General features: G+C 42.8%; 3 protein-coding genes and 1 non-coding gene across 22 annotated transcripts; 2 read left to right on the top strand and 2 right to left on the bottom strand.

Moving 5' to 3' along the window:
* Positions 1-347: 347 nt before the first annotated feature.
* Brox (BRO1 domain and CAAX motif containing) lies at positions 348-22,375 on the bottom strand. Of its 10 annotated transcripts, none has more exons than XM_052737905.1 (14): positions 22,256-22,375; positions 20,506-20,595; positions 20,087-20,227; positions 17,517-17,623; positions 16,876-16,972; positions 12,505-12,600; positions 10,942-11,014; positions 9,394-9,499; positions 8,350-8,439; positions 6,273-6,358; positions 4,904-4,985; positions 4,468-4,618; positions 3,295-3,454; positions 348-2,435 (listed from the first exon to the last, which is right to left on the bottom strand). In XM_052737905.1, exons 3-14 carry the CDS (start codon positions 20,185-20,187, stop codon positions 2,349-2,351), a joined length of 1,236 nt encoding a protein of 411 aa, XP_052593865.1. In that variant the 5' UTR covers positions 20,188-20,227; positions 20,506-20,595; positions 22,256-22,375; the 3' UTR covers positions 348-2,348. The 10 variants fall into 10 exon arrangements, with proteins under 10 accessions (XP_052593865.1, XP_052593859.1, XP_052593864.1 ...); XM_052737899.1 differs by having other exon boundaries at positions 20,087-20,203; positions 22,256-22,373; XM_052737904.1 differs by lacking the exon at positions 22,256-22,375 and adding an exon at positions 21,979-22,184.
* Positions 22,376-22,484: 109 nt separating this feature from the next.
* Positions 22,485-59,388, top strand: Aida (axin interactor, dorsalization associated). Of its 6 annotated transcripts, none has more exons than XR_008218045.1 (11): positions 22,485-22,713; positions 28,334-28,403; positions 35,134-35,187; positions 35,567-35,621; positions 45,170-45,233; positions 45,484-45,587; positions 49,777-49,899; positions 52,612-52,734; positions 56,215-56,332; positions 56,412-56,702; positions 58,309-59,388. XR_008218045.1 is itself a non-coding variant. In XM_052737912.1 (11 exons), the coding sequence occupies exons 1-10, from the start codon at positions 22,604-22,606 to the stop codon at positions 56,323-56,325; spliced, it is 846 nt and encodes a 281-aa protein (XP_052593872.1). In that variant the 5' UTR covers positions 22,485-22,603; the 3' UTR covers positions 56,326-56,332; positions 58,309-59,388. The 6 variants fall into 6 exon arrangements, 5 of the variants coding, with proteins under 5 accessions (XP_052593872.1, XP_052593871.1, XP_052593870.1 ...); XM_052737912.1 differs by lacking the exon at positions 56,412-56,702 and adding an exon at positions 54,885-54,916; XM_052737911.1 differs by lacking the exon at positions 58,309-59,388 and adding an exon at positions 54,885-54,916 and having other exon boundaries at positions 56,412-56,526.
* Positions 59,389-60,822: 1,434 nt separating this feature from the next.
* On the bottom strand, positions 60,823-104,405 carry Mia3 (MIA SH3 domain ER export factor 3). Of its 5 annotated transcripts, XM_052737896.1 has the most exons (29): positions 104,222-104,405; positions 100,709-100,842; positions 97,334-97,420; positions 91,533-94,251; positions 88,398-88,802; positions 85,377-85,522; positions 78,375-78,506; positions 74,168-74,189; positions 73,443-73,531; positions 73,129-73,206; positions 72,910-73,020; positions 71,118-71,189; positions 70,840-70,944; positions 70,093-70,215; positions 69,891-70,002; positions 68,875-68,930; positions 68,696-68,786; positions 68,388-68,526; positions 67,424-67,525; positions 66,533-66,593; positions 66,381-66,416; positions 66,240-66,307; positions 66,026-66,126; positions 65,731-65,868; positions 64,887-64,955; positions 64,712-64,785; positions 64,559-64,630; positions 62,461-62,617; positions 60,823-61,638 (listed from the first exon to the last, which is right to left on the bottom strand). In XM_052737896.1, exons 1-29 carry the CDS (start codon positions 104,352-104,354, stop codon positions 61,325-61,327), a joined length of 5,946 nt encoding a protein of 1,981 aa, XP_052593856.1. In that variant the 5' UTR covers positions 104,355-104,405; the 3' UTR covers positions 60,823-61,324. The 5 variants fall into 5 exon arrangements, with proteins under 5 accessions (XP_052593856.1, XP_052593853.1, XP_052593854.1 ...); XM_052737893.1 differs by lacking the exon at positions 64,559-64,630; XM_052737894.1 differs by lacking the exons at positions 64,559-64,630; positions 65,731-65,868.
* On the top strand, positions 76,159-76,230 carry Trnad-guc (transfer RNA aspartic acid (anticodon GUC)). The gene has a single exon. It is a non-coding gene; the product is annotated as a tRNA-Asp (tRNA).
* Positions 104,406-127,438: the final 23,033 nt, after the last annotated feature.

The following is a 127,438-nucleotide window of genomic DNA, read 5'->3' on the forward strand; positions in this document are numbered from 1 at the left end:
ATGGCAGATGGTGCATTAAGTACTGTTTGAAATTCTGGAAGTGAGTAGCCTGGAAGCTCCTTAGGAAGTGCTCATGCCCAGCTAGCCACAACACACAAAATATTATGCTGTACTTGTAATATGAGCTAGATGAGCCAATTAAAATTGTACTTTTCACATTATGAGGTGGTTAAGTACCAATACAACCACAAGCATAAACTAAGTATGTCAAGGAAATTAACTCAGCAAGCACAGAACTGACACAAATGTCATTTAAAATTATTACTGTAAGAAAGAATTTGTACTATACTAAATATGCTACTAGCTACATACAAAACACACACACACAAAAAAAAATCCAGTGGAAATGTAAGTAAAATTGCTTTTATTTTCATAAATAAAAAGAGAACTCATTATATAAACACTGAGCAGAAATAGCATGTGAGCTGTCCTTGCCTGCTATGAAATTCATGCAACACTAATGTACAATCCATCTCCCTACAGGCTTCATGCCGGGGCTTCACATTTGATATCTCCTCAAATTCCCAATACCACTTAGGATCTTATATAACGGGGCATGTTAGGCATCTGGTGGTACCTCTTCAGTCAACACAAGACTTCTCATCTGACCATGTGAACACCATCAATTAAGGATTTCAAGACCTGTACCTACTGTACTTTATAGATGTGCCGGACACATTCTGTGTTTCCCTTTCATTAGTGGCAGTTTAGCCAGTCCACAAAAATCTCACTACCTAGGTTAATGAGTACTAGTACCTAAAATAAGTCCCACAGGCAGAGGGTAAACAGACAGGAGCAAGGACTACTTAGAGCTCTGTCAGTAACTGGCATTTAGGACAAGTGACTCTGTAGGAAGGGTGAAACTTGTTATTTTTTCCTACAGGCAGCAAAATGAAACTTAATGCCCATTCAGTAGTTTCTCCAAGTGTTCTGAAAGCTGCAGTTTCAAATATTAAATAGACATTGTAAGCTGTAACTAGCATTTCTATAAAAAAAAAAGGAGCTCATTGATTCTATGTAGCTTTTCAAAGGAGTGTAAACTATGATATATGATTTATTGACTACAATCTTGATTGAAGGTATAATCTGTCCATTCTTCATCATGAGATGTATATTCCTTTCAATACTTTCTGTAGACCGATGTGTTTCTCACAGGGTTGCTATGTGGATGCAGTGGTCTGTCTACATGCCTGCACACTGCCTGACTCCCAGAAAGCTCTCATGTACACTACTGTTCCTATCACGTGAGCCAATCTGCCACCTATGAAAGGAGTTAACACCGCAGGAGAGTAACCAAGTAGGACACACGAGAGATGTGTGACCCGTTAAAGTGTCACACATCCTCCAGTTCCCAGGCTGTGGATATAACCAAACTGTTTAACTAGTGCAACCCACTGTGAAGATCATATTTTATGTCTACATCCTAACCTTTTGCTGCTATGGCCTCTGGCCTACAGCCAAACAATTCTGATAGGCCATATACTGAAGAAAACCATGTTAAAAACACAATGTACACCAAAATCAGGAAACGAAGGGCATTTTCTTAAAATGCTTTTAACAAAGGAGTTATCAGTGTGATCCAGGACAACCTATCTTGATTTAGTTTATGAAGGCTCTCTTTACAACATGCAATCTTTTACTTCTTTAAAACACATGTCCACTCTTTTCATCTCTCTACAAAGAAACACCAAATGCTAGTACAAAGCTTTGTCCCTTAAGTAAAAAAATTCATTAGAAAAGGTACTTATAAAAAACCACTGTCTGGATTCTGAGGGTGACGCTGGGAGCGTGGGACTGTGCAGGGAAGGGAAGCGCACGCCAGGCAGGAGACCAGTCACCGCTGTTTTCAAGTAGTTCCACATTCTCCTAAACACTGATCTTCCAGTAAATTACTGACTGGTAAGTGTACGGAAAGAGTTCGGTCTGAAGGTTTCTGATTTTTAACTGCGATTTTCTTTTCCCACCAGAAAACTGTGTTAGACTCCGTGATGAGAGGTGAACCTATTTCTTTTCAAAACATTCTTCTGGTATCAAACAAGAAGGAAAACAAACATTTTTTGTGAAGGTAGAAAAACATTAACATGAAACTTACTATCCAGGGTTCAGACAAGGTCCAACCCCCACATACACTCATTAAAGATGTAAAAAACAACCCTTCCAAATGCTGTCCTGATTAAAAAAGCAGAGCCCAGAAACAAAAGCATGAAACACCTCTATGTTAAAAATCAAGAATAAATAAACAAAAGGCCAAGTCCCTCTGAGGTTAATAATTACCCTATGGGCTTCAGAGAAATCAGAAAAAGTCCCCTATGAACTGGCAGCAAGATTTCTAAGCAAGTGTTACATTCTTAAGAGACAGAACACCCAGTGTCCTTTTGAGGTTTGATATCTGGTTCTTTTACAGGTTTCACCTCTTCTTCCGGTTTGGGTTTGACCTAGGGAGAAAGAAACAAAGTAAATATGCAAATGGAGATTGAGAAAACCCACAGATGTCCTCTACTTCAGACCTTCAAAGGTACTGTATTTGAAGGACAGCATTGAGGCTACCCACACTATTCCAGAAGATGCACTTTCCAATGCTGCCCACAGGCAACACCCCAGTGGATGCAAACCTAGACTGCTGGACCCAAGTCCCAACAGGACTCCCCCTCTACGATTCTGAGGAAGGAAAAACTTGGGAAGGGAACCCTGGAGTGTCGAGATCATTTATGACAATATAAGCTATCTTTGAAGGTACTGTCTGTCTTAGAGGCTCAATAGGAAGAAAAAAGGATTATTTTAAGGAGTACTTGTGTGGGGAGGAAACAGTCCCCACTCCTTCGGTCACAGATCCCTAGTCTTTTGGTAATTACACATAAAACTTTCTCTGTGAGCTACCACCTGACTCAGAGCACCAAGGGCTGCTTAGGCATAAACGAATGCAAAAGCATTCTACTTCACTCCTGGATGACTAATGGAGTGCTGAAGTTAAATTGAATCTTCAAATACCCAGGGTCAGAAGGGGTCAGGCATTGCTACAACAACATCAACATGGATGACCTTTCCCCCTGACAAGCTGTGAAAATGAGATAATGTACTGCAACAATGTCAGTAAATTACACAGGAATCTAGAAGTCACTGAAGGCGCAGGGCTACTTCTGAGAGCAATCTACAACCGAGTGGAAGCAGCACCGCCGTGAGCTAACTGAGCATTTAGACAAATACATAGACCTGCTCAAGTAGACGGACATCGCAAACTAGCTCGAAACGTCTTAAACGTCTGTGACTGGAGGAAAAGCCCCGTTGTTCACATACACTGTCATCCTTGGGTCTCTTGGTGAGATCAAATGCGGCCAGCGCTTCCGGCGTCCAGTGAGCACTCAGAGGAGGAAATTCGAAAGGCACAGGCTCCACCAGCCCGTAGTTTGCTTTGAGTTCCAGCTGTGGGGCTTCTGTTGGGATTTTTTGAAAGTAACTGCAAAAAGCAATTTAAAGAGTGGTTTATTCATTTATTCCACAACTACTGGAGCACCTAATATGTTCAAGGCTACAATGAGTCTGACAGTTCTCTGCCCTTGGGGCACAGTCCCAGAGGGCCAGATGAGAAAGTCAGGAAGCCCCATCAGTTACAGAACAGTGCAACAGAGGCTTCCAAAGGCAGAAAGAAGCCGGGCAGTGGTGGCACACGCCTTTAATCCCAGCACTCGGGAGGCAGAGCCAGGCGGATCTCTGTGAGTTCGAGGCCAGCCTGGGCTACCAAGTGAGTTCCAGGAAAAGGCACAAAGCTACACAGAGAAACCCTGTCTCGAAAAATCCAAAAAAAACCAAAAAAAAAGGCAGAAAGAAGGCAAAGTGGGGCGGTGGGCCGGCATTCGGGGGTGCAGTCCATTTTCAAGGGAAGTGATAAAAACAGACAAGTGAAAAGTTCAGTGAGCAAACGCTGAGTATCACAGGAAGTACATAAAAAGGTAGGCAGGGGCGAGAGTGATTGGCCCAGCTTAGGAAGGCACCGAACTACAGTTTGTACACTAACTTACTAACAGCCTTGGTCTTACTGCCCAAAGGGAGCAGAAAGAATTATGAGAAAATTAAAATTTCTTTCTTTATAGTTAGCTCAAACCAGAGTGAGACAAATATGCAAAGAAGCTGATCACACACACACACACACACACACACACACACCCCACATCGAAGTAGCATATGGAAACAAAGTTAAGAGAAAATGAAGTCTTTATAGGAGTATCCTGATGAAATAAACTTACGTTAACAATTCACGTTTAGATTTTAAACCTGTTTTTTACGACATCACCATATATAGACTAAAAAGCCTTACAAACAACTTTATCACCGATTTAAAAAGAAAATATTAATTTAAATACAATTTAAGACCACTCCCTTGAGACTGGAGAGAAAGCCGTTACTCAAATGTTACTATTTAAACAACTGCAATCCCTGCGGTAGTAGTATCAGGAGTGAGCGGCGACTCACATGAACCCGTTCTCTCGCTGACATCTGTCCAGGGTGTTCTTCACAAGGCTTCCAAGCTTCCGAAAGAACAGGTGACCCGAGGGCTTGGCTGTGGGTCCCGGTCCCTTGGTTTCCCCGTACTCTTTGCACAGGGCTTCGGCCTCCGCGTATACTGCAGAGAGGACAGCGGTCTCAGAACAGCTGCGCCCTGCTGTGCGTGCTCAAAGGCTGTGAGCCAGGGCAGCCACCTCCGCTCTGTCACCTGCCAGACGCGCAGCACAGGGACAGTGCTGGCGGAAGGCTGCATCTTCTACAGGCTCAAGGAGAAGAATTTTTTTTCTGTTCTCCAACCATCTTGCCTATTTCCTTTTATGAACTCAGCCAGAATCTACTCATTCCCTTTAGGATGAAAGGGTTTTTTTTAAAGGGGAGTTAAAATTCTGAAAGCAAAACTTACATTTTTCTGCTTCTTGGAGAGCCCTGATTGCTTCTCCACATTTATCACTAGCCAACAGAGTCTGGCCATGGTAACAATATGCCTGGTAAAAGAAACACATTTTCATATATTCTGTCCTTGAAGTTACATGTCAGACAAACACTGTCAGTCACTGTGTGGACTACAGTGCAATCTTTTACTTGGGGTGGGCTTCCCTCCATCTCTGCCCAAATCAAAGGTACAGTTAGGTCCAGCCCTGAGGCAAAGCAGACTTGTCACACTATGTTCCAAGAGCAAAACCAGCTAACTGAGACTTGTTTTAAAAAGAGGACAGAGGTAAATAAAGGAGTCAGTTCTTCGTTACACATAGGTAAAGGGAGAGGCTAGCCTCCTGAGATGAAAGAGTAGAGAGTCTGCTGCTTGTCCCATTCCATGTGTCCCCTTCCTTGTCCATGTCCCCTCCTCCCACCAACCAAGGTCTTCTTTAGTTCAGGCTGGGTTCAGGATCCTCCAGTCTCAGCTTCAAACACTAGGATTACAGGTATGTTTCACCACACCCAGGAAGGACCATAGGTTTTAAGAAAAATGCATCAGCCTGGAAGTCTGCTCATTAAAATCTGTTGAAACAGACACGGTGCTGAGCAGTAGTATGTTGGAAAGCATTATGGCATGTAAGGGACAGACAATTACTTAACTCTGAAAAAGGTTGTGACTGCCTCTCACATGATAACAATCTTAAGTTTGGTGGTTTAACCAACTGGTAAAGAACTTCTACAATGATGCACACTGGTGGTTCTCACCCAGGTCATATACACTGCGTGGTATGCCTCAGGATTAAAATAAAACAGCAACAACAAAATCACTGTGTGTATAGAGATGTGAGTGAGGCAGGTGGTCAGAGGCCAACCTTGGCCTCAGTCCCGGCCTTCCGCTCTGTTTGAGGCGGGGTGTTCTGTTACTTGATGTGAGGCATGCAAGGCCAGCTGCTGGCATTTTTTCTGTCTCACTGTAGGGGTGGCATTACAGATGTGCACTACTGCATCCAGCTTGACGTGGCTTCTGGGGATCTGAATGCAGTTCTTTACACTTGCTCGCCACCTCCATCTTCCCAAGCCATTAAGATTAGAGTCTGAGGATACCCTCCTCAATGGACAGGGTAACACAACTGGAGAATTCTCATTACGTGTCCAGCCTGAAAATACGCCTTGGGACCATGCAGCAACTCTAGGTCTCCAATTCTCTATCCTCTCCTTCCACTCATTCCGGCCAGTGAACACTTCCTGAGAGCTGCCTGTCCCTGGCTTGCTGCTAATGATTAGTGGTGAGATGAGAGGCCTGGCAATCAAGGGCCGGAGAGTAACCTCCCCGTCTGTAGGCTGCTGGTACTTACATAGGCCGTGTAGAAGCACATCTTCAAGTGCAGGTATTTCCTCCATTTAGCGGAGTATGCAGGCTCCAAACTGGATAAAGTATGATCTAAAGTTACATTTTAAAAAGCAAAATATCATTTCACCCACTTTCACTGGAACATTTCTTAGTTCCTGTGTTCTGGTGCTAAAAACATAATGCCATCTAGTCTAACTTCCAGCTTTCATACATTATGAAAAAAAACCCTAAATACTTAACATGGTTTATTTCCTCATAATTACATATTTGAACAACATAATAAGTACCTCTTCAATTTGATGGTTAATGTGGCTTTAAGTTAATGACAAAAAAAAGATAGGACAAAAGATTTCAAAGCAAGCATTTCTATCATAGCTTCAAAACTGTATGTAATATAGCCATGCAGACAGTACTCTATTTGCCTACTACAAACAACTCATAATATCCATTCAACCAGTACTGAACCGTGCATTAAAAATACATTCACTCACTCACATACCCACACATGCTCACATAATCCAAATACTTCCTAAATCGACTTTTGTTTTCTTTATTTTCAACTTCATTATCACTGGCAAACCTTTCTTCATTTCCTCCAAAGCCCATACAATTTCTTCTTAACCACTGAGCCTGCCTATCCCTTCACACAGCAAGCCCGTATATGAGGTGGGAATTTTCTTTCAAAATTACAATCCAGTCAAATTCACTGTTTTGAAATGAGACTAAAAAGCTGCTTTCCTCTCGCAAGCATTCTCTAGCACGCCCACACTGTTCAGTTTCTTACATCACTGATGTTGTATCTTACATCATGATCTGACTCCAAGTTCATCTCCTTCCCTAGACTATGAGTTTACTCTTATGTACTCAGCAACTGAAATAGTAATGATCCTCCAAACAGAAAGTTAAGTATGTTTCCTAGATCACAGGCACCAAGTTGTGGGTCCCACCTTCCACATGTTAGCACCCAAGTTATTGGTGGTCCCACCTTCCACATGCTAGCACTCAAGTGATTGGTGGTCCCACCTTCCACATGCTAGCACTCAAGTGATTGGTGGTCATGTAACACTTCCCTGTTCTATGTAATATGTAACACTATTCCTATTCTTAGCTAAATAACGATAGCAATTATAAAACGGTTATAAATATCTGGGCATGACTTTAGTCTCAGCACTTGGAAGGCAGGTGGAGCTCTTGAGTTTGTGGCCAGTCTGGTCTACATAGTGAGTTCTAGGACAGCTAAGGCAACACAGAAGGACTCAGTCTTAAAAACAAACTAACTAACTAAATACATAAATAAGACTGTTATAAAGACTAAGAAGAGCCAAGGCTGCACATAACCGGATATAACCGGTGGGAAGCACAACACTATCCTTCTTTCCCATTAGAAGCCGTGCAATACATCAGCTGTGAGACACTGGGGCTGACTCAAGTGCTCTTCTACTAGCTATATCCCCAGCTTCTCACACATTAACTTATAACATTAATTAATTAACACGTATACGTGCATATCTGTGTCTGAGAGGAGTGTATGTGTGGAGGGGTGTGTGTGTGTGTGTGTGTGTGTGTGTGTGTGTGTGTGTATGTGTGTGTGCGCGCGTGTATATGTGGAGGCTATTCACCCTATCTGCTGAGACAAGGTCTCTTCACTTTTACCTGGAACTTACTGATTGAGCGAGGCTGGCTGGTTAGCAAGCCACAGGGATCCCCCTCGACTCCTACTCCCTGGCTCTAAGATCCCAAGCACATGTCATCACGCCTGGATTTTTTACATCCTACAGATCAAACTTAGGTCCTAATGCTCGCATGGCACACTTTACCCACAGAGCTATCTCCCTGTTCTTGAGACAAATTGCCCAGACTAGCCTTGATCTTACTCTGTAGTCCAGACAGGCCTTGAGCCTCTGGAGTACCTGTGCGACCATGCCTGGCCTCTTATTTTAAACAAGGCCAAAACCCCAAAGATTTTATTCTAGTATTACAATGGAAAATATGAGAATCTCTCTTTCTTCCCTTATCAGCAAAAAAATCAAATGAACATGAAAAATCTAAGGACCATGAATGTAACAAAGCGATGAGCTTACCTGCTTTCTGGTAGAAGCTGGCCGTTTCATAGGCAAGTGCAGCGATCAGTCCTGGAGCATGCTTCAATTCAATTGCTCGGGCAATTGTTACTGTAACCGAAACACAATAAATACAATCTCTAAGTTCACATCCATTTATGGGACGTTCAGTCATAACAGCAAAAGATAGCCTGATAGTCTTCTTTCAGATTTTCAGGGTTTTTTTTAAATACATTTTAGTGTAAAAATTTATAGAAAATATAAACACAAAAAGAAAATACTGATTTTGTGTTTCTGATCCAGTATCTTTAAATCACTATTAGCCAACGATTAGTCAATAACAGAGAATTACTACAGAATAGCAATAACATAAAGAAGAAAAAGACTTTGAAAGCACTCAATTTTGAAATACAGACAAAAAGTTTATAGGAGTTACTTTACTGTTTTCTGCAATTGACAGATGAAGACTTCAAGGTAAGTTACTGAGTGGAAGAAGAAAAATAATAAGCACACCACAGGAGGAAGATCAGTAAAGAGTTAATGTTTGCAGCTGGAGTGATATCTCATAGTTAAGAGAGCATAGTGCTTTCTCAGAAGAACCCAGTTCAGTTCCCAACATGCATTTTGGGCGGGTCACAACCACCTGTAACTCCAGCTTCAGAGGATTTGGCACCCTCTTCTGACCTCCAAGGCACCTGCACATATAACCCTACCAAACTCTCTCTGTCTGTCTCTGTCTCTGTCTCTGTCTCTGTCTCTCTCTCTCTCACACACACACACAAACACACACACACACACACACACCCCCCTAAAAATTAATCTTAAAAAGAAAACCCAAAGATTAACATTAATGCTGTCAAAAGACATGAAATCAAAATCCTCTTTAAAGGAACATTAGCTGGAAGGAGCTCTCTGAACAGCAAAGGAAATGTTAAAGGTAAAATGACCCTCATAATCAATTCTTCAAACCTGAAACACAATAAGGCTAATTCTGGTATTTTCTAAAAGAATCAAAAGCCAACATAAACATTCTTAAAAACAAAACACCTTCGAGTATTTAGATACCTTCTTGAGCCTCAGCCTGGCACTGGATGATGTAAGCATCTATGAGCCGAGCCTCTAAGTCCTGTCCCTTTTCTGCTTGTGTAAGAAGTTTGGGTATATGACTTTCCTACAGAGAAAGAACAGAAAACAAACATGTCAATCTCATGTTAACACTACGGTCTGAGCTGAAGACGCGACTTACGGGACACTCAACTTAGAGACTCACTGGGAACCTAAAGGAACAGACCAGGCAGTGGTTACAAGCTCACAGGTGAGGTGTTGTGTATTCAACGTCAACTTTTACAAAAAAATCCAACAACAAAATTTAGTTTATGGATAGATTTGCCAATGCAATATAATGCAAAGCACGCTTTCATCTTAGAAAGCAACAGTAACCAAAATTCTCTTTTGTACTGTGAATTGTTCATTCACAGTAAGAACTAATGATGAAAAGAAAATACTACAAATTCTACATCTAATTCAGGATGCAAAACACCTTAAAGCTGCCTCCAAGGGGCCCTTAGTAAGCAGCAGTTTCAATCAGAAGGAAGCAGAAGGGCAGTCTCAGAGGAAGACAGGATTTTTCATCAGAGTTCCCATCCTATCTTCAGGTTATCTGACATTATTAGATTGCAGTGATTGGCTGGCCAGTGAGACCCAGAAGGCAGCCTCAGAGTCAGTGCTGAGGAACTGTGACTGCTCCCGGCCGCAGCAGAGAGCCAGCCTCAGAGTGAGTGCTGAGGAACCGTGACTGCTCCCGGCCGGCCGCAGCAGAGAGCCAGCCTCAGAGTGAGTGCTGAGGAACTGTGACTGCTCCCAGCCGCAGCAGAGAGCGATGCACAACAGCACAGACGTTAGTTCACCTGTTTTGTTTTCACTCAGGGTAAGAGACAGAAAAGCAAGCAGAATATTATTGGTTTTTTTTTTGTTTGTTTGTTTGTTTTTTTCGAGACAGGGTTTCTCTGTGTAGCTTTGAGCCATTCCTGGAACTCACTTGGTAGTCCAGGCTGGCCTCGAACTCACAGAGATCCACCTGGCTCTGCCTCCCGAGTGCTGGGATTAAAGGCGTGCGCCACCACTGCCCGGCGCAAGCAGAATATTATAACTTAAAACTTCTAGTTATGACTCACCAACTTTAAGGTAAAAATGGAGCGATTAACACAGAAACTGGCTGTAGTTCACCAATAAGGTGGTTAATGTACAACGTGCACAGTTGGCTCAGACCTGAGCACTCCACATGGGCGCTCAGCCACCGAGGCTGCATCTGTGCCGAGTCTGTACAGTTTCCTTGTCAACCATTCTCTAGACTATACGTAGGACGAGCACTCACATCGAACTACACGGTGCTGGTAGACAAGAGATGATTTACAAGGCACAGGAATGTGCACGGTTTACATACAGAGCCCAAGTCACTTAGGAATCTAGACTTTGGTATGGAGATGTGGAAGGGCAGTCTGTTCTTGAACCAACTCCCCACATTTACTGGAGGGACTATACTACCTCTTTGACACATGGAGTTACTAATCCCACCATACAGTCCAAGAATTAATGTGCCCCCCCCCCCCGTACCTTTAAATGTTTAAAAATCCCGGCTGCAATTTTTAGGCTTCGATGGACGTCTTTTGCTTCATCTTCTGTTATGCTTTAAGACAATGGTTATGTTAGTTAGAGGATGAGTCTTAGTTCTGGTACTAATAGCTAACACGTATCAGAACACCACGGCTCGGGAAATGGCTCAGTGGCTAAGAGCTCCTGCTGCTCTTGCAGAAGACTCAGGTCAGCTCCCAGCACCCATGTCAGGCGGCTCACAACTGCCTGTGACTCCAGCTCCAGGGTGACAATGCCTCTGGCATGTGCACACACCCACACCCACACTTTAAAAACATCAGAAAACTAAATTAGCTATTGGTGTTTCTTATTATTAGTTTTCTTCCTTAAAAAGAAAACAATCTAATTTGACACCAAAAACAATTAAAAATGCACATGAAATATATTTCAAGACTCTGCAAGCGAACAGAGACCTTGCCTAGAAGTAAATAAATGCTAAACAGTCTTATTTCTTTCCAGATGGTTCTGCCATAAACAAATACAAAATATTATGAACTTAACGCACCACGGTAGCTGCACACACTACTCTGTTCATTTGAATCATTTTACTTCGGCAACCACGACTCATGTTTAAATGGCTGCAGATTATTATGTATGGATGAATCCCAAGGGATGTGCCAGTTTCCTAATGCTGTATCCACGTTAGTCACTACAAAAGTTGTCTCATTTAATTTTACAATTCTTAAAAAATGTTACTTTCTCTGTGTGCACAGATGCATGAGGGGAGGTCACAGGACAAGTCTGTGGGTTCGGTTCTCTCCCTCCCTCGTGCCGTGGGTTCTGGGTCCAGCTCAGGCTTACATCACTGGGTGGCAAGCACCTTGACCCACTGAGCTTCCTCACCGGCTTCGCGCAATTCTTGAGTCTTCTAAACATCTTTTCATATGCTTACAAGCTTTTTGTACCTCCTTTTCTATGAAGTGCCTATTCACATCCTTTATTTTCAACCGACTTGATGGCATTTGTTGATTTTTAGATTATACATTAAAAAACAGACAACTTAATAATGAGTTGCAGTTTTGCTGACCAATTCTGTCACTGTTTTAAATCTTTGTTTATAGTACTTTAAATGTAGTCCAATCGGCACATTTTTAATGACTTCTTAGTTTGGGGCCTCACTTAAATCTACCACTGTAACAAGGTAATGAGAACCTTTTCCTTTTAAAACTAGAGTACAGAGAGGGTGAGACGGCTTGCTGCACAAGCTGGCAACCTGGAATCAATCTCTGGAAGCCATGTAAAGGTGGAAGGAGAGAATCTATTCCACAAGCTGACCTCTGACCTCCTCATGCACCCTGGCCTGTGTGCCCCTCTCCCACCCCAAGAGCAATAAATACAAATTTACAAAACAAAGATTAAGCTGCATAACTGCAGAACATAAGTATGAACAATGACTCCTTTACTTACTTCAAGTGAAACATTTTAGAAAATAGCCTAGACTTAAATTCAGTATGTTTAAAAAATAATACACATACACACACACACACACACACACACACACACAACTTCTGCTTTTTAACTTACTTTTCTTTTCCCGCCAATCTTGAAGCATATTTGGTATACCACAATGCTACGTTAAATCCCATGGAAATCAATTCAAAAACAGCATCCTGCTGGGCACTGGAATTAAAAATTAAGTCATTAAGTTCTGTAAATTATGAAGACATTGCTGTACAAAGCTTGCTTGGCTTAGCAGGTAAAGCCTCTTGCGACCAACTGTGATGGGCTGCGTTCAATCCCTGGGACCCACGCGGTTGAAGAGCACTGATTCCTGCATGTTGTTCTCTAATCTCCACATATGCAGGCACACACACCTACACATGACCACACACATAAATAATAAATACGTAAGTGCAGTAATTTTAAAAAATTATGAAGATACAGCTGGGCCTTTAATCCTAGCACTTGGGAGGCAGAGGCAGGTGGATCACTATGAGTTTGAGGCCAGCCTGGTTCACAGAGTGAGTTCCAGGACAGCCAGGGCTACACAGTGATAGTCTGTCTCAAACAACAACAACAAAACAAACAAACAAAAAGATAGAACTAACACACATAGATACAGGTAATTAACAATCTAAATACAGTGATCCAGAATTTCCTAGTTTGCTTTCTATTTGCCAAGATAGAAATCACACACATACACGCACACATTCGTATACACACATAACCTGGAGAAAGAAAGGGTTTAGTTCAGCTTTCAGCTTACAGTCCAACATGACATCAGAACAGACACTCAGGGCAGGAATCTGGAGGCAGAAATGAAGCAGAGGCCATGGTGGAACACAGCTTACTGGTTTGCTCCCCATGGCTTTCTCAGTTTCTTTTTCACACAATCCAAGATGACCTGCCCAGGGGTGGCAACGCCCAGAGTGGGCTGGCCCCTCCTCACATGAATCATTCATCAAGAAAATGCCTCATAGGCCAGTCTGACAAAAGCATATTTTCAGCTGAGTTCCCCCTTCCCAGATGGCCTTAGTTTACATTAAGTTGACAAAAAAATTAACCAGCACAAGTATGAACTATGTATTCCACAATAATAATCATGAAAAAGTAGTACCCAAAGCTACATAGAATAATTTTAAAACTATATATTTCTGAGACTCCTCCTTAAAAAGTCAGAAAGCTTAGGATGGAACCCAAAACTATGTATTTAAAGCACAAACAAACAAACAAACAAAAACTTGAAATACACTTTATTTAGTGAGTGTGTGTCCATGCCATGGAGCATGTGTGGACATCAGAGGACAACTTGCAGGAACTGGTTCTGTCCCACCATGTGGGTCTTGGGGAACAAACTCAGGTCCGCAGGCTTGCAGTAAGCACCTTCTCAATACACCAGCTCGCCAGCCCCAGTTTGGCTAATTCATATGATGTCATATAAATAACTATCTTTTCTGGCGTGCATGTGTGTGCGTGAGTGTGTGTGAGTATGTGTGTGTGTGTGTGTGTGTGTGTGTGTGTGTGTGTGTGTGTGTGTGTTTCTGAGGATCAATTCCAGGGCCTTACACATACTAGACAAGTATTCTACTACCAAGCTATAATCTTGTTTTAGAACACTCAATTTCAATAGCACAGTCTAAATAGTAATATGACCATGTACTATTAAAAATTGATTTTTCAGGGCTAGAGAGATGGCTCAGCAGTTAAGAGCACTGGCTGCTCTTCCAGGGGTCCTTAGTTCAATTCCCAGCAACCACATGGTGGCTCACAACCATCTATAGTGGGATTTTATGCCCTCTTCTGGCATAAAGTTATACATGCAGATAGAGCACTCATATACATAAAGTAAATAAATCAATCATAAAAAAAGGAACATGAGGTAGACAAAGACAAGTCATAGTCATTAGTTACTCAAAAAGTAACTGCCCACACTCCAAGAGTATTACTGCCCACACTCCAAGAGTACTACTGCCCACACTCCAAGAGTACTACTACACACTCTCCAAGAGTACTACTGCCCACACTCCAAGAGCACTTCCTGAACAAATGGAAAACTGAGAACTACCACTGCAGTAAGAGGAAACAGACCAATGCCTTCTAAAAACAGGAGACAGCTGGGCAATGATGGTACATGCCTTTAATCCCAGCACTCGGGAGATAGAGGCAGGCAGATCTCTGTGAGTTCAAGGCCAGCCTGGCCTACAGAGTGAGTTCCAGGAGAGGGTCTAAAGCTACAGAGAGAAACCCTGTCTCCAAAAAAAAAAAAAAAAAAAGCCCCAAACTTATTTTTCAACTGGGTGTGGTTGCTCACCCCTGTAATGCCAGCACTTCAGGGCCTATGACAGGAAGGAGGACTGCCATGAGTTCCAGGCCAGCCTGAGCTTCATAATAAATCTGAGAGCAGCCTGAACTGCAGAGAATGTCTAGGCACAAATACACATGTAGCACAATTTCTAAGTATGAAGCAATCAAACACAGTTTCATATGTACGGAATACTGAGTAGTGCTTAAGGTTACATCACATAATTTTTTTTTTTTTTTGTATTTTATTTCTTTTTTGAGACAAGGCCTTGTTCTATCACTCAGGTTGGTTTCAAGATCATGATCCTCCTGCCTCAGCTTCCCTCATGCTTGGTTTATCAGCATATGCCACCATGCTTAGCTTAATCATATAATTCCTCACTATTTATCTCATGAAATGCTGAAAAAACAAAACAAAACAAAACAAAACCCAACCAACCAATAATAACAACCACCACCCAGGAACATGGAAACAATATTGGGAATGATATGGGAAAAGTACTGAATTTATGTAATTCAAGCCGTTTTATGGCCTGTCAAACTTTCCATTGTAATAATGATGAAGGCTTAATCCTTAAAAAATAGACTTCATGGGGCTGGAGAGATGGCTCAGTGGTTAAGAGCACTCGCTGCTCTTCCAGAGGACCCGGGTTCAATTTCCAGCACCCACATGGCAGCTCAAAATGTCTGTAATGCCTGTTCCAGGGAATCTGACACCCTTACACAGACATATATGCAGGCAAAACACTAATATACATAAAATACAAATAAATAAATTAAAAAAATAGTCTTCACAACAACCAATCCCTAATTCTAGATGAAAAACAGTGATTACACACACACACACACACAAAAAAAACCAGAAAAAGTCTTGGAAAACTTTGGTAGTCAAGACTACTAAAATCCACATAACATGTCCAAGGAAGGAAGGAAGGAACACATAGTCAATGTCTTAATTCTATAGAGGCCTGGCATTACGTCATTCATCATGCCTACATTTTCCTGTTTTGTTCTTCACAGTACCCTATTATCATTACATCAAAATCTAGTTAAAGGAGAGGTTCACTTCATAGAAAATCTGTGTTGTGTCTCAGCATCTATGAACCCAACATCCATTCTTTCTATTTTAACACCGCTCTGGAATTTTTAACATCCCTTCTGCTGTGGATGGTCTTTCTGTATGCAGTGAATATGTTGCTATCATTGGTTAATAATAAAGCTTCTTTGGCCTATGGCAGGGCAGAATATAGCCAGACAGGAAAGTCAAACTGAATACAGGGAGAAAGAAGGGCGGAGTCGGAGAAATGACAGCAGCTGCTGAAGGAGTATGATGCCAGAGCATTACCGATAAGTACCAGGCCATGTGGTAACACAGATTAATAGAAATGGGTTAATTTAAAAGTAAGAGCTAGTTAGTAATAAGCCTGAGCCATTGGCCAAGCATTTATAATTAATATAAGCCTCTGAGTGGTTATTTTATAAGCTGCTGTGGGCCTGAGCAGGATGCAGAAAAGTACCTGGCTACAGCCTTCCTATTTTTACTTTATCTTTTTATTTATCTATTTACTTATTTGTGTTTGTGGATACACATGTGCCACAAGGCATGTGTGGTAGTCAAAAGGCAAATTATGGGAGTTGGCTCTCTCCTTCTATTTTATGTAGGTTCTGGGAATTGAACTCAGATTGTTAGGCTTGGCAGCAAGCACTTTTATACAATGAGCCATTTTGCTGGCTCCCTTTTAATTTTTTATTAAATGAAGATCTATGGCCATTTTAACAATCCAATTGCATTTTTAAAAAGTGAAGGTTACCAGCACCATGATCTATTATTAAGTTGAGTAGTGAGAAAGTTGTAAAGGGACATTGTAAGAAACACAACTAGAAAGGAGGAGAGAAAAATAAAGCCCTTTTTGAACTGCAAGCTAGGCATTATTAAGGCCCAGGTGTTTAAAGTTAATATTTATGTTTCACAAAAATAGATTTTGTCAGGTAGAAACACATTATTTCAAACTTAATAGCATACACCTTAGTTTAAGTCAGTGTTTTAATTAATTTCCTAACAAATGAAATTGCTTATCTGTTTTTCTTCTTCAAATACACTGGCCAGTTAAAAGCAGACTTGGATTTATTTAGGGCCTCATTAGCACGGCTCACCTCGGAACATGTCCTTGCAATGTATCAGTCCACTTGAAACTCTGAACATATCGTAATTTGCTTTCTTGGGTAGAGTCACCCGGTGAATTTATGAAACCTATAAAAAGATGCAACATATTTTAAATTTAGAACAAATATTATTTGTTCTAGCTGAGAATGGTGGTGCACGCCTTTAATCCCAGCACTAGAAAGACAGGCAGGTGCATCTTTGTGAGTTCAAGGCCAGCCTGGTCTACAAAGCTAGTTCCAGGACAGCCTGGGCTATACAGAAAAATGCTGTCTCAAACCCCCCTCCCCCACCAAAAAGTTTTTTTTTTTTTTTTATTCATACAATTACTTTTTCAGGTGTCTGAATGAAACTTCTGATACTTTTCTCCTTTCCACATTTTACATAGTCTCCTAATATTAGAATATGTTATATATATTATATATAATATATATATATATAACATATTCTATTATATATATATATCCAAATTTCAGACTATTAGACTATGTACCACCATTTACAAGGTCACATTCTGAGACCCAATCATTCCAAATATAGCCTGGAAGATAAAACTATCTGTATCTGAAAAGTTAAATGTACACTACCACATAGCTGGTTTTTAAAAACATTTACCTTTACAAAAGTAACTAACCTTGTAAAAGTGAGAAATATAAGTCTGCTGCATTCTTCATCATTTCCGGATTACAGCTCAAATCAGTGAACAATTCGAGGAGCCGAGTCCTGGATGATCTCAAATCACTTGCATCAACAGACAGTAAAGCGAAGTAAGTTGTGTGTCAAAGACTACGTAAAAGCAGCTCAGAGGCAACAACTTAAAAGCTTTAAAACAACACATACAGACCCCCTGCTAGCTTCTTTACCATGTACCAATTCCAAGGAATAAATTTAATTAGGGCCAATGTTAGAAATAAATGAAGTTTCTAACAACAATCACTTCAAAAGTTATACAAAAATAAACTCAGTCTAATTAAAGGGGCAATGCATGTGCCCAACTGTTGTTCAAATCTTTCATGGTCTTTTAATAATAAAAAAAAAAAAAAACCCAGAGCCAGCTGAAAGATCAGAGAAGCAGAACAGCCAGCCACTAGTTCTTACCTCTACAAAATGCTCAGCCTCAAGAGAGTGATTTCCTGTTTCCTTACGCCTTATATACTTTTCTCTGCCCTGCCATATTACTTCCTGGGATTAAAGGCGTGTGACTTCCCAAGCAAAGGCCTGAGATCTCAAGTGCTGGGATTAAAGGTGTGTGCCACCACTGTCTGACCTCCATGTGTAATCTAGTAGCTAACTCTGTCCTCTGATCCTCAGGTAAATTTTTTAGGGTACACAATACCACCACACCCAATTATACAATAAAAAATATACAGCAAGTTTTAAAAACAAGACTATCAACCAGGCATGGCAACACAAAGCTGTAAGTGCAGTTCTCAGGAGGTGGAAGAGGGATTCTTAGCTACAGAGCCAAGGCAAGTTTGAATCAGCTCAGGCTACCTGAGACCCTGTCTCCAGTAACACAAACAACAACTGAGTGTATTTAAAATTCATTCTTCATTCCTTTTTTTTGTAATTTGTTTTTTTGTTTTGTTTTTCGTGCGTAACCTTGGCTATCCTGGAGCTAATGGTGTGGACCAGCTAGCATTGTATTCACAGAGATCTGCTTGCCTGCATCCCAAATGCTGGAATTAAAGGCGTGGGCTACCACCCAGCTCATTCTTCATTCTTTAGCCAAGAGTTTTGGGGAAAACAGCCATTTAATGTACTTGTGTATGATTTTAATAACCTTTGAATTTCTAAATTTGGCACTACACACAAAGCATCTGACATAGTCTATGAATATATATACACATCCAGAAAATGTAAAATCGTGTGACCATTTGGTTAAATTACCTAAGTTGTCCCCTGCAAGCCATTCTTTTTGTAACACAGTGTCTTATACCCAGCTTTCCTTCTTGCAATACCATGGTCACAGTGAGCACTACAGTTTTGAGATGTTCCTCCCCATTCAACATTTCTTCTCTATGTCCCCAGTTCTCTCCCACATAAAAATACCAGTCTTTGGCCTTTGGTTTTCTTTTGAGATCTCTATTCTCACATCTTCAATGACTTCCTCTCCTAGATCTATAGCATCTCTAATCTGCATCTACATCTAATGCAGGAGACTGTCAGAGTTCCAGAAATCACATTCAATGGACATTAACTTAAGACATTTAAAATAGGTTTAAGCTGCTGAAGACTAAATTTAAATTGTAAATACACAGAATGCATAGTATATAATATATTCTCTGAATGTTTTCAAAATTGTTTGCAAGTCTTCTCATTCTAAATACATGTTAGTGTGTATATGTTTATACACGTGCAAATATTCATACCTGGGCATGTGTGCAAGCCAGAGGTCAGATATCTGTATCTCTCACTGAACCCAGAACTTTCTATTTTGGCTGAACTTGCTGGCCGGAGAGCTCTAGGATCTGCCTGTCCCCACAAACACCTTGTGCCCCAGTGCTGGGGTTCAGAGGTGTGCTATCTTGTCCATTTTTTATATGGATGTTAGGAATCTGAATTCAGTTCTCACACCTGTGCCTAAATTACACATTTCTAAAGCATGCTTTTCTCAATTTGTATAATTTTAAGATGAATTTAACTTTGGGCATGTTGAGCTTTGGGTGATTGCACTAGCATGAGTATGAGCGGGCAGGAGTGCACGCATGCGCTCGCACACACATACACCAGAAACAAAAGAAGCAGGGGGTCTAACACAGTGGGCAGAGTTTGTCAACTCCTGATGTCAGTTAAACAATTTATGCGAACCTCAGCTCAAGTCCTTTCTCCTATATCACTACTTTGAAGGCATTTGAAATCATAGCAAACTCTTCCTTCTTGGAACATAAATAATTTACTGTCTAGCCCAATAACAATACTCACATCCTACCTTATGGCTCTGTTGAAATATATAGTTTAACTCTGTTACTGATTTAGCCCTTCTGGGACTCATTTACCGATATAAAATTAAGGATGTAGCCTTGATGACTACAAAAGCTTAAATATCCTATGATTTAATCTTCATCCGTTAATGATAAAATAGAAATTTATTATGAGTTTAATGTTAGGAATGTGTCACACATTTCTGTATTGACCACAGAACTTATAAAGTACCTTGAATCACTATCCAACTAACACTGCTTAAGCTGCAGTAACACTTACTTGCAAATCTTTGAGGCAAGGGGACCAGTGATCATGCCATAGTAGTTAAAAGACACGGGAGCTGTGGCTTTTAATGGGTTCCTATGAAACCAATGGGTCATTTTCTCGAGATGTGCTCTACAGGCAGAAGAGACATAAAAACTGAAAAATTAGGAAAAAGACATGTAAAAGCTGGCTATTTTTACAAGATATATACACTTATGCATAAGCTATTATACACAAAATGTACATATATAAATATAATACACCACAAATGAATTTTATCTTAAATTGATACTTCGATTACGCCTGTATAAGAAAATTGAGAATTTTGTTCATAATAATTTCAGTGATAAGATACAGAAGAACAGTGCTAACTTTAAAATGCATTAAACAAAAATCCCCTGGAGATAAGTGATCTTGCTACAATGTGTTCTCACCTGGGGGTCTGGGGGAGAACCTGAGAAGCTGGCTGTGCAGGACTCCAGACTACACTTCTGAGAAGCAAAGCTGAGACTTTGGTTGGATAGCTGCAAACAGGAAGGTACAGGACCAGATGAGTCTCATTTCCTTAACACAGTCAAATGGATCCCCCCATTAACACTAAGTCTACTTGAAATAAATAAGTCTCATATTCATTTTATTTTCCACATATTGCTGGCACCGAAGGACCTTGTGTTCTGTAATAAACTGACTGGGTATAAAACTACTAAGAACATTTTTATATAAAATATAAACTGTGAATACAAAAACATCTGAAAAGCTACCTCAATGAAATGTCAACTTTAAAAACTGTAGCAAAAAGAAAAAAGGCAGCACTGTATGTTCTTTTTTTTTTTTTTTTTTTTTTGCCTGAAAGTTTCAGGGTAGATAATGCATTTAGTAACACAAGGCTCCAAGTTGGAGTCTCAAACATCTCATTAGATTCCAGAAGTAATACAGAAGCGATTCTGATAAGGTGAATGTAATTTACAGGCATTGCACAGGTTTTCAATCAGCCTTTATTAGGGGGGAAAAGTGTGTGGAGGGGTACAGTGTTCTGAAATATCAACATTATGGACCACTCAGGTTAGACTTACTCATGGCCAAACCATTTTGGGGAAGCACCAGATATTTAACGAACAGAGAATGCATCATAAACTCAGTGAAAGCCTGGGCAGATCCACTTAGGACTCAAAACATTTAACAAGCCCTTTCAGAACATATCACCAAAACAGCGTCTATACAAATCATCTTCAACACCTGCGCAAGCGCAGCAGCCAGTGAGCCTACCCTACTCTAGGGAAATTTGTGAAAACAGAATTTCTGCGACTGTTTCTTGTAATGACTGTACTCTCCATCCTTCACACACTCTTCAGGTCTCAAGAACTCGGAGGGTGGGGTCGAAGAACGACACACCCATCCTCAAGAGCCTGCAGAGCCCCAAGTAGAACCCCGAATACATATAAAGAACATCACCTGCCAGACCTCCTCGAACGAGCTCGCTGACACACCCCCTCCCAACTCGGGAGCTCCCCGGAGCCTACCTGCGGTCTAGACACTGCCTGCGCCCACTTCCTGTTTACCGCCCGGCCTCTTCCTCCGGGTGTTCTACTGAGTCAGCCGGCCGCGACCCCACGCACCCTTCTCCTGGACCGCGATCAGGCCTTAGGGTGGCACACCGATCCTGTCAACCTCGGAAGGCCGAGCAGATGACTGCCAGGCCACTGTTCTGTGTCTAGCAAGCTCTCTAACAGCCAAAGGAGACGCCGGGCGAGGAGAGTCGGCCGAACTAGCAGTTAATACCATCGATTCTTCCACTGACTACCATCCGAGGGTCAATGGAGCTCCTGGAAGGGGGTGACCCTCCTACTGGAGTGCAGGGACTCGAGGGGAGGGAGATCACGGGCTCACACACCTCTTGACCTGCTTACCGGGGACTTCAGAGTCCGAACGCCACTCTTCCTGCTGGAGGAAAGGGAAGGCGGGACCGAGTCCGCCAGCGAGACAAGGAAGGCGCCGGTAGCACCGAGACTACTGGGCTAGAGCGGCCGGAAGCGGGGCCAGCCGCGAGCGGGCGTCACGTGACTGGAGACCATGACAGCGGCAGAGGCTGCCGTGCGTGTCTCAGAGGGGCGGGTTCCGCCGCGCAGTGGCAGCCCCTCGGCTCGCTCCGTCTGCCTGCCCTTTCTAACCTTCGCTTGCTCTTACCTCTCCAGATCCTGTCTGGGTCCTAGAGAGGAAGGGATGTGGCGCGGGGAGTCCCCGAGCCAGGGCCGGATGCCGTCGTAGCGATGGCCTTGGCGGATTGGGGCGGCCTCAACCTAACCGGGGCGTGGCCTCGGCGGGGCGTGGCCTCGGCGGGGCGGCCGCCTTTGGAGCTGCAAAGTTTGGCTGTGGCGGCAAATGGGTTTGGGCGGCTCCTCGGCGGGTGGCGGTGGTGGCCTTAGCGGTTCCTCCTGGCCCTGTTAATGTCAGGGCCAAGCCCGGGGAGGATGGCGCCCTAGAGCCCGGCCTTGCTGGGGTAGGGGCGGGAGGGGGCCGGGGCGGGGACCCGCCATGTCGGAGGTGACCCGGAGTCTGCTGCAGCGCTGGGGCGCCAGTCTTAGGAGAGGCGCCGACTTCGACTCTTGGGGCCAGCTGGTGGAGGCGATAGACGAGTATCAGATGTGAGTGACTAACCGCGGGAGCGGGCCAGGCAGGTCGCCATCCCTTGTTTCTGCCCGGGTCTCGCATCACTGTGTCCCGCAGCGCAGGCTTCTTGGGGTGGGGCCCCCGCAAACACCAGGGCTGAGATCCCATGGGCCCTGATCCGGCTGCTTGGGGACCACCCGTCCGCCCTCCGGGCAGGCTCTCGCACCTCCCCTCTTCTGCACAGGGCCGGGTCCATTCAACAGGTAGCTGGGGCCCTAACTGGCTCTCTGCTTAGTTCCCTTCAAGCTTCTCACTGGGCCCTGGGCTCTGCAGGCGGTCTCCTTTCCTTCCCGCCGCCTCTCCCAGGGTGCCACCCCTCCAGGAAAAAAAAAAACAAAAAATCTGTCTTTGAAAATCCCCAGGGAATACTCGTGTGCTCTCCGCCCACGTTCCGGGGATGAGTGGCCATGTTCTGCGTGTGTGTGTCTTTCACTCTCCACGTGTAGGAGAGGAGGGATGAGCTAGCGCGGGAGTGGAGGTTGCCCCGGGGATGATAAGGGAACAGTTCTGCCAAGAGAAGGGTCTCTACTCGCTACTCGCGCTCCTTCTCCACCCCTCTGCCTGGGGAGCAGTGTTTTCACAATTCCAACTCGATTTCGTTTTCGATTTCTGGGACTGTTATTTGCTAGGCTGTGAGTCCCACCCACCCTCTCGCTTGGCTGCTTTGGGTGGAGTCCGCGCAGGATGTGAATAGAGGGGAGCAAAATGTGAATTAATAGACCAGGCACAGGAGCCGCCACTCCCTCCTTGGATCCCTCCCCCTTTTCCTGTGTACAATGTATAGCCTCAGGGTACATGTGAGGACTGGTTTCCTTCATCCACCCAAGTCTCATTATCTCTTTCTGGTGCCTCCCACTTAAGCTTTAGATACTTAAAAACAAAAAAATTGTATAAACATCTTGCTTAGTTCTTGGACTTACTACTAGAAGAAACTGCTCATTAAATACTATTGTTTGCAAACAGTTGCTATTAAGTCTCGGTTTTAAAATTATTTGCGGTTTCTCGAATTGTGAAACAATCCCCATCTCTCTTTCTGGAAAGAATACAGGAGTGGTACTTGGAAAATCGAAACTTCTATCCTCTCCCTACAATAGCTACTTGTTTTTGGCTAGACCATGAGATAATTTGGATATATAGGTGTTCTCTGCCCGTCTTAATGGACAGAATGGTCTATAGATTAAAAAACCCAGTGCTCTGGGTGTTTTGCTATGTTGGACAACTACTAACATATATTTTGGACTCCCATGTGATTTCATTTGTTTTTATAACTGCCCACTAGGGATAGAATTCTTTTTTATGAAATTAGAAAACTGGAGTCACAACATGATACCTTTGAAATCTGGGATTTTTTTTTTCTAACTTCAATCCCTTTCTCCTGATATTTGAATTAATAATAAAGTGCTTTCTTTGATAAAACACTGATAGAGTAATTCTGTAAATAAACTGGACAAATTTCAAGATTCCTTGCATTGTTGCTGAATGTGCTCTTCTCTACCTTGATGAGGTAGCCTGTGAGGGTCTGCATATCACACCCTCTAGTAATGAAAGTGGCACACCCTGAAATGCCAAGCTGCCTCTCTCTTGTGATGCAGTGGACTAGCAGCTGTTGGTACCGGGCAGGAACCCTCCCAATGGAAAGTGAAGAATACCATGTCTAATTGAAATTACAAAGGAAAATTGAATATGCAGGCTGCTTGGTGGGAATGAGAGTAACAGGCACATGCAAATCCTTTGTTGAGTCTCCACACTGACCACTGTACTGGAGAGCTGCAGAGTACTCTTGCAGTTATTATAAAACTGCACTGTCAGATGTCAATAGAAATGTAGTGATTGGACTAAACTTTGTAACGTTCAGGCTACACATAACTGAGGCCAAGAATTTACATCTTTCTAGTCTACCAGCAATAGATACAAGTTGCCTTTTCTCATTTTTTTGGAACACACTCTGGGAGGAAAGACTGAAGCCAAGGAGGCCAGTTGGGGACCGTGATAATGATGTGAACAATTACTTAGTCACTGGCCGGATATCAAGAATGAAGGGAGAGGTCTAGGATAATTGGGCTTTTTAATTGGGCAGCCATACTGTCTTCATAGCCATACAATATATGGAGGCTGGTTTATGGGGGAAATGTGGGTGGCGTAGTATATGTACTTTCCCTTTAAGAATGCTGTATTTTTACACTTATGTGTATGAGTGTTTTGCCTGATGTATTTTTGAGCACCACATGTGTGCCTGGTGCCTATACGTGGAGGACAAAGAAAACTAGCAGGATTCAGTTCTCGCCCTACCTTCTCCCATGTCTGTCCCAGGGTCTGGCTCAGATCATCAGACTCGACAGCTTCCCCTCCTGAGCCATCTCACCTGCCTGTTCACAGTATTGTTTTCTTAAATCTGCAGAGTACAGCCAGGAACTGGGGGAGAGAAAACCTGGTTCTTTGCTACAGATGGTTGAGATGCACTAATTTCTGTCTACAGCGATAAGGTTCCTGTTAGTCGTTTATGTGCTTAGAGTGTGTTTAAGACACTTCCTGAGAGCAGTCCTATCTTAACTGCAGGCACCTTTGTAGGATAAGATGGGTCTCTAGAGAACTTGTGAAGATTCATTCGCCTTTCTGTGAGTTATGTGCACTTGTGTGTACAGTGGACATTCTCTATCACTCCACTTTCCTTTTGAGGTCTCTCCCTGAATATTCTCACCAGGTTGGAAGCTATCCTGTCTCAGTGATCCCCCTGTCCCTGCTTTTTCGGTGCTGGGTTTACAGATGTGCTAGGGATGCCTGGCTAGTTATGTGAGTGCCGGGGTTCGAACTCCAGTTGTCAGGATTGTGCGGCAAGTGCTCTTGACTGTGGCGCCATCCCTCCAGCCCCTAGAGAAGAGTATTGGACTATTTTTGTCACCATTACTCATCACCAACTCTTTCAGCTGTCCATCTGCTTATGCAGAACATGTAGCTTTTCCTTTAGTGTACAGAATCAGGCCTCACCTTTAGGACTCCATTCACATGAAATTTGGGTTTATATATTTAAAAGATTAAAGTGTCTTGCTTAGGCTTTTAAAACATTTTTAAAAAGTTTTTGTTGTTTGTTTATTTTAAATCCCAGCACTTGGGAGACAGAAGCAGGCAAGTTAGAGGTTAGCATTTTCTACGCAGCCAGTTCCAGGCCAGCCAGGGAAGGCCAAATAGTGAGACCCAACTCAAAACACAACAACAACAAAAAAAAACTATTGAGATATAACTTATACACCATAAAACTGACAACGCTCTACATGTACCAGCTTGTGCAAGTGTCACCACACTGAATTTAGAACTTTCTCCTCCCCTCCAAAGGTCCCGTGTGCTCATCTGCATTCCCACCACGCTCTTGACCCCTGACAATCGCTCACCTATGTTTTGTCTTCATAGTGTTGTCCTTTATGGACATTTCGTGTAATAATCACCCAGTCCAGCTTTGCGATGCCTTATTTTGCATAATCTTTAAGATTCATTTATCACATCACATTTTTTGTTAGTGAACAAAAATGTTAAGCTGTTCAGGTGTACCACATTTTGTGTGCCCACTCAACTAGTTAGTGAACATTCAAGTTTTAATTATTATCAGCAGTGCTGCCCTAAACATTTGCATGCAATTCTTTTTCAAAATTAAATTTTATTTTTAATTATGGGCGGGGGCAGGGTTGTGTGCACTCGTGTGCAGGTGTCTAAAGTTGGGAGACCAGAAGTTTGGGTCTCTTGGAGGTGGAGTTACAGGCAGTTGTGAGATGCCTGACGTGGGTGTTGGAAACTGAGCTTAGATCCTCTGCAAGAGCAGTGTGCGCTCTGGACCACTGAGCCATGTCTCCAGCCCAGGTAATTGCTTCTGTGAACATGCATTTTCATTCCTTTCGAGTAGATGGATACCAGTGAGAGGAATTGCTGGATCTTATGTTAAACGTGTGAATTTTAAAGGAAATCTGTGGAGTTACTGTCCAGAGTAGGGATATCACTTCATATTTCTGCTAGCAATGGGAGGGTTGTTTTTTTTCCCATGTAGCTAGCATTTGTTACTGTCTAATTACATCCCTTCTAGAGGGTGTATATCATAGCTCACTGTGGTTTTAATTTACATTTCATTAATGACTAATGGTGTTGAGTGTCTTTTCGTGTTTATTTTCACTCTATAAGTCTTTGTGTACCTTCCAAATCTTTTGCCTCTTTTTAAAAATTGAATTATCTTGCATGTATAAAGTTGTGAGTTGCTGTGTCTTGGGAATTGAACCTAGCTCCTCTGCAAGAACAATTGAACACAGCTCCTCTGTGTTCTTAACTGCTGAGCTGTTTTTCCAGCCCCAGTGAAAAATATGTCATTGAATGGGCATACCACATTTTATTTATTCACTCATTAGTCAATGAACATTTTAGTCGGTCCCACTTTTCAGTTGTTATGAATAATGCATGTGTGTGTACAGATATTTCATGCAAATAGATATTTTGAGGTTTTTTGGATGTATATACCTAGTATAAAATTTCGGGGTCTTGTAGTAAGTCTGTAGTTAATTACTTGACAAACTACCTAACCTTTCCATACGATTGGTATCATTTTCTGTTTTTTTTTATCAGGTGTATGAGGGTCCTGCTTTTTGTCCATCATCTTCAACACCTGTTATTTTCTCCCTTTGTTTTATTTTTTAAATCACAGCCATCTCTGGCTGTGAAGGAGTAGCTTGTCATTGGTATGCCTTTTCTTATGACTAATGATATGGATCTTTCTGTGTTCTTACTGGCCACTTTTATATCTCTCAAGAATCCGCCCCCCCATGTGTATGTGTGTGTGTCTGTCTGTGTTTTAAGTGTTGGTCCTTTTTGTTTTGCTCTTTGACATATAGATTTGATCCTTACTGTTGAGCTTGGGGTAGAAACTCTCAGACGGCCTGCTATTTGCATGCACATATACACCTTATGTGTGGAGGTCAGAGGACAACTTGGGGAAGTTGATTTCCTCTTTCTACCTTGTGGGCCCTGGGATCAAATTTGGGTCACCAGGCTTGGAGGCAGACAATGAGTCTTCTCACCAGCCCCTAGCTGCTAAATATGATAATTGGGTAATCATTGATTTCCGTTTATGAGTGGTGGGATTTTTTTTTCCCCAAAAAAACAAGTACCTTCAAATGCAGATTTTGATAGAGTATTTGCACTTTGTCATGGATTTAATTTGGATTTGGACTAATCAGCAAATTAATAGTAGATTGATAAAGCATCTCCAGGCAGTACAGCTGTTGGAGCTAAGTGGTAGAGTCTAAGTTGACTCTGGATAACTGCCTTCTGGCTAGTTACAGAAGAGTCCGTTCATGCCAACAAGGGCTGGATTCGACAGCGTTGGAGACCCTCCCCAGCCCTGGCATTCTGCTTTTACTGTCTTAGGTCAGATTCTGCCCAGGGAAATGGTGTGAAAAGTATTGTAGCATATTTAGAGTTTGCTTCTAAGTGTAAGGGAGACTGCCATTATTACAACTAATCATTGTGCTTCACTGTTTTTAAAAGATTGACCTGTATCCTCTTGCTGCTGTTGAGATAGCTTACTGGCTTTCAGTTCTAAACAATGTTTTCTTCTTACAGATTAGCAAGACACCTACAGAAGGAGGCCCAAGCTCAACACAATAATTCTGAATTCACAGAAGAGCAAAAGGTACCCTAAGCAATCTCTGGTGCAGCCGATTAGGGTTATACACACACTCACGCGCACACTCATAAACACATTCCCCCCTCTCTCTGTTATGCTTAAATTTGAAAAAAAAAATGATGTTTTGCCTGACAGTAAGTGGTCGTTTGGAGGGACCTGCCATTTATTTGCTCAGCCATTCTCACTTTGAGTAAGGTGGGGAAACCCAAACTGTACTACAGTCACCTGGGGAAACAAGGCTGAGTAATCACATCCCACCTCACACTTAATTCTTTCTCTCAAAATAAGCCAGTAAGTACTGCAAAATCCCCAAACTAACCAAAACCAAGGAACAACAAAAAGTGTAAGACTGAAAAGAAAATAGTGCAAATTAAGAATTTGGCTTGTTAGGCAAGCAGTGATGGTGCACATCATAAATCCCAGCACTCGGGAGGCAGAGGCAGGTGGATCTCTGAGTTTGAGGCCAGCCTGGTCTACAGAGTGAGATCCAGGACAGCCCGGGGCGACACAGAGAAACCCTGTCTCATCAAAGGGGGGTGGGGGGAGGGACTGGTCTGCAAATCTATCAGACAATGTTGCAAAAAGTTTCCATGGTGTTCCTTCTCCTTGAATTAGATTTTGTGTGTGTCAGATTGATTCCCCATTAGAGATATTTGGGAAAAAAGGAACACTCATTCCTGAATATGGGGAAAAGGGAGAAAATAAGTCCTGGATTTTCCTGACTCAGGGTAGCTATAGTACTAAGTTAATTTTTAATCTTGTGACTAGTAAAAAAAAAAAAAAAGGTTAGCCACCCCACCCCAAGTCTCTTAAGGCAGGGCTGTGTGAAACTCTGGTGACTTCATTCATTCATACTCATTTTTTGCACAAGGGGAATAAGTGATTTGGGGGGGAATAATTTGTTAAGTCCGAGCAGAGTTACTTTAGTCCATGGGCTTCCATTTGTTAACTCTTAGTTATAGGTGTTTGGGACAGAAAACACCACCACGATTAGCAGCATTCTTGCCCAAGTTAGTACATGCACATCTAAAACATATTTAAGAATCACTTTAGCTGATTTGTTGTTTTGTTTTGTTTTTTCAGTATTTTAAAATTTCATATTGCTACAACTTTAAAGATTATTTTTTTCTTTTCTTCCTTAATAATTGCTAATATCCACAGAAGACTAGATTTTAGCCCTGGAAAATACCACAGAGGAGATGAGTGGTCTGCTTGAGGAAGAGAACAAAAGCTGTATTCTCCCTTTTCTCTAGGATTTGAGAAATCTGCCTTGAGTAACCAGTTGGCATTCCTGGATTGAAACAATTTAGGGGACTGGAGAGATGGCTCAGAGGTTAAGAGCATGGACTGCTCTTCCAGAGGTCCTGAGTTCAGTTCCCAGCAACCACATGGTGGCTCACAACCATCTGTAATGAGATCTGGTACCCTCTTCTGGCCTGCAGTCATACATGCTGTATACATAATAAATAAATAAATCTTTTAAAAAATCCTTTAAAAAAAAAAAGAAATAACTTAGGATGTCTAAAATTCTGATCAACAGAATTTTAGTGTCTAAGTGCATGAACTAATAGTTAATAAAGTTAAAAACATGAAAGAAAATGAAAACCTAGGGCATTAAAACATCTCAGTGACCTCATATTTTGCTCAATGATTTCTTCATTTTTGAGTTACTTAATTTTTGTCTCAACATCTGTTGCTAAAGAACAGGTTCTGTGACCTCAAATATAAAGTGATTTGATTTGCTGAAAATGTTCTAAGATCATAAAAAAGAAAATAATAAATGGGCCTGTCATGATTGTGCTAAAGGGAAGCTATTGTAACTTTTTCACAGTTTTCTTTAACCTGAGACCAAAGCCTCTGAGTATTTGATAATGCTGTTCATCCTTTAGTTTATAGCTCTTCCTGCAGCCAGGCACCAGCCTCCTTCTTTCCTACATAGCTGCTTACAGACACCCCATATCTTGTACTCTGAAAGACCAGGAGGAAGGCTGACCTGGAGTAGCCACAGAGCTCAGCTCTGGTTCCAGGCCCAAATGTCCTTATGAGATGAGGGATTAGAGTCCTGCAGGACCCTTAAAGATACCCTGTCCCCAAATCTCATATTGTCTAGGAGGTCTCACTTTGTTTCCTGGGCACTGGATTTCTGAGACAATTGTTACTTATAATACTTGCCAGTGAGCCAAGACAGAACTTGGACCTTGCCTGTGTCTTGCCCCATATTTTCATGTGCTACATTATAAATGTAAGCCAAGCTGTACACTTCTAAACATTTAATTTTCTTTGAAAATTCAGGTGAAAAATGTACAGTTGTCCATAACAGACTTTATTGGATTGTCACCTAGGGAAGTAATTATCAGAGGCTTTGAGTTCTTCATAATAATGATCTTCCACATGTGCCCTGGGGAGCATTGGTTCTGAAAAATTAATAAATATTTGAACAGAATGTGTGTAACTTCTCAGGGCTTCAGAGTGCTTATGTAATGTTGAATATTTTAAAGAGATTGAGTGTACAGTCTTTTAAAATTTTCTTGGGTTTGGAAATCTCCTGTCAGTCTTGTGTTCATAAGAACATACTATGGGGAATTATTGTTGGATCTGCAGAATCAATTAAATGCCGTGCATGGCCCATAAGCCACAGGAAAATACTCAATTGTATTTTCTTAAGAAAAAAGAAAAATGGTGGATTTTTACTTTATTCGGAGCAAAATTAATTTGTTTTCTATTTTAAATTTTTATGTTTAAATGCTTTTACTGTTTTATAATTTTATAGTCAAATATCTTATGTTTTCGATGTTTTGATCACAGTGGCAAAGTTTAGAATCGTATCTACTGTTCAGTAGTTTGTGAAACTTTGAAAAAATTGTTTTTTCCTGAGACAGGGTTTCTCTGTGTAACTCTGGCTGTCCTAGAACTCACTCTGTAGACCTGGCTGGCCTCGAACTCAGGAATCCACCTGCCTCTGCCTCCCAGGTACTGGGATTAAAGGCATGTGCCCCTGCCCAGTGAAAGAATTGTTTAAAAATCAGTATTTCTGCAGTTCTTTTTTCTCTCCACCCTGTCCCCCTCTTCTTCTTCCTCCTCCTCCTATTTTTATCTGGTTGTTTAGTGAGTGTGTGTGTGTGTGTGTGTGTGTGTGTGTGTGTGTGTGTGGTTTTCTGAGGCAGGGACTTAACTTTGTAGCCCAAGATTGGCCTGTCTTTCACTCTATAGCTCTGATTGGCCTTGAACTTATGACAGTCCTCCTGCCTCAGCTTCCCTACTGCTGGTATTATAGTGGGAGCTACCACACAAAGCAGAAAGTTTTTTCTAGTAACCTCTTGAAAGTATTTTATAAGTAAAAGCTTTGCTCTTAAGATTATTGGTATTTATTCAGAGGATTATTTTAAGATAAATCATATCTTTCAAGATAATAATTTGCATTTTTATATTAACTTTAAATCTAAAAAACATAAAGCATGGATGGAAATGTAATAATGAAACCCATTATTTTGTACACTTTTAAGAGTTGGTAGGAAATTGATGTTAGCATCAGTCCATGTAATGTATGTAGATGCCATAAATGTAATGAGACAGTGGGAAGCTTGATCCTACAAATTAATAGAAAAGTTTTTACAAAACCTAATTTAGCCAAAGAAAACAGCATATTTTTGATAAGCTGAAGAGTCTTAAATCATGGAAGTTCTAATGAAACCTTCTCACACATTAAAAAAAAATCCTAAAACAGAAACAGTAATCTCTCTAAAGCACTACTTAGTAATAGATAGTGTGAAAATTCCATATGTACTTATTCTTGATATTCTCATTGACTTCTGGTTTAAAGTCAGCCTATGATTTTTCTGTAAAATATCTCTTACTTCTTAGATTATGCTATTATAACATCATTTTCTCCTTCCCTTTCCTCCCTCCACACCCTCCCATATACTCCTCCTTACTCTATTTCAAATCCATAGCTTCTTTTTCACTGTTATTGCAAACAGATTATGTATATTTGTGTGCATATATATCCTAAATATAATGTGCTACTCTCTCTAATGTCACTTATCTGTGTTTTCAGGGCTGACCATTGGTGTTGGTAACAGTTGGTGTGCTCTTCCCTGAGGGAGACCCCCCTGCTCTCAGTATTCTGTAGTTCTTTGTGTGGGGTTGGGACCTCGTGGTCTTTCCTCTGTCCACTTCGGCATGTCTACTGTTGTTGTCTTTGTCCGCTCATGTATTTTGGGGGTTTTGAGACAAGGTCTCACTATGTAGCCCTGGCTGTCTTGGAACTTACTATGTAGACTAGGATGGCCTTGAACTCACAGAACTCCTGAATGCTGGAAATAAATGTGTATGCCACCATGCCTGGAAAGCTTATTCTGATTTGAGCCCTTTCATAGTTTTTTTTGCTTAGCTTTCATTTAGGTTCTCAGTAATTTTGTTACTATGATGACTGAGTCTAATAGCCAATGGAAAGCTGCCAAATGCTTCATTCCATTGAATTCCCTATTGGTGCAGTAGGTCTTCTCATGTAAGTTTCTACATAGAATAGAACATCCTATCTTGTGATGCTTAGAAAGCTTTTCCCTGATTTGAGTCAAATTTAGCGGTAAAGAGAATTTAGTACTATATGCATGTTATATTTTTAGGGTCCCTCTTTCTATCTCTGCCCTTCTTGCTACTTCCATCTCTTCACACACACGCATGCTCTCTCTCTCTCTCTAGCTAGACAGAAGATAACTAATTATTTAAATATTAAAAAATTAAGTCTGGATTAGGTGAGACTATATTCTTTATATATATTTTAACTGATTTTTTTCCTTATATAAATTGAATACGTTATAGCACAATTAATTTATTTTTTTAATTGACTTTTTTTATCTTTTCCCTTAATTGATCCTTTGAGCTATCAATTTCCTGAGGCAATGACAAAGTAAAATGGCATTTACCTGGATTTTCCCTTTTTTTTTGTTTTTGTTTTTGTTTTTTTTGTTTGTTTGTTTTGTTTGGTTTGGTTTTTTTTTTTTTTTTCTTTTGAGACAAGGTTTCTCTGTGTAGCTTTGCACCTTTCCTGGAACTCACTTGGTAGTCCAGGCTGGCCTCGAACTCACAGAGATCCACCTGGCTCTGCCTCCCGAGTGCTGGGACTAAAGGCATGCGCCACCACTGCCCGGCCGTTACCTGGATTTTTCTATACTATATTAAGTATGAGCAATTAGTCTGCATGAGCGTTAATAGTTCAAATCTAAAATTAGACTTAGCTTAACTTACCTTCAGTGCTTAGTCTTTTGGGGGGATGGAGATGGGGGTGGGGGCGTTGAGACAGGGTTTCTCTGTGTTGCCCTGGCTGTCCTGAAACTTGCTATGTGCACCAGGCTGATCATGAACTCACAGAGATCACCTGCCTCTGCCTCCCAAGTGCTGGGATTAAAGAAGGTCATGGATGGGCCAGCATGCCCTGTAATAAGATTTTTTTTTTTTGGGGGGGTACATGTATCTATTGTGTGATATTTAAATCAAATAACTTGAGTGCTCAAACATTTATTATCTTTGTAGTGAAAACATTCAAATTCCTTTTTTTTTCTTAAGTCAGGAGCTTATGTAGCCTAGAGTAGCTTAGAATTTGCTGTGTAGCTAAGGATGACCCTGAATTTTTGATCATGCCACCACCTGAGTACTGGGATCATGTCAGACCAGCACTCTTCCAACCAAACCATATCCCCGGCCTTTGGAGTTCTATCTTTGGAGTCTTTAAGTTTCCTCTACAGTGTTGTCATACATTGTCGCCCACTGTGTGACAGACAGCAGAACCTCTTGCTCCTGTCTTACTGTGACTTAGCTCTCCTTCGTCAGCTTCTCCCTGTCCCCCCTTCCCTCTGGTTCTCCCCAGCCTGTAGTTGCCAGGCTGTTCTCCACTCGGAAAGCTCAGCTTGTTAATGCTCCGGAAGAGCCAGTGTGTGATCCCCGCCTTTCTCTTCCGGACTTACTTTGCTCAGCTTGATCCCTAGTTCCAGTGATGGCACTTCTTGTCCCACTGTATGGACGAGCACATTTTCTTCATTCATGTGTCAGTCAGTGGGGACTTAGGGGTCTTTCTGATTTGTGGCAGCTGAATTGTGGCAGAAAACAGGAGAGTGCAAATAGCTCTTGAACATACTGATTTCATGTCCTTTGGCTGTCCAAAGGAGCGGACTGCTGGGCTATATGGTAGTTCTACTTTTAAGTTTTTTAATGATTTTTTTGCATTTTACTTGTATGTATATGGGTGTGTATATATATGTATGTGCATGTGTGTGGATATATGAGCATACATAGGGATATCAGAGGGACAACTCGTAGGTTCTGGGGATTGAACTCGGGTCATCAGGCTTGGCAACAAGCACTTGCTGAGCCATCTTGCCAGCCCTATTTTTAATTTTTTGGGATATTCCATGTTGGTTTCCATTATTCACTTACTAATTACCCTTTAAATCATATTCAAAACTGTCACCAAAGTGACCTTGCTTTAGAATTGGTTGTGAGGGCTGGAGAGATGGCTCAGCCGTTAAAGGCTAGGCTCACAACCCAAAATAGAATTGGTTGTGGGATGTTAGTGTAAGAGAGTACACACTCACCTCTCTCATCTCAGGCCTTTACATCCTGCTTTTTTTCTCTTGAATCTGCCAGATGCTACAGGGAAATAAGATTTAACTTGTTTTAAAAAATTAGAAACTTCTTATTGATAAAAAATTACCTGATTTTGTTTTTTATCTTTCTACAGAAAACCATAGGCAAAATTGCCACATGTTTAGAATTGCGAAGCGCAGCATTACAGGTAAGTAGAGGTGTTCTTAACTTTCTAACGTGATTGTTCTGCTGAAATAGTACAGTCATGCCTAAAGCTGTGTTGTCGCAGGAGAGTTTGACAGTTAGGGGAATTCATCAGTAACATGCATACTTACATGATTTAGTTTATATTTTGTAAACTATAGAAATCAAAGCTATAACTTTAATTCTTTTTGTATTACATTTAGCCTGAATGTTCTGGGAATGCAAAACAAACAAAACCCAGTTTGGAACTTTTCATTTTCTACCTTGAAAGCAAGAAATAGATTTTGAATCATTTTGGATGTTTGGTTTTTACCACTTAAGAGACATAGGGTATGGTGAAATCTTTGTAGTAAAAAGATGTAATGTGCATATTTTAAATTTAGTCCACACAGTCCCAAGAAGAATTTAAACTGGAGGACCTGAAGAAGCTAGAACCAAGTAAGTTTTATCTTCTGTTACTCTTGTGATCTCTTTTAGGAAAATAATTCATTGTAGCTGTTAACACTATTTAGCATAGATGGTGGTTTTCTCCTACTATCTAATTATGTAGCATCTTTTTAGTCCTTCTTAAATTCCTGCAATATTTGAAGTAGCTATAATTTGGTGTAAATATCTATTAGCCTTTGTTTTGGTGACTTTAATAAGACTAGTTCTTTGACAAACATTTACCGCAGACGCTAAGGAAGATATAAACTATAGTCAGTGGTGCCATTCAGTTTACATGGCATGAAAACTGTAGCCCCTTGTGAACCATGCCATGAAATACTTCCTTATTGTATCTACTTTTTTTTTCTCTTCCTCTAAAACTTTTTGAAGTAAATAATTTCTTCAAACACATTGGTGGTTAAGACGCTGCCTGAAAGGTCACTACCACTTTTTTCTTTTTGCTTTGCTGGTACAGGTGAACGTTCTCTTTCTTGAAATGTCTGCAGTATGGGCAGAGGTGAATATGACTGAGTAAACCTTAGCCAATACCAGTGAGGCAGGATTGCATGTCTTAACATGCTTTTGTAAACAGGGAAGAACAGCTTTCAGATCCATCTGTTAAGGCAAATTCTCAGTAGGGAATCATAAAACCATGGCATCATAGAATAGAAAGAATCATGGCTATGTGGTCACATTCTCTCACTTTATAGTGGAAGAAGGAGATGAAATGCTCAGCCTTGTTTCACTGCAGCTCTTAGTAGCTGGCAGGGCTTGAATCAGGGGAGCAGAGTTCATATTAGTGCAATACTTTGGGTGTCTCCACACCTTGGGTGAAAGGTGAAAGAAAGAACTGAAGAGATTGCTCATGTCAGCTTCACAGGCTGCTAATTCCTAGCTCACAGCAAGTCTGAGAGAGGCAGACGGAAGTGACCGAGGAAGTGGAAATGTCTGGTTATGGAAAGACCAGGGCAGAAAGAGGTTTGCAGGGTCTGTGCTAACAGGATCGGATTTCTTTTGTTTAGTTTGGGTTGGTAGAGAGAAGCAACAAGACCCAGGAACACAGATCTGCTGCGATTTTGGTGGCTTTTTCACGATTGTTAGATGGTCATATTTTATCTCTTCAGAGCAAGGTCCTTCTCATATGGCAAGAATTATGATAAACTGTGTCATTTTAATAGTTTTGGCACTTTATGTGATGCAGACCATAACCTTTTTGTTACAAGAACTGTGATTTTATATTTCTAAGTAGTTCTTACCTGTTCTCAGTGAATATAGGAATGCCAATCAAATAATATAAAACATTTTTCATTTTTTCTGACCACACTTTCTAATTCATAGAACTTTTACAGTTTCTTTAAAAAGCATTAACAAATACTTTATATAAGTTTTTTATTGTAGCTTCATTTAAGTTATTTAGATTCCATAAAATTCACTAATTTAAAGCGTATAGTTATTACTTTTTATTGTCTTCACAGTGCACCATCGCCGCAGTCAATGTTAGGATATTTTCATCACCCTAAAAAGAAACCCTGTATCCACTTGCATCACTCATTTTCCCCATCCAATTCTGACCCTCTCCAGTTACCAGCTCTAGGCAAACACTAATTTAATTTGTCTATAAATTTGCCGATTCTGAACATTTTACACAAATGAATCATATATAGTCTTCCATGACTGGCTGTCTATAAGGTATTTTGTAGAAAAGCCCATTGATGGCTTTAATGAAAAGATTCTGACTCTGAGGCTGGTGTTCTCAGTGGTGGAGTGCATACCGGCATGTGTGAGGCATCCCCAGGACCACAAGGACCACAAGGAAACACAAGAAATGCAGCAAGGTCCCGGCTGTAGTCACGAAGCCTGGTGTCCGTGACTAAGAAAATCCTTTGTTTCTTTTCTTTCTTTCTTTTTTTTTTTTCTTAAATGATAAAAGAAGAAGTAGGATTTTGGCTTCTTACAATTGCCATTTTCAGCTAGGATTTTTGGTTTTTGTTTGCTTCAAACAGAATTGAAGAATCCTACAGAAGGCTGGGGCTGGGGCTTACAGGAACAGGCCCTGGCTTTGTTCTCCAGTGCTGCAGGAGGGACAAAGGGAAGAAGGGGCAGAGTAGGAAGGGAGTCTATGCTAGGTGGGATAGCCAGAAAGATTGTCAACTGTTTAGCAGTAGGCATTTATTATCTCTCTCTGATAGCCTCTGTAATTCCTCCCAGTGCTTCAAAGAGCTGTTATTGGTTGCCTTTTTTAAAGAGTATCAGCTATATGACTTGGCATTCAGAGAAATTCTCTCAGCTGCCTTTTGCTAATGATAACTCTCACACTTGTCTATGACCTTATGTTTGCAAATATCAGGAATTGGTTTGGGGTACATCAATCCTAAATGTCCTAGTTTTCTAGTTCAAACTTGTGAGAAACTATTGATTCATGCCCTAGTGGGATACTACACTAAGATCTTTAGTGGCTGTCTGTTCCTCTTGCTTGCTTTTTTTTTTAAGACTTTTGTTTGTATTCTAAAGATTTAGAGTGGGAATAGAAGTATAGTAACATTAGATTTATTTTATTTTGCTTCATTTTTGTAAGATGACCAGGCTTTGCTGTGTAGCCCAGGCTTGTCTGAAACTCAGTTCTCCTGAAGCAGCCTCCTAAGTACATGAATTACAGTAACTTCACCTTCATTTTATTATATTTTGAATTTATATACTTCTTTTCATTTGAACTTTTTCCTTCTTAATACTTTAAAAAGTTGTTTACTTCTGTCTGTCTATATCATCTATCTATCTGTCATCCATTCATCTATCTATGTATCTATCTATGTATCTATCTATGTATCTATGTATCTATCTATGTATCTATCTATGTATCTATCTATGTATCTATGTATCTATCTATCTATCTATCTATCTATCTATCTATCTATCTATCTATCTAGTAGAGTACCCAACACCTGGGTAGACATCAGAGGATAACCTGCAGGACAACTTGTAGGAATTGGTTCTTACAGGTCCCAGGGATTGAACTCAGGTCCTCGGGCCTAGCAGTAAGCACCTTTACCCACTGAGCTATCTGCTGGCCTCTTCTCAATCCTTTTAGGTGATTTTAACTTTCTATTGCTTTTGGGAGGAGCATAGCTATGTATACTGTATCTCAGTAGGACATACTCTGTAATTTTTTAGTTTATAAAAGTTGGACAATTAGGTGTTATTTCTATCAGAAATACTTTCTGCAACTTAGTGTTTAACTACATTTTAGATGAAATAGTCTTAGTCAAGCTCTCCCTTGATGATGCCTCTTCTGTGGAAAATGAATGGCGTGGCTTTCAGTATGCTGGACTCAGGTGATTCACTTTGCTAATGTATTCTTTCCTCCAAAGTTTGTAAATCCCTTGAAAGTCCTGTATGAAGTTTATGTTAAACTTGTGATTGTAGTAATTCTAGTAATTTTTATGTTACTCCTCAGAACATACTGCTTACTCCAACCTATCTCCCCTCACCATCCATAAAGTTCCTGTCCATTAACCCATCCTTCGGAAACCCATCCTTCGGAGCACCACAGAAACGCACCTTTCCTGACAGCTTCCTGTGCTCTCCTTTGGATCCGCTACCCCCTCTCCGTTCTGTGGTGTTTTTATAGCCTGTCAGAGTCTGCCCTGTATTAGTCTCATTGCTGTTTATTCTGTTCTTCAGAGCAGTTATAAGCAACCTTTGACTTTCCTCTGCATAGTCTATGCAATGCTTTGTTTATAGTATAAACTCAGCAAATTGTGCTGTAGTCAATAGATTTCAATGTCTTGAGAGGAAGCCTTCTTCCATAGTTTAAAAAATAACCTTCAGAATGAAAGTTTTTTTTTTTATTTTTGCCTACCATGAAAGTGGTATGTTGCTACAAAACACATGTTGATATTTCCATGTGTGTCATTTTTTAGAGCATGAACTGCAAGGGAATGGAAGATCCATTCTCTATGAGTAAGAGAGGTGGACTGATTCTCAGTAGGAGAGGACACCGAGGGGGTCAGGGTGGTATAAGTACATCAAACTGAATGGTCCTCAGCTGCTGGAGCGAGATTGTAAAACACTTTAAAAAAGTGAGGCCCAGAGATAGCAAATGAAGACACTTGCCACCAAGCCTGACTACCTGAGTTCAATTCCACATAGTGGAAGGAAAGAGCCTACTCCCAAAAGCTGTCCATTGACCTCCACATTGCATGCACACAAAATACATAAATGTAACAAGAGAAAAACCAGTGAGGCCTGGCTGATGGAAGCAGGTCAGTGGGGGCATTCCTGGGGTTGGTGTGTACATAGGAGTGCATGTGCCTTCAGAAGTCACAACAGGGCCTCATCCCCTAGAACTGAAGTTAGAGATGGTTGTGAGCCACCCTCAGTGGGTGCTTGGAACTGAACTGTGGTTCTCTCAAAGAATAATACATGCTCTAAACGTTGAGGCATTACTCCACCCTCAAGGATTTCCTTTCCAAAGCATTGATACCTGAAAAAAGAAGTTTATAAGAAGCAAAGTATTTGCAGCTGTGGTATCTTAGGGTTTTTACTGCTGTGAAGAGACACCATGAACACACAGCAACTCTTAGAAATGAAAACATTTGATTAGGGCAGCTTGCTTACAGTTGCAGAGGTTCAGTCCATTATCATCATGGCAGGGAGCATGGCAGCATGCAGGCAGCCATGGTGCTGGAGGAGTAGCTGAGAGTCCTACATCTTGCAGGCAACAGCAAGTCCACTGAGACACTGGGCGGTATCCTGAGCATAGGAAACTTCAAAGCCTGCCCCCACTCCAAGAAAGCCATACCTCCTAATAGTGCCACTCTGTATGAGATTATGGGAACTGATTACATACAAACTACCACATTCCACTCCTTGGCCCCCATCAGCTTGTAACAGTATCATAATGCAAAATACATTTAGTCCAACTTCAAACGTTCCCATACTCTATCACAGTTAACAATGTTTTAAAATTCAAAGTCTCTTCTGAGATTTATGCAGTCTTGTAACTGTAATCCCCTATAAAATCAAAATCAAAAAACAGATCACATACTTCCAACAAATAATGGCACAGGATAATGTTACCATTCCAAAATGTAGGGAAGGGAGCATAGTGAAGAAACACTGGACCAAAGCAAGAACAAAAACCAGCTGAGAAAACTACAAACTCTGCATTTCCATGTCTTATGTCAAAAGACTCTTCAGATCTCCCACTCCTTTCAGATTTGTTGTCTGCAACTCACTCATTTCTGTTGGGCTGGTTCTGCTTCCTGTTAGCAGCTTTCCTCAGCAGGTATTTCACAACTGGCATCTCTAACATCTTGGGGTCTCCAAGGCAATCCAGGCTTCTCCTTTACAGCTTCACGCAATGGCCTCTCTAGGTCTCCATTCAGGGACACCCCTGACACAGGCCTGGCCTCAGCAGCTTTCCTTAGGCATGGAGGGAGATTTCATAGTCTGTTTCTTCTATCCTTGACTCTAAAGCCAGAACCACATGGCTGAAGCTGCCAAGTTCTGCTCCTTGCTGGGGCTGGAACATGGCCCCTTGTTCAATCACATCTTCACCAGCTTTCTGTTTTTGATTATTACCTTCACTGCCTAAGCTTAGCTGTCCTGAAACTGAATCTCTAGACCAGGCTGGCCTCAAACTCAGAGATCCACCAGCTGCTACCTTCCCAGTGATGGGATTAAAGGCATGTACCACCACACCACTACACCAGGCTCTAAACTTTTCTTTAATTCCTTTTCAGAAGTTGGAAACATAGCTGGGTGGAATCTTGCCCTGAGGTCACCACTTCCTCTCTTCCATTTCTTAATCTATTTATCTCCTTGAACACAACACTTCATTCCTTTTCTCCTCAAATTTTACGTTTTCTTGATCCTTTTCATTATAAATCTTCATTATAGTTACCACCAATAACTACATAACAGAGTCTATATTAGGCTCTTTTGAGATTCCTTCTACCAAGGAAATTAATCCAAAACTCTTCACGTTAGCCTCAGACAGACTCTTCCGACAAAGCCAAAAGGCAGCCACTTTCTTCACCAAATATCACAAGAATGATCTCTAGGCAACACACTAAAATTCTTCTCCGAAACCTCTTGACTGAACCCCCAACAGTTCAAATAACTCTTCGCACCTCTGTCTTCCATGGGCTATTAAGCAGTGCTTAAAGCATTCCACTGCTTTCATAACCCAAAGTATCAAAGTCTAAATTCCTCCAAACAAAAACATGGTCAGGCCTATCACAGCAATACCTCAGTCCCTTGTAGCACCCACGCTACTACCCATTCACCATGTCTGAGCAAGGGGCTGAGGATTAAAACAGACAAGACAGCAGGTCATTCCTCTCAGTAGAATACCCTTTATTGAAGGAGGGAAGAGGCCTTAAATACAGGCTCACAGCACAGTGGAAGAACCCCGGAGGGCAGAAGCTCACTACAGATGTTTTACATTCTTGCATCCTAGCTGTTTACACCAATATGCAGGATACACAAACAAGGAACCTCCAGTAAGCTGTTCAGGAGGAAGGAAACCAGCAGGGAATTAACATAGGGAGGACACCTGATCAAGGTCAGCAAGCAAGGCAACAGCTACCCAAAAACGGGGGTCAGGGCCCAGCAGTCCCTGGTACCAACTTCTGTCTTAGTTAGGTTTTTTATTGCTATAAAGAGTCACCATGGCCACGGCAACTCTTTTAAATGAAGACATTTAATTGGGGTGGCTTGCTTATAATTCAGAGTACAGTTATCATCATAGTGGGGAGCATGGCAGTGTGCAGGCAGACACGGTGCTGGAGAAGGAGCTAGCTGAGAGTCCTGCAGCTTGCAAGCAACAGGAAGTTGACTGTCACACTGAGGGAATCTTGAGCAGAAGAGGCTTCAAAGCCCGCCCCTACAATGACACACTTCCTCCAACAAGGCCACACCTACTCCAACAAAGCCATACCTCCTAATAGTGCCACTTCCTTTGAGGACCATTTTCTTTCAAACCACCACATATAGTAACACATACCTGTAATCATGCCACTCTGAAGTGGAGGCAGGAGGATTCGGAATTCAAGTCTAGCCTCAAATATGTAGTGAGTTTAAGGCCAGCCTGGGCTACATTAGACCTTATGTCCTATCATTTTCCTAAGGGAAAATATTCTTTATAACTAATGTAGCTTTCAACTTTTTTCACATATTTTAAACGTTGGCTATTTCTCCTTTTATTATTATAAAATATGGTTTCTGTGTCTTATCTAGTATTAATGACAGATGTTATCATCTTTTAGTGTTTACCACAATACTATGTGAATGATTGATTGCTATTTACTGAGTTAACAGTCTACTGTGATCATAAAGTTCGGAAGGGATGTTATTATGTTTTGAAAAGAAAGAACTATCTGTGAGACAAGAAACACTCGGATTCTAGTCAGTCACAACAGAAAACTGTGGCGAATATTAATTCCCGCATAACAGTGCAGGTTTCTACTTACTCTTTTTTTAATCATTCATGCCTAAAAACAAAGAAAAAAGAAAAAGAAAGACATTTATAAAGTCCAGATACTTGAAGCTGAATGTGACTGTGTTCAATACTGTAAAACTTCCCCTGCATTCTCATGAGTTTTCTTTAATTTTAGTTCCCCCAGTAGTCTGTGAAGGAAGTGGCATTCCCATTTTAGGATTGGGAAAACTGAGTAATGTACATTACTTTAGCATAGTTATATGCATTTGTCATTGAAATTGTAGGGCTGACATTTTATTTAAACCTACTTTGGTCTTCTGATACTTTTCTTGCTTGTCAACTTTGTATTATATGAAGAAGTCAAACCCAAACTGGATGTGGTGAGACATTCCTGTTCAAGAGGCTGAGGTGGGAGGATTGCCATAAGTTACATAGTGAATTCTAGGCCCGGTTGGGATATAGAGTGAAACTCTGTCTCAAAAAAAGGCAAGCCCCCACAAAAGCTCTACTTCCTTCTCTGAGCCTTTCTTGCCCCTGCTTCTCCAATACTGGAAAGTTCCAACTCTGGAGTGGCTGTGGGTGATGCCTCTCTCCTGGGTCACAGCTCCTGTGTCTTCTGACAAAAGGTCAGTTTTGAATACTGACTGACCCTGTGGACTCCAGCTACTCTACTGTCTCTCTGTTCATTTACACAGCTTTCTGTGTGTCTGTCCTAACAGTAGCCACATTTGCACATTAGCTTGTCTACTTGTTGGCATCCATGATCTGCTTTTCTTGCATTTGGTCCACGGTCCCGGTGGGAGTTTTGGATAAGTGTATACCTCAAACCTCCCACAGCCAGTACAGGTGTTTGAAGACTTCCCTTGAGGATAAGCTCTGTTATGTGTAGATCTGCAGAATGTTAATATATGTAATAGGATTTTATCAGAAGAGGGGCATCAGAAGAATAAGCTTTCAGCTGCAAACCCTTCCAGTTGGATGCTCTTGAGGGACATCTTCTCAAAAGACAGTAAAGCAGCATGTGTTGCTCTTCTACTTCCTCTGTGATGCCATTGTTTAGCTTCTCACACTTATGTATTATCTGGTCTATTAGTTGACATGTTTGTTGTCTGTTCTTCTTGAGTTTGGTTTAAGAACCATTTAGTTCTTGGTCATCATAGTATATCCTAAGAGTCAAACACATTGTGGTCACTAAGTACACAGTTACTGAGACAAAGGAAGATGGTGGGAGGGTGAAGGCAAGAGCTAGAGAGAGAGTACAAACCAGAGAGATCTGTGGCTGAGCACACATGTGAGAGACTGGATATAAAACTGACAGTCATTGGAACATGACACGCAATTGCAACCTGTGCCCTCTGGATACCCTCTTGGGAGGCTATCTGCTATGTACCAATATGCCCCGCCTCTTTCAGCTCTAACCTATAGGACTTCGAAGTTAAAGGCTGAGTGTATTGAGCACTAAGTTACAGGAGCCTTTTGTGTTGCCCATTTCATGCTGTGGATTCACTTTCGTGTAATTTGCAGCTTGTTACCGGAACCCATAAGGCTGGAAGTGAAACACTAAATTATATACTTAGAGTACTCCGGCAGACACAGCAGCATTACGGAGTATCTCTCTCTAAACTTACGTGCCCAAAGGGAGCTGTGGGAGTATCCATAGCCAGGACACAGGTACCATGTCATCTGGAGACTTCTCTTGAGGATACACTGTACTGTGTCCAGATCTATTAGTATATAGACATAAGCAGTAACTTTCATCATAAAAGGAGTATGAGGTGAGTAACTGCTAACACAAAGCATATCAGTTTGGTGACATCCAGGAGAAAACTCAAGACAGAATAAGATATGCTCCTGGATCTCTCTAATTGTCACCTTTAATGTCAGCCCTTCAGTACAGGGAGGACCCTGTGTCTTACCCAGGACCTTGTACACAGTAGGAAAAGTTTTGGGGGCCTAATTTTCTCAGACCTTCTGCAAACAAGTTCAGTGGCTCTGGAATGATAATCTGGAAATTTAAAAATATATTTAATGTGCATGGTAAAATTTACTGAAAATTAGCTCGCTGAGCTATAATTTCATTTTTATAGAATAATTCATGTTTCTTTGTCTTTTATTGCAGTCCTGAAGAATATTCTTACATATAATAAAGAATTCCCATTTGATGTTCAGCCTATCCCATTAAGGTAAATAAGTATTCATATTCATCTTCTCTTACTGTCTTCTTTATACCTGTTTTACAGATACATCTGTTGTCTGTTGTTTTATCCACTTTAGTATCTTTGATATGGTTGATATCAACATTGATAACAATATTTCAACCTCTTATAATACTCAGCATCTTGTGGAACAGCTGTGAGGCTTTGTTGGTGTATTAAATATTCTAGCTCATTGTTTAGTTGTTTTTTTTTTTTTCTCTCTCTCTCTTCCATGCAGACGGATTTTAGCCCCTGGTGAAGAAGAGAATTTGGAGTTTGAAGAAGATGAAGAAGGTGGTGCTGGGGCAGGACCTCCTGATTCTTTCTCTGCTAGAGTTCCTGGTAGGCATCCTTACACAGCACATGCACTGCTTTATCCAGCAGGACCATTGGAACTTGTGGTGGTGTTTGCTAGTGGAGAGGAAAACCTCTCCCGAGCCCTTGGCAACTGTAAGCAGAGTTCCATGGCTGGGCCACTGTCAGTGGTTATCTAAACGCAGTGTGAAAGGATCCTCTGTGGTAGTGGTCCTCAGAACACATGCTCAGTGATTCGCCGAGACTCATGGCTATAAAGTACTGCAAGAGAACACAGGAGCAAAATTAGCCAAAGGAAGAGGCATATGGGCCAAATCAGAGGACAGTGGGTGCAGATTCCAAAGCCCTTTCCCTGTGCTTCCAGCCACATGGGCAGGATTTAATTCCTACTGTAACAAATTGTGGCAGCATTGTGAAAGGTGAAGTATCTACTTAGAGATTCAGCACACATGGCTGCTGTTGGTAACTGATCACAGAGCCATTTTCTACCTACTATAGACCAAAAATATAGGTTCCAGAAGGAAAGTGTTCAGCACAAGCTGTACTGTTCACACAAACGGAAAGTGTTCAGCACAAGCTGTACTGTTCACACAAACGGTTCGGGTGTTGCAAGATGAACAGAGCAGATGGAAATCTTCATCAGATCCAAGATCCCAAATGCCAGCCCCGGGCCAAGCTCTGGCCTGAGCCTGTAGTATCAGCCTGTCTCTGTGTTACATCTTCAGTCTTTAACCAAATTGTGGTTGGGAGAAGTAGGCCCAGGTGGGCAGACTCCTTATCATTACCGTCATCTAAGTGGAATGAAGGGTATAGAGTGAGCCTTTTCTATTTGTGGAAGAGCTTGGATGAGGCGCTTCCCTCCCTGTGAATATAAATAACTTTAGGGAAATTATACATAGTAGCCGTTACTGCTGACAGCCCTTCTTGGGCACAAGACATCATTTCTGGTCTGTTTTGCCTCTGAAAACACATGCTTATTTTTATTTCTATTTTTTAAAATTTTATTAGATTTATTCATTTTTTAAAATTTCATGTGTGAGGCTTTTGCCTACATGTATGTATGTGTACCACATGCATGCCTGGTGCCTGTTCTACCACTGGCCACTACCACTGTTAAGTACAATTTTCTATAGACTTTTTTTTTTTTTTTTTTTGGTTTTTTCGAGACAGGGTTTCTCTGTGTAGCTTTGCGCCTTTCCTGGAACTCACTCTGTAGACCAGGCTGGCCTCGAACTCACAGAGATCCGCCTGCCTCTGCCTCCCGAGTGCTGGGATTAAAGGCGTGCGCCACCACCGCCCGGCTCTATAGACTTTTTTAAAAGCACAGACTGAAGAAAGGGATTGAGAAATTTGACTATGTTAGCATGAAGTTTCTCCTAGAAGACACCATTACAGAGCAGAGTCATCTGAACAGCCTGAGCTGTGGTCTGTGTGTTAGACGGCAGCAGTGCTGGCTGTCTCTGGGAGAACGATTAGAGGTGTGATAGGGTGTGGAAGCATCATGGGTGCCCTAGCATGCTGGTTTATATCCTTCATGCCTGGTGCTGCCGACATAGCTGTGTCCATATTGTGAAATTCAGCAAGCTGCATTTCAAATTTAGGCATTCTAAATGTATATTTTATGTTTTAGTGCAATGTTTTTTAAAAGAAAACCAATATTAAGCTGTTTATAAGACATGCAACCAGAGCTTTTTCTAATGTGTTAGAGATCTCCTACAACTTAATATGGAAAGAACATTTCAATAGAAATGTGGGCAAAATAATTGAGTACCCCCTTCAGAAAGGAGAAAATCCAAATGCATGATCTAATAGAAAGCTGTGAGTCCCTGTTAGCTGTCAGAGACCACACAAGTGATGGCAAGGTCAATGCCTCGCCACACCTAAATTGATTCAAGTTTCATCTGAGAAACAAAGTGCCTGAGGATTTCAACAGCACTAACATGGCTGCACTGTTGGCAGGAACAGAACTGGAACATTCACTGTAGGAGCTGATGATGTAATTAGCACAGACCATGTGACTTAATAATTCCTGTTTCAGAGAAGTTTGTACCAGAATATGTTCACCAGTGTGTGTATAGTACTATTAAAAAAAATAAAAAAGTGAGCAACTCAGCTGACCATGAACAGAAGATTAGTGCATTAATTTCATTATTTATCTAATTTTATATAGATATAATTTATCTAAATTTTATATAGTTGCATGAACGTTTTTGCAGAAGAACACAACTAAATGTAAGTACTCCTATCTCTTTCCTAAGATTTCCAAGGTGTTTCTTACCTTTCTGAAGTTTGTGTGAGTTCAGTGAGACACACTCATCTGTAGGTGCTGCCTGTATCTGTAACCAGACAGTCCAAGACCATGCAGACAGTCTTAGGAATTTTTGTGTGTATGTTCAGAATTACTCCTATCCCATTAAGTTTTGTTAATGAAACACTGCAGTGAAGGCCATCTCTCACTCTTCATTTTCTGTGTTGTCTTGGTATTTAAACTAGGGAGTAAGGGTAGGATCTGGGTGTGGTGTTTTGTGCCTATCATCTAGCACATGGGGACTTGAGTGTGAGGTCAGCCTGGGCTATAGGATGAGACCCTGTCCCCCAAAATAAACACCAAACCCACAAAAAAATGTTAACACATTTCAAAACTTGTTTTTAATAGCATTATTATAATATTCATATAAAATTTACCTACTATTTGGTGATTCTTGATTTATAGAGAATCTGTCTAGAATTTATAAGTTTTTGATTTATAAAGTGGTGACATCCGTGACCACCTTCCAGTTTACAACATTTCCATTGCCCTCCACCCTATTTCCTCAACACTTGTTCACTGTCAGTCAGATGTTCATTTTGGAAGGTACTGAATCATGTTCTCCAGATTCTTCATTATTGAAAGTAGGATAGTACATTGCTGAACAGAAGGGAAAGATACCAGCCAAAATCCTACATAAGTGTTGTGTTCTGTATGTGGTTTAACTTACTGCACACACACTGGATTAAAACAGACCATTTTCTTGAGGGTTGGGATGCCACTTTCTTTTGGGTGGGCTTTTAGTTTTGTTTTTTTTTTTTTTTGGGGGGGGGGGTCTGTGTGTAGTATATGTGTGCCTGTTGCATGCACCTAAGTTGTGGGTACATGTGTCCATGCACACAGATTTGGAGGCCAGAACAGACTGTGGCGTGTACTCAGCTGCAGCAGCCTCTACTTTATGCCTGGAGACAGGCTCTGAACCAGAATCTCAGCATCTGGGATTGGGCCTCCTCTGCCCTTCTCCCCTGTGCAGTCATGTGCAGCTGTTTACCCAGGTGCTGGGTGTTCAAATCAGCTTGCAGAGAAAGCACGCTTACCCACTGAGCCAGGTGTCTAGCCCGGCCTCTAGTTTTAAAATTTTAATTGGTGAATGGAAGTGTTTCAAACATTCACATTGCTCCTACAGTTTGATGTTGGCATTCCCTCTAGTACTGACTTCTAAGAATACATCATGCAGAATAGGATGAGGAATAGAGTAGGAAATTAGGCTTTAATAATCTAATAATTGAATCTATGAATACTAAGCTGTAAATTAGTAGTAACTTGTAGATGTAACCAACGGTCTTATTAAATAAGAAACACAGAGCCAATTCAGAGAAGAAAGCCAAGAGGTCAGAGCTAAGAGCCTCACCCTTCCTGATTCAGGGATCCTCTCCAGCCAAGAGAGCTCTCCAAAGGATTTTCTGGTCTACTCTCAAACTTCTTAAGCTTCAGAATAACAAAATACTTAAAAATTTTTCTGTCCTTTTTCTACAAGTTCATATTGAGATATAAGGTATATCTTTATAAGTGCAATGAATATATGTATTATGTGGACATGCTGTATTATCGATTTCATAGTAGCTTAGAATTGGGCTTCCTTGAATAACATGAATTTTTAACATGCTTGCCTTAATAATTCTGCTTTTATGGTGTCAGTGGAGTATGGAGTGCAGATTTATCTTGGATATAATTAAATATATATTCACAGAGAATAACACCAAGATAGGTGTGGTAACACTTGCCTATCATCTCCATACTCAGGAACCTAAGGACATCCTAAAAAACAAAAAAGGAATAATACAGTGTTTGAGAGTGCTAGAAAGCAAAATGCACTGCCTGCCTGGTTGCTAAGTTATAGGAAGCCTGTGTCTCTTCACTCTGGAATTGTCGCTGGCCTAAGTTTTCTTGTGGTTTCTCTGTTGCCAGGCACTTTATTGCCCCGGTTGCCGTCCGAACCAGGGATGACGTTACTCACTATCAGAATTGAGAGAATCGGTCTGAAAGATGCGGGGCAGTGCATCGATCCCTACATTACAGTCAGCGTGAAGGGTGAGGAGCTCTGGGGGTGGCTTCCTTCTGCAGATGTCATACTGCTTTCCACTTGGAACAGTTGTTCTTAGAGCGGTGGCTCCCATGTCTAAGCAGCTCATTGTAATTCGTTCTGTAATGATAGGAAGTCCCTGGAATTGGTCTTCACTCCTTCAGAGAACACTTCTGATAGATTTAATAAACATTTTTAATGTATAACTTAGACTCACTTTTGCTTTTGAGCTTGTTGTAGCTGGAGTTTTCCTGTGTCCCGGCCTGCCGGCAGTCGGGGCAAATCTGGGCAAATCTCTCCCACTCACTTCCCCCCAAGTAAACACACAGAGACTTATATTACTTATAAACTATATGGCCATGGCAGGCTTCTTGCTATCTGTTCTTATATCTTAAATTAACCCATTTCCATAAATCTATACCTTGCCACATGGCTCGTGACTTACCAGTGTCTTACATTATGCTTCTCCTCACGGTGGCTGGCCTCGTCTCTCTGACTCGGCCTTCCTGTTCCCCCAATTCTCCTCTCTGCTAGTTTTGCCTATACTTCCTGCCTGGCTACTGGCCAATCAGCGTTTTATTTATCAGTCAATCATAGCAATACATTCACAGCATAGAGAACATCCCGCAGCAGCTTGTCTTTGTTTCTTTTTATATTTCATACTCCAGACCCAGCTCTAGGGAGCTGTCTAGCCATGCACAGTCCCCTTAGCAGCAGAGACAATGTCCAGGACACAGAATAGAAAATAGCCCTCCCCTTCCACAGGGATATAGTTGAATAGCCCTCTGATTCCTACAGCAGGTTTCTGTAAGGTGGGTGCTGCAATGGAGGGTGGAAATAAAGACCAGGAAGAGGGTCTGTCCATATGTCCAGACTCGGAGAGCCATTGCAGGACCGGAAAGAAAGTTGTCAGAGTTAGAAAGTGTAATTATTCCTGTCCCTCCCTAACAAAGTGTCCACATGGTTGAAGTATTTTGTTTTTGCCATACCTAGTATACAGGACTTTCTTTTCAAAGCACTTAGTCTTTAAAAGTAATTATTCGGTGTCAGGCGTAATGAAGCATGCCTGTGATCCCAGTTTCTAGGCAGCTGAGGCAGGAGAATCACTTGAGCCCAATTTTGGGGGACACACAACGAGACCCTGTTAAAAAAATTAGTAAGAACAGTTATTATTGAATCAGTAAGGATAAAGTCATTATTGTCTAGAAATAACTCCACAGTTAATACAAGTGGTTAACATTAAGCTGCAGTTTGAAGCTAACCAAAGAACCAGATGTGGACTGAAAGAAAATGGAGGCAACTTGCATCACTAGTAGAAATAAACTCACACCCATAGGTTCATTAGTAACCATTAAACTAAAAAGGAATTTAGCCACAGAGAAAACTTTAATAAGCATAGACCAGGAATGACAGGACTAGTGAGGGTAATACTTTAAAGCAGTGGTTCTCAGCCTTCCTAATGCTGCTACCCTGTAATACAGTTCCTCATGCTGTGCTGACCCCAACCATAACATTTCATTGCTGCTTCATAACTGTAATTTTGCTACCATTATGAATCATAATGTAAATATCTGATATGAAGGATATCTGATATGTGACCCTTATGAAATGGATGTTTGACACTCCTAAAGGGGTCAAAATCCACATTTTGAGAACCACTGCTTTAAGAGATAGACAGCAATCAAGTGTGCAAAGTATTTGCACTCTCTGCATTGTGTGCTGGACCACTTGCAAAATGATATAACTCATTCAGGAAGGTACTTGGTAAAAAATGAAATATTGAATGATATGTGGTAGATGTTAAGTTACCTTTGCATGTTTGTTGAACTGAAACAGGATTTTGTATAAATATCTTTAAGAACTTCAATAATCAGATGTACCAAATTACTGTAGATTCCTAAGACATCTTTGTTGAATAATAAATATATAAACACTTATTTGTTAAATAAACCTAATGAAGAATTTGATTAAGTGGGGTTCCTGGATCCAGGAAATTAAAGCCATACCCAGTAAATTAGCATACCATCTGGTTGTGGTAAATCAGTTGTGTTTTAGGAATGTAGGTTCTACTTATAAACTTCTTAACTGATGAAAGGGATTTCTTTGGCAGCTCCCATGCCCATCTGACTTGAGTACAGAAGAGGAGTTCTGACTTAATTGTAGATTTAAAGCTTTTCCATCCATGCCCTTGATCAATGTTGCAAAATAGGGGCTGAGGGTCCCATTGTAGCAAGCTGTATTCAGTCCAGAGTCTCACTACACATAAGAGTGGCCTGTGTCCTCAGGAAACAGGAACTTCTTTCCCCTCTTAAAGATCAAATTTTGGGCTAGAGAGATGGCTCAGTAGTTGGGAGCAGTGGCTGCTCTTCTGGTAGACCCGGGTTCAATTCCCAGCACCCACAGGGCAGCTCACAACTGCTCCTTGGAAAAAGACTACTTGCTAGCTTCTCTCTAGTTCATAAAAAAAAAAAAAAAAAAAAAAAAAAAAAGATCAAATTTGACCTCTTGCAAACTTACTTTCCCCCCTCTCTGTGGTCTGCCACCTCTCACTTCAACTGCCTCCACACACCCATGGACAGCAGCAGTTCCAAAGCCCCTGGTCATACAGGGAGGCATCCCTGTGAGTCCTGAAAACCCTCCCCCATCCCACTTCTGCAGGAAATGTGGCCTTGGTAGTCTTAAATGTGATTGCCTCTAAGTGGAAACTTGTTTCTTTCTAGATTTGAATGGCATAGATTTAACTCCTGTACAAGATACTCCTGTGGCTTCAAGAAAAGAAGATACATATGTTCATTTTAATGTGGACATTGAGCTCCAGAAACATGTTGAAAAATTAACCAAAGGTTTGTGACCATAATCTTTGTTTTCCTATGGACAGCACTCATTTGGGAGGGTGTGCACAGTGATCCCATCATAGTCCACATCTGGCAGAAGTCAGTGTCACCTGGTTAGTTGATTTGAAGAAATCCAAATGGTATTGTTTTTTAAATGTTGAAATTAGGTGGTGTTTTATCTGGTTGTATAATGACACTAGAATATAATGTTCTTTAATAGTAAAATTTTAGGCCTGGGAGATGGCTCAGTGGGAGGACCCACTGCATGACTGCACCCATGTAAAAGCCAGGCATAGCAGCTTGCCAGTGCTAGGAGCTAAAGACAGATGTGGTTCGCTGCTCAGCCAGGCTAGCTCCAGGTTCAGTAAGAAACCCTATCTCAAAAAGTGATGTGGGAAACGGATTGAGGAAGATACTGACATTAACCTCTTGCTTGCTGCACGTGTGGGCGCGCGCGCATACACACACGGCAGTTTTTCTCTTTCTGATGAGTGGGGAAGCTGGAACTCCTGATGGTGCTCTAATCCCTTCCTTCCACTTGGATCCACTGAGTAGAAAAGTACCAGAACTTGCAGTTTGCTGGAGGGAAGGTGGGAAGGGAGAGAGCCGCCTTTTAGCACAGTGACGTTGCAGTGCCGGCCTAGCCCAGGTCTTAGCCGTAATACTTGCAGTTGCCGTTTGCCCACCCGCTGTTGGTGTTCTCTACAGAGAAGTCTTCAGAGCCCCTGCTCTCTTGAGGCCCAGCTGCAGTTGGCGATGCCAAGCTTTGTAGGAAGTGCGTGTGAAATGAGTGCCTTCAGAAACAGTCCTGCAGCCCCTGTAGTGCTGCTGCCGTTCTCAAACCCGGGACTGTGGCAGAGGCAGCCCCAGAACCTTGGTAGATGAACCGTGGTCCAGCCTCAGCGGTGTGTTTTTTAAAGTCCTCCAGGTCATTCTGGTAGACTCCAGAACTTGAAACCCCCTGGGTCAGAAGGGTGTGTATCAGAGGGTGCTGGGTACATAAGGAAGAGATTGCAACATGGAGCGTGCCTTCTCCCCATTGCCTTGCGACCTGCTTGTGAGGTGAAGGAAGACAGTGGTGTCCTTGGCTAACAACCTTCCTTACTATGCTTTGCTCTTTCCTGATGGCTGATGAGTCGTTGAACTATTCAGGACTCCACTGTTCCTTTTCTCCAGTGTTGAACTTAATACTCGTCACGGTAGTTCCAAGTGATGCTAATGCTAATGCACTTTCACCTTCATAAGCCTTTCAGTTAGTCATCTTAGGCTATCCTAATTTTACATTTGTAACAAATGTGTGGAGGACAGAACTCTGCATACCAACACTGCGGTCAACATTGTTTTCTGATAATGCAGAGGAGTAAGAGCAGTGGTGACTATTGGGCTTAGGTTTCCAAGCATAGCTTTGTTAATGTTTCTGGCCTCAAGAGAGTCATGATGAGATGGTGAGACTGAGAAATGGGATCTGATCATTAGCTGTAGGAATGAGAAGACACACGACACCTGTGTGGATCTAGTAGGGTCCTATGCTCAGGAAAACTGGTCCCCAGTAGCCCACCTATCGGGATGCTTTTATGTGAGAAAGTACAGGCTAAGTGTGCCTGTTTTTCTCTCTCCCTCTCCCTCCTCCCTCTTCCTCTCCCCTCTCCCCCTCCCTCTCCCTCTCCCTCTCCCCCTCCCTCCCTCTCCCATTTCCTCTCCCCCTCCCTCTCCCTCTCCCCTCTCCCTCTTCCTCTCCTTCCCCCTCTCCCCCTCTTTCCCTCTCCCCCTCTCCCTCCTGTCTTGAGTGACTGGGCATTTTTGCTTGATTTGTGAGATGCTCTGTTTGCACCCAAGTGCCAGGGCTGTTCACGTATTTCAGAACATTGTTACACTTCATCTTTTCACTAAAGTGGATGTCTGTTATAGTCTTGAAAGACAGGATCCAGTACAACCCCAGTTAAAGCAGAATTAAATAGCAACTGATTGAATCAGGCAGCAGCTTTCATTGGTTTCCACACCTTTTTTAGAAATCAGTTTGGGGCTACACTGGTAATTTATATCCTTAATCTCGTTTTTCCCTTCAGGATACAGAGCTTATCTGTTGGTCTTTGGAGATGTATAACTATGTAACTTCCTCATAAATGAGTATTGTTGCCTTTATACCCTTTCTTCTGTAGCACATGTTGATGTAGACGTCAGCAGTGACGGGGTAAAGTATATGGCTTTGGACTCTAAAGCAGATATTAGGTGACATGTAATAGCATGTGACTTGTGTTGTGTAGATTGGGGGGTTTGTACGTGGCTTGTGTTGTGTGGATTTGGGGGTGTGTTTCAGGAGGAAGCAAAGCTGGTCCAGCTTGAACATTTTAAAGAGGAACTTTCACTGCCAGTCTGCCTAGTACATGTGCACTTATTATCTCTGTGGACTGCGCTCCTCTTCTGGAATTTGTGTTTTGAAATGTTTCCAGTGTGTGGTTGTGTTAGTTTGGGTTTCTATTGCTGTGATGAAACACCATGACCAAAAAGCAAGTTGGGGAGGAAAGTGTTTATTTGGTTTTCACTTCCAAATCTCTGTTCGTAATCAAAAACAGACAGGGCAGGAACCTGGAGGCAGGAGCTAATGCAGAGACCATGGAAGGGTGCTGTTTACTGGCTCACTCACCATTGCTTGCTCAGTCTGCTTTCTTATAGAACCCAGGACCACCAACCCAGAGATGATACCAACTACAATGGGCTGGGCCCTCCCCATCAATCACTAATTAAGAAAATGCCTTTAAAAAAATAAAAAGAAAAGAAAAAAGAAAATGCCTTACAATCCTGCCTACAACCCAATCTTTTGGAGGCATTTTCTTAATTGAGATTCTCTCCTCTCAGATGACTTTAGCTTATGTTAAGTTGACATAAAACTATCCAGCACAATGGTGTACATGACTATGTGTGTGTGGGTTCACATGTGTGCAGGTGCACCAACATGTGTGTACACCTGTATGTTGAGGCCCAAGGCTGACAATAGGAGTATCCTTCAATTACTCTTTCTTATTCATTGAGACATGTTTCTCAATTGAACTCAGAGCTCATTGATAAAGCTAGTCTAGCTCACCAACTTGCTTCAGGAATTTTGGCTCCTCCCTCCAAGCTCTGGAATTGCAGGCAGGCCACCACAGCCACCTGTCATTTACATGGGTTCTGGGGAATCTGGATTCCAGTCCTCACACTTGCATAACAAGTGCTTTAACCACTGAGCCATCTTGGCCCTCTTCCATGCTCTTTAGTGATGGGTATTCTTCAGCCAGTCCTGCTCAGGACATTGTAGAATGCGCTGATGAGAGAAATGGTGGAGTAGACTTTGGGGTTGGTACTCAAGCAACCACCGGTCCTACCCCATCAGACTGTCAGGCTGCCTTGTGGATGGTGCAAACCATTGCTTGTTCGTGGGCTTCGGTGAGTCAAGAAAGCTAATTCACACATAACTGCTGCCTGTGGTTCATGTGTCTTTCAACTTCCTAGGTGCGGCCATCTTCTTTGAATTCAAACATTACAAGCCTAAAAAGAGGTTTACCAGCACCAAGTGTTTTGCCTTCATGGAGATGGATGAAATTAAACCTGGGCCAATTGTAATAGAATTGTAAGTTTGGGGCATGGCAAATGGAACGTGGGGGTCAATCAGAGTACTTTAAACAATAATCTTTCTGTTGTGGTTCCAGATACAAGAAACCCACTGACTTTAAAAGAAAAAAATTACAATTATTGACCAAGAAACCACTTTATCTTCATCTACATCAGACTTTGCACAAGGAATGATCCTGATACAAATAACCGGAACTTGTGTGAATTTTACCACTCAGAAACCGTCATAGCTCTGTGTAGCATATCACTCTTCAACAGGCAGGAAATGAGCCCTACCCGTGCCATTTGGCCAGCAAGTCCATTACAGAGCCGGACCCCAGAACTCAAACGCTCAGCACATCACTGACCTATCACTCCTTTGGATACAGGTTTAGTGTAGATTTTGAAACATTTTTACTTTTCTATTCATTGTGCAATTAATTGTCTATTCCTCATTACCACTACTCCTACCCTGCTTCCTGGACAGTACTGTTGTGGTAGATGTGCTGAACTTCAGACAATGCAGCAATAAGAATGTGCTAGAGTTTACATTTCTGCTCACTTTTGCTCCAATATGCTCTTCTGGCTTGAATGTCACACTCTGGGTTGAGGTGGGTAGAATTGCTCTGAGAGGAATTGGACTAGTTACATTGCCTAGGAAAGTATCTGGAAGCTTATAGGTACTCCTTAGAAGTGGCCTAGCTGAATGCCATAGATCTCCTGCATGGAAAGTATGCCCTGACCAGATGAGAAACCACATGGAATGTTTCCCGAATGACCAGATTGTTTTCCTGAAATGAGCACTGGAGTCAGGTGGATCATCTGCTCTTCTCTGTCATACTGCTATTCTTCCTGGTAGACTCTAGGGTTAACGTTGGAACCATCTCAGAATAACTCCAGGTTTTTAAATGTGTTTACAATATCTTTGAAATATCATCATTGGGAAGAGTTGAGTCAGATGTTAAGATACTGAGGATAATTGCTGCTTTCCTGACAACCCATTGTGAGACCTTAAGACCGCATACCTCTCCTTAGTATGCAAAATCTGGAAAGATAGTTTATTTTTTTTAATATAGGTAGATAGAATCGCCATTTATTTCCTATTTAGATATACAATCATTCATTCCTTTTGAAAATATGCAGGTCATTAGTTTATTTTAAATTGACTATTTACTTTTGATGTAACGAGGCATAAATAAGACTTTCATAGCACATGATGAATAGTTGTTACACAGAATGTTAAGATTTGTGAGGAGCTTTCTGTGGGTTAGACATAGAACCCACATATTTTAATATTCACTTTTTAATGAACAGTGCATGAGGGGACTGTACTCTCAGTCCTGGGCCTGTTTTTAAATAGTATAACCTCATCACACCATTCAATATATTTGCTTTTTCAAGTAATCTCAATGAAGATGTTTTAACCTTCCCCTTCAAGAGATCTAGTCTTGACTTTCAGCACCCACTAGGTCACTGTTTCCTAGATGGATGTTAATAAAAATTGTATTCAGCCTAAAAAAAATCCACAACCAAATTAATCTTGATTGGATTAATTCCAAATGCTGAAATAATTCCATCTACAGTAGCTCTAGGAGATGAAGAATATGCCTTAAATTAACTCATTGTCTGACTCTTAAGCTTTGGGTTGTGGATCCCAAGACTGTAAGCTCCTCAAGGGGCAAGAGCCACATCTCTAGGTCATGTGAAGGTTCTAAGGTGCTTAGCAGTACTCTGGACTGGGGAGTACTCAATACCCTGGGCAGTACTCTGGACCTGGGGTGTACTCAATACCTGGGGAGTACCCTGTACCCTGGGCAGTGCTCTGTACCCAGTACTTGGGGAATACTCAATACCCTGGGCAGTACTCTGTACCCTGGGGAGTACTCAATACCTTCTGTCTGATGTTGCTGACTAGGCCTAAAAAATAATCCCTTAAAACCTACCATTATTAAAATGTAGCAAAGACTGTACATTGTCCTTTCTCTTTTCTCACAGACCGTAAGAGGAATAGCAAAGTGGCAATGTTCTGTGCTGCAGCACCGATCCTTCACAAAGTGTGTTTATGTGAACTACAGATGCCTGCCATCAGGGTCCAACAGCTTTAGTGGAACATCATGTGATAAGCTGAGCTTTAATTCAGACCTGAATGACAAGACTGCAGTTAACAGAGAGCATCCCACATTTCACAAGTGAAGTTTCTGTTGCAGTCGCTGAACAATAAATAAATAGCCTTTGCTCTGGCAGAAATGCTTTCAGGCTGGGCTACTGCTCCTAGTGCAAGTTTTGGCTGCTCAGTCCAGAAACAGTTAGTTGGCTGGAGACAACTTCAGAAACAGGAACTTCTGAAATGGAAAAGTGGTTCAACTGAGGTCTGTCGTCCTCTGTGCCATCTGTAGACGGACAGCTTGTTATGGGCTTTTGGAGCACAAGATGTTCAGTAGGACTGGGTTGAGGAAACAGTGGTAGACCAGCTCAGAACTGCCCAGCTCTGCAGTTTCTGTCTTCCTTGGGATGTTTATGATATACAGCAGGATAACCAAAGGGCTTTAGAAGGGAAACATCCTAGTTTTGAATTAAAACAAAAAAGGGGTCGGGGGTTACTTAGTTTTACTATTTGTCTTAGCTGGTATAATCTTTATATGCCTTCTAAACTTAGGTAGCTGAGATAGTAGAGGCAGGAGGAAATCAAATTTGAGAAAGCCTGAACTACATAGGTGAGACTCTATCTTTAAAAAAAAAGAAATTACATTAACTTCACTATTTTGTGTCTTGAGGAGGTTGACAGATAAATCCAAGAAGTTGTGTTTGCAATTCAGTCTTATTTTTATATGGTTAAAAAATAAAATAGGCTAGGGGCTTAAGAGATGGTTCAGGGGTTAAGAGCACTGGCTGTTCTTGCAGAGAACCAGGGTTCAGTCCTGGCACCCACATGGTAGTTCACAACTGCCTGCAACTCCAGTTATAGGGGATCTGGTACCCTCTTCTGGACCCATGGACACCAGACATACATGTGGTACACATACATACATGCAGGCAGAACACATGCATAGAATAAAAATTAATTTTTTAATGACATCCATTATCCTGTGTCGTTTTCTTATGATATAAAATCTTCTGTAATTCCAGATTGGGGCCAGGCATATTGAACTCTTCCTGGAGGCCTTCCAGGCTCCCTTGGAACGTCCTGCATTCAGAGAGCCTGTCTTTGTATAGTATGTCTTCAACTGTTGATGATTTTATTTCACATTGAAGCTTTTGCTCATTTTTCAGAATCCCCATGGATTTAACATCCCAACAATGACATGATATGTCCTAGGTGTCAATATCATGACTTCACAGGACTTTAGAGAATACAGTGTCACAGTAAGCAGTTGTCACCTTTTATAACTTTATGTATTATGGCTCTTACAGAATGTGCTGCTAAGGTTACTGTAAATAGTCTGAACCAGTTGTTTTAAAGGCAGTGTAAAATGGGCGCAAGACTTTACATACAACGCAATACCAGATTTCTAGACTTACCTGATTTATAAATAAAAGCACCATTATTTGGTTAATTTCTGAATAGTATGTTAAAGAATTGAACTAGGCAAGGTAACTCAAGCCTGAAATTCCAGCCTCTAAGGAGCTGAGACAGGAGGATCACTGAGCGTCTGAGGCCAGGCTGGGCTACAAAATGAGACCCTGTCTCAAAACCACCATGTAATTGAGTTCAGCCCATAGTTGTGGACTGAAAACATAGGTGAGTTTCCTAGTTTGCAGTCATTCTTCTTCATGGCACCTTCCTGATTCTTTCTTGTCATATTCCTTAAAAATCAGCTTTAAGGTGATATGAGAGATAACAGAATATACATTTCTAAAAAGAAATGATCTTAGAGTCATGGCACATGGTTTTTATCTTGTTATCTACCCTTAGTGCAAGAATGGTTTTAAAAGCAACAAAACATCAGGTCAAATAATTTTACGTTTACCTTTTCCCCATGTTTCAAGGGGTGTGAGTGTGTGTGTTTAGGTCAGAGGACAACTTGTGGGATTTGGATTTCTTTGCTGTGTGGATCCAGGGAGCTGTCAGGTTTGACATTAAGTGTCTTTACCTGCTGAGCCATCTTGCTGGCCTAAATAATCTTTTTCCCCCCTCAGTTTTTGAGACAGGCTCTATGTAACCCTGGCTACAGAGATCCACCTGCCTCTGCCTCCCAGATGCTGGGATTAAAGGTGTGTGCCACCACATCCAGCCTCAGGTAATTCTTGTTACTAATGCAAACTTTTACTCAGAAAACTGTTCCCAAACAGGCAGTGAGCATCAAGGAGGTGCAGAAGCTAGGATGGGTGGGGCTGCCGACTTGAGTAAGAGGAGAATTCCCCTAGTGCTCACTGGTGACTTCAGAGGGAGACCTCAGCAGTGCCACGTGGAGTGTGCACACTCACCACTGCAGGTCCAGAAGCCCAGCTGTCAGGTTTCCCAAGTGATACACATGTCAAAGCAACCCAAAGAATCAGCAGACACTTGGAAAATATTAATAAACAAAGTTTATGAACTATTACTACAAAGAACTTTAGCAACAGGAGAGTTTATGATCCTTGAGTAAATGTTTTTTAGCGTAACAGTCTTTGAGAGACAGAGGGAGCTGTAAACACCTTGCTCTGTATCAGCTGGCACACACTAAACCAAGGCCATGGAAATACGTGTTCTTAAAGCATTTCCACAGGAAATGTTCATATTTTATGATATTCTAAATCATTTAGCAATTACATATGCTACATGAACTAAACACAGGTATTCTTTATTGCACATTTCAAAGTTGGAAGGACACTCTAGCTTAAGAGGTGATTTTTTACCTAAAAGGGAAAATAGTATTTTTTGTTTGGCTCAAAAATGCACACTGCCAAGGCAGCTTAGTACTAAAAACAAACTTTGTGAAACAAACTTTCAGGTTTTGAAGCCAATGAAATCCTTTGCTGTAATGAATAATGCACTGTCCGCTTTCTCTCTGACTCATGACAGAGGTCAAAGTTAGGGGCTGGGTTTTGAAGCCTGTGAATGGTCCTGGACACTGCTTGGAGAGGCAGGTGGGGCTTCCTCTCTTGGGCCGGAAGGCAGTGAGTCTCTTGCAGTAGGTGGTGGCATCGGGTAGTCCTGAGGACCATGAGTTGGAGGTGGTAATCTGGTACCAGGAATAAAGTACTCTCTTGGACCAAGTGAACCTGGAGGTCTAAATGGTATGTGTCCTGGTAAAAACTCCCGAGGGTCAACAGGCAGGTCCCGTTTCCCAGGCAGAACACCTGGTGCATATTCTCTTATGCCTAATGGTGGATGCATGCCTGGAACTAGAAAACATGAGTCATGTAAATACAAAGCAACATATTTAAATGAGCAATCATTCCAAGTATAGTAACATATTTATTAATTTCTCAGCCCTAGAAAGTCAAGTATGGCACCCTTACTTTAAAATAAGGCAAATGAGAATTAGCACATTTAAATTAGTCTGTGGCCACTAAGCAAAGGACAGGTTTAAACACAGCTCTGCTTAATTTCAAGTTTTCTTTTCACTCTGCAATTCTGCATTTCAGAACAGCTCCATTCAGAATAACAGCCATGCCAAGAGGATAATGAAAATCACAGATTCACTCTGAAACACAATTTCCACTGCAACAAAGTTGGTAAAGGAAATGTTACTGCCTACCACTGTGTCAACCGAAAGTTCGTGCAGCCAGAACACATTAAGGAGCTGGACTCAAATTGACCTACATTGACTAGGTTGCGATTGTGTTCTCTGTAGCACCTATCATCTCTCTAGTCCCAGTGGGAAGGGACTGTTTAGCTTTCCTGTCTCTATTCTGTGACCTATAGGGTGTTACGGCATGTGTCACCCATCTTTTCCATACATGATATGTAGCGACTGGTGTTCAAATGCACCTGCAGAAGGAACTTTACTGGCTTTCCTGAATGACCCCTTTCCTTCTCTAGCCAAGCCCAACTCAGTTTAGGAAGATTAAATAATACCTATATGTGCTCAGAAGCTTGAGGGTAGGTTACAATGTACTTTCAGCTTTATCCTCAACTGGAAAGCTCTATGGTAGTAACTATGTTAGCAAAGAACAGGGAAGATGAGTATGTTTTACAAGTCAATACTGTTCAGATCATCATACCAAATGGTGGAGGAGGAGGAAGTGGCCGAGGCCCAAAAGGCCCACATAGCTGAGGAGGTGGTCCATATCGAATGGGTGGCGGCATGGGGCCTCCCAAAGGGGCACCCAAGAGAGGTACCCCTGGAAACGGAGGGGGCCCTTTGGGAGCCATGTTAACCTGTAGAAAAGAAGCAGTTAGAGTTTGGAAATGCTTTCACATGATAAAGTGCTGAGACTAGTAAACTGGCACCTGTCCAAAGAACCATCAGCTTAACACCACCTCACCGTGGCACATTGCCAGTGACAAGTCAGGTTAGCAGGATGCTACAAGCAGTGACTTGGGTTACTGCTCACTATCTGCACAAGAGTACTATCGGCATTATAAGAAGTGACTGTGACACAGGCCATGCCATACACACTGTAATCTGTATCAAAAGAAGTACTCTGTATCTCTCATCACTATAATTCCACATGTGTGGTGATATATTATGTACCCTAGTAAAGCTTGCCTGAGGATCAGAGAAGCAGAGTAAGCCACAGCCAACCTCACCTCACCAACTCCTCAGCTGATCCTGTTTCCATGAATCCTCAGACTGAAGCCTCTGAGTCCTCACTCAAAAGACCTCAGCCAATAAGAGCCTTTAGTTCCTGTCTCCTCACGCCTTGTATTCCTTTCTCTGCCCTGCCATATTACTTCCTGGGATTAAGGCGTGTGTGCCTCCCAAGCAAAGGCATGAGATCTCAAGTACTAGGATTAAAGGTGTGTGCCACCACTGCCTGGCTCTGTTTCTCTCTTAGACTGAGTCAATCTTATGTAGTCCAGGGTGGCTTTGAACTCACAGAGATCCACACGGATCTCTGCCTCCCGAGTGCTAGGATTAAAGGTGTGTGTGCCACCACTGCCTGGCCTCTGTTTAAATTGAGTGGCTTGTTCTGTCCTCTGATCCTAAAGGCTCTTTTTGGGTGAGGACTCACAGGCTTTCATTCTGAGGATTTGTAAAAACAGGATCAGCTGAGGAGTTGGAGAGGTGAGGTTGGCTGTGGCTTACTCTGCTTCTCTGATCCTCAGGCAAGCCTTATTAGGGTACATAATATATCACCACACACATGTACATATTAAGAATACAGAGAACGAATGCAAATATGTTTTCTACACAAGCAGTAATAGCAACCATTCAGGGAAGCATCAGTGGGTAGACCTTTGCTATATTATCCAAATTCTTAGATCATTCAGTCTGTAAGTGACCATCCTGCTTTAAACATGAACAAGCAGAGGCAAGAGGAGTTGAGCTGTTTTGCTGGAGGTCATACTGCATGTAAAAGGGCAAGATGGAACTCAAATACCAGGCTCCACTCCAAGGCTGTGCCCCTCCTAACCCTCCATAATTTAAGTCTCTGAAGTCTGGAAAGGCCTCTGGGTCTCCCCCAGACTGGCCTTGGATAAAGACTTGTCAGGACATGCACATCCCTGGAACCCTGCACTGCACTTCACAGTATTTCCCAGCAGTTTTATGTTCGTGGTTAGGAAGACGGCACTCTAGTAGTGACCTTCCCTGGCTGCTAACATTACACACTACAGGACAGGAGTTTCCATGTTGTGTTATGTAGAGCAGAAGGCTGAGCAACTGCAATAGCCATACATGTCACAAGAGTGCACACTTCTGTGAACACTGAACAAGTCCAGCCACTACTCTGGACCAGATCAACAGATGTTCCACACGTTTCTGTTCATAAGCAATCTGATTTCATATCATTCAAAACAGTCTGCCAGGTACACAGGTGCAGGGGTTTTTCAATAGCACAGTTCCAAGCAGATAATGACAACGAATAATGTGATTTACAGTGAGTTTATTTCACTCCGAGTTTTCAGCACAAAGCACACAACGTAAGTTGTACTGATGATTTTTCACTATGTAGTAATAGTTATAGCAAATGCTCTAAACTAGTTAGTAATTTAACCCAAATAGGAAAAACAACACCAACAACCAACCACTCTGGCTCAGTGACACTCGAAGGTCAAGGAGCGTGAACAAGATGAGTATCATGCTTTCATAAACTTTCTAAGGACAAACCAAGCAAAACTAAAGCCTACTCCAGCCCTCAATCTCTAAATACTTACTGCTACTGGATGCTCAGCTAAAGGGGCCATGCTGGAACCTAAGGGGCCGTCAGGCTCTTGGGGAACAGTTGGCTTTTAAAGAAACAAATAGACATATAAACAAGAGAGGAGGTGGAGACCAGGAGGAAATACTCATCTGCCCGCAAAGCGTACCTTGCCCTCATCTGTGGCCTTCGCTGGAGAGGAGCTCCTGGAGCTGCTGTTCACCACAGGAGCTGGCCCTGGGTCTGCAAGAGGCCAAAGAACAACTCAGACTCGTCTGCCATATGTTCTGAGGAGAATCAAAGTCCCACGTGCATGAGGCTCAGAAAGTGCTTGGGCCCCTTACCAGAAGCAGCATGTTTCCCAGAAGCCTCTGATGACCATCGAGGGCTAGGTAAATGCCTGTCCAATGACCCTTGAGAAAGAAACAACAGAGCTCTTGACATGTAGTTTTTCAGGGGGAATAAACTTACTGTGGATAGGGCTCAACTCTTAACTAGAGGGCAGCATCACAAATAGATCTGCTAGGTGAGGTAACACATGCCTGCAATCCCAAAGAGAGATCTCAATATATGAGTCACAATTTATGCAGAGACTTCAAATATTAAACAAGAACTGCCTCGGCTTTTGTAAATATTTTTAAATTATTTTCCTTTTTAATTTATGTGTATGAGTATTTGGCCTGCATGTATGTGTCTGCACCACATGTGTGCAGTACCCCTGGAGGCCAGGAGAGGGTGTCATCCCCTGGGACTGGAGTTAAAGGTGGTTGAGAGCTGCCATGTTGGTGCTATGAAGTGAACTTAGGTCTGCTAACCACTGAGCCACTGATCCAGCCCCAGGAATTCCCTTAGTTTTAAAGACAACCAGCAGACTTTCTAGTAAGAATATTGGTCTAGTGCTTCTAGTTAGAGATGTATTAGCCTTGTATTGGTGGCATTTTTCCACTCTTGACTTCCAATCTTCATAAGCGTCACAGACAGAATTAGAGTAAGGTGGCATTTCATAGTCACAGTGAAATGTTAAAGTATATAGTATTCTTAAAAAGCAATGCAGGGGCCTCTAGGAGAATATAAATCTTTCTATCCTATGGCAGAGCTTATAGTGACCCACTTTTCTATGAAGACAGATGTAACATAGGAAGAACCCACTTCATGGACTGTAGTGCAGAGGAGTACACCAGTGCTCACCACATTCACTTCTAGGCATGTCTCTTCGACTGAGTGTGGCAGAAAGAGGTCTCCCAGGTGGCTCTGCTGGTAGGGGAGGGGAGCATTCTCCACCACTCACAGGGGATGGGCCAAAAGAACCATTCTGGCTCAGTAGACCTGAAGACAGCAATGCCTTGTTACCACTCTATGGCAGCCCCTCTCCCTCCAGTAAGCTTGGAGTCTTTCTAGGACATCATAGCTATTACAGAAGTAAAATGTAGTTTACACACATTCCTCACCAAAGTCCTGCTGCCTTGTACAAAGCACTTCCTACCTCTCCGGGGAGGGTTTTGTGTATTCGGTCTTCCTGGTATTGGTTTTACGATCACAGGTTCATCTTGCCTCATTGCCATCTTTTGGGTTATTTCCAGTAATCTTGAATATTGAGAAAGAATGGACTTAAAATGAAATAGCAATCAATTCCTTATCAGGTACCACCTAGCATTAAAATACTAAAAGCACTGAAAACAGCTATCCAAACTCCATACTTGTGCCTTAAGTTAGCAGCTTCTCTCTTCTCCTCTTCCATGGCTCGCTCTGCAGCACGGGCTTTGAGCTGTTGGAGAAAAAGGCATTGTGACTCAGATGTGGTAGGCTGTGCACAAAAATAAAAAAGGAAAAACCCTTACCCAGTTTTCATGAGCTTTCTTCTCGTGAGCAGCGATCTGAAAAGACAACAAACACATCAAGTACATGTTGTTCAGGCTCTTTTTAATGCCCATTTTAACATATTAGCTTTCGAAAACAATCTGCAACTCATGTAGGCCAATAGAGTTTTTACCTGGCTTTTAAATGACTGTTCTGTTTTCTGTAACTCTTCTTCCATTTCTTCAATTCTCCGCCTAAGAATTACAGTTGGCATTACCAGTGAAAACACGACTATAAAATTGGCAACAATCCCTTGACTGGGCAGCTACAGTTGTAAAGATTTTACCAGACATACAAAAACATGGTTTATATAAATTTACTCAAAGTACAGTATAATCAAAACACATTAATTTTGCTGTCATTTCATGGCTAGTGACTCCTAGACTACCATTTCCTTAATGGTTTTCAATATAGTCTCAAGAAAATCCTGCTATGAATATCTGCTTCTATACAACTGCACTTTTTTTCTTCTATCAAAAAAAAAATTAAACAGGCTAATGACTACTCATTTATCAAATGGTATCATCACTGCAGTGATTTTTGAAGTCACATAGCAAACTGCATTCTTTAAAGAATGACTTCAAAACAGCAGTTCTCAATCTGTTGAGACTCCTTTGATAAACCTCTATCTTCCAAACCACATTACAATTCATAACAGTAGAAACATTACAATTATGAAGTAGCAAGGGAATAATTTTATGGTTGGGGGGTTACAACATGAAGAATTGCATTACAGGGTCGCAGCATTAGGAAGGTTGAGAATCACTGGTCTAATATATAAAACTCCTCCCCACCCTGCTGCCCACAGCCATCTGCAGGAAACAAGGGCCTTTACAGTCCTTCAGTGTGCAAGCTAAGTAAATTGACGTTAGCCTTTTTCATTTGTTAACTTTCCCCTGTGTGAATGAATGGTCTCACAGCCCCTCCCCACTTAGTTTCCGTGCTGTCTTCTGCTACGTAATAGTTGTAGGAAGAAAGCAGAGCCCCTGTGAGGCCCCAGCCCCTGTGCAGAGCCTGAACTTACTTGTAAGTTTTTACTTCCTCGGCAGCCAAGACCACGTTTCCATCTGCAGCTGACAGGCGCTGCTCTCTGTCCTGCCGCTCATACTCCTCTTGACTCAGTTTCCTAGGAAAACCCATTAAGTGAATGAAGTTTTTCCTTACAGCAGTCAGCTCTCTCTATTCAACTGTCATTTCCTATCCTCTGTTTTTGTTTGTTTGTTGTTTGAGACAGGGTTTCTCTGTGTAGCCCTGGTTGTCCTGGAACTCACTCTACAGACCAGGCTGGCCTTGAACTCAGAGATCCACCTGCCTCTGCCTTTCTGGGATTAAATGTGTGTGCCACCACCATGCAGTTTCCTATTCTCTTAATGCCCCAACACATAAGACATGCAAAGAAATTAAAAGCTTCCCTGACATCCAGGAAATCAAACTCTGACCTCTTGGCAAGCCAGGTGCATATTCTAAGTGTGCCCCATAATTTCCTATGACAAGTAAATAAAACTGTAAAAAGACTATGCTCAGTGGATAACCTGCACTACAGGTTGAAAGTGCCTTCCCGTCTATGAAAAACAGCAGTCTAGCTCAACTAAAGAAGGGCCAGATACTTCTTTCTGCCCTCGGTAGGCTACTAATTATTTTCTTATGTTGTCCTAGAAGAACTGTTGTATGAAAAGCCAGGTGTGGAGGTGCACACCTGTAACCCCAGCAGTGAGGCAGAGGCAGGCAGATCCCTGAAGCTCATTGGCCAGCCAGCCTAGTAGAATAGATGCTTTTCTGGTCAATAAGAAATATGTCTCAAAAATAAAGGTAGACATCGAAGGAGGAAAAGACAGCCAACTATGACCTCTGACGTCACTCCACACCCCCGCTGTGGACACATGTGCATACCCAAATCAAGTACATACAGTATACACACAAAGCCAACGCCTAGCCACAAGCACACACACAGACATACACACACACACAGGTAGACAGTGGGACCCTACTTCTGCAGAGCCATCTCCTTCTGCTGGTAGAGCTCATTCAGGATCTCCACTTTCTGCCTCAGAGTTTTGCACTCGTCTTCCAGCCCAGCTTTAGCTGTCTGCAGGGAGGTGCAGTCATCTTCCAGTTTCTTGATTTGGCCTGTAGGGGATACACAGGACTTCTCTGTATGTGTGCAGAGGCTTGAGAGACAGGGCTGAGGGGGCAGTTCTGAGAAGTGAGAAGCATGAACACCACAACCTATTTTTCTTTCAAATCGAATTTTAAATTGTTTCAATATACAGCAATTTTTGTCTCCAGCAGAACCTACCTTCCAGGTTACATTTAGTGGACATTGATGTTCTTAGCTTAAGTTGTAAAAGTTTGAGATCCTCTTCAACTATTGAGACTGCAGTTTGTGTCTAAAAATTACAGAAGAAAAAATCTAGTCTTAACAGTGAGCTATCGGAAGGCCTCCCGGATGCTCCTGGACTCCAAACAGGACGGTACCCGAGAGATGTCCATCATCTGCTCAACTCTGTGCTTCCTCTTCTCACTTCGGTCACCTACAAGAGAAAAAAAGACTTCAGTTGCCTTTCCTTCCTTGCTTTTAAAGACATTTCCATGACTTCCCTCAAACAATGATCATTTGCGAACAGTGGACTAAAAACAAAACAACCAAGAAAACTGTAACTGATTTAGAACTGAAATTCAGATGTACAAAGTTAATTACCAGTCTGTGTAATAAATAATGGCATCCTCGCTCCAAGACAGAGTGCTTTCTTCTCTCAGCTCACCTCCCCTGAATAAATGTCTACGTAAAGACATCAGACCTTTGTCCTCCCTCAAATCTGCTGCCAGGTGTGACTTAAAGCCCGCGCAGTGGTAAGGAGCAGTTAATATTCAACTTGGGAGACATCGGAGACAGTTCTTCATCAGTTAACATGCCGCCCTCTAGCATCCTACCATGCAACTCTAGCTTCTTACCTGGCAGCTTTAGCTGTGATTCCAACCACCTCAGGCCTCTGAAAACAAACTGCAGGTCTTAAGACCAGAGCTATAGAGACCACACTCCTCATATAAGGACGAGGCAGGGTTTTTTTTCAAGACAGGGTTTCTCTGTGTAGTTTTGGAGCCTGTCCTGGATCTCACTTTGTAGTCCAGGCTGGACTCGAACTCACAAAGATCTGCCTGCCTCTGCCTCCCAAGTGCTGGGTTTAAAGGCGTGCGCTACCGCTGCCCGGCTTTTTTGTTTGTTTGTTTGTTTGTTTGGGGCAGTTTTTTAATGCTCAGAGGCAGGAGATGACTGAAGCAGCCCCACTGTACACGCCAGTGTCCTTTGCATGCCTACACTACACTACACTATGCCCGAGGAGTAAGCCAGCTGACCCAACACAGACATACACATCTACAAGTCTAGCAGTGCAGCCCACAGCCATAAAGCTTACCCTGAAAAGCAGCCTCAGTGAACTGAAATTGAAGTGCAGAGGGCAAAATAGGCCCAACCTCCCCGAGACAGATCTCACCTCCCACTTCTCCATTGGCCAGCTCATCTGACTCATTTCCTCCTTTACTCTGATCCTCAGATTCAAGTTCACACTCTACCCGATTCAACTGTGTGATGCAATTGGTCAAAGCCTAGAAAAGAAGCAAATGGTGTAAAAGCCTCTTGATTTTAAATCAGAAGAATTCACGGGATTAAGTGTGTATTCATGAGGATAAACTTACATCAATATTGTCGTCTTTGTGAGTCAGAGCTACTTCTAAGTCTTTCTGGGACCTCTCAAATGACTTGATTTGTTCAGTAAGCTCAGCATGCGATTTACTCCACTCTTCAATCTGCTGCTGCAACTGAAAAATCAAAACGTATAAATCCCTATGGTGCAGGGCTGTGTATAGGAGACATCTAATCTATGGGAGACAGCGGGTGGGAAGCCACACCTCTCCTTGGCATGTCACTAGGAGGAGCTAAAATATCAGTAAAGAAAAGGGGTGAATGGCTACAATCCTCAGAGCTGCCGGAAGAACATCAGTCTGATCAAGAAGGTTGACCCGATTATTTCAGCCTTCAGAACACTATTGCTAATTCAACTTAATTTACTTCCAGGATGAATGGGTGGGCACATCTCAGACTCCTAAATCCAGACTCTGATCATATAACCTCCTCTTGGTCAATAAAGAAATAACTATTCAAAGAATGGTTATGAAATACTTATCTGATATAAAAATCCTAACTATTTTTGAGACTATTCAAGTCAACGACTGACTGGCATTTGAGAAAATAAAGAATAAGCCCCTGAATGCTGCAGTAAGTGGTAGAGAAAACTCATGACACAGAAGACATCTGCTCAGTCGGGACGGACGCACGGCTTCTACTTCCCAGCACCCAGCCTGAGTCCTTCCTTCCCTTCAACGAGGTCTGAGAAAAGACTACTGAGAGGACATGCCATCACCTACTAGCGGAACTTGCCTTACCTGCTCTTTCTTCTTCTTAAGCCTGGCATTTTCTTCTTGAACCCGATGACATTCAGATTTTACATTCTCTTCACTAAGCTTGGCTTCATTAAGGGCAATTTGAACCTAATGTAAAACACTCCTAGTTAGTAAATAAATTCCAAAGGAAAAAGTTATATTTTCTCAACCAAATACCATACAAGTTTCATCTTTTACATGTTTTAGGACACATCAAACTTTTGCTCAATCAGACTAAGACAATACTATTACTCTTGTGTAGGATATATAGACAGCCTCACCTCTGAAAGTTCTGATGCATTCATCGAAATGACATCCTTCAACTTCTCAATAGACTTCTTGTTTTCCAGTATCTGACCCATGAAAGCAGAACACAGAGCCTCAGGTCTCAGCAGAGTCTCTAGTGTACACACTATTGCTGTGATAAACTGTGACCAAAAGCAACTTGGGGAGGAAAGGGCTTATTTCTGCTTACAGCTTATAGTCCATCATCTAAGGAAGTCAGGGCAGGAGCCTGGAGGCAGGAACTGATACAGAGGCCACAGAAGAACACTGCTTACCAGCTAGCTTTGCATGGCTTACTCAGCCCATTTTCTTATAGTTCCTAAGACCACCAGCCCAGAGGCAGCACTGCCCACAGGGAGCTGGGCCCTTCCACGTCAATCATCAATTAATGAAATGCACTACAGGCTTTCCCACAGGTTAATCTGATGAGGGCATCTCCTCAACTGAACTTCTCTCTGTATTAACTTGACATAAAACTAGCTAACACACACACTAAAGAAGAAACACTAATAAACATATCCTACAACATCCTATGTTTTTGGTGAAGTAAGGGATCCAATTTTGGCCTAAGTGGGGCTGGAAAATCAATGTAATAATAATCCAACCTTCTTAGTTATGAGATAATGCAGCAGATGACCACATAAAAAGATGAAAGAAGCCGGGCGGTGGTGGCGCACGCCTTTAATCCCAGCACTCGGGAGGCAGAGGCAGGCGGATCTCTGTGAGTTCGAGGCCAGCCTGGACTACCAAGTGAGTTCCAGGAAAGGCGCAAAGCTACACAGAGAAACCCTGTCTCGAAAAACTAAAAAAAAAAAAAAAAAAAAAAAAAAAAAAGATGAAAGAAAATAAAAAAAAAAACTTTCAAATTAATGTTATTGTTGTCTTCTATCTCCAGCTCCTCCTAGTGGTAGAGAAAAACTAAAAAAAAAAAAAAAATTCTCTGCCTAACCAAGCCCGCTAATGTACACTAATTTAGGAGACTTATACTAAAGGATCATGAGTTCAAGACCTGTCTTGGTTACAGATGGAGTTCAAAGCCAGCACGGGCAACTTAGTGGAGATTGTCTCAAAATTAAAAAATAAAAAGTGGATAGTGCTATAGCTCAATGTTAGAATACCCACTTACCCTGTGTGAGACACTGGGGTGGGGGGGTTGGCTGTGTGGGGGATAACCTATACTGAAAACAGTAGGATTTGGAGGAAAATAGATAAATCTCATACAGAAGAATTCCAAAGACTTCTTATGAAAACACCAGCTCCTCAAGGGGGTGGAATATGTAATTCTTCCCTCTAACTGTGAGCCATGCATAATGATTTCCAAAAAATACAGTAAGCAAAGAGCTGAAAAGAATAATTTAACATCAAAGGAAAATGGCTATTACTTCCTTAGCTGGGTGATTAGCTCAGCTGGGGTAGGCTATAATGGGAACTATTTTCTCTGCAACTGTTATATGAAACCAAAATAAGTTTATTAAAATGAGAATTTTTAAAAAACAAAACAAGATCTAAGAACCAGTCAATAAGGCTAGAATTCCTAGGTGGTTTACCTGTTCTGGAGGACAGAGCTAAACTATTTGGCAATTACCCAGTGTTGAGAACACAAATACTCTTCCTATGCCTCTAAGAATAAGTCGTTGGGTTACAAGTTAAAATTCTCCAAGGTAAGTCACAATTGGTTCAACTTCCCTGAGTCCTATTTTCAATTTAGTTAAGAGCATGGGGAGAGTTGCCCTCGCCACAGAACCATTCAAAAGCCCAATTACATCACCAGTTAGCAGCTAAACTTACCAAGCCCTGATTCTTGACGTTCTGTTCTCTTTCAGATTCTAACATAAGATGAAGACTTTTAGCTTTGTCACCCAGAATTTCATTAGTTTCTTCAAGTACCCTGATTTTATCCTTAACAAAAAAGAAAAAAAAAAAAAAAAAAAGCTAATATTAGTAAGAATTACTCATTCCATTTATTTTCACTTTTAGAATGCAATTCTCCCCCAAGGAGGTCTTTACCTTGTATTTAATAGCGTCATCAGAGAGAATCACGTTTTGTTTCTTGGTTTCTTGAACATATTTCTTTGATTCCTTGATCTATGTAAAACAAAGCATTTAAGGTTAGTAGTTACAACTTAGAATTAACTACAAATTATAATGCTACCAAAGTCATGTCCAAGTGCACAACCTCCTACAGATAGCAGCTACTTATGTCTTGGATGGCTCATAGGAAGTGATAAAGTAAAATATGAATCTTAAAAAAATCATAAATGGAATGTTAAGACAAATATTCAAGCTGGAACAAGGGGAGGAAGTTAAAAGAATAATTATACCTTTTGTTCATAATTTGACAGTTTTTGCATAAGTTCTGCATTTTCTTTCTTGATAGTCTCCAATTTTTCAGAAATTTGCTTCTCAGTAACTAAAAAGGGAAACATGTAAGTCTGTGAGCCCAAGATGAAGCACACTCCAGTGCATTAGCAGCAAAGGCATGTTATCAGGCATTAAAAGGAAAACATGTTCTGCATGACTATTCTGCCCTTAAAGGCACTCTGTAGTGACTGGAATAAGGGTGTAAGAATATTAAAGTTTTAAAAAATACAGTATGAAGACTTTAAATTTATTTTAGAGATATAGAATTTAAAGAAATGCTATAACTTGATCCCATCTCAGAAAATGGAATTGCTTCAAATGTCATTTGCAAAGAGAAACTGAGAAATACAAACTATCAGTTCATTCCACCACCCTGCATGTCATCTACCCAAATCATGATTTAGCGTGTTCACATGTAACGGCACCAACATTCAAAGATGATCTGCCCCTGTTAACTGATCCTGTCCTCCCCACTCCCTCAGGTTGCTGCTCTCTGATGCCTGTCTCAGTTGGCATCCTAACAGTTCTATCAGCCAAGCTGGTGGCCTAGAAACAGTAAACTTCCGGAAGTTAATAAAGCTATCAGACATGAGAAGTCATAGCATCTCTGTCTAGCTTACAGAGAACTCACATCATACACCAATGCAAAGGATTGATATAAGGGAAAATGAACCTAAAGATTTACCTTGATATACTCTACTCTTTACCTAGAAGAAAAGAAACAAAATTTGTTGTCAAAACCTAATTGGCATATTGTTCCTAATATAGCCATAAACAAATGAGAATTTAGTAACAACTTGGATCAGAAAATAAATCCACAGTATTAAAAATAAGGAAAAGCTGGGCTGGCTCGATGGCTCGGCAGGCAAAGGTGCTTGTCACTAACCCTGACATTCTAAGTTCCATCCCAGGACCCACAGGGTGCAAAGAGAGAACCTGAAAGTTGTGCTCTGATCTGCACACATGAACCATAGCTCAAATGCATACAAATGGATACATAAATGTAATCTTAAAAAAATGTTAAAAAGACAAAGCTAAAAGGCATTTCAAATGAAATTGGTACTAATACTTCATAAATAGCCTCAATAGATAAAAACACTAAGATGTGTATCTGGTTTTGCAGCTAAAAGTATGTTTGTGCATCTATTAAAAGAGCACCAATCTTAAGATATGAGCACTGATGCTTAATAACAAATGTGGCTACTAGCTCAGCAATAAACATATCAATCATTTATTTACTTGATATCATCTGACAACTCCCAATAGCTAGAGTAAACTCTAGAAATGAGTATTCAAAAAGACAAAGAAACAAAATTAAAGAGAGACTCTTTGTCTTTAGGTATGTACTCACCAGAAAACATCCTAGAAATCCTATTCAATGATGTCTGCCTGCTGAATTTTGAAATAATCTGACAGGAAAGGGGCAGTGGATACAGCACTTGCCAGGCAAGTGTGAGGACCCGAGTTCAGATCCCCAGAGTTCGTGGGAATGGTAGTGCATATCTGTGACCCCAGTGCTTCTACAGTGAGATGGGAAGCAGAAGGAGTCTCCCAGAATCCTGCAAGCCAGCAACCTGCCAGATGTGGTGCTGAACTATTAAAAAAGAAACCCGGTCTCAAAAAAAAAGGAAGAAGGTTAGGACTATACCAGGGGTTGGTCTCTGAGCTCTGCACATGCACACTCACACACACGCATGCACACAAACATCATGGACACACAAAAAATTAAAAACAAACTAGGAATCTGATGGAGTACCATATGACTTCCAAGACTACTAACAAGGGTACACTGGTACTCGGCCTGGAAAGGATGTATTTCCAGAGGAAATGTACAAGAGAGCTGACAGCTAAAACCATCTAGAGCAATAAAGCTGAGGCAGTAACTAGTGCACAAAGATTTACTACTTGTGTTTTTTTCTTTTGAGATATGGTCTCACTCTGTAGCCCTGGCTAGTCTGGAACTCGCTATGTAGACCTGGTTAACCATATACTCACCTGGCTCTGCCTCCTGAGTACTGGGGTTATAGTTATAGGTGTATGCCAGAACACCTGGCCCAAGTTTCTTTTTTTTTTTTTAATTATATTTATCTGTGTGTTTATGTATGGGCGTGCACATGCCAGGGCATACATATGTACACATGGAGGTCAGAGGACAACTTGTGGGAGTGGGTTCTTTCCTTCAACCATGTGGGTCCTGGGATAAAATTCAGGCTGTTAGTCTTGGCTGTAGGCACCTTTATCCACTGAGCTACCATGATGGCCCACTAAATTTCTTTGTGACTCAAAATATATTTCTCCTTTCCAATGCTACTATTAAAAAATTTTTTATATTTATTTATTTATTTTATATGTATGAGTGTTTTGCTTGCATAGATATATGTGTACCCCATGCATGCTTAGTGGCTGTGGAAGCCAGAAGTGGGCATTGGATACCCTGGAACCGGAGTTATAGATGATTATGAGGCACCATATGAGTGCTGAGAATCAAGCTTGGGTCCTCTGCAAGAGCAACAAGTATTAAATCCTTGAGCCATCATCTATCTCTCCAGCCCTGCAAACGCTACTATTTTTTAAGTGATGAGATACTCAGACCCATCCACAAGTCATCCATGAAATTTCAATCTTATCAATATAAAACATGCATAAATATCTTGTTATAAGAAAATGCAGCTGTCTTCCTCGTTAGTATAGTGGTGAGTATCCCCGCCTGTCACACGGGAGACCGGGGTTCGATTCCCCGACGGGGAGATTAGCGAGCACCTCTTCGCCGGGCGGTGGTGGTGCACGCCTTTAATCCCAGCACTCGGGAGGCAGAGCCAGGCGGATCTCTGTGAGTTCGAGGCCAGCCTGGGCTACCAAGTGAGTTCCAGGAGAGGCGCAAAGCTACACAGAGAAACCCTGTCTCGAAAAGCAAAAAAAAAAAAAAAGAAAATGCATTTGGGGACTGAAGAGATGGTTAAAAACAGTAGCTGCTCTTCCAGAGGACCTGGGTTCAATTCCCAGCACCAACATGGCAGATCAAAACTGTAAACTCTAGTTCTAGGAGTTAAAACAAAACAAATGAAAAACTTCCAACACAGGAAAATGAATAACCATCTCTCTAATGTTATAGCCCTGTCAATCAAAGAATAACCTTCACTTATCCCATTTCACCCAAACAAGAGCAGGTATGGTTTTTTTTTTTTTTTTTTTTTTTTTTTTTGGTTTTGTTTTGTTTTTGGTTTTGGTTTTGGTTTTTTGAGACAGGGTTTCTCTGTGTAGCTTTGCGCCTTTCCTGGATCTCGCTCTGTAGCCCAGGCTGGCCTCGAACTCACAAAGATCCGCCTGCCTCTGCCTCCTGAGTGCTGGGATTAAAGGCATGTGCCACCACCGCCCAGCAAGAGCAGGTATGTAGGAAGAAGCAAAGCCCAGGAATCTCAGGGAAAGCCTGGAATTGAGATACAATTCCAAAGGTGAATTATAATCTGAAACACAAAATCTGCTTAAGAAACAAAAAAAGGAATGAAAATATAATAATGTGTCTTTGGACACCTATAATCTGTAATTCCAAATAAAAAGGATATTTTTGGAGCACCACAGCATGCAATCAAACCAGAAACTTTGGGAAACATATATGAAGAAAAAGACTAAAGCTTGAAAGATAGCTCCAGGATTAAGAGCACCGGCTTCTCTTACAGAGGACAGGAGTTTGGTTGCCAGAGCTCATGTTGGGTGGCCCACAACCACCTAGAACTCCAGCTCCAGTGGATCTGACAGGCTCTTCTGGACTCCTCAGCCATCCACATTCCCATGCACACATGCACACATGCATGCACATACAACACACAATGAAAACAGACTGAAATGACCTCATCTGCTGGCCATGTGTCACTGTGCTATACTACACTATACTACACTACTTGCAGTGTGTGTGCATGTGTTTATATGTGCAGTTTAACTGCACTTTCAGGTCGGTTTGTGCTTCGTTCCACTTCCACTAAATCACGAGCATTTGCTGCACCTCACTACCTTTGTAATCATCAAATATTCCAGGATATGAATATGTATTAGGTTGCTGCAAGTTCCCACTCTAATAAATACTCTTCCAGGGCTGACAAGAGAGCTTAGCAGGCAGAGGTGCCTGCTGCCTGATGATGTAAACCAGATAATGAGTTCAATCCTGGAATCCAGGTATAGGGAGAAGATGAGAACCAGCTCATGGCGTGTGTACAGGTGCACATGCAGAAAACACACACACACACACACACACACACACACACAAACACACACATACACACACATACACACACCCCTAATAACTAATAAAAAATAAAGACTGTCTCATTGAACATTCTTATATAAGATCTTTAATGTATGAATAGTTCTTTATTTCAGAAAGATTACTACACAAGATATCATACTATTTAAGAGCATAGTTAATATCCATCCAACTTCATTTTTTAATCTCCTGATACATATTATGAAATATATTATATTTTTAAATATATTTTTAAGGATGGCTTTAAGAATTCCAGTTCTACTTATAGTGTGCATATATCTACCTAATGGTATAGGAGTTTTTTAAATTAAAACAGTTTTCCCATCAAATTTATGTTATCTTGTTCTCTTAAGCCTTTATCAATACAAAGATTACACTAAATTACTTGACAAGTTTATACAAAGTTTATACCCCATGTACTTTTTTTTTTTTTGTTTTTGGTTTTTTGAGACAGGGTTTCTCTGTGTTGTTTTGGTGCCTGTCCTGCATCTCACTCTGTAGACCAGGCTGGCCTCGAACTCACAGAGATCCACCTGGCTCTGCCTCCCAAGTGCTGGGATTAAAGGCATGCGCCACCACTGCCCGGCCCCCATGTACTTTTGAGTCATGTGATAAGATAATTTAATTTACTTACAACAAGCATAGTTCTCCAGGAGAAAATTGCAAATGAAACAATTCCCAAGACTGCAGTAGCAATCACAGGCTGCCATGGTAGTCCATAAAAGTCAGGGCCAGGCTGAACATTATCAGGCAACGTGGCAATTAACTGAAACAGAAATATTAGAAATAATGGAAAACCTTGAAAACTTTTTACAATAAAACATTCAAAAAGAATCTTCATAGAAATTCTAACCAGTTTCCATCAGATAAGTACTCCCGACCATGTTCAATACCTCCCACTTTGAGAATTACAGGACAGATATTGTCAGACTCATATTTGTTTGACTTGTAGTGTTTCCAAGCAGAGTGTCTAAATACCTTTAAGTAGGGCATACATTTTCAATTTCTAATAGGCTCTGCCATATTGTGCTGTCCATATATAGTTAGACATTCCCTGGACCATTCTTTTAAAAAAGTTGTTTTATTACTTTGAAAAGTATACAACACGAAAGCTTTAAATATATAATCAATTTTTGTGGGTGCAAATAAATCCAGTGTGATAATATAATGTTATTCCCCTAATATTTTAAGTATTGGCTCCATTTTTACATAAACAAAGACAAGTGTTGAGTAAGTTCAGACAGCTCTTGATAACCGGTTTAGGGATCATGCTGTCAAACGTCATCTACACGACTCAGTGCCTTAGCTCTAGATGTTTCCTTAAAGGCAGTATTATTACACACCTGCCCACTCCACACTTTCACTGCTTGTTAATTACAATACTGGCCCCACCCCCGACAGTGCCGCAAGGAAAGGACTCCACCACGTAACAGTGCCTGTCAAGTCAACAGTGCTCTGTGAAAACCCAGCAAGCGACCCGAGCGACCCACACCGCAGCCCCGCTTGCCGCAGCCGGCTCGCCTCTCCGGGGCTGTCGCTCTGGGCACCCACTCTGCCCAGCACTGGCCCACCCTCCTGCCACAGCCGCGGCCCCTCCCTGGGGACTGTCACCTCCAGTAGCTTGGCTATGAGGGCTGCGTAGAGCACCGACAGGGGGCCCAGCAGCTCGGGGTCCCCCGGGGAGGCGGTGACAGCAGGCACAGTGGCAGGCACTGAGTCCATCGCGTAGGGGCAGCTGCGCGGAGGCGACGCTTCCTCCGGACGGCACCGAGCCGGCTTTCACCGCTTCCGCCTCGGGACGGACCGGCTCAGGGGGGCGGACACTGGGAACGAACTTCGCCTTCCCCGATCGCGGCCCCTTCCGCACTAGGCCTCCCGTAAAACACGTCATCAGACGCTGCCCAGCAGCCCACGTCAACGCACCCCGGAAGCCTGAGTGCGGGGGCGGGGCTAGCGCGGAACCAACCAACCGCCGAGCTCGGCTGGGGGAGACGACGCGCTGAACGGAAGGTGAGGGGGAAAGATGAACGTAAGGGTTAGCAGAACCATCGGGGAGGGAGAAGAGAGCAGACTGGGCGGGAGAGTCCAAGGGAGTGAGGCTGGGGGTGGGGGGAGAACGGAGACACAGCGCAGGAGAACCGAGAAGTAGGGGAGGGGAGAAAAACACATAGACTTGGGCGGAAGAGTCCATTGAGGGAGGGGCGGGGGGACGAGAGCGCGAAGTGAGCAGAGATCCAGTGAAGGAGAATCCAGATGAAGAAAACTCAACCTGCCACAGGGGGTGGGGTCACCGTGGCCAAGGAGCTATCAAGATGGGATTATGGGTGGAGTCTGGGAAAAGAGAAAGCCAGGTTTCTCCGGCCCTGCCAGAACGGGACCAGTCATGAAGTGCTAAGACACCTAAGGGACTGGTCCTGGAAGCCCAAGACAAGCAAAAGCAAGCATCTCGGGATCCCTTGTGAAGGGTCATGGATCAGACTGACTTCTGGGTAAGGCCTTCCTTCCTGCCCACTCCAGTCAGTCCTCCTCTTAGGGTTCACCTCCTGACCCCACTTGCCTACAAACAGCCTTATGGAGGAATCCCGTCACTACCAATTCTGCACCAATATCCCCATTTAGAGGTCTCTCCTTTTAAGGTTATGTGGAAATGGGCAAGGGTACTAAATAGCCCAGCAATCATGTTCTTAGAGTTGAAGGCAATGGGGAGATTTAATTGGGGGAGAGGTTTACATTCCTAAATGTGAGCTCCTGAGTTGCACAAGAACCAAAAAAAAGAAAAGATCTTGAAAGAAGAACATGAAAACCAATAGTGAGAGGAGGTGGCTCCATTCTAGCCCAGGAATACAGACCATAAAATCCAGAAATCTCCCCACACAGGAGGCTGAAGGCAGGAAGATGGCTCTGGGTTTGAGACCAGCGTGGGCTACATAATGGGCTTACCAGGTTACAAAGTTAAGACCCTAGCATAGTCAATGAACAAAAATAAGGAGCCGGAAGGATGTCTCAACTGCTAAGAACTCGAACTGCTTTTGTAGAGGACTGGGGTTAGGTTTCCAGCACACAGGTGGGCACCTCACAGCTGCCAGGAGATCCAACTCCCTCTTCTGGCCTCCACATGCAACGGTAATGATGTTCCACACAAACACAGGTGTGTACACATAAAAATGGGAGCTGGGGAGATGGCATGGTGGTCAGCTCAGCAGTTAAGAGCACTGGCTGCCCTTCTGGAGGACCTGGAATGCAATCCCCAGAATCAAGATGGTAGTTCACAACTGTCTGTAACTTCAGTCCCTGGGGATCTGATGTCCTTTTCTGGTCTCCATGGACACCAGACCTGCACACAATGCATAGGCATGCATGTGATGCACAGACATACATGCAGAAAAAAAAATAATGCCCACATACATAAAATAAAAAGTAAGGGGGCTGGAGGGTGGCTCAGAGGTTAAGAGTACTGACTGTTCTTCCAGAGGTCCTGAGTTCAATTCCCAGTGGCCACATGGTAACTCACAATTGCCTTTAACTCCAAGATCTGATACCTTCACACAGATATACATGCAGGCAGAGCATCAATGCACATAAAATAAAAATAATTTAAATAAAATGAAATAAAAAAGTAAGATAGGAGTGGTGGGTCACACTAGCAGTTCGGGCACTTGGGAGGCCAAAGCAGAAAAACAGCTAGAGCTTTGAGGGTAGCCTGGCATACAGAAGTGACTTCCAGGCCAGTTCAGACCACAAAGACCCTGTCTCAAAATACCAACAGCAATAGTAATTGTATATGGTGCTAGGATATGGTTTCCAAATACATTAAATAAGATGGGAAAATAAGAATACTGACCACCGGGGAAAAGATTAAGAACTAAATATGTTTAAGGCTCTGACATCATAACTCTTAGAGGGAAAAAAAAGCCTACAAAGTAACTGGTCTGAGACATGTGCTTTCTCAGAAAGAGTCGAAAAGACTGGACGGCTGGCTCTCAAGCAGTTTTTATTTCTACATGGCAGAATCCCATAGAACTCCTTGCAGATTTGAAAATGCTACAGTGTTACCATCTAATGTTGATCACCTAGGTAGACTAATGTTGGTCACCTAGGTAGTCTAATGTCGGTCACCTAGGTAGACTAATGTCGGTCACCTAGGTAGTCTAATGTCGGTCACCTAAGTAGTCTAATGTTGGTCACCTAGGTAGTCTAATGTCGGTCACCTAGGTAGTCTCTCTGCTTCTGTTTGAAATTTTCATGACAAAATATTAAAAAGCTGGACATGGCAGCTTTAATCCCAGCACTGTAGAGTCAGAGACAGGCAGATCTCTATGAGTTTGAAGCCAGCCTGGTCTATAATACTGAATTCCAGGACAGCCAGAGCTATGTAGAGGAACCCTGTCTCAAACAAAACAAAACAACCCTAACAATTTAAAACAGGATACAGCTTCACATAGTCAAAGGATTGCTGTGTGGAAAAGGAATTACATCTATATTTCAGAGAAGGAAATTTTGAGTCAATATAAAAATGATTGGCCACAGAAGAATGTGTGGCCCTGAAAGGCGGTGGCTCACACTAAGAATTCCTGATGCGTGCAGGAAAGTAGATCCAACTAGAGATATATTAAGAGAACTAAGCCAGTCTCAGAAGACAGATGTGCTTATCACTGACAGTCCCTAGATAACAGTTAACGAGACAAATAAAAGCATGCATGTGTCTATGACATGTAAATAGAAGTGAGACTGTCCAGGAGAATGAAGGGGACTAAGCAGAGGGATGGGAAAGGGTGAGCAGAGGGGTCGTGGGGAGATGCTGAGCACACAATATGTATCTGAATTAAACTTCAAAAATAAACAAATTTGAAAAAATTGCTAATGCACAGACCTCATAATGACCTGTCAGGAAATTACTGTAATTAGTGAGACACTGGGGCGGTCATCTTCCAAAGTCCCTTCTAATTGTAGGATTCCAAGTGTCAGCCAACAACTGACCCATGAAGCTGACCTGTGGTGCTGCTCCCCTAAGCAAAGCAGAACTCATCACCTTCCAGGTAACTATGCTCCATGTTGGAAACTTCATGCCTCATTCATAGGTTCTCAGTTTTCACATATCCTCACAAGCTTTTCAAAAATCAGGACTGTGCTTGGCCCATGGTAGAATCCCTTTTATTGCATTTGTTTATTTGTGGGTAGGTATGCATGTGCATGTGCATGTCACAGCACGTGTGGAGGCCAGAGGACCACTTACAGGCACTGGTTCTCTCCTTCCACAACATGGGATGTGGGATTGAACTCGGGACGTCAGACTTGGCAGCGGGTGCCTTTACCTGCTGAGCTGTCTTGCTAACCCCCATAATAGAACCTTTGATTTCTAGCAGATGCCTTGTGCATATTGAGCCATTAAAACGCTTTTGGAGCATGCCCGTTGAGCCAGCATCTTGTAGCACTGCGTCCCTTCTTGACTTTTATGACTGTCTTCCTCAGTCACCCTACAAGTGGAGGCCATATCCTGTACCATATCGGTGTCTCTAACTCAGACCAAGAAGAAAGTCCTGTACATGCCTAGAAATGTGAGAAAGACAGACTTCCTCCCACGTCCAACTGCTGACTCCTTGTGCCGCTCAAAGGCTACTCCTGAGCCTGGGTCAGTCACCAGAAGCATCATAACTGTAACGGCTCAGAGCCATCACACCTTTGCCAGGCAGCTGCCACCAGCATAGGTAACCATGGAGAAAACTGAAGATGGATTTGCTCTGCTCCTTCTTTCTCATCCAGGCAGCCTCTCCCCTGGGTTTGCTGGGTAGTCAACATCTTTACACTGCCCTCTGACTATAAAAAAGAACCAGGACTGGGAGGAAATCCCACAGAATGCCAGACACCTCCCCAGGCACTTCACACACGGCACATCACTTGGTCATTGCAGCAGAAGTAGTTTTCATTTGCACCTTTCAGATAAGGAAGCTGAGGTTCCAAGTTTAGCCATTTGCTATTCACCATCTTAGAGAAAAACAGAGTGGAACAGTGGTTGGTAGAGATGGAAAGGGGAAGTCGGGAGGACAGGAAGGAATTCAGTGAGGAGCAGAAAAGCACAGCGGAGCTAGCTCTGAGTTTTCTGTATCACAGTTTATGAATTTTTTCAAATGATTAAGAGTGGACTGGAGAGATGCTCAGCAGGCGAAGATGCTTGCTGCCAACTCCAATGACCTGCATTTGGTTCCCAGAACCCACAAGGTAGAAGGAGGGAGCTGACTCCTGCAAATTGTCCTGACTACCTCACACATAGGTATGCACAAAATTAAATACATACATACATAAATGTAAAAACACTTGAAAAAAAACCCATGAGTACACATAGAAATGATCATTGTCCTGATTGTAACCCTGATTTGATCATTACATAATGTACACACCTATCTAATTACCAGAACCCACACCATAAAGCTGTACAGTTCTTATGCTTCAGTTAAACCAGGTTTAGTGAGTTGCACAAACTTTTAAATTGGGATTTGAAATCAGACATTCCTGATTCAAAACCTGTTTACAGAACACATCAACGGCAAAACACTGTTACACAGCCTCAAAATTACAGACCCTACAGGAAACCACTGTGACCAAGGTGGCACTGTGCAGTCCTGGCATCAATCACTTTGGCCTCCAGCCTTATCCAATTTACCTAGAAAAATGTCCACTATCCACACACACCGCAAGGGGGAGCTACATCCCCCACACTTGGCTAAGCTAATAGAGATGGCTAAATTCTTTCTTGGATCTCGATTCTCTTCAGAAAGATTATCCTGAATAAACATTTTGCCACCATAGCTCTTTCTAGGAAACAGATCTGACCAACCACGTCCCTGTTTCAGACCTTCAAAGGGTACCAACACTGACAGCTTGACAGAACTCAGGGCACACAGATTGCCTTTCGTGATGTGACCTGTCTCCCTCCACAGACCCACAACTTCCCTAGTTTCCCCAACATCCCCTTTTCTTCATGCTTCCCTTTCTCTGAACATGTCTCCTCTGTCCCTGTTGCTCCTATCACCCTTTCCATCCATTCTACTCAATAACAAATTATACTTTGTGTTCCCTTTGATTCTGCCTAAAACATCTCAGCTAACTCCTAACCCTTCTTGCTTCTCAACCAACCCTGACAAAAAAAACTGTGTCTTCTGTGTCAAGTGAACATCTCCAGTTCTCTGGGGTACTGAAAGGTCCCCAGGAGGCGAACCACGCTTTATAGATGTATACCTGCCCAGCCTTGCCAGGCGGTAAATTCTCCTGTGCTAAACTAAGAGCCCCTAATTAAAGCCATCCACCCACCTGTGGCTCTTCTTGGGCGTCACCTTCAGAGATTCAGGAGCAGAGTTCATAAAGACATTTGCAATTCTTCACTCAAGTGAAGTCAGATTCAACTTAAAACCTGCTATAAATCAGGCCAAGGTGGTGGGCCATGTCTATAGCATCAACACACTTGGGCAGTGTTAGCTGGAGGATCAGGAGTTCAAGGTCAGCCTTGGCTGCATAGTGTGTTTGAGGCCAGCCTGGCCAACATAAGACCTGATGTCTATCCTCACTCATACATCCTACCTATAATAATCCTCCATCCCTGTACTAATCAGCGTTCTAGATGAGGAGACTGTATCAGACTTACCATCTTACTTAAATAAAGAATGAAGGAATACAGGGAACCAAGTGTGTTTTCCAGAGGTGAGATATTGGCTGGCTCCTCTGCCCTTGTCTCCAGGTGCTTTTCTGCATCACCAGCCCCAGCAGGAGAGACTTTGGTTACAAGGAAATCTAAAAGGAGGCAAAAGACACCATATTTCATGCTTTAGAATAAGAATTGTTTCTCCATATTTAAATGTTCGCTTAGTATCCTCTAAATATTATAGTCATTAAGCATAGAATATTTGAGTCTCCTAAGGAAAATTGCACAGAGAAAAACAAAAGACTCCAGGATCTTAATTGGATCCATCAGACGTTTTGTTTATAAAAATAAAATCAGGGCTGGAGAGATGGCTCAGAGGTTAAGAGCACCGACTGCTCTTCCAGAGGTCCTGAGTTCAATTCCCAGCACCCACATGGTGGCTCACAACCATCTGTAATGAGATCTGGCACCCTCTTTCATATACATAATAAATAAATCTTTAATAAAAATAAAAATAAAATCATCGCTACTATCCAGGTTACCCCATCATGTCTCCTGTCCATTCAGGGGAATTGAAAACAAACAAACCCCCAAATGTATGGTTTCTCCATATAGACAGAATTGCCAGGCAGGGTGGTGCATGGTTTTAATCCCACACTCAGGAAGCAGAGGCAGGAGGATCTCTATGGTTCAAGGCCAGCCTGGTCTAAAGAGTGAGACCTTGTCTCAAAACAATCAAAAAAGTCCCCACAAAACCAAACCAACCAACCAACCAACAAAACCCAAAACAAACCAAAAAGACCAGCACCATCAAACAAAACCATACAGACACAATCACATTCAGCCAGTCCTAATAACCCGAGTTTGATCCCTGCAACGGCATGGCAGAAGGAGAGATCTGACTCCTGAAAGTTGTCTTCTCCACATGTGCCCCTAGGCGCATGCACACACTAAATTAAAACATTAAGGAAAAGGAAAAAGGCTTCCAGATAGAATACACTAAGGCTTAGCATAGCTGGCATGTCTCGGGTACTTAATATTTAGTTTATGGACAGTGACAACTCAGTGAAATACGGTAGATGCCAGGGATGATGCAGAATTCCCTGGAGAGTGGGAACTGGCATCTATAGAAGCTTTGTGAAAGAAGGAGAGCCCAGTTATACCTGAGAGGATTCCACACAGGAGGGGAGGGGAGATATTTTGACTTGAGTTACATGAGCCTGGCATGTCTTGTCAACAGCAGTTAGTGAAAGGCTGGACTGGACCTTTAGGGGTCTCTCCCAACCATAAAATTCAGTTCACTATTGACCTAGTGCTGACAGTGGGTGGCATTTCCCCAGTTGGGTGAGCACCCTAGCACCTGAGGTGCATGCTGTGCACTGGGAAGGCCTGCCTGGGCAGGTGGCTGGCACTATATGGGAGGAGCTACAACAAAGACTCTGTTCTGCAAGCACAACTTTTCCCAATCCTGAAGGCTTCGAGCAAAAGTCCAGTGAATCTCAGTGGTGCGACTCGTTTTCAGTAAAAAGGACCTTTCAGAATTAAAAAGAACTTGAAAATTACATGTGCCCATGACGTCCTCTGGAACATGGAGTCCCTGACACATGATTCACTCTTGCTCAGCTAGACTTCTCCGCTGCGATGTTTCCTACTTTTTGTGTATTAGCTGGAGAGCAGGGCTGCTACTCTAGTGAGACCAGACTCTTCATTTGTACAGACTAATGCCACAGCTGTGCTTCACACACACTCTCCCAAACACACAGAATACTGCTAGAGCTGGCAGGCAGTGGTAACACACTAGCCTAACAAGCAGGTGGCCCTGAGTATGATCCTAGGACCCCCACAAAAAAGAACCCCAGGAATGACATCCCCACAGTACCGTACTGGATGGCAGAATAACACAATGGGAGCTTCAAGTGAAATGAGAGTGAGCTGTACAACAACTAGAAAGCCACCGAAACCATTATTGAGGGTGTTAGGGGGGAAAATCCACTTTTTCTCTCCACCAATGTTTGCTGTAAATCAAGTATTTACAATTACAAGTGTCAGTGGAAGCCCATGAACTGTGGACTGGTGGCTGTGGAGCCCCCGTGGGACTGGACTAGGCCCTCTGGACATGGAAGACGGTTGTTTGGCTCAAACTGTTTGGGGGGCACCCAGGCAGGGGGATCGGGATCTGTCCCTGGTCTATGGGCAGGCTTCTGGAACCTGGTGCCTGTGGTGTGACACCTTGCACAGCCTTGGTGCAGTGGGAAGGGGCTTGGACCTGCCTAGGCTCAGTGTGCTGGGCTCTGCTGACTCCCCATGGGAGACCTTGATTTGGGGGATGTGGGGTGGCTTGGGAGAGAGGGCTGGGGGGTGGGAGGAGGGAGGAGGGGGGAATCTGTGGGTGGTATATGAAGTGAGTAGAAAATTTCTTAATAAAGAAAAATGAAAAAAGAAAAGAAAAAAAAAAACAATTATAAGTGTCAGTCTGGTCTAGACTGTCATTCCCGAATTGTTTCCTAAAAGTACACTATCAAAAGACACCTGGGATCCTTCACAGCATCTTTAAAAAGCTGTATTTGCTCTACTGAGGCAACAAATCAAAAAAGCAACTGAATTACTGTAGCTGTTCAGAGGAGTAGGGGTGAAGAGGGAGAACCAGGACTGGGAGTCCAGACTCTTAACAGGTGCCCGTCAGCCTTTCCTAGGAGCCTATTTCACGCAGACTGCTGTCCCCGGGCCAGCAAGCTCCGCTTTACAGCATGTGGCTTTGAAGGACAAGAGCTCAGGGTCACACTGAGATGATTTATAGCAGCTGGGTACAGCCAAACACTGGTTTGCGAGTTAGTGACAGCCCCTGGCTTCTGTCCTGTTTCCGACCTCCATGCACCTGAACTCTTTTCTGTTACTTGTAGGAGATTTTTAAATCTTATACACACCTGGATTGTTCTATCTTTTCTGCCTTTGAGAATAAACAGTCTTAGCAGGCTTCTTTACAATACATGTCTACTTTGTAGAGAAAAAAATTATGAACTTTACCTGGATCTATGTCTTTCTCAGTATTTGGCTTCTGTGACACCTCTGAGGCACTCATGTGCCCAGTCACAGATTGATCCAAGAGTCCAGACTGCTCCGGATGTCGCACACCCGTCACAGGTTGATCCAAGAGTCCAGGCTCTTCCGGATGTCGCACACCGGTCACAGATTGATCCAAGAGTCCAGGTTCCTCTGGATGCTGCACATCGGTCACAGGTTGATCCAAGAGTCCAGGTTCCTCTGGATGCTGCACATCGGTCACAGGTTGATCCAAGAGACCAGGCTCCTCCGGATGCTGCACACCGGTCACAGGTTGATCCAAGAGTCCAGCAGGCTCCTCCGGAAGCTGCACACTAAGATCTCCTGTGTTTTCTTGTGGTAAGCTGTCCTGCTGGAGTGACTGCACCACTGGAGAAGAACACATGGAGAGAGCTTGATCACAGATCCATTTTGGTTCATCCAACTGACCAGCACGCCCTCATCACACAGCCCAGCGTCCTGGATCATGTGTGTAAAGGGAAAAAGGAAGAAGCAAGGGTTTTACATTCTTCCCTAGAGATTAACAATGACTGAAGTACACTGAAGAACAGATTTACAAAGAAGTCTTCACTCCACAGCGTTTCATAAACACATTCATGGAAAAGACTCCAATGAGCCAGCCGGGCGGTGGTGGCGCACGGCTTTAATCCCAGCACTCGGGAGGCAGAGGCAGGAGGATCTCTGTGAGTTCGAGGCCAGCCTGTTCCAGGACAGCCAGGACTCTGTTACACAGAGAAACCCTGTCTCGAAAAACAAAAAAACAAAAAAAAAAAAGACTCCAATGACTTGCCATGGCAAGGCAGCATGTGCCCACACAGACATGTAGAAGAGAATTCCAGTCCAGCACAGAACCCAGGAGCCACAGAACATAACCTCCCTCATACACAGGCAGCTGGGCTCACAGAGCTCATACAGAGAAGGGCATTCTGCACATGGGCAGCTTGCCAAAGTGTCATTCAAATTCTATCAAACGACTGCCAAGCAACAGGGAATGAGCCCATTGCCTTCCCTACGAGCCTGAGTGCATCTTTGCAGCCTCATATTTTACACCAAAAACTTAATTTGAGTTTTTCTTTTTTTTTTTTTTTAGAAAAAGATTTATTTTACGTGTATGGGTATTTTGTCTGCATGTGCATGCAGTGTCCACAGAGGCCAGAAGAGGGCATCAGATCTCCTGGAACTGGAGGTATAATGGTTGTGAGCTGCCATGTGGGTGCTGAAAACGGAAATCAGATCCTTTGCCACAGTAACCAATTCTCTTTTAACTCCTGAGCCATCTCTTCAACCTGAATTTTCCATTCTTAACCAAAAGATTTGATTTAAAAAAAATGCTCACTTCTCCCAATTCTCAGGAAAATTAGTACCTCTAGGAAGACAGCTATTCCTGTGACTCTGTGTCCATCACCATTCACTTGCAATGCAGCTACTTCTATTTGTAAAGCATGGATACAAAGAATATAATGTGTAACTAGGAATCAGGAGCTTATGACAGGTATCCTGGGGTCAGTTCAACAGATAGGTACTTCTATTTGTCCAGTACTGTTAGAAAGCTCCATGTCCTGGTTCTGGCCTTGATTAACCTAAGAACCCCAGGGCCCAGTGAAGCATAACTGAAGTAAACCACTGTCCCTAAGAAGCAGGAAACAGCAGGACCCCCACCCCCAAAAGATGAAAATTAGGAGGAGTGAAGGATTTCACACATAGCATCCATTTAATAAGCTGTTTTGGCCAATCCTTATATAAAAAGCAGTTATTGTTAGGAAACTATCCAAGATACATGCATATCGAGGACTCTGAAAAGGATTCCAGTCACTCGGGAAATAAAGCCAGCAAGTGGCAAATGGGATTTCATCAAGTTAAAAAGCTTCTGCTCAGCAAAGGAAGTGATAAAGTAAAGAAGCACGACAGAACGGGAAGAAACTTTTGTTCCCTACAATTCAACCTAGAATATACAAAGAACTCAGAAGACTAGATAATAACCAAATGTTCAGCCTCACCAGCCACCAAAGAAATGAACATTGAAACTATTGAGATTCTACGTCACCCCAGCCAGAACATTGGTCAGTAAGAAATCAAATGCTGGTGAGGATATGATAAACATGAACCTTTATTTATTGCTGGCAGGTATGAAAACTACTGCAGCTACTATGGAAATCAAAAACCTAAAAATAAGTCTACCATATGCACCAGTTCCACCACTCCTGAGTATTCACCCAATGGACTCTAAGACATCGTAACTTGGAGATACATTGCACATCAATGTTTACTGTAACCTTAGTCACAACTACTGTGTTATGGAGACAACCTAGGTGTTCAACAATAGAGGGACAGACGAAGAAAATATAGGACATATATATTGTAGGATCTTTTCTGTCATAAAGAAGAATGAGGTTATATCATTTTCAGGAAAATGGATGCAACTAGAAATCATCATATTAAGTGAATTAAGTCTGTCTCCAAAGGACAGACATCACATTTCCTCTCGTTTCTGGATCTCAGGATTTATATAGGTACATAAAATCACATGGATATTTATACTGTAAGACATTGAAACTTATCTGTCTAGAGGAACAAAGGCAGCTAACTGGATAGGGAAGGGTGAGAAAAGGAAGGGTAGCATGGTGTAGAGAAGGGACAGGCTTTAAGTACTTTGCATATTTGGAATGTTATGAAAGCAGTACAATGCTGAATATATATGAGTATAAATAACTATATGAAGAAATTGTGTTCAATAAAGCCCCTTTTATAACCTTATATGAAAGCTGTACTTTGTTAAGAGTTTTACTTTGTGAATTATTTTCTTGGTTACATATTTCTCTTAAGATTTTTTATAAAGTTTCCTTTTGAAAATGAAAAACAATTTCAGCTGTTCTATGGAAGGAAAAAGAAAAATCTGCACTCATGTTCAGCCTAAAAGGAAGCTGGAAGGGGAGGCCCTGTAGGTCTAGACCCTCTCCTTTAGACACATGGAAAGTGTGACTAGAATTTTACAAACAGCAAATGAAGCACTTGAGTATACCCCCACCCTAAACACACATCCCCTCCCCACCACCCTGCTCCTGCTTCCCCAGCCTACAAGGTCATAGGCAGGTACTTTACCTTCTATTGGTCCAGCCCCGCCTTCCTCCTGAGGTGGAGGTGTGGCCAGTGGGGCAGTCTCCACTCCAGAGTGTTGGTACCTGACAAAATAGATCAGGTCTTGTACATCATCCAACACCGCAGCTTCTTCTAACAAGCTGTTCTCTTGTGTCCCCAGATCTCTATTTTTGGTCACTCGATTATCAAGCATATTCTCTGCCACACTTAGAATTCGTGACTCAGAGGCTCGGAAGACTTTATCCAGGACTTTTTCCACGTTGTAGGAGAGGCTGTCCCGATGTGCTGATTTCAGCCTTATTGACATATCTTGCAGCATGCCCTCCAGCTCGTGGACATCAAAGTAATTCAGGAAACGATACAGGGACTTGTGGTCCTTGAAGAAGCTGTTTATGATGGGCAAGTCTTCTCTCACACTCTTCAGCACTATGTCAGGAATTTCAGGTGGAGCTTGTTGGGGCGAGCCATCTCCAAGGTCTTCAGCATCAGGCACCTGGCTTTCTGAGCCCCCAAACTCCTCAGGATCCTCAGGCTCCCCTTCTGACGTCTCTTCTCCCCCGGGAATCTCCCCAAGTCGAAAGGTGTTGACTAGTTCCTCGGGGTTGTCTTTTTGTAGGGCATCAGGATCTTTACTCTGGATGGCTTCCCCGAAGCCTGCAGTATGAGCTGGCATCTTCTCATGAAGGCCATCGACTTCAGATGGCCCCGGAGCTCGCACAGCTGCCAGATGGCTTTTTTCTTTGTCCACCACCACACTGCCCGACTCCTTGCCTGTACCATCGGCCTCTTCTGATGTAGTTTTACTCTTTTTTCCTGTCTCCACAATCATATTAGCTGCTTGTTTGTTTTCTTCGGTGTCAAGATTAAGGGTCCCCAAAATTACTTTTTCAAAAGCCTGAGACTTCATATCTGACCTCCTGTCCTGAGCCCTGGGGTGGATCTCTTTAGACTGCCGTGCGCTCGCAGCATTTTCATCCTCCAGGAGCTCCTCAGGGGGATGATCGTCCTCCTCTGCTTCTGGCCTTTGGATGTGGACACTGGGTACTTCCTGGCTATCAGCCTCCTGTATCCCTTGCATGGCCTGGGGGTGGGGTGGTTCCACATCTGCAGGGTCTTCCCTGCCCTCTACAACAGCTACATCTCTCTCTTGCTGCTGCCAAGAAAGATTTCTTCCCAGAGTAGGAACTTTCTCCCTCAGTTCTCTTGAAAGAACAGTTTCCTCTGGAGAGGAGAATCCAGGTTGATTCTGAAATCCCTCCTCTTGGTCCACTTTTGGCCCACTGACAGAAGCACCTTCGACTTCTGTACTGTCCTTGGATGCATCAGGCTGATGATCTCCTAAGAGTGGTGTGGCACCCAAGGATTCATGTTTGCTGCTGTTTTCTGTCCCTGGACTCACCACAGCTCTGGGTACCGATTCACTCTCTAAGCCCTCTCCGGTCTTCTCTTCGTGGGGTGTTTCCTTTGAGATATGGATAACTGGTTCTTTTAGGCCATTTTCTTTTTTTTCAAAGACTGCTTTTAATGTAAATTCTTTGCCCTTTTCAGCAGCTGGCAGAGGGTTAAGCTTGCTACTCTGAGGTTGATAAGCACTCACCGTTTCTGACTCTGCAACCTCTGATTTGGACTCACGGTGTGCCAGGCCTCTCCTGGAGTCCTGCATTGGCTTTTCTTCTCCTGTAATGACAAGATCTTGGTCTGTTTCTGAGTCCTTTTCACCATTGGTTTTGGAGACTTCTACAAAAAGATCATCTTCTTCATCCTCAGGGTCCACATAGCCAGCTGTTGATTGTGGTTTCCTCTCATGGCTAGCTGAAACCAGCACATCCTCCTGCTTGTCTTCCTCTGGGTTAGAACTCTCTAAACCTACCTCACCTGTTTTTCCTTCCCCTCCTGTGACAATAGAAAACAAAGTATCCCCCCAAGTTGTCAATAAATCTTTATTGTCACTTTGGATGCCAGGAGGCAGAGTGGGTTCAACTTTATCCTCTTCACTCAAGTTTGGATCCTTATCTGTTGAATATTTCTCCATCCCAGGTTTCCCAGGGACTTTCTCATCTTCTTCATCTGCAAAGGATAGTAATGGTAGCTCATCAAAGTTGTCCACATTCTCCTCTTCTTCATTCTCCATTGGGTAATACTCAGCATCCAGTTCTTCATCGAAATCATCTTCTAATGAAGTGACCAGCCTGGTTGCCTCATCGTCAGACACCAGTGCATCAGCAGTTGAGCCAAACTTGGTTTTCAAGTCAAGAGTCATTTCTGTTTTCAGGACTTTGTAAGCATCTATCTTCTCCTGCTCCACTGAGACGGGAGAACTATTGCTGGTTCTGTTTTCACTTCCTGGCACTTTTAATTTATCGTGCAGCATTTCTTCAAAATTGTCCAATGAAGACTGCACCCCCTGAGCGTTATCTGCTGCACTGTTGGCATGAGGGTGGCTCTCCTGAGCTGAGGGCTGTTCCTGCAGTTCCTCAGTGCTCTCTGAGAATGCACCTTCTCTTTCCTTTGAGTCAGCTTTGACTGGCTCAGGCTCAGGTGTAGGGTCAAGTTCAGTCTCCTGAGCTCCTTCAGGAGATTTCACTCCATGCTGAGAAACTTCTTTAGCTTTCTCAGACTCATCAGATGCAGAGTCATCCAGTTCCAAAGACCCTAAAAGTTCTTCTACATTATAATTATCAAAATCATCTCTTCCTCCTTCAAAACAGACAAAATCTGTCTCCTGTATGGAAAAAACAAAAACATTAGTGTCTCGACAATCAAGTGTCCCAAGAGCACTCCAAGTTTGTGCCTAGTTCTAGGATGGCTTTGAACCAGTGATGGGTCAGTACAGGGATATCATGTTGGAAGCCACTTTCAATCTTGTTCCTTGGAGAAGAATGATTCATGTGGCTGCTGAGTTTGCTTGGCCCTGTTCCTGGTTTCTGTTTGGAAAATAATCTGTTCCCCCATGCTGTCAGTTTTATGGGGACAGTTGGAGGCTCCTAGTTGGCCGGCTCTGGTTGGGTAAATCTGTCTTATTCTACATTACAATTATTTCTGCATTTTTCAAAAACTGTGTCATAGTCTCTAAAAAGCATAGCGAGTAAACAAATGGAGACATGTCATTCTCCCTCTGTGTGACTTCTGCATTTCTCAGTTTGTTCTGAACACTTGGTGAGGAGTTATAGTGTCAGCTTGACAGTATTTATAATTGCCAGGAGACAAGCCTCTGGGTATGGCTGTTAGGGTTTCTGGACCAGGTTAGCTGTCAAGGGAAAGCCCACCTTACGTGTGGGCAGCACTGTTTCCTGGGCTGAGGTCCTGGATGATATAAGAAGGAGAAAGCAACCTTAACATCAGGATTCATCTCTCCTGCTTCTGAACCACAGCTACAATATGAGCAGCTGCCTCATGCTCCTGCAGACGAGACTCCCCTGCTGTGATGAACTCTACCCTCCAACTGTGAGCCATAAGTGCTTCTTTCTTTAAGTTAGATTTGCTAAGTATTTCCCCACAATGAGAAAAGTAACTAATGTAACAACAGAGGGAGAAAGTGGGGAGTCCTGTATTGAGTCTCCCATTTCTAATATCTATGCCTGATGACCTGGATGCTCAACTTGTAACCATCTGTCTGGGGAGCTGCAGGACCATGCGGCTTCTCTACCCCAGGTGCTCTATGCCATACATCTCTGCCCACCCAGCTAGAAACAGGCAGAATAACCTGGCCGTCATGTGCTAAGTCTACATGGGTTTTTGGAACAGATTTTCCTTGGACTTAGAAATACTTATCAACTTAAAAAGTATCTTACTGACAGATAGGTGCATAGAGAGTGAGAATTTAAAGCAGCCCTTCTCAACCTGTGGGTCATGACCCATTTGGGGGTCAAAGGACCCTCTCACAAGGGTCATCCTAAGACATCAGAAAACATTTATATTATGATTCATAACAGCAGCAAAATTACAGTTATGAAGTAGCTATGAAAATAATTTTATGGTTGGGGGTCAGCACAACACGAGGAACTGTGTTAAAGGGCCATAGTGTAAGGAAGGTTGAGACCCACTACTTTAAAGGGATGAAGAACAGTGCCAGGAGGGATCTCCATTTTCATCATTACTGGAACAACAGCTTGAAACCAGGTTCAGTGCTGATACCTTTCTGTAAGCTAGGGTTCTCGGCAGTGATTAATATCTGCTTTTAAGACTATTCATAAATCTGCATTCTTCCTTTTTCCCACAAGTAAGCAATTTGGTGCCAAAGGAATCACATACTGAGTAGGAAGTGAAAAGAGGAACTAAGAGAGTTGTTGTCCCCTAACCAAACTTTCACAGTATTCTGGAGAGACCTGTCCAGTACAGAAGGGGTTAATGACTTCCTTTTCTCATCACCTGCATTTCTGAGCCATTTTCTTTGTTTTTTTTAATTTTTATTATTAAGAAATATTCCATTGATTTCACATACCAACCACAGATCTCCCTCTCCTCCCTCCTCCCACCCCCCACCCCTGAACCATTTTCTTAATGTCAAGAGGAGGGTGTCATGGGAAGTATAGTGAGAAGATAGACTCCAAAACAGGTGAGTCTGAGGGCTATGGACATCTCCCATCCTGCAGAGCCTTTATCACCAGAGAAGCCCAGCAGGTGTTAGGATCCCTGAGAGTATTAAGGACTGTACGGAACAGCGACAGCTCTGCAGCCACTTGACAGAGATGTCCAGAGTGGCTCAATGACAGTGCGTGGCAACTAGGTTCCAAAGCCTCAGAAGTGGGAATGATGGAGAGTGAGTGGGAGTGAGTAGGAATGAGGATTCTAGAAGACAAAATCATCGTAGACACAAGCCCGTTGTAAGTCTGTGTACCATGAATGAATGCTCTGTAGAACCTCACAGACTTGAGACTGGACCTCATATAAAGCCCTGAGCATCACTTTTCCAGACCTGGGACGTAAGTATCAAGTTGCCAGAGTCAGGGGAAAAGCCTTTGTGTGAATAGGTCTGCACACAATTTGGAGTTTGATTAATTGAACCTGACTTCTATACATTTAAAATGTTTAGTACCCAGTGAGTAATTTTCAAATTGGGACACCTCTTTTTGCTTGTAAAATAAAATTATTTACCTCCGATAACTAAGTAAAAAGATTTTTTTTCTTCTTTTTTGTTTTTTGGAGACAAGACCTTGAAAACTCATCCTGCTGGCCTTGAACCCTGATCCTGCTGTCTCCATCTCCCAAATACTAGGATTATAAGTGAGTATCATCACACTTGGCTAATGTATTAAAATCTTGACTTCCATATGCAAAAAAATAAGGCAGAGAAAAGTCCTGTATATCAGTCTACAGCCTCCTATAAGAACATCAACTTTAATATATTAAACAGTTATCAGAGTACATAATCTCCTGCAAATGCTTTTCAAATGTTCTTCTTATTCAGTTAGTCTGATTCCAAATTAAAATCTGATACACAAGCCGGGCGGTGGTGGCGCACGCCTTTAATCCCAGCACTCGGGAGGCAGAGCCAGGCGGATCTCTGTGAGTTCGAGGCCAGCCTGGGCTACCAAGTGAGTCCCAGGAAAGGCGCAAAAAGCTACACAGAGAAACCCTGTCTCGAAAAACCAAAAAAAAAAAAAAAAAAAAAAAAAAAAAAAATCTGATACACAAATGTTGGGTTGTTTTTCCGCTGTCCAAAACATATTCATTCACTGACTTTCAAATGAGTTAATTACACTGTATAAGAGCTGTAAGGGAAATGCAATGCCTTGCCTAACACTGTCTTAAAGTTTTGATTACAACTGAACTTATAAGCCAGTTTGTAGCCGAGAACAACTTACATCTGCTGGAACTTGTAGCTCCTCTTCTGTATATTTGTGAAGGACCTTGATCAAATCTTTTGGAAAATATCCAAAGACTCGTCCAACCTATGTGAAAAAATGGACAAAAAGGACAAATACCAATCAAGTTCTGTATAAGAAATCAAAGGAGAGTTTTAGCAGTGACAAAAAAATACATAGACAATATAGAGCAAGAAAAATAGATGTTTGCTGCTAATAATTACACTGCCATGATTGTGCCAATGAAGATTAATATGTTAAACCAACCGTTCTCCAAGCCACAGACACGTTCTTTTATATATCAGCACCTAGTGTTACAGTTAGAAGTAATTAGAGATCTGTATAAGAGAAGCTTCCTGAAAACTGTATGGCTAAACTTGGCAAACCAAAGCTGACTGGAAACACAGTTCCAAGTGATCTCTGGCAAGAATTTACATGAGCATTTGATGGCATTGCTCATGAACCGCTTCTTAAATCAATTCACAGCAGCCATGAAAATCAGCAGAAGCAAACAAGACTTCTGAAATGTTTGCTGCTACAACGAACAACATCTATTGATACCATATGCTCTGATAGCATTTTCCAAACACAGTACTTAGAAGTATTTGGGGGGATTAAATAAAATTATGATGTAATGCATACTTACCTACCTCTCAGGCTCCAGTTCCATGTAAAATAAATCTACAGAAAATAACCGGTCTTTCCCAGCATGCATAATTAAGAATATAAAGTATGCAGACAGTGTATAAAAGCTCCATTTGAGAAACTGTCCCTCACTAGCCACAGTCTGAAAGGAGGCAAGGCCCTGTTCTCAAACAATAAAGTAGACTGATAGACGGACTGATAGGCGGGTCAGGGACACAAGAAGAAGAAAGGCCACCTTATCACTGATTCTAAAATATCCCCAGTCACCAGTGTTCTTGGTTTATCTGGAAACCATCTGGAGGCCATGTTGGTAATAAAATAAAGCCCGAAGATTAGATAAGACCTGGGGCATTAATGCTACAAGACTGGCAGATAAACCCTGAAACTAGGAAACCAAAAAGACAGTAGGGTGAGAATTGAGATATTCAAACAAGTCATTCTGAAAACTAGGGAGACTTGTTAATTCCACAAATGATGAGGTTCATGAAATGAGAGGAGGGACTATGTAGAAGTACGTGCTGCCGTTCTTCGGGACAATGCTGTGGAGGTTGGGCTAGAAAAGTAAAGGAATCCAGAGCTGGGTGAAGAAGGAAGGAGAAGTCCCTCCTTGACCTGTCACCTGAGGCCACAGCTTACATAAAGCTCCACCATCAGGAGCCCCCTTGCTTTCCTACAGTCTCATGGAATCACTGGCCCTCACAGAAGTCAGTCTCATCCTCCCTGCCAAAGCACTGCTGATCTGAGTTGGGGGTGGGAGGACCGAGGCTGCCTCAAGAGGGCCAATTCTGCCTAAGCTACTATGAGAGCAAATGTAATTAAGTGCTGTAGCGCCCTGTAAGGACATCCTCCAAAAGAAGGCAGATTAAGACATGTGAGTTTTGACTTGAGAGGGAGCTGAGACACCACCAGCTGGCTGACAGGCAAAGCAGTAAAGTGGCTGTCACAGGAGCAGGACAAACAGAGTCCCACCCAAACACACTTCTACCAGCCAAGATCACTTCAGGCCGGATGCTAAAGCGGGGTTCCTTAAGGAGGCAAGGTGAAGGCTGGGCTGTAGAATGCTTACCTATCATGAAGCAAGTCTTGGTTTGATCCGAAGCACTGCACAAACGGGGCTTACCAGTAATCCCAGCACTGGGGAGGCAGAGGCAGAAGGATCAGAAGCGTAAGGCCAGCCTGGATACATGAGACCTTGCCATTAAGGAAATAAAAACGCAGAGGAAGAGCTGTGACTCAGAAGGGGCGAAACGTCGAGAGGTGAAAAAGCTAACGGGTGAAGGAAAACATAGAGCCAGCTTACTCCTCCAAAAGCCCAAAGGTGGGAGGGTAGAGGGATTGTAACTAGTGTATGCACAGACGGAGCGCAGGTGCGTGGGGAGCAGCTCCAGAGACACGGAAAACAGCACAGACTCTTCCTCGTGTCCCTGATGCCACTGAGATGCTTAAAAAAATTCCCCAGAGGAAGCTGAAATATATTTTTTTTTCTCCCTAGGGGATTACTAGAACCTTACTCTGTGTTGGTATTTGGTGTTTTATCGAGTGAACACTTTGTATGGTTGGGAGTGGGGGTGTTTCTAAGGTGGAACAACCCCCCCGGGTCATTACAGACCCTTTAGTCAACAAAGCCCTCTTCAAAAGGAAAGGACAACTCTCATGCTTCTCAGCCAGTCCACTGCTGGAGAGTCTCCTGCTTAACATATACCAGAGCATGATAGATACAGTCATTGTCTGCCATGTCTGATACCAAAAGGCCCAAAGAGTGCCAGGAACAGAATCCCAGGGGAAACTTCCAGGTGCAAAGTAAAGCAAGAAAAAGATACCTCAGAAGTTAAAAACCAAACAAACAAGAATGCACACAGGGAACACAATATTTCCCCTTTTGTATGTGCCTGCCTACATGTATCTATGCATATATTCATGTATGTGCCGGCCTGTATATGTACTGGGCGGGGTGCAGTTGAGTGTATGTGTGTATGGGGATGCATATGTGTGAAGGCCAGAGGACAACCTCACTGTCATTTCCCGAATGCTGTCTACCTTGTGGATTTTTTGGTTGGTTGGTTTTGGTTTTGGTTTTGGTTTGTGTTCTGAGATAGGGTTTTACTATGTAGACCAGGCTGGCCTTAAAATCACGGAGGTCTGCCTGCCTCTGCCTCCCTCACCCCTTATCTTGTGTTTTTCTCTCTCCCAGTAGGTGAGGCTGTGTCTTAGTGTCCACCCATCCAGCACCTCCTGGACTGCACATTTCAAGCACACCCACAAAGCCTGGCTTTTAAAAGTAGGTTCTGGGGATCAAACTAGGGTCCTGGCTGAGCTAGCTCCCTAGCCCTGTGTAGGCTTTTTGACAGATTTTTTTTTACAGAGAAAAGTCACACAAACGTTAACCCTGTGCACACCTTAAGTGCTATCCATAAGATTAAGTCTAATGACCATAAATACTTCTCTTTTGAGACAATGAACTTTTAAGATTTTCAGGTCTTTACCATTTTGATTTGAATGATACATGCAACTTCCTGTATAGCTGTGGGGCAATAGCCAGAACCAGTTCAGATCTGTTTCAGAAACCTTTGTCTGTCTTACCCCTACTGTGTGCCAGGCCTGAGGCCTGCTAGGACCACAGGGCTGCCTTCTGTTTACAGTCTAGGAGAGACACTATCAATAGCATTTAATTTACGGTGCTACAAAATTCAACAAGAATAAGGAAATACAGTTTTTCATGGTTTTACTTACACTTCCAGCCCAAACTTCAGGGGAGCCCCCTGCAAGTTTGTAGTAGACATACACGTGGTCACCTTTTTTAAAATTCACAAAACGACAATCAGGGCCTGTGAAGTCTGCAACGGCTGCACCACGGTACATCAGCACTGTATTCAGAAATAGAAAAGAACAAAACAAGACAATATTAAGTTTTTTTGTTTTTGTTTTTGCTTTTTTAAGACAGGGTTGCATGTATTCCAAGCTGGCCTTAAACTTTTTTGGTAGCCAAGGATAGCCCGGAGCTCCTGATCCTCCCACCTTTACCTCTCAAGTGCTGGGATTGAGGGCATATGCAGGAGCTCAGAGCTAGGGTTTTTGTACGTGTGAGGCAAGCATTACCAGCTCTTAGAGATGGGGGGGGGGGGGGGGGTATAAGAATCCCATCACAAACAGTAATCAAGCTTCCCTGTACTCTTCTGGAATTGACTTCAGTCCACATGCTCCAAGTGTCAAAAATCCCTACAGCCTCGTTGCTGTAAGTCACATCACCCCTATAATCAGATGAGGGGAAGTTTCTACTTCTCTTTCTGGCTGTCTGAGAAACCAAAACCAACATGTAGACCACCACAGATGGCTGCTCTCAAGTCAGCTCTTTGTTTCCCTCTCTAATCTTCTAGCACCCCACCCCAACCCCTTTGCTGTGCCATAATCATAGAAGACTTCATTTTGTGGGTGTGTAAATGCAGGTGCAGGTGCTGACTGGTTTAAACATAGCTACCTGTAGGGATAACAAGGAGCCAGAAAGCACTCCTAGGAACCCCCAAGGGGTCAATTAACTTGAACCAACCACTAACAGGCACGACCTGTAAAAGGCTGCAACTGCTCCTGGGCTGTGGTAAACACTTGTCAATTTCATTTGTGGCTAAGTTGTCTCTGCACAGTATCTGGATGAATTAACAGGAAGGCATTAGCACACACTATTAGGAATCCAATCAGTCACAAGGCAATGTTTTCTAAGGAAAAGATGTTGATGTGTCAGCATTAAGAAGGTTTCTAGCCAGGTCTGGTGGTGTAGACCTGTAATTCCAGTATTCAGGAGCTGAGGTAAAACGATCATAAGCTCAAGACTTGACTGTAGTAGAGAGGGAGTTCAATGCCAGCCTGGGTAACCTAGCATAAAGAGTACTGGATGTAGCTCAATAGTAGAATACTTGCATGACATAGACAAGGCCCTGGGTTCAGTCCCCCAGTATTGCGTGTGTACACACACACACACACACACACACACACACACACACACACACACACAAAATTAGCAAACCTAAAAAAGCTTTCAAAACATTTTTTTTTTCTAGAAATAAATCCAAGATGGATACCTCATTTGTCAGGGTCCAAACAAAACTATGAAACTAGGTCAGAAGTTATTTTCTCACTTAAAATACAGAACTATGACCAGACACGGTGGCAGATGCCTTTAATCCCAGCACTAAAGAGGAAGAGGCAGGCAAGATCTCTGTGAGTTCCAGACCAGCCAAGGATACATAGTGAGACCCTGCCTGTCTCGAATGAATGAATGAATGAATGAATGAATGAATAAAAATACATAACTTCAAACTGGTAGAAGCAGTATTTTGCCAAATGAAATTAGCTGTGCATTAAAGGACAGAGACATGGAAGTGATGGAAATCGCACTCTGTCTAAAAGCCAGTTAGCAATCATACACAAACACATTTTAAAAACACATATCTGAGGGACAAGCATACAGATTTGGAAGGTGTCACTTGGTTTTTAAAGCTAAAATAGGATTATTTTCAGATATGTCAGCATCCTAATTCAGATGGGACTGAGCGAGAGGCCAGACTAATGGAAACTGAGACTGGGCATTCTTCTCAAATTGGAAACGGCACTGTTTCTGGTTCCCTCCTTAGACTCTTGGGGATGTATAGTAATATATCAAGGACAGCCAATATCTTTATGTATTGCTTATTATTTATGAATGATATGCACACTTCGTGACACCTTTCGTGACACCTGACACCCTCCCACCACTGAGCACTTCCTACCAGGCAACACAGACCTGGGCTCTATCATTGCCTATTGCATTTGGTTACATTTGTTTGGACACGGGCCACTTTTCAAGTTATATTACAGCCCGGAACTCTTCCAAGCAGGGGTCTCAGTTCTGAAGCAGCTCCAGGGATACTGTCCTCTCGAGTTTTGAGGAACTCGGGTGAGAGTGTGTTTGAAAGCAAAGAACAGAAAACACTGAGCAATATTCAAAATTGCAATAGCTGGTTTGTTAATAGAAAAATGAAAGGGAAAATTCACAATGGTGGCTCCACCTTTATTTTATTTACAACGTTTATTTACACTGGCCCTGGGCTACCTCTAGTACCTAGAATCTAGGTGAAATAAATTACAGGTACCCCCTTTCTTTCTCTTTAATGGTATTGGTACAAATCATTCAAATTATGAATTTTTTTTCATAAAACCAATTGAATATAAATGGCTAACATGTAGTTTTCTTAGTCTTTTAGGAGGAATAATTTTCTATATGGCCTGCTTGTGATTTATGAAGGACATCAACAATAAGGTACACAGTTGTTGGAGACCAACCTGGAAGCCTTATGAATTATTCTGGGCAGCAATGGGTCCCAGCAACATAGGGGACTAAGGAAAAGAAAGGCTGGACTGACTCCTGAGACCTTTGGGCATTTATTATCACTATTACAGCAATAGCCCTCTTCTGATCCTAACCTTCCCCATGGCCCACCTCCAACCTAGGACCGGGGCGCGACTGCGCACAGAGGAGAAGGCTGCGGTTCTCAGGTGGTGACAGGTGCAGCTCCTTGGCCTCCTTAAGAGCGAAAGATTTTGACCTTCCTGCAGCCCTGCTTGGCAGCTGGCAAGAAGCTTCTATGCAAAAGAGAGACAGGACTGAGGCAGAGAACCAGAGAGACCTCGGAATGTACTGCGTTCCTGGCCTCGGGCTCATCCCAAACCTAAACTCGAGTTCCTCGGTTTCCAAAGGCGTTGCGAGCTGGTCCCAAGGCAGCCGAGAGGGCGAAGGGGCAGCACCGGGGTGCCTTCTGAAGGAACCCCACGTCAATCAGCCACTGAGATTGCGCCCCAGATCCCTAAGCGCGTGGGTCTCGGTCTTGCGCGGACCCAGGTCCCCGCGGCCGGCGTAGGGACGCTCTTGGCTGCAGCACGGGATGCTCAGAATGCGGGGGCGGGCCACCCCATCACTCCGGGAGCCCAGGCGGAGATCCGGGGCCGGGAAGCAGGGAGCTGACCCCAGGAAACCCGGCGGGGTCTGCGGCGCCCCCCAGCCAGGTCAGAGCAGCCGAGAGCAAACCCCGGCAACAAGTGGCAGGCGCGGCCCCCACGGCAGGACCACCAGGGTAATCGCCGAGCAGAGCGTACCGGCGCGGGCTCCGCGGGCCTGAGACCCCCCTAGGCCAGGGGCGAGCCGTGGGACTCCGACCCGCGCGGCCATCGCCGCCACCCGGGAACCCGCCTCCCGCCCCGCCGCCCCACACTCACTGCTGCACTCTTCGTCCGCGCACACTTTGAGGTCCGAGAAGCGCCGGCCGGGGCTCGGGTCCGGCTGGCCCGGGACCCACCAGAGCGGCCCGAGCAGGAGCAGCCAGAGCAGCAGCCCCGGCGCCGCAGCCATGTTGTGGCCACCGCGGGCGCGGGTGACGCGGAGGCCGCCGGCGGGCGGTGCCGGGGGCGGGGCGGGAGCAGGCGGTGCCGGGGGAGGCGCCCGGGCGGCCGGCGGCTGCGAGCGACACGTCAGCAGGGGCTCGGCGCGGGATGCGAAGTGACTTGGAGGAGGCCGTGGCGTCCCTCCCGAACTGCTGCCTTGACAACCGCCCCTGGCACCTTCCCCTCACCCAATCGCCGGCTCCGGTTCCGGCGCCCTCACAAACGACCCTCCGCGTCACCCGGTTCGTCACTCCGCATCTCTGCGCCCTCCCAACAGGTTCTTCTGCCTCCCTCCTTGGGCTTCGGAGGTCTGGTCCAGGCTAAGCAGCCATCCCTCTTCATCACTTCCTCCAACCACGGTCCTCAGTTCAGAGCGGCCGAGTCCCACGCAGGACCGGCCACAGTGAGCAACTAACCCAGGCCCACCCCCGCCCCGGTGCACACTCGAGACTCCGTGGGATTGTTTGGGACCCCCATCACACGGTTCTCTTCTATTTTAATGAATCGTGGGTGAGATGGTAAATTAGAAAGCGGCATCCTCTAAGGAGAGGGCTAGTGGACAGTGACCTTCTGCCCAAGACCTTGAGATTCCTGTCTGTCCATAAAGGAAGAAGTCCTTTAGTCTAGCACGTGTTCTGCTTCCATTTCTCACCATCGGCTTTGCCGACACTGTAGGCCAGACCAACTTCACGGCTCACCTGAATAGCTACTGTGGAGACAGTAGCAGAGTAACGTCTGTGAGGATAAAGTCTCGCCTCTCCTCGAACCTTCCCACAATTCCGTATTTCCAAGTAACATACAATGGCTTCACCACAGACCGCACGGCCTCTCTTGTCCTTTGGCCGGCATGCTTCCCTACCTGTTAGGTTCACTCAGACACAGCAAGCCCACTACTTCCTTGGTGCGTTCACGCTTGCGGTTTCCCGCTACCTGCGATGATTCCTCACATAGCCCCCTTACTCCATCCTGCCTCTGTGACAGCCCCACAGCATACACGAGCCTTTCCCCCACACACCCTTCCCCGTCCCCCCATAGAGAAACCTTCCCAGGATGGTTAAGCACATCACCCTGCTTTATTTTCTTTAGCGCGTTTACCACTTACCTTATGTTTATTTCTCTATTTGACTGTCCCCCTCCCAACCTCAAATAGCTCCTCAAGAGTGAGAAAACGTTTGTTTACTTATTTATGTGGTGCTGGAGATTGGGCACGCTCAGCACCAGCTACCAGTGAGCTACATCCAAGTCCTAATTTGTTTTGTTCGCTCCTCTTAGGTGCCTAGAGAAACATCTGGAATGTAGGGTGTGCTGAACAATGAACTGCTGGATGAACCACAGATCCCCTTGTATGCCACTATTGATTTAAACCAAGTCCCACACACCGGGGTACTTAGTGTTTCCCCTCAGCAGCATCCTCAGCCCCAGGAACAGGTCCGCAGATAGGTTTATTGTGGTATGGGGACATGTCTGTCAAAGTGACTGACTGCACGCTCCCTGCGCTTTCTTCCTGTTGTTCCGTGTGCTACCACGGTATGGAGATCAGAGTTATTTAAAGTCATCTTATTTTCACAGAAGAGAATTAAATCACATTTCGTTGGCAGAAAAAGAGTAACAAAACAATGTGACATTTTGATTTAAATATGCTTTTACAGGCCAGGTAGTGGTGGCACACTCCTTTAATCCCAGCACTCGGGAGGCAGAGCCAGGCGGATCTCTGTGAGTTCGAGGCCAGCCTGGGCTACAGAGTGAGATCCAGGACAGGCACCAAAACTACACAGAGAAACCCTGTCTTGAAAAACTAAAGATATATATGTATATAGATAGATAGATATAGATATAGATATAAAAATATATAAAAGATATATATATATATATATATATATATATATATATATATATATATATATATATATATATATATCTGCTTTTCCATACAGGGTCAGTGCTCCTATTACTGAAGAATAGGAAGAATAGGCTGTTTGGCTCATGAAGGTTTTCATTTTTAAAATTTATTTATCTTTTGGGGGATGAATTGTATCGGTCAGAGGACAACGATAAGACATAGTTCTCTCTGTCCTAGCCTTCTACCAGAGGGTCCCAGGGATCAAACTAATACCTTCTGGCTTGGCAGCGTATGCCTTTATTCATTGGTTCCCGGGGTTCTGAAGGTTTAATTTACTTGTATTCCTTTAAAAATGTGTATATTTCTTTAAAGAGACATTAGCCAGTCTAGTGGGTGATGAGAAGAAACGTCTCAGGCGACACCCAGGGTGGTAGTGATAGTTCGTCCACTAGTGGATGTGTAATTAGTGGGTGAGTAAGTACCACTGTTGCTCACGGCATTTGATTGTGTGGCTCTGATGGCTGACGTAAACTCTAACCTAGGTGTATCATTTGTTAACCCCACAGAGGGGGTTTTCACTGTGTAACAGTTTAAGTGCATGTGTGTTGTTTGTGGTGGAAGGGAAGTAGAAATATAAGATATAGAAGGCTCTTGACCTTGGGGACTCTGGTGTGTGAAAGACAAGACAACCAGATCTGAGATAGGCAGAAGACAGTATATTAATGCCCATCGTTGCCAACTCACCCTGACGCATCCAGAAAGCCTACGGCTGAAATTGCCAGGAGGAGTTGTCTTTTATGGACAATGAAACTACTCACTGAGGACTACAGCTTCTATCCAAAGAAAAATCGTTTAAAGACAATGGCTGGGATGGATTACACCGAATGGGATCCACAGTGGACTGGACATCTTAGAAGACAATCCTAGTGAGCTACAGACGTGATATAAACTCTCCACCACGAAACAGAAAAGACAGGAAGAAATGAACCACCAGCACCCACAACTGGTTCCTAAAAGAGGTGAGAAGTCAGGAAGCATGTGTGAGGGAATCAAATGGTCCAAACCCGATGGTCACTTACAGGCTCACCAATAATGAGAAAACAATTACTGCGCAGCAGAATGCTTAAAACCAGCGATAAGGGAGAAAACTGCAAGGTACTTAGAGCAGTCACCATATATATGTACAGAGGAGTGAGGATAAAATGGCAGAACTGGGGGGTGGGGGTGGCACATGCCTTTAATCCCAGCACTTGCGGGGAGGGCAGAGGTGGGCAGATCTCTGAGTCCCAGGACAGCCAGGCTACACAAAGAAACCCTGTCTCGAAAAAATCAATCATCATAATAATAATAAAATAAAAATCAATAAAGAATGGCAGAGCCGGGTGTGATGAGTTTACAGGAAGGCATATTATCACCCCCTAGAAATCCAATCCATCACAAGGCAGTGTTTTCTAAAGCAAATAACGTTGATGTGTTAGCATTAAGAAGGTTTCTAGCCAGGTCTGGTGGTGTAGACCTGTAATTCCAGTATTCAGGAGGCTGAGGCAGGATGATTATGAGTTCAAGGCCAGTCTGGGCTGCACAGTGAGACTCTGACTTATAAGATAAAAATAAAAACAAATCTGAGGGCTACAGATGTTGCTCAGTGGTAGAGCACTTGCCTTGAATGTACAGGCCCTGGGTTTATTCCACAAGTACCACAAACCAAATACAACAACAAATAATAATCATAAAATGATCATTATCATTATTATTAGTGGTAGTATAATAAGAGACAGCAGACTTACTACAAGGTAGCAGAGCAATGTAGACACCAAAACAAAACAAACTGACTCCTTAGAATTGTCTTTCAGATATGAGGTGAAATCTTTTAATTCCTAAGAATTGAAATGGGGGTTGGGGATTTAGCTCAGTGGTAGAGCGCTTGCCTAGCAAGCACAAGGCCCTGGGTTCGGTTCTCAGCTCCAGAAAATAAAAATTAAAAAAAGAATTGAAATGAACTTCCACAACTAGCTACAAGTGGTTCCCAGACCCTAAAGTATAATAAAAGAAGGTGTGGGGCAAATCTTACGTCAGACATGGCTCATCAGACGTGGCACGGGACCACAAGCAGCCGAAGACAACTGTGTTGCTGTCGCTAAGGTCCCCCTCTCGAGCTGGAAAAGGCCTATTTCAAAGGATATCATAAACGGAAGTGAAAAGACATCCAGAGGGCAGGAAATAGCAGCCATGCTGGCCCTTGCCTGTAATCCTAGCACTCAGGCAGGGTAGGCAGGAAGATGAGGAGTTTAAAGGCCAGCCTTGGCTGCGTATAAAGTTCAAAGCTGGCCTAGGCTACATGAGAACTTAGACTCATTTTTTTTTCAGAAGAAAGTAAGTGCAAATCATACAGTTGGTAAGGGCTCATATCTAGAATACACAGCAATTCTTACAGTTCAACATAAAAGACAACTTAGAATGTGTGAAGGCCGCTAAACAGATGAAAGGATTCTCTGTATCATGAACATTTAGAAAATGTGAAACAGAAGCCAATGGGTCCCTGCTTCGAGCTTACTAGGGTGGCTATAACAAAAAAGACATTAACAATTGTTAGTAAGGCTGTGGAACAATGGGACCCCACATAGCAGCAGGGACAGGCCACAGACCTGAATGTAGGAATAAATCAATAAAAGTCCTGGAAGATGGCATAGGACAAAATGTGCTGCCGAGCGAACCAACTCTCGGCCGGTCAGAAAGTGGAGAGGAGGTACGGCATTGGCGGAACTGCAGACGCACACAGGAGACTCTTCTGAGGGCCAAAGCTCAGCTCTTCCTTTTATTTTTCTTTCTGATATTTGTTCTGTTCTGTTCTTTCACCCTATTGTTTTCCTCCTCCTCTTCCTCCTCCTCCCCATCCTCCTCCCCATCCTCCTCCCCATCCTCCTCTTCCTTCTTCCCAGTTATTCTCCGTCCACACATTTCCTGGTGTTTCCCTTCTATTATATCTCTTATCCCTTTAATACCCCCTAAGACAAAAATTTCTAAGCAAGAAAAGATTACCTCACAACCACAAGTCACAGATTTTCCAAAGACAAATGAAAATCTTTACCCAGGAAGAAATCCCACTACGATCACAAGTTACGTGTTTTCCATAGAAGCCCACAAGTAGTTAAACAGTTTCTTGTATTAATTTTCCCACCATAACATCTTCACCCCAAAGCAATGCTTCTTTTATAATTGACTAACAGAGTTTTAAGCAAGCTAGGTGTATTTCAGCCAGTTCCTTTGGTACTGGCTGGCAGCTGTTTAGTGTAACAGATGCCTATCCTGTTTCTCCTCCAGAGAAACTTTAAACAAGTGGTCAGCTCACCATCTATGTTTCTTTACACACAATAGGGTCATTTAATTTCCTTTCATACCTTTGTTTTTTCAAGGTGCATACCGGGGCCTGTGATTAGTTCTGTAAGTTACATGGCCAAGGAACATAGACCTAACCTTGGTGTATGCAGGAGCATAATTGCTCTCTTTGATCATCAGCCTGTTTTTCCACAGGCAGAATTCATGAGTCTATAATGCATAAATTTCCTGTTCTTAATTTTCATCTTCTGAAATCTCACATATAACAAAGGGGAAGGTGATTTCTAGCCTATTTTAGCCTTTTTTTTTTTATCTTTTGTTGGAGCAATTGGCAGAATAACCTAAACCATTTCCCTAATCATCTTACTAACTCTCTTAACTCAGAAAGCCCAATTAGGCAGTGGTGGCACGTGCCTTTAATTTCAGCACTCGGGAGACAGAGCCAGGTGGATCTCTGTGAGTTCGAGGCCAGCCTGGGCTACAGAGTGAGTTCCAGGAAGGACTCCAAAGCTACACAGAGAAACCCTGTCTTGGGGGGAAAAAAATTAAATTAAATCACAGATCTAACTAATCATCATTGCTCTTATAAAAATCATCTTCACTGTAATTTGCAAGTAAATTGCCCAATGAGGAGTGGGATTTTCCCAGGAAACAATCTCACTATACTAGATACGGTGGGATCCTTTCCTATTGTAATCGCACCATGCCAAATACAGCAGGGACACAGCAGCAGCCAGCAGGAGGAAGCACAGCAGAAATAAGGGGTGTTCTGGAGACAATCCTCCTGGGTCTGGGCCTCTCCAGGAAGCACCCAGCACAGCTTTGCTGTCCACTACATTGTATTTAATCAAAATGGAAGTTTACTCTGACTTCTATATTCAGTGGATGAAAGTGCAAGGGCAAATCAAACAGGATAGAGTGTTTGTAAAACACGTCTATGGGGGAATTAGGTCTAAAACAGATGAATCCTCTCAAAACTGATGAATAACAAACCAAACCAGCTTGGAAACGTGTGCAAAACTGATACACAGGCAGCACAGAAGACACTCAGCCTTGTAAATGGCTGATGAGATGCAGTTCTCATCCACATCATTACGCGTACACTATCGTGGTACAGTGAAAAGGTCTGATAACAACCAGTGTTGACAAAGATGGAGATAGCTGGAAGTCTCAGCACTGCTGGCTAGTTGTGAATGGTGTAGCCAACAGTATGAGCTGCTGGAAAACAGCTTGGCCATTTCCTGAATATAAAACACATCTGCCTTACACACCCAATCTTTCTTTACACCAGAGACAGGGAGACAAAAGGCTTGCACACAAACAGTTCGTAGTGGCTTTGTTGGAGCAGTTAAAACAAGCAAAACAAAAACACAAGCAAATATATGTCCGTCACTAAACAAATAAATGATACATTTTGGAAAGCGACTGAGAAAAAAAAATGATGGGCTACTAAGACTAGCAGTAGAGGCAATGTGGAGTGTAAGAAGCTAGACAAGAATACCTGCTGTGAAGTTCTGCTTCCATAAAGTGCTACAAATTTCAGCACAGCTGAAGACTTGCCTGGTAGCCTAGCAGGAAGGAGACAAATCCCCCACAGGCTCGTGTATTTGAACACTTGGTCACCAGCGGTGGCGCTGTTTCAGGAGGTCATGGAACCTTTAGGAGGTGCAGCCTGGCTGGAGGAAGCATGTCCGTGGGGGTGGGGGTTGAAAGGTTATGACCTCCCCACCACTGCTAGCTTGCTCTCTGTGTCCTGGGTGTCACTGTGATGTGACCAGCCAGCTTCCTGCTCCAGTTACCTCGTCTTCCTCCTACTATAGACCGGTCCTCTGGAACTGTAAGCTAAGGTCAACTCACTCTTGGATAGATTGCTTTTTGTCTTGGTGTTTTATCACTACCACAAAGAAGTAACTAGTATACTATAAGGAAGGGGAGGGCACTATGAGCTGGGCGTGAACAGGTATGTTTGCCCCTTTTCTTCACTGTGCCGATTTCATCTGTGTTTGTGTCTAAACATATATAAGTAGACAATTTAAATGCTTAAATACAATTGATTCCTAAATAATGTTGGAAAATATTTATATCGGAGAAATGTATAATATTAAATAGAAATTATCAGATTCATGTTTTTATTTCTGTAAGTTGGACCAACTCTATGGAAATCTATTACAAAGACACAATTCAAATAAAAACTAGTTAGTCTAGGGTGGTGGCTCATGACCATGATTCCCACATTCTGGAGTCAAAGGCAGAAGGATTGCTGTGAGTTTGAGGCCAGCCGGGTCTACATATCCAACTCCTGGCCAGCCAGGGCTGCAGAGCAAAACACTGTCATAAAACAAAACAAAACAAAACAAAAGCTACTATCTTTAGAAGTCTGAGTTATATTCTCCTGAAAAAAAATACAAACTCCAATGTAAAAATACAGTTGAAAAGGAAAGTGTCTCCTCACTGAGTCTTACAAATACTAAACTGACCAGTTTGGACTTGGAGGAAACCTACACTCCTAACATGGAAAATGTCCACACTGGGGTGCTTCTTTCTGTCCCTGCATTCACCAACTGGTGGGAATAAGCTACTTTGTTGCCCAGTGAAAAAGACTCACACTTCTTCCTAGCAGGAGAATGTATACTCATTACTGTGTCAGAGAGAACAGTCTCTTTTATACATGTAACCCACTCTCTCTGGATGCCTCTCTGGACTCACCAGCAAGGCCTAGTCTTCAGTTAGCACAATTTAGGGAGGCAGAGCAAGAAGGCTTTGGTGTGAGAACTGACTGAAACAGACATTTCCTGAAGGAGGCTTTGGGCTGTTTTTGTTAGGCATTCTCCCTCCCTTCTATGCCCGGTGCCATTTGAGACTGGAAAGAACCCATCCGACGGCCCGGAAGGCAACAACCGTCCTGCCCAGGCAAGGCTTTGACTCCTATGTTTTTATGTGTTGTTCCTTTCCTACCCACAGTGTCCTCCACTACCCTTTAGGGAGCAGAGGTTCTGTGTATTTCAAATCCTTGGCTTTTAGTTTAGGTTTTTTGCTTTTGTTTTGTTTTGTTTTTAAACTTTCAGTAAAGCACTCACATCTTTTGATATTTCCTGATATATATATGTGTGTGTATGTGTGTATGTGTGTGTGTGTGTGTGTGTGTGTGTGTGTGTGTGTGTGTGTGTGAGTGTGTGTGTTGGGACCACTTCCGACTTTCTATTGTTTGTTTTCTCTTTACATTTCTTTTGAGATTTGTTTATTTTTATTCTATGCCTGTGGCTATCTTGCCAGCAATATGTCTGTGCCCCACATGTGTGCAGTGCCCACAGAAGCTGGAAGAGGGGGTCGGATCCCTAGAACTGCAGTTACACAGGGTTGTGAGGCCATGTGGGAGCTGGGAATGGAGCCCTGTGTCCTCTGGAAGAGCAGTCAGTGCTCTTAATCACTGTGCCATCTCTCCAGCCCCCTGTTCTTTTCTTTTTTTTCTTTTCTTCCTTCCTTCTGTCTTTCCTTCCTTCTTTCCTTTCTTTTTTCTTTCTTGGTTTCAAACAGGGTTTTGGATGCCCCAGGCTGGCCTTGACCTGGCTATAAAGCTGAGGTAGAAAACAATTCCAGGTTTAAGCACTTGTTCTTAATCTGCAGCAAAGAAACACAGCACAGTGAACAAAACTCCATTAAACAAACTATCTCGAGAAAATTTAAAAAAAATCATTCTGGGCGCCATGAGGCTGAAGAACCTCCTGAGGCTAAGGCACAGTCCAACGACACAGTGGAACAAACGGGGTGCAGGCTGAGAGAGGGCAGGCAGCAGAGAAATGAAGGGTGTGGGGACCAGGTTTGAGACGACTGTCTGCTGGACTGTGGTGCTGAGGGAGCAGGCTGTGGAAACGCGCATGAGCCCAGTGTGTGGCGAGACCCCCACCAGGGCACATCTCAGTCCTCCTGCACGTTCGGTTTGTTGAAAAACATTATCTGAGGTCTGATGGATACGCCTTCTGACATGGAAGCCCTTTCACAGTTCACCTGGGAAATATCCAAAGGCAAAATCTTGCAGATTTTATTCTAGTCTATCCAAATGCCTTTCAGTTAACAGATCAGAAATTATTTTCTTAGATGACAGGACTGTCCTATATACGATTGACTAATCTAACAGACGAAAGTATCACGCAGGGATGGGGAAACAGCTTAGCATCTAAGAGCACATGCTGCTCTTGTAGAGAACCTGAGTTCACTTCCTAGCAACCCATGTTGGGTGACTCACAACTGCCTGAATTTTAGCTGCAGGGTATCCAACATTTTCTTCTGACCTCCACAGGCACCTGCACACATGAGCACAAGCCCACACAGACATGCAAGCAGATACACAAAATTAAAATTATTTTCTAAAAAGTCAAAAGTAACACACTTTTTTTGTTGTTTTTTTTTTCAAGACAGGGTTTCTCTGTGTAACTTTGGAGCCTGTCTTGGAACTCACTCTGTAGACCAGGCTGGCCTCGAACTCACAGAGATCCACCTGCCACTGCCTGTTGAGTGCTGGGATTAAAGGCGTATACCACCATCATCCAGCAGTACCACACTTCTTGTAGGAAGACTGAAAAATGTTTTGTTTGTTTATTTGTTTATTTGTTTGTTTATTGACTGGGTCTCTCTACATAGCCCTGGCTGTCCTTGAACTCACTCTGTAGTCCAGACTGGCCTAGAACTCACCAAGATCCACCTGCCTCTGCCTCCCAAGCGCTGGGATTAAAGGCAGAAAGCAGTGTGTTTAAAGGAGAGTAAGGTGATGTCATCTGGCTACAGCGGAGGTGTGTATACAGTGACGGAAGTCACACTGGGTGGTGAGGAGGGGACAGATGATGAATGCCTTTGAAAACCAACGCAAGAATTTAGACTTAGCAGAAACAGAGACAGCTATGGGTCCCTTGAAGGGACTCAATGACAGAAGTGGATGTAAGAGATCTTCCTGCTCTGAGGAACATAGGGATTGGGGGTTTGTGTTGGGCGTGGCCAGTTGGGCTAACTCCCTCCCCACAGCTAAGAAAGTCTTGTCACAGTGTGCTTCCTACTGGGAGTGAGTCAAGTACAAGGCCACATTTCCTGCCAGCATGTACTGTTTGCTCTGCCCTGACAAATATTATACTCCTTTCTACCATACAAAGAAAGAAGCTCAAACATCTGCCACTGCCACTAATACACGGGTGTAGATGTGGGTTCCTGAGTCCGGTTGGGCTGAATTTACCTTGGCACCATTGTCCTTGAAGTCAAATATTTGGTGTTTTGCAACAAATGCAGAACAGATTTCAGGGTGTGGCCTGTGCAGCTCAGTCTCCACAGAGCAGACTTCCTGGCTTTGTCCACTTCATTTTCAGAAATGAACTGCTTTCCTGGCAGAGTAACAGCAGCAGAGACAGGGAATGTGGCCAGGTGAAGGCCTGGACTGGCCAGCCGAAGGCCTGGGCTGGACAACCAAATCTGGATTGCCAGCCGAAGGCTTGGACTAGGAGTCAGCGAATCGTGACGAGTGATTACTTTTTCTGTCTCAGATTCTTTACAAAATTGGGGCCAAAGTTAAAAGTTTACGGTGATTTTTAAGAAGCAAATAAAAGGACTACCTATCTGTGTTGATTAAATAACTTGTCAGTGACATCCCGGACAGCTGCAGGCAGCAGAGTTGATGAATGCTGCAACAATCTTGGCAAACAGTGACTTTACGAAGGTAACATGTTTGGACAGTGCTACCCTGGGAAGTTTTCTCATTCAGAGACTGCAAGGCCAGGAATGTCCTCCCAAGCTTGCTGGGAACAAAGCAAGTCTCTGGAGGCGTTGGCGTTTCAGCTGGTGCATGCACACAGAGGACACAAATACCCTTATATGAAGACTGAACGGTAAGCAACTGTGCAGGGCAAAAGTAAGCACTTTCGTGACGAGCGTGAAAGCCCATTTCTGTCGAAACCCTGTGTGAACGGTACAGAACACACAAAGGGACGATGAACAACAGCAAGAGAGACTCTGTATGTGAACAACTACTTCCCTTGTTTCCGATTCCCCAGAAGAGAATGCCCAATAAACATATAATGACCAATTACAAATATAACTTCAAATTTTTAGAACTCATGCACAACAAATTTAAAAAGTTAACTTAAAGCCGGGCGGTGGTGGCGCACGCCTTTAATCCCAGCACTCGGGAGGCAGAGGCAGGCGGATCTCTGTGAGTTCGAGGCCAGCCTGGGCTACAGAGTGAGTTCCAGGAAAGGCGCAAAGCTACACTGAGAAACCCTGTCTCGAAAAACCAAGAAAAAAAAAGTTAACTTAAATTTTTCCCACAAAACTTCATTTTTAGCTCAGTAATTAGACGTGCTTAGTGTCTATATAAAAACTGATTTGCCATTTTATTTCCATCATGATTTTTAACTATAATCCAAGATTAAAAAGTAGAATATTTATTTCTCTATTTAGACAAACTCTGAACTACAGAAGAGCCCGTTCCTGTAACTAAACTTATTGATTCAAAGAAGGTGTAACCAATACAGGAAAATATGGCAATTTCTTAAAGAAGGATAAAAGTAAAATGTATGTTTATACACTATTTTCTAGAGTTTTCAGCTTTGGCCAATGGAAGATGTTCTTAGGGTAACAGACACCACTAGATCACCTCACATGGTCCACATAAGTTTCATGTTTTATTTCTTTTAAAAAATGACTTTATTATTGTTGTATATACACATACAGGTGTGCATATGTACACACACAACTTTTGGGGATTGGTTCTCTTCTTCCACTGTGGGTTCCAGGGATCAAACTCAGGTTACTAGGTTTCTGTGGTGCATGTTTTTACCTGCTGAGCTTTCTCACTGGTCCTCATCTTTGTTTTCCTGAAGAACAGATACTGTAGAATTTGTATGGTAAATCATCTATCATGAGGAAATTCCTTCCTTCCTTCCTTTCCCATCCTTTTTTTTTTTTTTTTTTTTGCTATGAGACCAGCTTGCTCATTTTAAACTTGAAGCAATCTTCTGTCCTTTGCTGACTCAGTTCTAGCAGGACAGACTTAGGAAGTCCTTTATAAAGGCCATGTGGCCGGGTGGTGGTGGCACACGCCTTTAATCCCAGCACTCGGGAGGCAGAGCCAGGCAGATCTCTGTGAGTTCGAGGCCAGCCTGGGCTACCAAGTGAGTTCCAGGAAAGGTGCAAAGCTACACAGAGAAACCCTGTCTCGAAAAACCAAAAAAAAAAAAAAAAAAAAAGGCCATGTGTATTGGTCTTGGGAGTACACACTTGCAATCCCAGCACTTAGAAGGTCAAGTGGGGAGGCCAGCCTGGTCTACAGAGCAAGATTCCTGTTCTGAAAACAAAAAATGAAAACAGAAAACAAAACCCACAGTGAGCTCCAACAACATGTCACTCAATAGTGCCTTGTGTTGCGTCAGCTCCACTGTTATGTCTGCCTTGCAACAGCGTCCAGGCTTGACATTCCCATGTTCCCCTGAATCCAACCTCCAAGGTAATATTGCTTGAGTAAGGATAGAGGTTTTTGTTTCATTTCTCAAGTTCCTCAGAGTGTGGTGTGGCTTAAATTTTCTGTTTCTTTTTTTCTTTTCTTGCCTAAATGAACTGACAGGTCAGGGAGCAGGTCAGGTCCAGAGCTAGGAAAGCCAGAATGAGGTCCAGGTACAACATCCTGGACTCGAGAAAATAATCCAATAAGCATAGCATAATGAGAGGTACTGTGTACCTGCTGTGTGAGACTTTCCCTGGGGAGCCATGACACGGATGTTTACCCCAGAGACACAGCCTCAGGTAGGGACCCCAAGACAGACTGCTGTGGGATGGTTTTTCTGTATGCTGTGACTATGTGTTGCTACCATTGGTTAATAAAAAAAAAAAAAAGCTGCTTTGGCCTGTGGTAAGGCAGGATAAGAGCCAGGTGGAAATCTAAGCAGAGGAACAGGGAGAAGAAGGGCAGAGTCAGGGCAGACACCATCCACCCAGGGAACAAGATGTCAACAGACTGGTAATGCCACGGCCACACAGCAAAATAGATAATAGAAACTGGTTAATTTAAGATGTAATAGCTAGCTAGCAATAAGCCTGAGTCATAGACCAAACTGCTTGTAATTAATATTAAGCCTCTGAGTGTTTATTTGGGACTGAGCGACTATGGGACACAGGAAAACTTCTGGCTACAACAGACCAAAGCAACAATCATACCAAAGTCCATCTTGGTGAACCGATGGGTCTACTGAAGTTGTTTACAGGAGCATGGGTGATTGACAGGCAGCTATGCCACCGAAAAGTGCTCCCCAGCATGGGTGAGCTCATGAAGCTGCAGCCCTGGAGCTCTCTATACACCTTGCAGGCATCTCACTAGGTTGGAAAGTCTCCTCTGGGCCTCTCCATCCTCCTTTATTACTTCCTAGGTCTTGTAAGCCTCCCTCTAGGAAGGAGTGTTTCACCCTGGAGGGAGTATCCTGACAGCAGTTACCAGCATATCGTCAGGGCAGGGCATTAAGGGTCCTTCTTTTCCAGGAGACAGGTTGTCCTCTCTATTCATGATTGTACCATGGCGATACTGGATGGAAATGAGCCTGGGCATGGTGGCACACATTTGTAATCTCAGCAATGAGGCAGAGGCAGGTAGATCTCTGAATTCCATGCCAGCAGTTGTAGGTCAGCCAAGGCTACATAGTGAGATCCTATCTTTAAAAAAAAAATGAAGCAAATATGGAATATCTTTTCAAAGATTATGCACTCTGAACCACCAATAGGTTAATGTAGTTTTTCTACAACTTGTCTTCATGTGGATCAGGGTATAAGAACAAAGTACATCTTACCAGGAGGTGGTGGCACATGCCTATAAGCCCAGCACTTGGGAGGCAGAGACAATCAGATCTCTGTGAGTTTAAGGCCTGCTTGGTCTACAGAGTGGGTTTCAGGACGGCCAGAGCTCTATTACACAGAGAAACGGACTTGAAAAAAAACAAAAATCAAAACCAGATTCGCCATATTTAAATATGGCCATAGCACTAGAAAGTGATGATTAAAAATTAACCCTAGGGACTGGAGAGATGGCTCAGAGTGTGCAGTGCTCTTGCAGAGGACCCAGGTGTGGTTCCCAGCACCCATGTCAGGTAACCTGCAACCACCAATGGCTTCAGGGGATATGACAAACTCTTCTGGCCTCTCTGTGAACTTCATTCATGTGTACATACCCACATACAGACACACATAATTGCAAACAAAATCTTTAAAAAAAATTAACACTAGCACCAGTGTAGAGACCCACAGAGGTTTCCTAGTGAGAACTTACTCAGGGTCCAAGAATCTGGGCTTGCTTTACCCAGCAGGGCTGCATAAGAGGATCATTTGACCATGGGCATGGTGGTTACCAGGTGTTTGGAAGGGTCTATACTTGGCCAGGTGGTGTCTTTTGATCTAGTAAGGGGGAGATCTTTTGCCCGCCCCTTGGCATTGTTATAAAAAGCTCTCTTGGATAAATGGAAAAGTCTGTTGGGTGTTGACCCAGGTCCTCCTGAAGCTATTCTGTGTTTCTGTCTTTCTCCTCTTCGCTATCTTTCTGTCTACTATTTTCTTTTTTTTTTTTTTTTTTTTTTTTTTTTTTTTTTTTGGTTTTTCGAGACAGGGTTTCTCTGTGTAGCTTTGCGCCTTTCCTGGAACTCGCTTTGGAGACCAGGCTGGCCTCGAACTCACAGAGATCCACCTGCCTCTGCCTCCCGAGTGCTGGGATTAAAGGCGTGCGCCACCACCGCCCGGCCTGTCTACTATTTTCTTATCCCTCTCTCCTCCTCACAGGAACCCTGGAAAAGGTGGGAGCTGGCCTCCTATGGATGGGGCCAGAGCTGGGGATTGGGTGCAGAGGAAGTAAGTGAGGGAGGGAGCACCTCGGAAGCAGTTGGGCATGTCCAGTTATAAATTATGAAAAGGCTAGGCAGTGGTATTCTATTCTTCAGGAGCAAAAACTATATATAGATAAAGCAGAGAGGCTAAAAGTTAAGCTGAAGCAAGTAATAAAAGTTAGGCTGCAGCCGGGCGGTGGTGGCGCACGCCTTTAATCCCAGCACTCGGGAGGCAGAGCCAGGCGGATCTCTGTGAGTTCGAGGCCAGCCTGGGCTACCAAGTGAGTTCCAGGAAAGGCGCAAAGCTCCACAGAGAAACCCTGTCTCGAAAAACCAAAAAAAAAAAAAAAAAAAAAAAAAAAAAAGTTAGGCTGCAGCAAGTATCTTTCTCTGTCTAGGTTTTTCTCTTTTCTCTCTCTCAATTTCTATTAAAATTAGGCAAAAATATAGGGTTAGGTGTACAGATATTGCGTAGACTTAATAGGAAGGAATTTAGGGCAAGAGTAGAAATTCCTTAGTGCCAGACCTGGGGCACAGAAAACAGTGTCCAGAACCTGGGTGGTGGTGGTGCACACCTTTAATCCCAGCACTTGGGAGGCCCCAACAAAGTAGATCTTTGGAGTAATTCTGCAGTCTGCTTCCAAGCAAAGAAATATAATCAGGACCTCTATAGAGCAACACCAGGTAGTGCTGGGTTAGATCTCAGTTCGTCCATCTATACAGTTTTGATTCCTGAAATGGGGATGTAGGCCCTCCATACTGGTGTTTAAGGACCTTTGCCAGAAGGCACTGTAGGGTTCCTGTTGGAAAGAAGTAGTACTACCACGCAGGGGATCTTTGCTGCTCCCAGAGTAATTGATGCTGATTACCTTGGAGAAATTAAGGTGATGACTCACTCACCTAAGGGAATTTCTGTAATAAAGACAGGCCAGAGACTTGCACAGTTAAGTTTACTTCCTCAGATGTGAATAAGAAATCCAGTTAAACAGGATAAGAGAGGAGAAGCTGGATTTGGTTTGTCAGATGCCTATTGGCTACAAGCCATTAGGTCCACAGCATCCAGAACTCACCTTAGTTGTGAACAGAAAAAGTTGCTTAGGTCGTTTACACATGGGTGTGGATCTGTCTGTTATTACTGCTGGTCAATGGCCTTCCATGTGGCCAAAGATGGAAATTATCACACAGCTGCAAGGGATTGGACAAACCCAGTGTCCTGAGCAGAGCAGCAATGAACTCTCCTAGAGAGATGAGGAAAGTCATGAAGGAATCTTTCAGCCATACATTGTCCCTCACTTGCCTGTAAATTTGTGGGGTTGAGTTGTTATGAGCCATATGGGAGTTTATTTATATAACCCCAATACAGTTGTCACTAAGCAAAGGTTCCTGACCAGGAGTTAATAAAAAAAAAATAGTGAGGGTCAAATGTCACCTTTGCTCCCCAAAGGAAGGGTTAATAGGGATAGATTAGAGTATTTTTAGGATGGGTCATTGAGCAGCCTGTACTCCAGGCAGATCTTATAACTTGGAAATCTGACCATCCTGTGTGGATAGATCAATAGCCCCTGACAGAAGAAAAAATACAAGCTGTCCAGCAGTTAGTACAAGAACAGTTGGATGGCGGCCATATTAAACCCTCTAATCCTCCCTGGAATTCTCCTATTTTCCTGATCAAAAAAAAGTCAGGGAAAAGGAGATTATTGCAGGATTTAAGGAAAATTAATGAGACCATACAGGCAATGGGAACTTTGCAGCCTGGATTGCCTACCCCTACAGCCATACCAAAAGATACTTATAACATTATTTTGGATTTAAAGAATTGTTTTTATGCCATCCCTTTGGCTCCCCAAGATTGTCAAAGATTTGCATTTAGCATTCCATCAGTTAATTTTAAAGAGCCCATGAAAAGATGTCATTGGAAGGTTTTGTCCCAGGGAATGGTCAATAGCCAAATATTGTGCCAGAAATTTGTGTCTCAAGATATCCAAAAGGTTAGAGATCAATTTCAGCAAGTTTATAGTATTTATTATATGGATGATGTTTTGCTTGCACATAAAGACAAAGAAATTTTGCGTGACAACTTTGGACAGCTTCAGCATTGCCTTACCCCTGAAGGGTTAATTACCACTCCAGAGAAAGTGCAAAGACTGCCACTTTTTCAATATCTAGGATATATATTATACCCTAAGGAATTAAAGCCTCAAAAATTAGAAATAAGAAAGGATGGGTTAAAAACTTTGAATGGCAGGGCGGCGGCGGCGGCGGCGGCGGCGGCGGCGGCGCACGCCTTTAATCCCAGCACTCGGGAGGCAGAGCCAGGCGGATCTCTGTGAGTTCGAGGCCAGCCTGGGCTACCAAGTGAGTTCCAGGAGAGGCGCAAAGCTACACAGAGAAACCCTGTCTCAAAAAACCAAAAAAAAAAAAAAAAAAACTTTGAATGATTTTCAAAAATTATTAGGGGGCATTCAATGGTTGCTACCTTATGTAAAATTATCTACTGGTGATTTGGAATCTTTAAGTGATCTTTTAAAAGGAGATAGTGATCTTAATTCACCTAGACAGTTAATTGGAAAAGGTAGACAGGTTCTTTTGTAAGTTGAGAATGCTATTCAATATCAGCAAGTACGTTATATTAATTATGGTCTACCTTGGCACGCATATATCTTGCCCACTAGACATATTCCTACAACAGTATTATGGCAAAATGGTCTGCTTTTATGGTTACATCTTCCTGTTTCACCAGCTAAGACATTAAATCCATATGAAGCTGTAGCTTGTTTGGTACAGAAAAGCAGGATTGAACCTAGACATTATTTTGGTAAAGAACTAAGTGTGATCAGAGTTCCTTTTATGAAACTGGAAATTGATTGGCTTTTTCAAAATAATGATTCTTGGGAACATACTTTTTCTCAGTTTTTAGGTCAAATTGATAATCAGTTTCCAGCTGATCAATTGTTACAAATCACTCAAATGCATTCATTTATACTTTCTAAGATTGTGAAGATCCTGTAAGAAATGCTAAGATAGTTTTTTACTGATGGATCTTCCAGTGGAAGGGCTGCTTATGTTATCAATGGAAAAAGCTATGTAGTACAAACAATCCCAGCTTCAGTACAGATAGTGGAATTACAGGCGGTAAACATGGTTTTTCAGTTTCTTGTAGACAGTTCATTTAATTTATATACAAATAGTCGATATATTTATAGAGCTCTTTGAGTTACAGAAACTGTTCCATGCACTGGGACTAGTAACAGTCAAGTTAAAATGCTGTTTCAACAAATTCAAGATGTTATTCACCAAAGAAAGCTATCATGCTTTGTGCGTCACATTAGAGCTCATTCTAATCTTCCTGGTCCTTTAGGTAATTGTAATGCAATAGCTGACAAATTAATAAGGATGATTACCTTATCCCAAGTAGAATTAGCTCAATAGTCACGTGCTTTTCATCATCAAAATAGCACAAGTCTAAGAAAGCAATTCAATCTTACCAGGGAAGTTGCTTGACAGTTAAACAATGTGGGGTGTGCCCTAAATATTTTCCTGTACCTCACTTGGGGGTAAACCCTTGAGGTCTTCTTCCTAGTCATTTATGGCAAATGGACGTCACTCATATTGTGAAATTTGGCAAGTTAAAATATGTACATGTAACCATTAACACTTATTCAGGATGTTTTTCTTTTCTTTCTCTTTTTCTTGTTTTCTTTTTCTTTTTTGTTTTTTTTTTTGAGACAGGGTTTCTCTGTGTAGTTTTGGTGCCTGTCCTGGATCTTGCTCTGTAGACCAGGCTGGCCTCAAACTCACAGAGATCTGCCTGGCTCTGCCTTCTGAGTGCTGGGATTAAAGGTGTACACCACCACTTCCCAGCTTATTCAGGATTTTTAATGGCTAGTGCACAATCTGGAGAAGCTACAAAACATCTAATTGCTTATTGCCTGAAATGGTTCTCCTACATGGGGATACCAAAAATAATTAAAACTGATAATGGTTCTGGATATAGTAGTAAAGCATTTCAGCAATTTTGTTCCCAATGGCAAAACAGGTATGCTTTATAATCCTCAAGGAGAAGGCATAGTGGAGAAAGCCCATGGCAGTCTCAAGATGCAACTTCAAAAAATTAAGAGGGGGGAATCGTACCCTGAGTTACCACATAGTGAGTTGAATCATGCTCTTTTCATTCTGAATCTTTTGAATATCAATATCTGTGAACAATCTGCTGCAGATAGATTTTGGTATGATGGCACCCGAGTGACTTATGCTCAGGTGAAATGGAAAGATCCTTGCTCGGGATTATGGAAGGGTCCTAACCCTGTTTTAATATGGTGTCAAGGGCATGAAAATGAAGCTCGATGACTGCCTGAGCGCTTGGTGCGGGGTGTGGAACGGAGGAATGTTAGCCATGATGACACCATAGCATGCTCCCCCAGAGAAGTGTGGGTGACAGCAGCTGAACTAGTGTTCCTGACATTGATGTTCCATCCTGTAGTCTGGGGGAAAGCAGGAGACTAAAGGGGCCCTCCAGACTGCTGATAAGGAGTTTGGGACAAAGGTTTTGTCACTATTTGGTATTCAAGGACTGAGATTGTAAAAGCTAGAATGAAATGGAGCCTGGAGCCACATCACTTCTGGTTGCTAGAGGCAAACCAATGCATGGCTCCTTTAAGAGATGGTTCCTGATTCCTACTAGCTGAGTAGAAAGCTTTTCTAAGAGTTACAGCAGCTCAGTACAGTAATTCCACCTACTAGTAATCAACCCTAGGACAGCTCTCCTAGGGAAAGCTAACTGAAAGAGCCTCTGTGGCTGAGAGTGAAGCTTCAGAGACACTTGTTTGAACTAAATTGAGTTGTTGCATTCAGGGGAGCTGCAACAAATTTGGGACTCCTCATATTTGGAACTATTTGCCTAAAAGTCTTTAGGACTTGGACTGCTAAAAGGGACTTCAGGACAGCTGATGAATCAGGCCCTGATCTTGGGCTGTCAGTGAAACTTTAAGACTGTTATTAGAACTGACTTTTTTGAGCTTTTGCAAACCTTAGAAATGAAAGAGTTTTGAGTTCACCTACAATTTTAACCATGGTGACTCACTATTCATGTACCCTCTGTCTTGTTAGAAGAAAATGTTAATAGTTCTGTTAAGAGATCACTTTTGAATGTTTGCTAAAGTTTGTAAAGTATAAATAGTCCTATAGAGTGTTTGCTTGTGTATGTAAGTAAGAACTGTAAATATGTATAGTAATATTCATGCTAGAATTATGTTAATCTGTTGATATCGATGAACCATGATTTGGTGAAGTTAAAGGAGTCTTTAAGTTTGATGCAGTTGCATCAAGAGTTTATTGATTTAAAAAAAGGGGTTTGGTGCAGCTGTTATAGACATCTTAGACCCACTCAAAAAGATCATTCCATCTTGGTCATCGTCTACTTATTTACTTGGGGGTGTGGCAGCCATAGGTATTACTGTGGTTGTTCTAGCTATTTGCAAGCTCTTAGTAGGGACCTGAGTCAGATCTGAGTTAAGCTCTGCACTTTACCCTGCCAGAGGCTGGTAGTTAGAAATGGGTAAGTCCTTGCTAGCTGCCAACTTAAGTATGCTTGGTGGAAAGTGTATCTCCATGATGGGTAAGGTTGAGTAGTGAAGAAGAAAACAACCTAAGGCAGGCACAGTCTATCTGAGGGGCCCTTTATTATATTAAGAAGGGGGAGCTGTAGAGACCCACAGAGGTTTCCTAGTGAGAACTTACTCAGGGTCCAAGAATCTGAGTTTGCTTTACCCAGCAGGGCTGCATAAGGGGATCATTTGACGATGGATGTGGTTACCAGGTGTTTGGAAGGGTCTACACTTGGCTGTGCAGTGTGCTTTGATCTAGCATGGGGGAGATCTTTTGGCCTGCCCCTTGGCATTGGTATAAAAAGCCCTTTTGAAGAAGCAGAAGGGACTGTTGGGTTTAATCCAGGTCCTCCTGAAGCTATCTTGTGTTTCTGTCTTTCTCCTCCTTGAGCCTCAGCTTGATCTCTGGAAGGCCTTTGGCCTCTTCCAGGTATTAGCTTGTCATAACCAGCTGAAATCCTACTTCATATATTTTTGTGGCTTGCAGGAGTTGAGAGCCTTGATGATTAATTAACTCTCTCTGGAAACACCATCAGATACTCTCTGTCTGGGCATTTTAATGCAGTCAGATTGAGAAATAATATTAATCACTACAATCCATTTTAGAAAAAACAATATAGCCTCCCTATAATCTATAAATGTTCACAATAGAATTAAACCTTATCAGATTGCAAAGAATTAGAAAGATGGAATTTTAAAAGAAAAAAACCCATGAATAATAAGACATCTCTGACATGACCTACATATTAGAATTGGCTGAAATAAGATTCAAATTATTCCATAAAATGGGTGTAGTGGCATATACCCTTAATTCCAGCGTTTGGAAAGCAGATCTCTCTTAGTTTGAGGCCAGCCTGGTCTGCATGGTGAGTTCCAGGACAGCCAGAGCTACATAGTGAGACTTTGTCTCAAAAAAAAAAAAATTACTCCTCCCAGCGCTTGGGAGGCAGAGGCAGGTGGATCTCTGTGAGTTCGAGGCCAGCCTGGTCTATAGAGTGAGATCCAGGACAGGCACCAAAATTACATGGAGAAACCCTGTCTCGAAAATCCAAAAAAAAAAAAAAAAATTACTCCAAAGACTTAGTGGAAAGGATAGTTATAATGAATAAATAAGTCATATTAACATATAAGTGAAAACTTTCTTTTGAAAAAAATAGAAATTCAAATAATAAGAAACTGTATTTTAAGTGAAAAAATAATGAAACAGGCTTATCCGAAGGCTTTACACTGCCAACCAAAAACGGGTCAATTTGAAGATAGAGCAATAGGAATTATCAGCTCTAATGATTAGAAAAAACTGAGCAGAAATTATATTCTAATCTCTTAACACTAAGTGGTATTTCTAATAAATACTTAGAAGTTCTCCAAGTTTTTGAAAGCAGGGACATAATTGAACAGAAATTTATTCGAGGCAAAAAATTTTCCAAATTAACCAAGAAGAAACTGATGGGTCTAGAAGACTCAGTGTACATTGGTGCCTGAAGATAACCACCATTTTACTGTTCAGTTTGAGCTGGGAGTTTGTGTAGGGTTTAGCTTGATTCTGCTACACCTGCTGTTGAACTGGAACCACTCAGGTGATTGCTTCCAGCCAATAACTGCTCTAAAATCGGAGATGACCACCTTTTCATCTTCTTCATGTGTCTAGAACCAAGGCACTGCATGATGGTTGCGCTTTCTTTATGATGCTCTAGTGTGCTAGGAGCTCTTTATTCATCCACCATCTCTCTCCAGAAGACTAGCCTGGGCTTCTTTCTTTCCATGGTGGCTCAGGGTACCAAACAAGGAGGGAAAACTTGAAGTTGTGCCTCTTAAGAGTAGTCTTTTCCCAAGTCTCAGCCTAGTGTAGGATCCTAACCCATGTATATCAGGGAAGCTATAATTGGATAAAACTTTTCTCTACACCACCATGCAAGTTGGCTTTGTCTTTATGCTTTTTGCCACATTCTCTCTTTTTTTTTTTTTTTTTTTGGTTTTTCGAGACAGGGTTTCTCTGTAGTTTTGCGCCTTTCCTGGAACTCGCTTTGGAGACCAGGCTGGCCTCGAACTCACAGAGATCCGCCTGCCTCTGCCTCCCGAGTGCTGGGATTAAAGGCGTGTGCCACCACCGCCCGGCTGCCACATTCTCTTTTAACTGACACTATTATTATGTAGTCTAGCTGATTGGTGATGATGTTTTTCAGTTGCTTGATTAGGTGAAGCTTGTTTTTTATATAGAAAAAGTTAATGGAAATAATATTTTCCAAGACACCTCCAAGGCTTTTAGAAAATGTAGCTCATCACCATTATTAAGTTGTTCCCTTGATGAAAAGCAACTGTGAGAATATTTTCCTCTCCCTTGTAACATACATTCTAGGCTGGAGTCTAGAAAGCTTTTGTGCATGCTCCTTCTCAACACATTTTCATCCAGAATTGTACTGTAAGAAAGGGAAGTGGT

The sequence above is a fragment of the Peromyscus californicus genome, unplaced genomic scaffold (assembly GCF_007827085.1).
Source record: "Peromyscus californicus insignis strain IS unplaced genomic scaffold, ASM782708v3 Scaffold_14__1_contigs__length_90479793_seg_2, whole genome shotgun sequence".
Lineage (NCBI taxonomy): Eukaryota > Metazoa > Chordata > Mammalia > Rodentia > Cricetidae > Peromyscus > Peromyscus californicus.

Excerpts from the sequence above, each read along its gene's own strand:
- Mia3 (XM_052737896.1), bottom strand. The coding sequence starts at position 104,354 with ATGGCTGCGGCGCCGGGGCTGCTGCTCTGGCTGCTCCTGCTCGGGCCG. Across the intron at positions 74,190-78,374 it reads CCTGGAGAACTATGCTTGTT|GTAAAGAGTAGAGTATATCA; the intron begins GTAAGTAAATTA and ends CTTTTCTTCTAG. Across the intron at positions 70,003-70,092 it reads ACAAAGACGACAATATTGAT|GCTTTGACCAATTGCATCAC; the intron begins GTAAGTTTATCC and ends CTTCTTTTCTAG.
- Aida (XM_052737910.1), top strand. The coding sequence starts at position 22,604 with ATGTCGGAGGTGACCCGGAGTCTGCTGCAGCGCTGGGGCGCCAGTCTT. Across the intron at positions 28,404-35,133 it reads AATTCACAGAAGAGCAAAAG|AAAACCATAGGCAAAATTGC; the intron begins GTACCCTAAGCA and ends ATCTTTCTACAG. Across the intron at positions 56,333-56,411 it reads GGGCCAATTGTAATAGAATT|ATACAAGAAACCCACTGACT; the intron begins GTAAGTTTGGGG and ends TTGTGGTTCCAG.
- Brox (XM_052737905.1), bottom strand. The coding sequence starts at position 20,187 with ATGACCCATTGGTTTCATAGGAACCCATTAAAAGCCACAGCTCCCGTG. Across the intron at positions 16,973-17,516 it reads ATATTTCTCACTTTTACAAG|GTTTCATAAATTCACCGGGT; the intron begins GTTAGTTACTTT and ends ATCTTTTTATAG. Across the intron at positions 9,500-10,941 it reads GGATTTTTAAACATTTAAAG|GAAAGTCATATACCCAAACT; the intron begins GTACGGGGGGGG and ends CTTTCTCTGTAG.